Source organism: Polypterus senegalus, chromosome 17, assembly GCF_016835505.1.
Source record: "Polypterus senegalus isolate Bchr_013 chromosome 17, ASM1683550v1, whole genome shotgun sequence".
NCBI lineage: Eukaryota > Metazoa > Chordata > Cladistia > Polypteriformes > Polypteridae > Polypterus > Polypterus senegalus.
Genome location: NC_053170.1, coordinates 93,552,409 through 93,693,321, shown reverse-complemented (window position 1 = coordinate 93,693,321; position 140,913 = coordinate 93,552,409). Strand labels below are relative to the sequence as shown.

Here is a 140,913-nt window from a genome sequence, read left to right as displayed (position 1 = left end):
CTGCACAGTCACCTCTGATGATCACGGGGTCCATGGGGGCCTGGATCTCCTAAAATCCACCACCAGTTCCTTGGTTTTGCTGGTGTTCAGGTGTATGATAGATAGAGACAGACAGAACGGACAAACTGGAAAGTGTTGGGTGATTCCAAAGACAAATAGTGGGCAAAGATGCAGGGCATCAGTGCCCGAACTTAGCCAAGCTTTATTTATAGCCCAATAAGCAGCTGATAGCCAAAACAGGACAGCGGGCTGTCATCACAAGTGCTGCACTTCACCTCCCATGGCACGTGAGAACAGCTGATAGGCTTTAAAGACACAAGACAGACTTGCCGCCAGGACAAAACAGACCACCCAGAGTGGAGCACACAAGACAGGGGTGATGTTGTAAGTCGTCTACAGCAGCGGCCTTAAAATGAGCCCCCTCAGCACCTCAGACTACACACGTTGGGCGCCTAGTGGGCTCAACACAACTGGCGAAGAAGAGTCCAGCACACCCGCAGCCTCATAAAGGGCAAACGTTTGGTTAGGCTGCTGCCAGGTCCGTGCGACGGGTCCTCAGGGGTGCCCTGGGCCCACATAAGCTCGTCTGGAGACGTCTGCTTTCCAATTCTGCAGGCATATTCCAGTCATCCCTCTTCATTTTATATCACCTTGAATCTGAATATCTATTTGTGGAGTCGCTTATGACTGCACTGACCTCGCTATGAAAGGCGCTATAAATAAGCAGGACTGAGCCCGTACGCGTTATAGAAACGTTTGTTCTGCAGGAACGTCATAAAAAGGCACAGGAGGTACAAAGCCACCATTTACACTCCTTGTGAAGGCTCCACACAAGCCCACCTTCTTTACGAGTTGCACGGTCTGCTGTGATGGTCTTTGACCACCCAGTTAAAACTAAAGGCACGAAATACAATTAATCGCCACAGAGAAACTCACTGTGAACGGTGCGATAGAAAACCGAAAATAATTGGCAAGTTCAACTCTGCTGTCATCTTTTGTGAAGACGCGAGCTGTAGAAGGCACTAAATAGCAAGGCTGCCTAATCCTGCACGTTGTACTCTACTCGGGTATCTGCTCTCAGAGGACTTTGTAAAGGCACTATACACACAATTACTTCATCTCGGAGCCGCGAAGGACGCCACACACACCCACCTCTCTTTACAAATGACGTGCCGTCTACTGCAATCGTGTTTGCCATCAGAAGGCCCCCCTTTAAGTTAAGAAAGGCACTATATAGAATAAATCTCAAAGACATTCACTGTGAAGGGTGCTACAGAAAAACGGACTGAACTAGCGAGTTACGTCCTGGCGTAATCTTTATTTTGCAAAGCATCTTTTAAAAAGGTACAGGCGCTATACACCATTTTAGAACTTCTCTGTGAAAGGCACTTGCACTAATGAGCCGTACTCTCCATTTGCTGTATAAAGCACTTTGAAGGTTCATTCTGTAAACGTTTAGCTGTCCAGTGTTTTCTGATGGGGCTCCTTGTTAAAGGCACGATACAAATTACAAAAGAACCTCGTGGATTGTTTTTTTTCTTTGCTCCGTAAAGGATAGACAGACATTATTAATCTCAAGGGGAAATTCACCTACTCCAGCAGCAGCATACTGATAAAGAACAATATTAAAATTAAAGAGTGATAACAATGGAGGGTAAAACAGACAATAACTTTGTATCATGTTAACGTTTACCCCCCCGGGTGGAATTGAAGAGTCTCATAGTGTGGGTCTCCTCAGTCTGTCAGTCGAGCAGGACGGTGACAGCAGTCTGTCGCTGAAGCTGCTCCTCTGTCTGGAGATGATCCTGTTCAGTGGATTCTCCATGATTGACAGGAGTCTGCTCAGCGCCCGTCGCTCTGCCACGGATGTCAAACTGTCCAGCTCCATGCCTACAATACAGCCTATTAAAGGCTCTGTTGTAGGCACTACATAAAGGATGACAGACCCCGACACTTGTACTTGATCTCTGATAATTTTTTTCTTTGTAAAGCATTTTGAAGGTGTACTCTGCAACAAGGGACTAAAAATAAGTCATCCGACACTCAGTATAAAAAGGTGTACTCTAATGCAGTGTTTAAAGGCGCTATATAATTTAGTTAATCTGTAAGTTGCCTTTGCTAGGATGCTCATTATCAAAGGCACTATATAGATGGTGAAGTGTAAAGCACCTTATAAAAGGTACAAAGGCACTTGTTTTCTGAAAAGCACAGCTGAATATGAAGTGACGGGCCTGGATATTTGCACTCTACCGTAGTCTAGTAGGCTGTGAAATGTCATTGAAGTCACACAATGTGACAAGGCGCTATATACAGTGCTTACAAGGTGCACCTAAAGAGGCGTTATTCATAAACACATTGTGAAGATGCTCACAGTCACTATAAGGCAGGGGGTCGCCAAGTCCAGTCCTGGAGGACCACCGCAGCTGCAGGTTTTCATTCTAACCCTTTTTTTAACAAGTGCCCTGTTAATTAACTTCTTGTGAATTCATTTTAATTGATTTGCTTTTTAAGATTTGTTCCTCTGATTTGCTTCATTTCTTTCCTCAAATGGCACCCAAACAGAAATGAAATGTGAAGCGATGGAGCTGACAGAAGACCAACTAAGTCAGGGCCTCAAACTCCAACCAGCTGCTTAATGAGGCGCCGATTCTTGTCATTCATTAAACTCGTTCTTTAATTTTATGTCTTGCTGCTGCTCTCGTGGTGCATTACCAGATATCTGACATTGCTGATCTTCTCTTTTCTAAGAGCACTGGTCGAATGTTATGGGGACCTGAGAAGATCGACATTCCTGAGACCTTCTCATCTTTCTTTATTTTCAGATATTGTATGATGGACACCAGCGTTTTTGACTCATTTTATATCTCATTATTGCTTGGCTGCTAACTAAGGAAAAACACGATTAAGGGGTCTGCGTTTTCAGGAGCAAATCAATTAAAATTAGTTCAAAAGAAGTTAATCAGTAGCAAAAACAGGTCACTCATTAAGAAAAGGGTTAGAATAAAAACCTGCAGCCATGGTGGTCTTCCAGGACGGGAGTTGGTGACCCCGCTATAAGGCACCCACCCGACTGAACACTGGAATGCTTTTGATGAGAAGAGGCCATTCGGCCAAACGAGCTCATCCTCCCTGCAACATCAAGTCGAAAAATGAAGGTCGCCCTCCCGTCTCCCACACCGCTCACTTCATGTGACTTCTCTCTGTGCGTGAAGCGAAACTAGAAAGGCGCCGTATATTTGTGTTTCTAAAGTGCCTTGAATGTGCACCTTTTGGTGAAGAAGAAAAAAAACTTAATGGGAATGAATTTATGACGCGTTTTGCGATTGTGTAGCGCCTTTCACAGCGAGCACAACGTATAGCAGATTGTGACTTCTACTCTCTCTCACACTCCATTTAGCACCGTGATGGCACACACTTTATTTATTCTGTATATTTATAAAGTGCTTTGAAGATATTTGCCTTGTGATTGTGCTCACTGTACAAAGATCGACCGTTTTGAAGAGTTGTCTGCCATTTTAAATTCTTTCCTCTGTAAAGCAAAGCACACGCTATAAAAACACAACATGCTTCAATCTCCTCAAGGGCGCTCATTGTGAAAGGCACTATATAAGGCCTCAAACTGCCAGCCCTACACTCTTTTCTAGAATCCACAAGCACCAGCCACTCTCATTTGTGCTTAAAGCTGATAAAAGTCGCACGCCCCATGCAGACCATTTCATTGCGCCAATGGCCATCTACAGGAGCCTTTCAGTCCTGAGGTGACCAGATACAACTCATGGGGCAAGCGGTTTATTTGATGGCCGCCTCCATTCTCTGCAATTCTGAGCCTTAAATAAGAAAAATGATCAACGCCAAGCAGGAGGTCCCCAAGGGTCTCCTGCAGGCGGCTATCTGATTTGTCTAGGCATGGCATGGCATGGCGAGACCCCAAGGGAAACGCACACTAAATCAAATACTGGAGGATGAAACTCGCTTTCTGTTCAGTTTGCTAGGCCATTACTTAGATATGCTGGTCATCTGGGACCGCCATGTCTCATAGGCAGGCATTCGTAAATAATTTAAAGCGGTTAAATGAACCAATCTGAACATGCTTTTCATTAGCCAAGGGCTGCCTTAATTGAAATGATTGTCTTAATTGCCTTGGATTAATGAGCCATTCAACATATCCACAGTACAAATCCTGGCCCAGTTCAAAAGTGGGCTGGACAGGTTTGACCGTCAGTATGGCAGACTGCCCAGTGTGGTATCAGGGCATTAAACCATTACTGTAATACAAACACCACAAGAAATACTGACAAGTGGACAACGCCTTGAAACTGGAGAGCAAGTCGATTTTGATTGTTGGCATCACACAACAAACTGGCGAGAGTGAAGGGCAGAAAAGTGGGAATCGCCGCCCGCCTTTCATTAATTAACACGGTGGCTGAATGCCCAAGGGGCTGAGCTGTAAATCACAAGGTCACGAGTTCAACCCACCACCTCCGAGCCTGCCGTTACTTGTATTGAACAAACACGGAGACATCTCTGGCAAACGTGTAAAGCGTTACGTAGGACATCCGCCACATTAGCGCGCGTACCCGACACATGCAACCCCTGCGCACCAATTCAAGGTCACCAAACTAAAAGCAACGGGAACATTAAACCTGACGAGCACTGCCTGCCAACAGTTCAGCTGGGGGGTCCCCAAGCCACCCCCGGGACTTCTCGACTCGCCTCGCTCTTTACATCGCGCGTCTGTTCGCTCACCTGCCATAGAACTGCACGTTTAAATGCTTACTGGGCGCGCATGCGCAGGTCCGACTTGCTGCGCTACACTTCGTGTCCGACAGTCGCCCGCCACACTCGTCAGGGAGCCGAGTGGATCAAATGGTCTGTGGAGCTGGGACTGCAGCCATTAGCGGAGCACCGGCGCTTCATAGCGCAGAGAGGACCCGTACGCATTTAGGTTCGACCTTCATGATGGAGGCGCCGACATTGACAGAAATCAATGCAGTCGAACGGCTCCGATTTGGGGCTCCAGCTGAATGTACAGCTCTGATCGAGAAGCGTCCGTTTGGAAAATAATGAAAAGCGCCATATTAACAAATAAAATCTACATATAAGCAAACAACAAAAAATAAAAGTGCGTTCTGACTTCTGAATCATTCTATACTGCAGGTTCGATACTGTTAAATGTTTCCTGTATATTGTTGATTTATATTGTAAATCGTCCTCAATTTGTCACCTGCTACTCAGTTTATACTTTTTTTATTTATTTATTTCCATTAGTGTGTCCTAATGTGTAGGAAACCCCCCTGAAATCTTCAATGTATGATGCGCCACCCAGCAAGACAAACAGATTAAGAAAAACTGCATTTAACTCGAGTTACTGAACAGCAAACCGCGAGAGTCCTCTTATCATCAGGAACCATTCACATTTCACAACCCTTTTCCCGTCTATTCTCTGTTATTTAGATCTGCAACAGAATACATGAAGTAAAGTAAGTAAGAGTGCTTTCTGCACCCTTCATGAGGTGGTATCTCAAGAAACAAAAAGGATTCCCCTAAAGAGCCACTGTGGCACATTTATTTTACAAAGGTCCAAGGAGATGGGGTTCACGTCGTCACTGTGTGTGTGGAGCTTGCGTCTTCTCCTTGTGCTTGTCTGGGTTTCCTCCCACAGGCAAGACCTGCAGTTTAGATGGGCTGCCGATGTCAAACTGGCAAGTGTGTGTGGGGCGCGTGCCCGGTCTGGTGGTTGCTCCTGCCTTCCACTGTATGCTTGCTGGGTTTGGCTCCAGCTGCCTTGTAACCCTGCTCAAGATGGATGGACACAAAAAGGCAGAAAACAAAAGTTGGCTTAATAAAGGCCAGAGGGAGTTGAAAGCAGTTGGTTGGAATGAATACCTGCCATTGAGGTGGTCCACAGGATAGATTGTGTGCATTTGTCTAGGCAGTGTGACGAACTGGTTAAGGCTTTGGACCTCAAACTGAGGTTGTGGGTTCAACACACACAGAAAAGTGCAACAAATGTAAAGAATTATTATACATAAATTCTAAATTTGTTCTCAAACCTGCTAAATCCAAAGTAGGGTCATGTAGGGTCACAGCCTTACACCCACAGTGGTTGCAAGGCCACAAGGAGCCATGGCTGTGGTGCCAATCGCACACACTTGGCCAGTTAAACACGGACATTTTTGTGAATGAGAAATGTGAGCAGAACCCACAGAAACTCTGAGAACAAACAGAAAGCCACCAGGTACAGGATTTGAGCCCAGAACCCCAGATCTATACTCAAAAATAAGGGTATACAAAGTGCTTCTTCACCATTATTGGTTAGTCAGCAGCCACACTACATGCACTTCAGAACAGGTCATCTACTTAAGCCTAGCATCTTTGGGCCCGGCCAGTACTTCGATGGGACACCAAAAGCTTGAAAGAAGTGTTGGCAAGGCCAGCAGAGGGCGCTCACCCTGTGGTTTGTGTGTGGATCCAAATGGCCCAGTGAAGTAGCAGGACATCATGCTGTAAACATGGAGCTGTTCCTTTGGATGAGACCTAAAACGGAGCACCTGGTTCTATGTGGTCATAAAGGATCCCTGGACATCTTTCTGGAAGAGTAGGCTTTATATCGATGTCCTGGCTAAATTGCCATCACGGCCTCAACAATCCTGGACCCCCAATTATCCCCGTCTCCAATTTCTCTCTCTCTCTCACCACCAAATAGCTAATGTGTGGAGAGCGTCCAGGCTCAAAATGGCTGCCGTCACATCATCCAGGTGGATGCTGCACATTGCTGGGGGCTGAAGTGGCGCCCCACTCATGAGAAAAGTGCTATATAATGTAGTTAATATTAATTTGAACTGCAGTGCCATTAACAACTTTGAGTAGATAGTAACAGATTTGTAAAACATCAAAAGGATTCACGATTTTAAAGACAATGGACTGGCTGCCTTTAGGGTTTTCATCATCCGTCCATATCCTGCTAGGTAGTCTTGACTGCAGTTTCCGTTTTCTTCACATCTTAGCCCAGGAGGCTTTGCAAAGCCTAAAGAACCTTTTTTCCCCCCAGAGAAGGGTTCCTTGTCAAGCAATGGTTCAAGAGGAGCCACACAACCCTGTAAAAGTGCCCTCCTGTAAAAGTGCCCTACGAAGAACACGATTTAGAATAAAAATCAATGGAAGACACCTGCCATGAATACACGGCTCGGGGAGTCAATCCGAAAAGGAGCTAAACCTGTACGGGATGTGGCAACCGAGAATTGGATGTGCCGAGCACAATTTGTTACGCCATGTTGGAAATGTGCTGCTAAACTGTTTCTACTCGTCTATCACAAGAACCGGACGCCCGATTTCGGGGACGAGACTGTGTGTGAGAACATTAGCAGAATTTCCATTCAGCATAATCAATGGCCTCTTCGGCAGATTCAGGCCAATTAATCGCACACCCCAGGACACACAGTGTCTCTCCCTCTCTCTCATTATATAGATTTCTTTTGTTGCAGACACGGACAGATGGTGACCGAGCTGGATTCCACTCGGTGCCGTGACGTGGCAGATGACCAATTCGCTGACCTTTACAATGCTGCCCTTCGGCCAGAACTGATTAATGCTAAACAATTATTTCATATGCAGCTGCCTTTTTTTTTAAATAACTAATCACGTTTGTTTGCCTTTATCGCATTAAACTTCAGAAAACAAAATAAACAAACCAGGTTTTCTTCGGTTAGCCCCCCCGTTTGTAACACTGCAGCAACAGGTGCAAAGCAGAAAGCAGTCCATGCATAGAGCTGCCAGATACCCGGTATCCAGAAGGAGGACGTAAAGTCTACGCGACTATATACGCCCTTCACATTGTCAACATTTACCGAACGTGTTTAAAATCCTACTCGTACGCGACGCCAAGTTCAAAGCTGGGCGCACACTCGCCATTATACCGGCCGATTCCAACTAAATTCAGTTACACGATGACTTTTATCAGTACTTGGAATTCGGCGGCGTGAGTCATGAAGCGGTGACGCCGGGTTCTTCCTTTCCAGTCTCATTTCGATAAACTCACGCCGGCGGCGCCCCCCCCCCTTCTGTGCGTCCTTCCCTCTTTTAATTGGAGCGCCGTTGTCTCCAAGGTGCGCATCAGGTGAGCGCCGCATGAAGACGTGAGGGACGTGATGCCTTATCTGTCCAGCCTCTTGCTCAGAGTCAAGATTTGTAAAAATAAATGAAGAAAAATAAAAACGATTGACGCTGAATTTACCTCACCGGGTGTGTGAAAGGTGCCAATAATCTCACAGACGAAAGAACTTCAAGAGGAACTGGTGTCTGTGCTGCCGGACCGCTTCAGGTGCGCATTCATCGCGTCTGACTGCCAAAAAGGAAATGAGTGATTTTCGGGGGCACGTGCGCCTTTTAAAACCATCAAGCCAGGCCGCGACATCAGTCAGACATTGAATAGCGCCCCCTAAAGACACCACCGCGTTCCTGCGAAACGGAGGCTCACGTAACAAGTGAGTTAAGTTGCTGTCCTCAAAATCGTCACACGTCCTCTTTTTTTAACAATTTACTTTAAATCGACATCACATTACATCCTCTCGTTGTACTTCCTCTCCGCGGATGCGCAGTTTTCGTTTTTTTTCCATCCATCCACCAATTTTCTAAACTCGCTTTATCCTGAGTAGGGTAGCGGGAATGCTGGAGTCGTCGACTTTAATGTCTGCTCTTAACTTGGCTGGAGGGCACCAAACAGCTCGTACGACGTGTCTCTGAGCAACACACTTAAACGACGACCTGTTATGCACTTGTTCCCATTTCGACAGCTAAACGAAGACCCCTATAATAAACCATCTGATGTGAGAAACGCCCGTTTTGTGGATGTCCGACGATGCACCAATTGATGTCCCGTCCGGTTGTGCTTCTTCATTTGCACCTGCACTGCACCCGTGACATGAAGCGGGGCAGTCGCACATCAACAACTCTCCGACGGCGCCTTCTTAAGAATCCAGACACCTGTAAACTGAAAGTCCAGCGCCATCGGTTTTATGGCTTCAATTGGCGGGGATGAATAATTAAACAAATACATAAATACAACGAACAAAACGGATTGCACAAAGCTGCCAGGCGAGGATGGCAGAAAGTAGGTTATGCGGGACAGCAGATGGCGAGGCGACATGTCACTAATTCTGTGGCTGTGCCCACTCCAGCCGTTCACCGACTTTCTCCTGCTGTTATCCTGTGCCCAGTTGTTGTTTTTTTTCTGCTATCCATTTCACTTCGTGACAAGTCCGGCTCTGCTGGAGTAAGGGTCCAGAAATAAGCTCCTTGGAACTGTAAGCTGTGTTCTCCCTGACTGGACACAATGTGCAGAATCCTGAGATGAAGATGCGCTCCACTGTTTCTTGGACGGTTTAAGCCGTTTCGCAGCTTGTGAGATCACCTTCACCTTTTTTTCTCATCCTCTTTAAACTGGTTACCACCACTGAGGACCTGTTACGCGAGAGCAGGGCTAGAATTCAATAAAACTCAACACTTTGTAGACTTCCTCGCGACGTCGGCTACAAGATGTCCGCACGGTGCCTCCGGCAGTCACACGCCACTTGACCTGTTATCATGGAGCAAATCCTGTCGGGTACTGAGGAGGGAGCACTGGTCAAATTAAACTGGTCCCCCCTTCCCCTCCCCTCCCAGGGCAAAATTATATTAAGGATGAGAAATAAAACAGAACTATCCAGCGAACGGCCCCCGTGGCTCCTCCTTACCTGGGGATGCTCGTACGTGCGTCGCTCACTCGGCCCCCCGACGAGATGCTACAGTATATATCGCCACAACAAGCTTATATCGGCACGTCTGGACTGTGAGCGTCAGTGAGAAGCTCCTCTTGAAGCCCCCCCGACACACGCCCCATCAGGACGGCGACCGCATTTTAGCACCGCGCGGGGTCCTAGCGCCGCGCGTCATCAATTACGTCACTGTTGTGATCGCGTAGTTAAGCCGTCCACAATTTGTAAACTGGACAGTGGCGCACCAGTCCAGCTTTGGGTCCCGCTCTGCAAGTGCTGACAGGAGATTCACTAGCGGAGTAAGCGGATTACGAAGGTATTTAAACGTTAGAGGAAGGGCGTATAGAGAGTTAAACGCGTTAGAGGAGCGCTCATCTGAATATGGGCGCGACTAATGGTGTCTCACTGAGCCGGGAAGTGGGAGAGCAGCAGATGAGCGGGAGCCGGGATATTCGCTCGGTTTTCAATCGTCGGATTTTCTCATTGAAAGATGTACCAGTTATCCAAATCGAACTACAAACTGCAGTTGTTTGAAAATTAAGACGTCGCCTTTCATAAGGAACTCCGGTTGATGGCAGTTTACATGTTTAGCTCAGACTGGCCCAGGTGTGCGTTTCTATTTCACCGCTGATTTTCCTGCCTTGCGCTGGATGTTGACTCAGATAGGCCTCATTGGCTCCACCACCCCATTCAGGAAAAGGCGGATGTAGGAGATGGATGAATACACGTACATATACATACAGGCAGTAAACATGTAGAGTTGGAAGTTCTCCTGGTGTAAAGGAGGGTTTACCCAAACAGTCCAAAAAACAGGCAGGTTAGGTGGATTGGTGATGCTAAACTGGTTTTAGTGAGTTTGTCTGTCCACCATGTGATGGACTGCCCTGCCCTGCCCTGTCCAGGTGTTGTTCCTGCCTGTGCCCAATGCTTGCTGTGGTTGGCTCCAGCTGCTCTCCTCCTCTACCCTGGATAAAAAGGTTTAGAAATGGGATGGAACAAATCCATCCATCCATTTTCTAACCCGCTGAATCCGAATACAGGGTCACGGGGGTCTGCTGGAGCCAATCCCAGCCAACACAGGGCACAAGGCAGGAACCAATACTGGGCAGGGTGCCAACCCACCGCAGGACACACACAAACACACCCAGCACACATTAGGGCCAATTTAGAATCTCCAATCCACCTAACTTGCATGTCTTTGGATTGTGGGAGGAAACCGGAGGAAACCCACGCAGACACGGGGAGAACATGCAAACTCCACGCAGGGAGGACCCGGGAAGCGAACCCGGGTCTCCTAACTGCGAGGCAACAGCGCTACCACTGCGCCACCGTGCCGCCCATGGAACAAATCAAAAATACAAAATAAAGACTGTTAAAAGTAAATAGTGACCAAGGAACTTTAAATATGATGCAAAAGTAAGATATCCACCCTGATAAAAGACTTTATTTGATTTACTTTTGTGAATCTGACGTGCCAAGGAGACATTCTGATTTATTTGGATGTGTTTTATACACTACATTTGGAGTTTCTTTACTCTTGAAAACGGGGTCTAAATTTATCAAAATGAAGTGGGTGCAAAATGCTGTCTGAGCTTTTCTTTGCAAACTATATGCCTTATTTCTTTAATAATAATAATAATAATTCTTTGCATTTATATGGTGCTTTTCTCACTACTCAAAGCGCTCAGCAATTGCAGGTTAAGGGCCCAATAGAGCAGCGTCCCTATTGCCATTTATGGGACCGACTGCCAGCGCAGATCCCTAGCCTCAGAGCCACCACTCCACCTTACAGATTAGACAGGGTGCCAGCGCAACACAGGGTGAACACACAGACACGTCAGGGGCCAGTATGGCATCGTCAGTCCACCTAACCTGCATGTCTTTGAGCACACAGACTACAGAGGCTTCCACGTGTCCTGTTTTAAAAGTGATGAGAACTGCACCATATAACTTGACATAATGTCTGTAAGAAAACCAGAAGATAACGTGTTGGGGCACCACAGGGTGAACCCCATTTAACTGACAAGCTGTGCTGTCAAAAAAATTAACAAAACAACAAAAAAAAAAACAACAATAAGACCCGCTGACCTCTGACTTCCCATTGGGTCAGGTCTTATACACCCCCCTGTACCGAAAAAGGAGGGGGCTTCCTCCAGTTGTTTGTCTTCAGATCTGGAGGCAGAGGAGAGAAAGGTGTAAGTGACAGCGCTGACCTGCAGCCCACAGTCGAATTACAAGCAGTCCAGAAGTCTTCAAGATGCCCCCTTTGCTCACATGTGGGTGACACAGTGACTTCCTCAGGGTCATGCAGTGTCGAGTATCCAGCCTTGTAATGTTATTTGTGCCTCACATAGTGAAAGCTCTACTTACATGGCTGACACTTGCACCTCAGATATTCCCATATTTCTTGGGGGCAGCCCCAGGTAGAAGCAGGAGGAGTGCTGGAGCTTGACATTTTATATAGTGCCTTACACTCTGAGGCTAACCACATACTGCAGATATTCTCACATTTCATCATATGGTGTCGGTGTGTGTGGGGAGCTTTCTCAGGGCTATACAGTTACGAGTATTAAACCTTGTAATTTTATATAGTGCCTTACATAGCTACAGTACCAGGCATGTGCTACAAATATTTAATCGGGAGGCATGGGGTGTGTGTGTTTAGTGTATGATGGTTGACGTAGCTTTCTCAGGGTCATACATTGATTAGTATTCAGACCTGTAAATTTATATAGTGCCTTACATAGTGAACACTGGCCCCGCCTTTCTGGCTCGTCCCACATATTCAAAATTGTACTCAATTGTACTCAGTGTTGTGGTTTCAAGTTCCACTATGCAACAATGGCGGCTCCCATTGCTCTAATCTCACCACCGTATAAAGGAATGAGGAAGCCCACAGCCCACCTCCACTTCTTGCTCGTCCCATCAATTACAAATTGTACTCAATTCTTCTTTCATCCTTCCCATTGTATCTCGCATATTTGTGCTTTGAGACGGCCTCACCAATGGTGACTCGAGACTTTTATTGTTCACACATGAGACTCATGTGCATACACACAGAACATAATGTAATTTTATATAGTGCCTTACATAGCTACAGTACCAGGCATGTGCTACAAATATTTCATCAGGAGGCATAGGGTGTGTGTGTTTAGTGTATGATGGTTGACGTAGCTTTCTCAGGGTCATACATTGATTAGTATTCAGACCTGTAAATTTATATAGTGCCTTACATAGTGAACACTGGCCCAAGGTGTCTGCAGGTGTACACTTCACCGTCCAGTGTGATTCGCCTAAAAGGGACTCACACTCGACTTAAGGCTGGCCTACAACAAAGGTCACAAGTAAGGGACAGTTCACCTGAAGAGGGTCTTTAAATTTAGACGTACAACACCTTCAGAAGGAGTTTAAAAAAAAAAAAAAAAAAAAGAATTCCAGTTGGTAATGCAGCTGAACAGGCTCGTCTTGTCTTTTTGAGGACTGATCGGTGGGAATGTGAACACAGCAGCCCGGCGCTCACTTTCATTCTTGCAGTTTGCAGCTCAATAACTAGACGGATATTTACATTAAAGTTTAAGCACCAAGATAAGTGCTGGCTGGAGGTCCAGCATGGAGTCGACTTTCACGTCTGAGCCTCACCTATGTGGCAATGTGACCCCTGCTAACCAGGGGGCTGAGCTGTAAATCACAAGGGCACAGACCGACTGCTTAACAAGGACTGGCTGTGTGATGCTGGCAACGCTTGTTGCTATGAATTTGTGATTCACCAGCTGCTTTATGTAAAAGAGCACGTCGAATTATTTCATTCATTTATAAGAGCACTAGGTTCTTATTTTTAAACAAAGCCTCTTAGTTGTGCGGCTGCTGTACGGCAGTCCTAAAAATACTGCCCCCTAGTGGCCAAGGCTCTGGACTTGTAAACTTTGAGGCTGCAGGCTCAGTCCCCACCAAACTGGCCCCTGTCAGCACTCACGGTGCAGAATTGTGGAGACAATTCTGTATATGTGGCACACCTTGGGGCGCTATATAAAACCACCAAGTCAGCAGTTCAGCCTCACCACTGCCTCCATGTGTGAGTCTCCTCACTGGGAAGACCTCGCAATTCAGAATAAGGACAACAAACGTACAGTCAAAAGGTGCAGGTGCCACCAATTCAGTCTCTGTCACTAAGGCCTCACATAACAAGAGCTCACATAGCAAAATAAAGAAATAAAAATAAATAGATAAACGGGTGATGTTATACCCCTTGAGACGAGGTTCACTAGATAGATAGATAGACAGATAGATAGATAGATAGAAATGAAAGGCACTATATAATAGATAGATAGATAGATAGATAGATATGAAAGGCACTATATAATAGATAGATAGATATATAGATAGATAGATAGATAGATAGAAATGAAAGGCACTATATAATAGATAGATAGATAGATAGATAGATAGATAGATAGATAGATAGATATGAAAGGCACTATATAATAGATAGATAGATAGATAGAAATGAAAGGCACTATATAATAGATAGATAGATAGATAGATAGATAGATAGATAGATAGATAGATATATATAAAGGCACTATATAACAGATAGATAGATAGATAGATAGATACTTTATTAATCCCAAGGGGAAATTCACATAATCCAGCAGCAGTATACTGATACAAAGAAACAATATTAAATTAAATAGTAATAAAAATGAAAAAAAAAAAAATAAAATTAAAATTAGCATTTACTCCCCCGGGTGGAACTGAAGAGATGCATAGTGTGGGGTCTCCTCAGTCTGTCAATGAAGCTGCTCCTCTGCCTGGAGATGATCCTGTTCAGTGGATGCTGTCGATTCTTCATGACTTTAGGGACTAAAGTTCTTAACTATGTAAAAGCACTACTGTATATAAAAGTGTAGGTCATCATCATCGTGTGATTGGCAGATTTCACATTGTAAAATGAACAGAGTAGACTGTATTAATCTTCTTGGGAAAGGAAAGGCACTATATATAAAATTAGCTCCATCTCCAGGACTTAATTCTCGCACAACTCTAAGAAGGTCGGTTCACCTGGCAGAGGTTACTTTGTAAAATAAACAACGAACCGTATGGTGAATACAAAACACTATGGGCTGTTTACCAATGAAAGGCGCTATACAAAATCAGAAATGCCAAAATGCACAGACAGTTACACAAAGTGGGGTTCTATGCATCTTAGAGGTCCTTGTGGACTCGCTGTTCACACCAAGCCGGGGGATACAGGGGGGATTTACAAAGACTAATGGCTGGGTGCATCATATAGCGCCACCAACTGTCTGAAGTAGAAACCAACAGACGGACCGCCCAAGCCTTCCATGGCACTTGCGCCACCAGCCACCTCTCTAACATCGACTGCTGTTTGGAGCTCCACACTCCACAGGAATGACTGGACCGACGCCAGGGCTGTGGGGTCTCAGCAATGAGGAAAGACTCGAGCCGTTAAACCTTGGCAGTTTTCCCCTCCTGGTTATTCCATTTTTCCACCTTTTTTTTGTGCTGCACTGTCAATATTTATTTATCACATTCCAGCCCAGCACACGGGTGACTTAGCAACTCATGATGGAAACAAGTCCTTACTTTGTAGAAAGCTGACTTTTGTGGAAACCCATCAGGCGCTGTGTGCTGCTTCGGAAGTTAGAGATGTGCAGGGGAGCACGAACATAATGTGAGAGGCACCTGAAGCCTTGAATAAGCGCTCAGTGGTGCTTCCTCCTTCTCCTCCATCACAGATTTAAGCTATGGAAGCTTAATTTGAAATCAAGAGTGGGTGCTGAGTCAGTGTGGGGGTCTCGGCAGCAGAGATAACAACCACACATTATCTATCACCTGCTAATGATCTGCCTTGGACTGGCTGCTGCCTTAGTTAGTCCACTTTTATTTTTGTATAGCACCTTTCCGCAGTTCTTTCCAAGCACACACATTGTCTATCTACCGTATCTAGTGTGCTTTACCTCTCTGTCATATAGTGCCTTATCTATCTTTCCATCCATCCCCTGGCAATAACCTTCAATGGGTGCTGCTGTTCCTGACTTGCCCACTGGCGGAGAGCGGCTGCGTCTTTCCTTGTAGAGACACCGGGCAGCCAGTGCCATTCAGGTGTGGACAGCAGGACGATGGCGTGAGCAAACTTGAGGGTTAAAAATAAAAGGCAAGCAGGGCCGGACGAGGAACTGTGTGCTTTGATTAGGCACAGCATTTAGGACAGGACCCCTGCTTGGTTTGGCATGGCACTCTGCAAGTGGGCACAACATTTTGCGTGTGTTTATTTATCCCAACAACTTTGAAATGGGTTGCCGTTGACAAACACAAGCAGCTTTAGAGAAAACGAAGCAGCAGCTCTAAGTACACCACCCATGCCAGGTGCTCCTGTTTAAACACATGCAGACCAAGGCCATCAATCACACAACTGGGCCTTCTTTCGTGCACGTCAGGATGGCTTCACTGACATGGCATGAAATATGTAAACGTACCATCTAGTCTTCACTATGAATGGCCTCCTGTTAATTGCAGCTTCCCTCGAGCTGCTCGCTTACAGTATCGTATCTCAGGAGCCCTGCATGTCAGCCAATAGCAGCCATCTTTACCCAATGCAAGGCACGAGCTTTGAGCTACTCTAGCAATTCAAGTCAGTTTATTTTTGTGTAGAGCTCTTCGCTGAGTGCGGGCGCCGAGTTCTGTGACACCTCAGCATTGAACAAAGCGGCCTAAAAATGGCAATAAAGGCAAAGTAAAGGGAGTGTTCAAACACACGAGGACAGGATACAGAAGGGAGGGTGACGAGGGGAGTCTGATTTTACCGCACCCTGTTCTCTTTTAAATGGCCAGGTGCCCGTGATTGTTGTTGAGCTACCTGCCCACGAGCACCCAGGCCAGCGTGGCGGGTGGCCTTCTACTTCTAGGAGCTCCATGGAGGAGTTGGTGTAAACGGCACGCCAGCCAGTCGTACGGGCCTTTTATGAAACTTGGGTCTTACAATGTATTCCCACTTGATTTGGTGTTAGCTGGTTTATATTCTGGTAGTGAAACTGATTTATGTATTCACATTCGCTTAGGCATCTGATGTAGGACAGAGGTACTGCATGGATTTTTTTTAGTTAACTTCACAATTCTTGGTAAATGAATCCAAAGAATAGTAGCAGTTTAATACGCATATTTGGGAAATGAACGTAAATGTGATGTAGCATTTTGGCTTATCTGCGGTGGGCTGGCGCCCTGCCCGGGGTTTGTTTCCTGCCTTGCGCCCTGTGTTGGCTGGGATTGGCTCCATGCAGCCCCTGTGACCCTGTAGTTAGGATATAGCAGGTTGGATAATGGATGGATGGATGGATTTTAGCTTATTTTTACAAACTGTAAACACACTTGGGACAGTTTAGCAACGCCAATCCATTTAAAGCTGCATGTCTTTGAGATGAAACCCACACAGACATGGGGAGAACATGCCAACTCCAGAGAGAGCTTGACCAAAGCTGGGATCTGAACCTTGGACACAGGAGCTGTGATGGAGCAGCATTACAATTACTGAGAACACATTAACTTTACAAAGCAGTGATGTTCAATGTAAAAATGAATTATCATTATATTTATGTACTTGGCTTATGCCTTTATCTGAGGTGACTTACTAATGTGTACTTCCAGCACCGAATTATACAGAAAACCTGGTACCGTGCCATTTTAAAAATTGTGTTTTTCGGTACTTCTTCAGGGTGTGGACTTTACGGGTGTTGGTGATAACGAGCAAGCCGAACAAAGATGGAGTATTGTATAGTCAGACAAGCTGGGATAACAAGAAGGTCCGTCTTTGCTGGAGATGGTGCTCCTCCATCCAGATTGCAATATCAGTGAGACATGCAGAGGTTCTGGCTGGCATCGTGTGGTCCAGTGAGTCAAAGGCTGCAACTGCTCGGGCAGTCTTGTGGTTTCAAGTTCCACTATGCAACAATGGCAGCTCCCACTGCTCTAATCTTAAGCCCACAGCCCACCTCCACCTCTTGTTTGTCCCCCTGCTTTTCTGGCTCGTCCCCTATATTAAAAATTGTACTCAAGTCTCCTTTCATCCTTCCCATTGTATCCTACATATTTGTGCTTTGAGACGGCCTCACCAATGGTGACTCGAGACTTTTACTATTCACACGTGAGACTCACGTGCATACACACAGAACAGCAGGACCCTGCCAAAAACTGCAGATATTCGCACATTTCATCATATGGGGGTCTTATACACCCCCCTGTACCGAAAAAGGTGGAGCTTCCGCCAGTTGTCTGTCTTCAGATCTGGGGGCAAAGGAGAGAAAGGTGTGAGTGACTGCGCTAACCTGCAGCTCAGAGTCAAATTACAAGCAGCCTAGAAGTCTAGAAGATGCCCCCTGCTCACACGCGGGTGACACAGCGACTTCCTCAGGGTCATGGGGTGTCGAGTACTCAGCCTTGTAATGTTACACAGTATAGTGCCTCACATGGTGAAAGCTGTCCTGGCATGGCTGACACTTGCACCACAGATATTCCCATATTTCTTGGGGGCAGCCCCAGGTAGCAGGACTTACTCACAGTAGGAGGAGTGCTGGACCTTGACATTTTATATAGTGTCTTACACTCTGAGGCTAACCACATACTGCAGATATGGTGTCGGCGTGTGTGGGGAGCTTTCTCAGGGCCATACAGTTACGAGTATTAAACCTTGTAATTTTATATAGTGCCTTACATAGCTACAGTACCAGGCATGTGCTACAAATATTTAATCGGGAGGCATAGGGTGTGTGTGTTTAGTGTATGATGGTTGACGTAGCTTTCTCAGGGTCATACATTGATTAGTATTCAGACCTGTAATTTATATAGTGCCTTACATAGTGAACACTGGCCCCGCCTTTCTGGCTCGTCCCACATATTCAAAATTGTACTCAATTGTACTCAGTGTTGTGGTTTCAAGTTCCACTATGCAACAATGGCGGCTCCCATTGCTCTAATCTCACCACCGTATAAAGGAATGAGGAAGCCCACAGCCCACCTCCACTTCTTGCTCGTCCCATCAATTACAAATTGTACTCAATTCTTCATTCATCCTTCCCATTGTATCTCACATATTTGTGCTTTGAGACGGCCTCACCAATGGTGACTCGAGACTTTTATTGTTCACACATGAGACTCATGTGCATACACACAGAACAGAAGGACCCTGCCACAAAAATCCCACACATCTCTGTACACAACACAAGCAGAAGCAGAGGGCAGCCGGAGGCAAGCAGGTCTGTCCGGTTTGTAACTCAATCTGCTGTCTCAGTGTGATTAAACAAACAGGAGGCTTTCTCAATGGGCAGGGCATCGCGTCACTTCCATCTTACACAGCGTTGCATCACGCAGGCTGAGACAGGGGAATGTGGACACATGGCCGTCTTCTGGATTCTCTCTTTCGCTCTCTTCCTTCCCTGCAGTCCCCAGGACGCTCCGAATGGCCGGTCACCTCAGCTCTCTGCACTTTATTTAATTTGACATCCTAAAAAAAACACAAGGCTGCCCCCTCAGGTGTCTGGAGGGTCTGGAGTTCAGGAGCCATGTGGCACAACTGACACCTTTCAAAGTGAGAGGAGCACAGAGCCATGTATGTGTCTGGAGCCACTGAAGGGTGGTAGCCCCCCTTTCAGGTATTTGAGCACCTAAGGTAGGGAACTGTGGGGTACCCCCTTTAGTGTGCAAACTCAGTAAGAGCCCCCACCTGTATGGTCACATGCTCTTTTCTGGGTGAGCGTGGAGCCTCACCTGACATCCCATTAACCTCTCCGGGAATCGACGCACTTGGCTATTTTTTTAACCCTTTGTGTGGAGAAATGAGCTTGTGTGGGGGCTGGGTGGTCTTTTGCTCTTGAACCCCTGCAGATTTTTTTTTCTTTAGCATCTCACTTCTGGTTTTTTTTTTTTGGTTTTTCTGTCCTCCCTGGCTATGTGACCATAGCATTGGATTTATCATTAGATACTTAAATACAAAACAATGCTATACAGGCGGCACGGTGGCGCAGTGGTAGCGCTGCTGCCTCTCAGTTAGGAGACCCGGATTCGCTTCCCGGGTCCTGGAGTTTGCATGTTCTCCCTGTGTCTGTGTGGGTTTCCTCCCACAATCCAAAGACATGCAGGTTAGGTGGGTTGGTGATCCTAAATTGGCCCTGGTGTGTTTGTGTGTGCCCTGCGGTGGGTTGGCACCCTGCCCAGGATTGGTTCCTGCCTTGTGCCCTGTGTTGGCTGGGATTGGCTCCAGCAGACCCCCGTGACCCTGTATTTGGATTTAGCGGGTTAGAAAATGGATGGATGGATGCTATACAGTATATAAGGACTCTATTTTTCTGTTAATTAGGTATCTGTTTTCTGTAAGTACTTATTGATATATTTTTGCAGGTTATTTATTCATGTTATTATTTAAATCTAAATTTAATTAGCTTTTAACGATTTCTTTCACATCTCATAAAGCCCTTTGAGCTACATCTTGTATATGAAAGTGTACTATTGAAATCGATATTTTATTTTGCATTATTTTCAACCAATAATTGACTTTTACCCTCCTATCTTCTGTCAAAGGACCAACACCCTCAATTACAATAAAACCTTACAGAACAGACTCCGCTCCTTGTTAGCGCTGCATACAATACTGCGATGGACTGGCGCTCTCTCCAGGGTTTGTTCCTGCCTTCACCCTCTGCTTGCTGGCTGGAGCGAAGGACACTGGGAGGAAGTGCTGAGCTGCCTAATGGCAGCAGGCAGAACCCCAGAGATGCTTTTTATGGCACCATGGGGGACTGGGCCTGTGGCTAAAAGTTCTTCAAAAAAGCACCTCCTGGTGGGAATGGGCAGAATTGTTCATGATGGCATCCAATTGTGCTGCCTTCCTCTGTTCCATAACAGCCCTGTGATGGAGTTGGCTTTTCTGCTCAGGTATTTTGCGTCTTTTGAACTCAGATTGCTCCCTCAGGAGACCACAGCATGGAACGATACACTGGCTACAACGGACTGGTAGAGCATTTCCAGCCACCTGCTCCAGAAAGTACAGTCTGCTCTGGCCCTTCTTAAATAGCACCATTGAGTTGTCAGACCAGTCCAGTTTAACGTTCATATGGACCACCAGGTACTTGTAGCCCTGCACCACCTCCACCGCCTCGCCCTGAATGTTAACTGGTCTCAGGGGACCTTTGACATGCTGGAAGTCCACCACCATCTCTTTTGTCTTGCAGCTGATGAGCTGAGTTTGGCTCTCCTTGCACCACAAGACAAAGTCCTCCATCAGCCTCCAGTACTCCGAATCATCTCCATTATCAATACGATGGGAGAGTCGTCCGAGGACTTCTGAAAGATGTCAAGAGCTGGCATTCTACTAGAAGTCCATTGTGTACAGCATGAGCAAAAAGGGAAGACGGGTGCTGCAGTGTTACACGCCACCATCTCGAACACACAGCCCTTGAGCCTCACTGTCATCTGTTGCTCAGGTAGTCCAAAATCCAGGAGACCGGGGGGCATCAAGAGGAATAGCTCTTAGCTTGAATGATATTAAAGGAGCTGGAAATATCAAAGAACATGATCCTGACTGTGGTGGTGGTGGCGGCGACTTTGTCCAGATGGGAGTAGCCGCTGTGGAACATAAACCAGATCATCCTCCACACCAATATGGGACTGTAGAGGATCAAGATGGTCTGTAACCAGGGGTCAGAGCTGTTTTAGGACCAACTTCTTAAAGACCTTCATATGCTGTATGAAGTGAGAGCAATGGTCTAAAGCAGTGCTTCCCAAACTCGGTCCTGTGGACCCTCTGTGGCTGCAGGTTTTTGTTCCAACCAGCTTCTGTTTTTAATTGAATTAGTTAAAAGCAGGGCTGTGGAGTCGGAGTCGGAGTCAAGGAGTCGGAGTTGGAGACAATTTTGGGTACCTGGAGTCGGAGTCGGCAAAAAGTTAACCAACTCCACTCCGACTCCTACTAAATTTAAATGGGAATTAAAAAAGTAAGTTGAAATGTCCCAATTCACAAACAGTCATAACGAACTACTTCTCTGCTGTAAGAATAAAGCCCAATGCACGCGGTGCATAATGTTACCACAAAACAAACATGTCAAGTAACCATGAAGCATGCTTTTCATTGACTGTATGCGTCACTATATGGGTTGTAATGCACAGGTAAGGTGCGGCACCGCTTTCCATTGTGTCGTGTTCCACCTGGCCTAAAGCCCCCCATACATTTACAGATGCACTGCCGGTTTTTCGGCCGTTCAACGAGTCATCACGCGTCAAACGCCTGAAAAATCATCTGGTGTGTTCTCAGCTCCGTCGGCTCCTCTTCGCTATGCGCTAGTGAAGGAGCCGAGAACACAGATCTCCCTACCCGTCTCCAGCAGAGGCTTGTTCTGCTGATCAGCTGGCCGGTGAGTGACACAATGCACTAAACTTCCGGCTGGCTGACAGAGGAGACGGCCACTGCAGCAGACAGAAGCATCACGTTACTTCGGATGGGGGCGGTGGTCGAGATTTTCGGCAAGATGGATCTGCCCGTCCATGTGGACACCCGCAATCTGCGGCCGCCAATCAATTGTGTTTGTCTTTAATCTGGCATTATAGTAGAGTGTTGGCTTCCTAGCCAGTAGTTCTGTGGTGAAATGACATGTATGTTGCCTTCCTTTCCTTCAATGGATGTAGAAAATACATTAGCATAGTATATACATACAGAGGAGTCGGAGTCGGGGAGTTGGAAGATTTAGAAACTGAGGAGTCGGAGTCGGAGCATTTATCTACCGACTCCACAGCCCTGGTTAAAAAGGTGGCATGGTGGCGCAGTGGTAGCGCTGCTGCCTCGCAGTTAGGAGACCCGGGTTCGCTTCCCGGGTCCTCCCTGCGTGGAGTTTACATGTTCTCCCCGTGTCTGTGTGGGTTTCCTCCCACAATCCAAAGACATGCAGCTTAGGTGTATTGGTGATTCTAAATTGGCCCTGGTGTGTTTGTGTGTGTCCAGCGGTGGGTTGGCACCCTGCCCAGGATTGGTTCCTGCCCTGTGTTGGCTGGGTTTGGTTCCAGCAGACCCCCGTGACCCTGTATTTGGATTCAGCGGGTTAGAAAATGGATGGATGGAAGTTTAGTTAAAAAATATTAAAACGTACCAAGCAGTTATATGGAAATTTTTTAACAATATTTTCATCTTGATTTTTATTCTACTTTTCTAGGTGTTCTAATTGTTTAATTAATCCATTATTTGCTAATTAGTGGGTCTGACACTAAAGTAGGTGCAGCCTTACACGATTTAGTGTTGTTTTCCTGTGTGTCAGCTGTGCTCACTTTTAATTGTCATTAATGAGATAAAACAAAGGGGAAAAACTGTACAGAGAAAGGGCAAAATAGAATGAAATCAACAAAAGAGAGTTAAGCATTTAAATCAATAGCAAAAGCAGAAATAAATGTCTAAATGTCTTATAAATGTAAAAATCACGCTGCTGTGCTTTTCTGAATGTAGAATAAGACCAGCTAATTAAATGAGCTCAGCGCTATCAGGTGTTGTCACTGATTAGGATGCTGGTTGGAACAAAAACCTGCAGCCACAGGGGGTCCCCAGGACCGAGTTTGGGAGGCCTTGAGGGAGCTGGAGTGCCCTACATTGGTGGATTAAAGGCCAGAAGTCCACATGACCGTCATCATCAAGTTCTTCCATGTGAACCCCGAATACCATGAGGACTGATTGAGGTCATTGATCTTAGGTAGAATGACTAGAGGGGGCTGGGGGGTCTTGTGGCCTTGGAACCCCTGCAGATTTTATTTTTTTTTTGTCCAGACGTCAGGAGTTTGTTCTTTTTTTCTGTCCTCCCTGGCTATTGGACCTTACTTTTATTCTATGTTAATTAGTATTGCCTCATTTTATTTTTTAATATATTTTGTCTTTTTTCTCTTTCTTCGTCCTGTAAAGCACTTTGAGCTCCATGATTTGTATGAAAACACTGGTTTGCACTGGGACCACGCAAGATGTTTTCCACAACAGGGGAACTTTCTGAAAATTCAGGGAAAGGGAGAACAGGTATAGAAACACACAGACATGCAGAGCTGACTGGCACAACTTTCAGTACCCCAGGGCCGTTTCATCAGCCTGTCCTCACCTGCACTATTCTGTAGTCTTAAACACTTTTTACGCAGATGTTTTTGTGCATTTCCCTCGAGTCCTAAAACCTTTAGCTGAAGAAGCGGAAACACCTGGAGTGCGGCCACTTCACCCACTGGTCCTTGGTGCATGTGTAAAGTCAGACCTGCTCTTCTGGGTTTAGAGGTAACATCCTGTAATATTTTGCAATCCCCCCTAAGCTGGCAAATATTCATCCATTTTCTAAATTTTCCACAGCCCACCTGCCAGATTGTTTTGCCTGTCTAAGGTAAAGTCAACCCTGATGGAGGATCGCAGGAACCGTCAGGTAGTGGGGTCCTTTCATCGGATTGGCTGTCTCAGCTGTGGAATGACCAATTAGGGGAGGCAGCTTGATGGCTGAGGTCTCCAGGACTCTAAACAAATCCAAATCCTATTATGGGATATCATCTACTGTTAAATTCTACTCCGTACTTGTAATATTTTTATTTTTATACTGCATTGAGGAGTACTTCTGTTCTGTGTATTGTACTGTATTGACCCCCTTGTTTTTGACCCCCACTACACACCCAACCTACCTGGAAAGGGGTCTCTCTTTGAACTGTCTATCCTAAGGTTTCTTCCATTTTTTTTTCCCTACCAGTTTTTTTTTTTTTGGGAGTTTTTCCGTGTCTTCTTGGAGAGTCAAGGCTGGGTTTGTCAAGAGGCAGGGCCTGTTAAAGCCCATTGCGGCACTTCTTGTGTGATTTTGGGCTCTACACAAATAAATTGTATTGTATTGTATAAATTGCTTATCCAATTGGGGTCACAAGAAAAGCCAACAAATTAACAAGCTTGATTCATCTAGCGCCTTCACATAGTGAACACCATGACAAAGCTCTCTACAAGTGCGGAGAATGTTTTACAGCTGTGGTCATTCTGGGGTCAGCTTTAAGCCCACATCCTTATCCCCAAAAGCCTGAGATATGAGGGAGGGGAAGGAATGGATGGAACAGGGCTGAAGGAAGATGGGCCAGCTGGTGAGAAAGTCACTGTCTGGTGACATCAGCTGGAGGCAATAGAGTGACAAATATTTCACATGTCACCTTGCTCAGCTCTAAATTGCGAAAACAGAAAAAAGCCGCTGCCAGCTGGAACCTGACAAAGTGGCATAAAGCAGGGTGGCCTAAAACAAAACAAAACAAAAAAAAAATCTCCTACTGGCAGAATAGATAAGAGAATGCCACAAAACACGTCACCCTCACACTGCCTCCCCTTTGTATGTTGGCGACGCAAATCAACACCCAGAGCTGACGTGGCACCTTGACCTCCACACATCCATCTCGAGCAAGGGGTGACCTCAGGGTCAATGCCCATGGAAGGAGAAATGGGAGCAGGCTACCTGAGGTCACCCATCTGCTCCTTATAAGGAATGGAGGATGAAGCTGGTCTAAACTGGTGACAAAGGCACACCCTGCCAGCCAGAGCAAGCAGCATACAGAGACACCTATGCCTGGTGGGTCAACAGAAGGGTCATTTGCATGGGAGAGTCAGCCATGTTCATCATGGCCAAAACATCCACTTTACAGAATGTAAGAGTCAAGTGTGGTAAATCATCAATCAATTAATGTTTCCTAACCTGATGATCTGGTCACTGGGCCACTGAAGCCAATCCCAGTCTGCCTTTATCATCTTCTTTTTCTTCTATTTGTTAATTCCAGCTATTTGCCAGCAGCTGTTAAGGTGTCCGTGTCCCCCCAGGTACCTGAGGCTTAACCCAGCACTTCAGGAGGAGCATCAGTGGTTCTCAGCAGTTAACTCTTCTGCACTTCTTGGACTGTATGGTGTCCTGGAAGCTCCTGTAGATTCTTTTTCAATCCTTTGTTGCCAGTACCTAGTGATCCAACTACCACAGGCACATTTCTCGTCCTGGTGCCCCATGTCCTGCTAGCTTTAACAGACCATTTGTGGTCAAAGGTACAAGTGCATGGTTCAAGGGAGGCACAGAACGCTTACTCGTTGCAGCTCAGGACCGGGTGCTCAATACCAGGTACCATCTGTGGAACATCTTGAAGCAGCTGGTTCAGGTGCAGAGAGCTTGGGAGATGGTCAGACATGTATACTGGCTTCTTCTGAATACATAAATCAGCAGCACAAAGTTGACAGCTATCTGCAACGGTCGATCTGTGGTGCACTAGGTGGCCATATGCTTGAGAAATGGTAAGAGCACATGCCAGAGGCTGTTGTCATCTTCTAACATCATGTAAGACATGGCATTACAAAACGATCGTAAAGTTTCAGCTGATTTTAGCTGTTCGACCTAGCAGACCTAGACTACAACTGAAAGCTTTCTGCACTTGAACCAGCTGCTTCAATATGTTCCACTGGTGGTACCTGGGATTGACCACCCGGTCCTGAGCTGCAGTGAGTAGCCTTTCTGTGTCTCCCTTGAACCACGCACTTGCACCTTTGGCCACAAATGGTCTGTTAAAGCTACAGCAGTACGGGCTTTGTGATGGCTTTTTTGTTTTTTCAGCAGCTTGATCTTCTCAGTTTCAAAGACAGCATTGAATCTCAGCTTCATTACAGATTGTTAACTCACTACCCTGGCAAGTAACTGCTCTTTATTCCCTTTGCTGTTACCATGAGGTCGTATTTTGCTTGGCTGGCCTCATGGGTTTTCACCGGCTTTGGTGCACGTATCTCTGCCAAACTCGACATAATCATCCAACCTAACGACGGCCCTGCTGTATGCAGACATGAGTTTAAGGAGTCTGCGACCTCCACCCTGTCTCTTGATATACAGTCGCTCGACATCTGCTTTTGGATGGTGAAGACCACACATGGTCAGGAGCATCCCGGTCTTGGGGCCCACCCTCTTAATCTCAGATTTCTTCTAATAAATAATTGCATGGGGATTGGAATATTATTGTTGCTATTATTAAAGAATACCAAGTGCTATCTGCAGCTTTAGTTAATCTCTGCAATAAAAAGAACCGCATTGGAGAAGGGGGGCTAGTGTCAGGCTTGGTGTAGGCTCAGGGGGGTCCTGAGGACCACTAGACTTGACAGTATTCAAATATATAAACGGCCAGGCCACTCATCCATCTATCCTTCTGTCCATTTTGTAACATTTCGGTAAAATATCTACGTGCTATAATTATAGTAAGGACACTATATGAAATATTAAAGGCGAGTCCTCATCAATGACTTCCATTGTGACAGTGCGAGGGTCACTTAACCACCAGTTTTACATTACACAAACAAGGAAACAGCTGTACTGTACTGGTGTACCGAACTGACTCTCAGAGAGTATTCATGGTGGAAAGACATCATATAAAATAATAAAGCTCAGTCCTCATGAGTGGCTCCCTGTGTCACAATATGCCACATGACAACTCAGTGCTTACACTGTAGAAATATGGAAAAAAGCTATACTGTAAAATGGATGATCCCAATGGAAAGGCACTATATAGAATAACAGGATTTTGTCAGGGAATCCTAGTGTTACCCTGAGAGGGCTGCTTCACCTCTCATGTTCAACTACAAGTCATTTTGTCCATGGTCTAGCAGCACTGGACATGTCAGGCAGTTATAAGCAAGTAAGAGTTGAGGTGAGGCGTAATATTTTCTTACTATACAAATTTGAAAGGCACTATAAAAAGATAGAGGTGATTTCACATTAGCTGCATTCTGACTGCAAGTGTCCCTTCTTCCTGTTCCCGTTTCTCCCTAAAGCTAGCAGGTGCAGCCAACTTGATGATGGAGTTTAAAGAGCGGTTCCCAGGGAGTACACAGGTGTAGCATTTCATCCCAACAGTGTCCACATCTGCTGTTCAGACCAGAAGCAGACCCACTTAGATGTCGACTCCAATGTCGTGTGTGTGTGTGTGTGTGTGTTTCTGGTGAGCAGTCCAGGGAGGAGGCCCACAACCACACTGGGGTTCTTCCGCCTTGGTGAGCTGTTTGCTCGTTTTGTTTGCCTTGCCTCAGATTTCCTCTCTAAATGATTCATGAAGGTACTGAGCTCCCGGGGCTTTGGCGGACTATAATTAGGCTCGGCCTGCCGCATGACGTAGAGGCCAACGTAGTCGTGAGTCTGCACTTTGAAAGATTCCCTCAAGACACCCGAGCGTTACAACTCCGGATGTCGTTCTGAGCTCATCCAGTTCTATACTGTCACACTGTCATTTGAAAATGGCGGAGCACATTAACATTAAGTGCATTATCCTTGATCTAGAGAGAGAGAGAGAGAGAGAGAGAGAGGGGGGTTTAGGGGGCATACACAGATTACAGCTCGTCACCGCACGGCAAACCACCCAGAATGAGAGTTGGCATATCACCCAAAAGATAGATGGGGCAAAATACTGACAGGTGTGCTGAACGAAACAAGCCTGTTATTGGGTTTAACTGTGTGCCCATATATACAGGGGTTGGCAAAAGTAGGTTTACAGTATGGAAAAAGACATGATAATGCATATCATTATTACAATAGCTTTATTAACTCAAAAGAATGTCACAATGGCACGGTGCACTTGGGTACAATCTTTGAAGTGCTCAGATTGCTGACCTTCATTACTTACTACACACATTCTTGTATTGTATTTGGTACATTTGGCACGGAGATCTTTGGAGACAAAGAACACAATAATTAATGAATACTAATATAATAAACTCTGTGTTTCATGTACTCACAACTGTAAACCTACCTTTGCCCTCCCCTGTGCATATTTCATTCATTCATCACAGACTGCCTCTCAGCTCCCACAGAGGCTCACTTGCCACTCCGTGACCAAACAATGGATGGGCCTGCTCTCCTGTCTGGTGTGCTTTAGCAGTGTGACAGACATAATGGAGGGACTGCATGGAGAGAGGCACCTTACCCGGCTGTGAGGCCATTACAGAAGTATGGCACAGATGGTTCCTATTTCTGTTCCCAGTTGGGAGGAGGATATAATGGATGGACAAGAAGAAGACTCCCTGCCAAGAACATTTCATCCCCCAGGTGCAAGTGCTCCTTTGGACACAAACAGGTCTGCATTGCAAGTGTATTTCTAAAGGTCGGCCCCGTTGGGTTCTCTGACCGCCGCCAGGAATGACTGGAGGTATTCCCGGGTCTGGCATAAAATCAACTTGCTCAGCTCACTTTGGGAGTCGAAGTCGGGAGGAGGTGACAAAGCTCACCTGCTAGGAGTGGAGGGAGAAAGAAAGAAAGAAAGAAAGAAAGAAAGAAAGAAAGAAAGAAAGAAAGAATTGTGCACAGGAAGAAATACATTTCACCATCCATCATAAGCACCAACCTAAACCTTTTTAGTTGCATGGCCAGCAGTTGGGGGCAACAGCAAGCAGCTTGTTGAGGTGAGCTGAAGGTGGCATCTGAACCTGCCGCCTCGCTGTGTTACTACAGCACCAACGATGAACTTTAAGTCCCTCTGGAGGGCTTGAACTGCCCTTCTAAATCTGCCACTTGAGCCACCATTTGGGGCCTAGTTATTTCTGGAAGCCCTGTGATTGTCACACTAATTTTACTCTGCTGACCTTTCGATGTACTGCTGCACTTTGTCCTTTATCATGTTCCAAGAAACACTTGATGCATTTTTTTCTTTTGTTCCCCAAACGTGGCCACTAATCTCTTTTTCTAAAGCGTTTCAAGCCACACTTCACTAGAGAACTGCAGATGGCACACAAGTGCCTCCTGTGGTCAGGTCAGCAGTCGTTATCTTAGGTGATAGCTTCTTGGGAATTGGGCACTGCCAAGGCTTGTGAGGGATTGAAAACAGAGCTCAGAGGGAACATGAGGAAATAACAAAGAATACCTCTGACACCCATACTGGGGGGCATCACTTTTTTTAATGTCCCCTCTACTTTCCAAACAGTTGCTGTTATTCAAAGTGACATCAGAATTACAATGGTACAGTTATTTCCATGTCGATGGCTGGCAGGTGAAGTGCTACACTTGTGGTCACAGAGAGTCAGAGGTGGGCATTGAACCAGTGACACTATATCTGCTACATAATAAAATGCCAAGGTCTTTTTGTGTGTCTGGTGTATCACACCAGATCTATCTGATGGATGAGTTTGGCTTTGGTGTGATTGGCCAGTTTGCCGCTGGTCGTGTAATTGAAAGAGAAAGTGAAAGTGTGAGACACATGAGGAAGAGTAAAGGAGCTACGCTGAGGGTCACCTTTAAAGAAGAAGTGAGCAAGGCACCTGAAAATGACAAGAGTTTGGGAATGTGCTGAGCAAGAGAGGTTCAGACACACAAGGATACCAAGTAAAGAAGCTGAAATTATAATTTTTTATTTATTCTACTAGCCATCTTTGACAGGTAAAAAGGCCAGTTTATATAACAAAACGCGAATGTCTACATGTGTGTGTGTGTGTGTGTGAAAGAGAGAGGCCCCTTTGAACAATGCGATTGGTCAGTTTAGATTTAGTCTATCTGGTTATTTTTTCAGGTGGTTGCTCAATCAAATGTGATCAAGACAGGAAGTGGCAGGCAGGGAAAGACGAAGAACGAATGCCAAGACTCGCCTTTAGACACTTGAAGTACTTGCAAGAATACAAATGATGATCACGGCAGGTAATGGAGGCCTGTCTATCACTGCTGGTAGTGAAAAAGCGGACAGGACTTTAGGGGGATATGATTGAGAGAGGAAGCACCAGTCAACACAGGTTGAGATACACGACGATACTGAAGAACGGCGAAGGAGGGCCACTGTGGTTACATGTAAACCATGGGATATTAAAGAGCAAACATTTTTAAATGTATTCAATTACTGGTAGTGCGTCTAGTATATGTACAGATGTAGAAGACCAACCTGACCCAGACAGACACACAGACTCACAAGTCCAAAACACACACTTTTATTAATTCTTTTCCTTCTGCACAGCACACAGTACACAAATTACCTACAAGGCTCAGTCCCTTTTCTTTCCTTTTCTTATTCTTCTGCCACCTCCACTCCTCTCCTTGCAAGCTCTGTCCTCTTCCACCCGACTCCGGCCCGTCTACTGGAGTGAGGCGGCCTCCTTTATACTGCACCCAGAAGTGCTCCAGGTGCCTCTTGATTAACTGTGTGACAAAAGTGCTGCAGATCTTACTTCCAGAGCTGTCCAGGCGGCCCCTGGTGGTGACCACGGACCCCAACAAATTATTAAGCTTCAAAACCCCAAGCCCGTGGCCCTGATGCAACCCCGGGGAGCTGCCCTCTCATGTCCCGGGGAATTAAGTGCCCTTCTTTCGGTCCCCTGATCTTCCAGGCCTCCTGGCAGGGCATGATCCCCAGCCTTCCATCACACAGTATGTATCACTTGTTGCGGCGAACACTGGCCTGCAGTACTTTGCTAGTACAAGATGACTGTTTCCACGGCTTGTGTAGCTCCTTTCAAAGCTAATACTGTATTTAGGTGCTTTACAAATGTCATGCTCATTTATAAAAATTACTTTCTCTGTATGGAGGTTACATCAGAAGCATTTTGCCTGTATATATTCCCTTTCATTGTAAATAGTTGGTGTCACGCACGTGTAATTAGGAGGCAGTCAAAAAGCCTAAATCTGAGTGAAATATCATGAGATAGAAGGTCATCACGTGGCACTTACCTAAATCTCTTTATTAACAGAAAATCAGAGGAAAAGTAATTACCTCCACTTCCGTGTTCTAAATGGTTGTGATGATGTCACGTCCTGTCAGACACGATGATGACACTTCCGGCTCCACAAGATCACCTCACTTCTGTCGACCACTGATGACATTGGTTCTGGTTTGTGTTTCAACGTCACATCCTGCCAACCATTTCCTGTCCCATAATCCCTCTGTCTATAAAACAGCAGTAAAATGTTCATTGTTCCCAAAAAGACTTTGAATCAGTTTCTTTATTTATTGTCTGTACAACAATATATGGTGACGGTCCCCAAACCTTTATCTGTTTTTGTGCAGTATTTTTTCTACTTTATTGGACTTTCCACATTGGTTAAGACACTCAACAGACACAATGTGACTGCTTCCATTTTATAGGCTGAGACCTGGCATGGTAAATAGCTGTCAGGGTCACATAGTGAACCACAACTGTTACCTTATATTTTTAAATAGCACCTTTCACAGTAAGGACCACACAGATGGTGTCATTGGTGGCTGTTATAATGTCATTATGATATTAATGCAACTGTACTGGTGTACTGGTGTTGATATTTAAGAATAAGGGTGATGTGCAGGACTGTAGTATCTACTGGGGGATGAAATTGATGAGCCACAGCATGAAGTTATTGGAAAGAGTAGTGGAAGCTCAGTTAAGATGGGAGGTGATGATTAGTGAGCAGCAGTATGATTTCATGCCAAGAAAGAGCACCACAGATGCAATGTTTGCTCTGAGGGTGTTGATGGAGAAGTAGAGAGAAGGCCAGAAGGAGTTGCATTGTGTCTTTGTAGACCTGGAGAAAGCAAATGACAGGGTGACTGAGAGGAGTTGTGGAATTGTATGAGGAAGTCGGGAGTGGCAGAGAAGTATGTAAGAGTTGTACAGGATATGTACGAGGGAAGTGTGACAGTGGTGAGGTCTGCGGAGGAGTGATGGATGCATTCAAGTTGGAGGTGGGATTACATCAGGGATCAGCTCTGAGCCCTTTCTTATTTGCAATGGTGATGGACAGGTTGACAGATGAGATCAGACAGAAGTCCACATGGACTATAATGTTTGCTGATGACATTGTGATCTGTAGTGATAGTAGGGAGCAGGTTGAGGAGACCCTGGAGAGGTGGAGATCTGCTCTAGAGAGGAGAAGAATGAAGGTCAGTAGGAACAAGACAGAATACATGTATGTAAATGAGAGTGAGGTCAGTGAAGTAGTGAGGATGCAGAGAGTAGAGTTGGCGAATGTGGATAACTTTAAATACTTGGGATCAACAGTACCGAGTAATGGGGATTGTGGAAGAGAGGTGAAAAAGAGAGTGTAGGCAGGGTGGAATGGGTGGAGAAGAGTGTCAGGAGTGATTTGTGACAGACAGATATCAGCAAGAGTGAAAGGGAAGGGCTACAGGGCGGTAGTGAGACCAGCTGTGTTATATGGGCTGGAGACGGTGGCATGGACCAGAAAGCAGGAGACAGAGCTGGAGGTAGCAGAGTTAAAGATGCTAAGATTTGCACTGGGTGTGACGAAGATGGACAGGATTAGAAATGAGGACATTAGAGGGTCGGCTCAAGTTGGACAAAGTCAGAGAGGCGAAATTGCGTTGGTTTGGACATGTGCAGAGGAGAGATGCTGGGTATACTGGGAGAAGGATGCTAAGGATAGAGCTGCCAAGGAACAGAAAAAGAGGAAGGCCTAAGAGAAGGTTTATGGATGTGGTGAGAGAGGACATGCAGGTGATGGGTGTAACAGAACAAGATGCAGAGGACAGAAAGATATGGAAAAAGGTGATCCGCTGTGGCGACCCCTAACGGGAGCAGCTGAAAGAAGAAGAATGATATTAATGCAACTCAAAAATGCCAAAAAGAGGTTACGAGGCCTCTAAAAGACCCATACACCAGGCCAAAATATTCAGAATCTGACCTGCCTGCAGATGGGCCTCACCCCAGGCAGCACGACTCCAACTCTACAGGCAGACATTTGGTCTATACAGGCCCCAAACGAGATCTGGCTCTAAAAGTTCAAAATGCCTCTTTAAATTTCCCAAATCTCCCACATTACACAAAAATACACACAAATGTTCCACAAGGGAGAACAATCATCAAGGTCAAAGTAAGCTTTATTGTCATCTTAACCTTATATAAGTATACAGATGTTATGAACTAGAGAGTGAACTAAGCTGGAACTAATTCCAAAAGCAATGACTCAAAATGCCCATTATGGGAGTTACAAAAAGGACAATAAAGAAGACATACAGTGGAGAAAATAAGTTTTGAACGTGACAACTTTTTCTCAGTAAATATATTTCTAATGGGGCTTGTAAGAGAAGGCTGGCAGTTCAACTCGGTTGGGACGCCCCTGAGATGAAAGGACGGGGGAAGGCAGTTTTTCTAGGACACTAACTCCTCCAAGATACTAGACGGCAGCGCCCCTGGAGTATAGCAGGCATCCTGGGACTTGGGGAGCCTTGCTTCCGTTATAGCCCGTAAGTACTAGGAAGTCACGTGGATGGGAGCTCCAAAGTACTTCTGGCCTGATTAAAGAACTTTAATTCTCTGTTTGACCCGGACTATTTAAAGGACTGCTGAAGACCCAGCAGGCGAGCCAGAGTTGGGTGGAGGTGGACAAAGCTTGCTGGGAGGCATGGAGGAGAGGAGAATTGTATTTATTATTGAGAACTGTGAATTACTTGCTTGTTTAGTGTGGCTGTGGTGCTTGGAGGCACCGTTTATAGAATAAATGAGAATTAAAGGTCTTCTTAGTGCTTTTTCCCTGTGTCCTGAGCATCTGTCTGTTGGGTTTAAAGGGGCAATAGTGCTACCTAGTGTTCACAGGCTATTGGCATGAAATTTTCTCCAGATTTCGGTAACAACCCAAGTAATCCACACAAACAAAGAAATCAAAACAAATAAGTCCATAGATTAAGTTATGTGTAATTAAGTAGAATGAAACCAGGAATACTTATTGAACATTTGAAGTAAAGGGGGTGCAAAAAAGACACTTAGCCAAGAAAGCAGCTGAAATTTATCAGTGTTTAGAAAGCAATCCTGATAGCCCCCTATCAGTGCCAATGCATATCAGCTGGTTAAGTCCTAATTGATGGCCTAGAAAAAGGTTTCTCATTACTGAGGTGTCACACAAGAAGCATCTCATGATGGGTGAAAGCAAAGAGCCTTCCTCTCTCAAGACCTTCGCAACCTTATTGTTGCAAAACATACTGATGGCATTGGTGACAGACGTATTTCTAAACGCCTGAATGTTCCAGTGAGCACAGTTAATCCGGAAGTGGAAAGAACATCATTTTACCACAAACCAGCCACGACCAGGTGCTCCTTGCAAGATTTCTGACAGAGGAGTCAAAAGAAAAATCAGAAGAACTGCCCAAGAGCCAAGGACCACTGGCAGAGAGCTTCAGAAAGACTTGGAATTAGCAGGTCCAGTTGTTTCAAAGAAAACAAGAAATAATGCACTCTACCGCCATGGCCTCTACACTCTACACTCACCACGCAAGACTCCACTGCTGAAGAAGAAGCACATTGAAGGTTGTTTAAAGTTTGCTGCACAACATTTGGACAAACATTTGGAAGAATAGAGTCTGGTCATTGCACACACCATCTTTGGAGGAGAAATGGCACTGCACATCACCCCAAAAACAACAGTGAAGTTTGGAGATGGGAACATCATGGTGTGGGGCTGTTTTTCAGCAGATGGAATTGGCAGACTTCATATAATTGATGGAAGGGTGAATGGAGAAATGCACCGGGAGATTCTGAAGATGAAACGAGGGAGGACATATCAGCAAGACAAGGATCCCAAACTCACAGCCAAGGAAACTCTTGATTGGTGTCAGACAAAAAGGAAATCAAGCTGCTAGAATGGCACAGTCAATCACCCGACTTGAATCCAATTGAAAATCTATAGATAGACCTGAAGATCAGAGTTCATAGAAGAGGCACCCAAAACCTTCATGATTTGAAGACAGTTTGTGTGGAAGAATAGGGCCAAAATCATACCGGAGCAATGCATGTGACCAGAGGAGGCATCTTGAAGCTGTCATTACCAATAAAGTCTTTTCTACTAAGTATTCAATAAATTTCAGAAAGCATGTTCAATACTTTTTCCCTGTGTCAGTCCACTTTATTACACATAATTTATGCACTTATTTGTTTTGGTTTATTTGTATGTGTGGATTACTTGGGTTGTTACCGACATCAGGTGAAAATTTCATGTCAATAGCCCCACTAGAAATATGAGAAAAACACTGATGCATTCAATACTTATTTTCCCCGCTATATATATATACATACATACATAATGTTTTGTAATAAAATAAGCTCCAAGGAGCAACCACAGTCCCCAAGAGAAATCCAAAAGGCAAAGTCAAAAAACAGAGCAAAAGGTCAAAAAAGGCCAGATCATCAGTAGTTACCAAAATCACAAAAACAATGGAAAGCTCACTACCAAACTGGCACATTCGATGAACCGCAAGGGACTGTGGGTTTTTTTTTTTTTGCTCAGCTTTACAGGAATGAGGGCAGTGCCCTGTGATGATATGTAGGCAACCCCACCTCTTGGGGGACCACCCACAAAACACAATGAACATAGTGGTTGATATTTTGACATATGGAAACTAATTAATAAACACAGCTAACATTACAAAAAAGGGACATTTGAACCGCAGCTGCAGGGAAACCGTGGCTCATCCACAACAGCAGCGAGATGAAATGACAAATGAGCCCATGTAGATGTAGGAAGATCATGCAGATTTCATGCAGTCTGAAACTGAACCCAGGACTATGCACTGTGATATAATACTGTGGTACCTCCTGTAACATTTCTCTGCCCACATACAGTAAATAACTAAATAATCATGCAGCTTCGTTTTCTAATTTAGTTTCTATTTCCTTTTTAGATTGTCATAATGTTAAAGTTATTATGATTTATAAGATGCCTTTCCCTGATAGCAGCAACCGGCACCAATAAACAGCCATGTGCTCCAGTCACTGTCATCTGATGTCTCCTAAATCTAAATGAAGGCCACCAGACTAATATCCTGATAAATACCTGCTGAGTGGGCCTTAGCCCACCTCAGCCCGTTAGGCTTTGAAACTCTTGAAGTTTTTAAATGAACATTTTACTTTGTGTCACATTTGTTTCTGCTTCAGATTTATATTTAGGTCACACAGGCCAACAGCTCTGAAGGCTCCACAGACAAGCCCCCCTCATGCTGTCAGTGCACGGCCACTAATAGCGGCCTTGTTATTTTTAAGGAGATTGGGACTGTGGTTTGCGGAGGTCCTTGACAAATTTAATACATTAACCTTGAATGTGTTGTTTGAGATCTTTCAATTTATTGCTTTATTGCCAGCGTCTTCTTGATTCATCATGACAGCCTATGACTCACTTTACCAATTTAGTACATTGCAAGTTAGGACTGGAGATGGGCAGAGTTTCATTTTTGTGTCTTTGATTATGAATGAAAAGAAATGTGATGTTTATGTTTAGGAATGTAAGAGAGGAAAAAAAAAGAAAGAACGACATAAAAGGGCTTAAAACGGCAGGATACCACCATGAGCCCCCCAAAACAGCTCGTAATGCATCCATGGGATCAACTTCACAAATTTCTCAGACTGAATTGGGTGGCTGTGACCAACTGTTATTATGAGAAGTTCCATTTTACCGTCATCATTTTCTTCATTTACGTGATGCCGTTGGAATTGGTCACATGACAGTGATCATCATAAAAGAGGCATCACATGATGCCATAGTATATATATAACTGCAATTACATAATGGCTTTTATCCTTTGTGGATACAAAAACTCCAGTTCTTCTTAAGCCCAATTTAGATGGGTTAGTTTTACCCCAGAAGGTGATGTAAAGTCAGTGGCTGAAGTCGGCTGGTATACACTGGTGCTCCGTACCGGCGTTTCCACATTCTTGCCTTCTTAGTATGGGTGGTTAATGCATGTATACTAGTGTGTACCAGCAATTCATACCAAATTACCAACCCTTATATATAACAAGAATATGTCTGCTTGTGCTTCAAAGAAAGACCCAAATTTTAGCTATAAATTTTGCATATCAACACGTCTTTCAGATCTATGAGGGGATAGCCCCATCTCCCCATTATTTAACATGTACAATGAGGAATACCGGCAGTTCTGGGTAAAGTAACTATTACCCAGAGGACCTATCTAGACAGATAGACAGACAGATATAACTTTATTGGTCCTCAAGGTGAAATTAAAACTTTACAGAAGCTCAAAAAAACCTATAAATATTACAACAAACCACAACCCCTCAAATACACACAAGAACGTCTGGCTTGGATAATAAGAAAGCCACTGCTGTCAAAAACAGGATTGTATGTGGGAGTAAAATGAGATTGGATCTGCCCAGCTGTGCAACGGGTTTACATTTAAAGACATTGTTGTGATGTAGGATTTTGCATATGACTTGATAAATATTTTGTATGTCTTTATTTTGTAATTTAGGCAAAGCAATGTAATTTAGTGTTTAACCCCCCCTTACGACTGAGTCTCTTTGAATTTTATGACAGAGATGGGGGAAGGAAGTGCTTGACACAAATGTTTCTCTGCTAGAGTCTTTCAACCCCTGCAAGTGGTCTTGGGGGGGTGGCAGGTGTTAAGATGTTCTATTTCCCCCATTGGTCTGAGGTATGGCTGTTTGGAATTGGCTAGTCTCAGAGGCCTTTAAGTACCATGATGTCCTATTGGCTGTAGGGGTTGGACAGAAAACCCATAAATTTGCTTGCTTTATCTCACTCTCTCTCTCTTGCTAACCTGTGATGATGAAGAACTATCTTTCTCTTACTAACATCTGAAAGAAGCATCTCTTACTGATCTGATGAAGAAGACCATCACACCATGAACTGAAGACAACACAATGAAGAGCACAGCTCGGCTTCAGCCATATTGAACAGACATGTGGCTGAAAGCTGAGCACCAATGATGCCTTAACTAGAGACATTAAGTAACTAACAAGTCTGTGTGCCACCTGAAACTACACATCACCATTTAATCAGGTTGCATGGTTGCCAATATTCAAATGTACTTTGCATTTTGTTATTATTTATGAATATTATCAATAATACATTATTTTATGTGTAACTTAACTCCTGCTTGTCTTTTTACTACATCTAATTGCCTGAGGTTCTAGATATAGAAGGGAAGGTGGGGATAAGTTATATACAATAATACCTTATAAACAGTGGTAAATCTGTGGGATTAGGCATTCTGACAAAGGCTACATATTAATAATACAATAGGGGAAGTAGAGCGAGATATATATATATAATACTCTGCCAAGATAAAACAGACATTAACACTGGGATAGAGCAGGTCCAGCTTGTTGGGTCCACAAATGCAACATGCTGATAAATGTTTATCCCTTCCAAAGTTCCCCTGTTTAAAGTCACCAGGATTCTGAGGTCAGAATGATTCATGTTGGTAACACAGTGAATAATTCCAGTTGCTGAGTTACTAAAAATTATTAACAAGGATTATGTGACTAATTTCACTCGGATGTAACATGGACAAATTGGGTCAGTATCTCAATGCCTGGATTATACACTTTAGTTTTAAATATAATGTGCCTAATTATATCAGATGAAACCCATCCAGCATTAAAAATCATCTTAAATGAGAAGTTTAAGGCAGCTCTCCACAGTACCCGAACGTCCTGTGGCTTACCATTAGATGCAACAGTTTGTTCAATTTATTTAACTCTTTCTTATTTATTTATAGTTTGCTCATCTTTAACAGGCCGAATGGTGGCTCTGAAGCTAGGGATTTGAAGGTTGCCAGTGCCAAAAGTGATTCTACTCCATTGGGCCCTTAACCCAAGGGTTAATCTGCATCCAGCCCTGCTTGTAGGCCCTCCAACCTGCAGGGAAAAAACGGGGTTTGGTGACAGAATTGGCACTCCAGCCACCAGAAGAAACCTCACACTCGATCTGAACTAGTGTGGTGCTGAGGTGTCACCCGCTGCATGGCTGCACTCGGGTCCTAATCTGGGATCCTGAGTTGGTTTGCCATGTGGTGTGTGTGGCAATGAGCTATATCAATTACAGTCATGGCCAAAAGTTTTGAGAATGACACAAATATTAATTGTCACAAAGTTTGCTGCCTCAGTTTTTATGATGACAATTTGCATCTACTATAGAATGTTATGAAGAGGGATCAGATGAATTGCAATTAATTGCAAAGTCCCTCTTTGCCATGAAAGAACCTCAAGGAGAGAGCTTCAGTTGTTGTGAAGAAGGCTTCAGAGCACCCAAGAAAGTCCAGCAAGCGCCAGGACCGTCTCCTTAAGTTGATTCAGCTGTGGGCACCATCAGGGCAGAGCTTGCTCAGACTTTTGGAAGATGGCCTGGTGGGTGTCAAGAAGGGCTGAGCGCTACCATCAGTTCTGTGTCATGCCAACAGTAAAGCATCCTGGACACCATTCATGTGTGGGGTTTCTTCTCTGCCAAGGCAGTGCAGGGCTCACTCACAATTTGACCTAAGAACACAGCCCTGATTAAAGAATGGGACCAAAACATCCTCCGGGAGCAACTTCTGCCAATCATCCAAAAACAGTTTGGTGACCAGCAATGCCTTTTCCAGCATGATGGAGCACCAGGCCATAAGGCAAACAGGATAATTAAGTGGCTCGGGGAACAAAAAATTGAAATTTGGGGTCCATGGCCAGGAAACTCCCCAGACCTTAATCCCATTGAGAACTTGTGGTTAATCCCGAAGAGGCAGGTGGACAAACAAAAATCCACCAGTTCTGACAAACACCAAGCATTGATTCTGCAAGAATGGGCGGCCATCAGTCAGGATCGGGCCCAGAAGTTGATGGACAACACGCCAGGGTGAATTCTTGAAAAAGAAAGAAGGGCCAACACTGCAAATTTTGACTCTTTGCATAAACTTAATGTCATTATCAATAAAAGCCTTTGAAATTTATGAAATGCTTGTAATTCTACTTCAGTATACCATAGAAACATCTGACAAAAAGATCTAAAAACACTGAAGCAGCAAATTTTGTGAAAACCAACAGTTGTGTCAGTCTCAAAACGTTTGACCACGACTGTACAAGGCTGACTGAGGTACATCAATATGGGGCACACAAATCTTGCAAACCCATTTCAAAGCAGCCTGCTACACCCCTGATGTCCATTATGCCTTAATGTCACTACTCAATTTCAATTCGAGAGCCGCTCCATCCTGTGTGGTTGATGTGTCTGCCACTCAAACACAGTAAACGTTTGTATTCAACAACAACAACAACATTTATTTCTAGAGCACATTTTCATACGAATGGTATAGCTCATAGTGACTTACAAGATGAAGAAAGAAAAAAAGAAAATATATAAAAAGTAGGCAATACTAATTAACAAAGAATAAAGTAAGGTCTGATGGCCAGGGAGGACAGAAAAAACAAAAAAAAAACTCGAGGGAGGGAAAATAAAACCAAAATCTGCAGGGGTTCAGAGGCCACAAGACCACCCAGCTCCCTCTAGGCGTTCTACCCAACATCATTGATCTCAATCAGTCCTCATGGTTTTCAGGCTTCACATGGAAGAATTAGACGATGATGATGGTCATGTGGACCTCTGGCCTTCAATCTATCATTGTATTCAGTTACAGAATGGAAGGCTTACAGAATGCAGAGGACGGATGTGTAGCACAGCCTATGGTGTTTCTAGCATTTCATGTGAATGAGCCATTTTATTTTGTCATTGTGAACTAAGCTACATTTCCAGTTTTCCTACACAGCTTTGCTTCTGGGCAAACCATCCAAGCAGAAGAAAAAACGCTAAAGTTAGGCAATGTGGTAATTTGCTTCATTTTTAGAGGATGACATAATTGATCAGTCATGCAATGTGTTCTACTTCTTCTTCTTTCGGCTGCTCCCATTAGGGGTTGCCACAGTGGATCATCTTCCATATCCTTCTGTCCTCTCCATCTTGTTCTGTTACATCCATCACCTGCATGTCCTCTCTCACCACATCCATGAACCCTCTCTTAGGCCTTCCTCTTTTTCTCTTCCCTGGCAGATCTATACTTAGCACCCTTCTCCCAATATACCCAGCATCTCTCCTCTGCATATGTCCAAATCAACACCATCTTGCCTCTCTGACTTTGTCTCCAAACCGTCCAACCTGAGGTGACCTTCTAATGTCCTCATTTCTAATCCTGTCCATCCTCATCACACCCAAAGAAAATCTTAGCAACTTTAACTCTGCCACCTCCAGCTCTGTCTCCTGCTTTCTGGTCAGTGCTCTCTAACCCAGCAGTGTGTTACTGAAGCTGAACTATGGTATAGTGCATTTCATATCTATCTATTATATAGTGCCATTCACTAAAAGTCAGTCTCTCTTTTATGTGGTGCCACTTACCCCATCTTTCTATATACAGTAGCATTCTATAGTTCTGTCTATCTATATATTTAATGCCTTCCTCTGTCTGTCTATATTACACAGTAACATTCACATCTATCTGTGTCCACCATGATCTCACCAATATTGCAGTATATCACAGGGGAAACTGTGAGACCAAATGTCCTATAGCTGAGCTTGATACTGCATTAGGATGATGATCTTTATGATGCAAGCAATCCATAACTAAATAAGAAAATAAATCAAACTTTGGACTGACCAAATCAAAACACCATGGAGAAGTCGGGAATAAAGAAATGGCGTCCTCCATCAGCCAACTGACCCAATGTTGTGAGGCAGACGTGTTATAGCTTTGTAGGGCCAATATTACCATATTGAGTATGGTGAAACTCTGACTCGTATATGCTAATCAACATGTTACATGTCACCACTGTCTAGTGCCATAAGTAGGTGGTATCATCACCTTTCCTCAACAAATTTCACATTTGTCATCTTTCTATCCATACATAAATTTAAAAAAATTGCTAGGTTGGAACTTATCCCAGAAGGCATTAGGCACAAGGCAGGAACAATCCCTGGGCCAGGCCCCAGTGCATTGCAAGGTGAACACACATGCACAACATGCACAACCAAGCAAGCATTTACAATTTATTATATATTCAAATGCAAAATTACCATACTACTTTACTAAAAAAGCATTCTACAAACACTACATTAGTGGTGCTTGTTGGGTTTTTGAAGTCAAAAAAGTTGTTGTGTGTGTTGTTTTATCTCATTTTTGGATTTTTTTGAGGGCCAGGTGATTCTTAGTTCTAGAAATGATGAAGGGGTGCCCTTACTTTTTCACACGGCTGTGTACTTTGCTCTTGTTCCTGCCCGCTTGGTTTAAGTAGCACAGTCTGAACTACAGAGCGATGCTACCATATATTGGGTTGTCACTCTCCGTGGGAAGGTCAGGTGGATCTCAGAAAGAGGAAACTCAGCATACTTCATAACACTCAGTGGTGTAACTGACAGGAAGTGCCGAAACAGCAAAGGACAAACAGGGGGAAACTTGTTTAAAGCACACATGCTTCGAAGGGTTAAGTGCAGAGCATTTTTTCCAATGTGTATTTCTTTCTGACACAAGTGGCAGGCAGCAGATCATCCCTGCTTGTTTAGAACAAAGCTGATGAGCAAGCCTTGGCACACAATAGAAGAAAATGTGCCAGCCTGCACGTAGCCCGTTAACCATGCAAAGCCTCATGCGTCGAGTTTCCAATTACAGATGAAGCAAGAGGACAATGGAAGCGCCCTGCATGACCTCACAGTCAGCCACCTTTACTTCAAGATCGCCTCTTTGTCTTAACCAAATGGCACTTTAAAACTTGAAGTGCCTCAAGGCGGGATCCTAAAATAGACTGCATTCTTCCAATATCCATTCTAAATCTGTTATAACTACAGTTTGTATTTCATTTTTTCTGTCGTTCTCTTCATCCTTTCACGAGCATTTTTGTGCTTGTTTTTTGGCCCCTGATTCTGACATCAGTTTTATGATCAGAGTCTTATTTATTTTCTCCACATTTGCCACCATTTTTGTTATTTACATTGCAGCCATTTTTGCCATCCCATCGTCAGGACAGCGCTGTCAGAGGGTGTGTCCTCAGAGTTTGTGAGCCACCAGTAACGGCACAATGGGTTCAAAGGTCACCGTTTCAGACACTGAGTTTGCAGAGTCAGAAACACATTTTTATCAATCATTTCTGTACTTTTATAATCTATTTTCTAAGGGCTATTACTGATTTCAAATCATTCTTGACACTTTGACATTTGATTTGGCCTTGGTAACACTGGTTTTCGACTTTTTCTCCTATTACTTTTAATAATATTCCTCCTAGGGCTTCCAACATAATAAAATTAGCCATTCACATTTCTAAAATGAATTACGTGAGAGTGCTTTGGGGTAGTCTAGCTGTATATAATACACTACTGTGGCTGTCCGTTTGTCTGTCCAGGATTTTAAATCACATGTAGCTCGCAAACCGTTTGACTGATTGACCTGAAATTTGGTACACATATACAACGTGACGTCTACTATCCGCTTTCGGGGTGATGATTGACCTCCAAGGTTATTCCTTTTTTTATTTTATTTTATTGTAGAATCAGCTGTTGGCAGCAGCCAGCAGGGCGGCCATGCGATGCATGTATATGGGCGCCGTTCTCATCCCTACCACCTTCGCCGTCACTTCCCCTACCTTTTCATATCTTAAATCATCCTTGAGGTAGATTGAAGACTTAAGTGCCAGCTTAAGTGAAAAATTAAAGAAAACCTACTAATTAATTGCAACACAAACTCTGACTTAATCAGTTTTAATGTGAAAAGATGCCAACGAAAGAAGAGAAGAAGCGGGCCGCTAGGGTGGAGAAAAGAAGAGCTGCTCAGGAAGGAGCAAGCGGATCCACCTCTGAGCAAACGAATGATAAACATACAAAGCAAGAGGATGAAAACTAGGAATGCTCATGTCAAGTGTATTCGCCGTTACTGGTACAATATAATCTGCCAACAAGCAAACGTGTTTGTTGGACAATCGGCAGAAGAGTGCAGAGAACTTCACAAAAGGCTGCTGAGATGGGGGAAGAGAAAATCAGCAGCCATTTGTGAAGTTCTCCGCTCTCTTCTGCCGATTGTCCAAACAAAAAGCAGTCACTTCTTGTTGGCAGATTATTTTATATCCTGAGAGGTGAAAGGGGTGGTGTTTTCTCCATATTTGTCCTTTTTTTTTACTAACGTTCACCTTTATTACAGTTTGTTTTGTGTGTGTGCGTGCGTTTGTTTTATTTTCTACTAGTCCATTACCCTCAGTTGTACTCTTGCTTTTTTGACATGCCAGTCATCCTTCACAAAGTCTGTAAATGTTGACAGCAGATCCCACCTGAGAATCTGTGGCAATCCTTCAGAAGGGCTGCTGCCTACCAAGGTGTCCTTCAGAAAGCATTTCAGAGTTTAAACTTCAACAAACGGACATAAAAAAAAAAAATCAGAACTTAGTGACAGCCATTCAGAACTCACCACAGTGTGTACTATTTCTGTATTATCTGATCTGATCACTTTTGATCTGGTTTTCCAGGTGAGGATCAAAGAATCAAGCTGGCACACACCTAGTTCACCCTATGTTCAGCCACATTTTCCAGCTTTTGCCGGAGAATACTCAGATGCTCCTGGAACAGTCTAAAGATATAATTCCTCCAATACTCTCACATGCAATGGATGAGATGAAGAGGACATGCCCACCATAACCAGCTTCTCTCTATCTGGAGAAGTAGTGGTTCAGCTCCAAGGTCCTCCCATATTGCTCAAGATTTCGGTCTTTAAGGTAACACCCAGAGATCATGACCATAGGTGAGGCTCGGTATCTAGTCCAACCAGTAAGCTGAGTGCTTCCTCGAAGGACTAAGGCTACAACGTCCAGAAAACTGCAATCATTGCTCCCATTTGTTTCTCAACCTTAAGATCGCCTCTGCCTTGATGTACAGCATTAAGAAGACTGAGAAGTAATTGAATTCATCCACATCCATCGGCAATGGCTCATCCTTAATCTGCAGAGAACAAGCCACTCTTTTCTAAGAGAGGACCGTGTCCTCAAATGTGGAGGTGTTCATTCTTGTTGTAGTTTATTCCCCTAACAGAGCACTAAATTGTTGCTAACCAATTACTGGCTGGAGTGTGTAGTGCAGGATATCAACAACATGACTGCCAAAATGTTGACACCATCCATTTCTAGGTTATCTGAGATTGCAGACTGAAACTTCAGAATTTTCCTGCAAGTCATTTCTGATTTTAATTTCCCAATAAAGACTTTTTTCCTACGATATTCTGGCTAAAATTTTTGTTTTAAATTTTTGGGCTTTAAAAATGATAGAATTGACCTTCTGGTTACAAACTTGGCTAGGCTCTGATGCATCGTTTCATCTTGTGGTCCCTTTTTATTTACAAGCCACCTCTTTGTGCACCTTGGCAATACGGTTATTAGTGTCATGTGCACAGAGTACATTCCTACTGGGGCTTCCTTAGGTTTACAGGTTCAGGATCCACCTGAGTGTGCCCCCTTCAGCACTCTGACTTTCAGTCTACAGCCTGTTTCAAGATAGTTTATAATGCCATTCTGGTCACTTCCTGATAAATGCATTTTTGAGATATCTACTCTACTGCAGATATATTAAAATGTAAAGGATTTTTTTCATCTATCTAGAACTGGACATGGGAGAACTGAACTGGCTGGTTTGGACACGTACAGAGGAGAGATAGTGGGTATATTGGGAGAAGGGTGCTAAGGATAGAGCTGCCAAGCCAGAGGAAAAGAGGAAGGCCTAAGAGAAGGTTTATGAATGTGGTGAGAGAGGACATGCAGGTGATGGGTGTGACAGAACAAGATGGAGAGGACAGGAAGATATGGAAGAAGATGATCCGCTGTGGCGACCCCTAACAGGAGCAGCCAAAAGATGAAGAAGATCTAGAACTGGACATGGCACAGATAGATAGATAGATAGATAGATAGATAGATAGATAGATAGATAGATAGATAGATAGATAGATAGATAGATAGATAGATAGATACTTTATTAATCCCAAGGGGAAATTCACATAATCCAGCAGCAGTATACTGATACAAAGAAACAATATTAAATTAAATAGTAATAAAAATCAAAAGAATTAAAATAAAATTAATGTTCGCATTTAGTGGCATATTGGTAGAACCGCTGGCTCAAAAGAAGGAGTCTGGGGTTTGTGTCCTGGGTGACATCTCTGCATGGAGTTTTGCATGTTCTCCCCATGTCCATGTGAGTTTCCTCCAAGTGCTCAGGCTTCTCCTGACAGCCCAAAGATCGGCAACATTAAATCAGCCCCTGATATGTATGCCTGTATGTTTACCTTGAGATGGACTGTTGTCCTGTCCCAGGATCGTTCCTACCTTGCATCCTATACTTGCTGGGATAGGCTCCAGCTTCCCTGTGACACTTCTCAGGACAAAGTGGGTTTGAAGATGGATGGATGGATATCTAGAATTAAATTACAGATAGCTAAAAAGGGTGAACTACAGGAAGGTTTCTTGACATCAGTACCCAACCACCAGTTATTAATAAAATGTTCACACATCCTCAGAAACACTTTTATTACTGTACTAAAAGGATTTTTTGTATTATACAAAGTAAGAAAATACTAATGACTCACAGTAGGCTACTTGTTTAACACTCCATAGACTCAATAGCATGGTTGTTTAAATAAGCAAAAACCAAACGATTGATTTTTCACTTTTCGCAAACCAATTAAATTTCCTTTTACACTGGAATTGGCATATACTGTTATTTAAATAAAGTTCACATCATTAATCGATATAATAAGATTTTTAAAAAATGGGTACTCACCCACTGAAAAATTGTACTGCCTTTTGGGTGGCCAGAGGAGCGCATGACGGGTGAGTCGCTAAAATGTTCTTTGTTCACATTGTTCATTAAGTAATAAGGCAAAACAATAAATAAGAAACAGAAATGAAAAGCACAACACTTTAAAACAGCAAGAGCACCAAACGGAGCCCGTTTACACACGACAGCCTGCGGAGAGCTATTCAGTTTAACCGGCGGGCAATTTAAACGTTTGGTTGGCGCGTGCGCGCGCTTGTTCCTTTTAATTTATTATTATTATTATTATTATTGTGTTCAGATTCAGAATTAGACGTTTTTGATGTGGATACTGAACTGCAGAGTAAAAACGAGATTGATTTCAAAAAGCGAAGGATTGATGTATAGGCGCCGTAAAAGTCCGCAATACAAATTGAAAAGGCAGTATATTGAATAGCTTTGCTATGGTAATTTCAGTTCAAGTCCATTAACGCAAAGGCGGTAATTCCGAAATCTATATAAATACTGTACATATATAACGTGCGCCTTCTCCTTGCCGCCCCTATGCGGACGCCCATAATAACTACGGTAAATAAGGTAAAATTAATTGATATTACACATACAGACAAATAACAAATACATTGAACAATATTATGCAAAATGAAAACGATGGACAATAATGAAAAGAACACAAAGAAGACAACCTGCACTTTAAACTTTATTATTTCTTTTATTAGAGAGGCACCAGCCACTCTGCTCCTTGCTTCTATCAACCCACTGGCCAAACGAAACTTTTATTTAACGTGTTGCACGTCACGCGTCTTCAAGTCCTTATAAAGCTGCGGCGATTATTAGTTATTAGTATAGTATGCCTCATTGACTCACATCTCGAAGAAGGCTATTCGCGTTTTCCGACGGACACATTTCACTGTAACCCTTCGCCGTGCTTGTTGGTTGCCATGGGTACCATGATGACGCGGCTGATTTAAACCGAGACGGCGGAGGCGGTGGAACCGGAAGTGATTCGTGCTTTGTATCGATGAGTGGTTAACAAACGTTGTGTGGTTGCTGGTGAGTAGGATTTTATTACGAAGGAGAGTTGTGTGTCATTTCATTTGTAAGAGGGCACTTAACGGGAGAATTACTGCAGTACGAAACACAGGAAAGAGGCGGAGGCGCGCGAAGGACCCCCTACTACCCCTGACTCACTTTGAATCATACTTGCCTTATTTAAGTTGAAAAAAGTGGAATATAATAATTGATGTCGCTGATCTTTCAGTTAAAAATGCATGCTGCTTTCAATTCGCAAAAAGAAGTTATATATCGTGCTGTATAGATGTTTGGCGATCAGAATACCTCAGCGTGCAAAAAATGAAAGACCTTTAGAGTTCAGTTAGGGGTGTCATTTATGTGTCGACATACTCTTCACCATCATTTTCCATGTTAATTTAACTTGATTGTGGACTCATTTGTCCTCATCATTTATCTAGCCCACTTATAACTGTTTTTAGCATCACAGGTATGCTGGAAGAAACTGTACCTGGGCAGCATTTAGCACAAGGAGGGCGCTAACCCCACACAGCGCTTCAATCCATCACTTGGCCCACTTAGACACACAGACAAAATTGGGTCAATTTACAGTCGCTGATAAATCAAACCTTTATTGTAAAATGTAGAAAGCATATGGGAACACAAGGAGAACATGCAAACTTCACAGGCTGCATAGGGGGCAAGGTGGCCAGGTCCTTGAAAAATGAATAGCCCAAGGACAGCTTAAATATAGTATAGTTGCCCAAAAAAATAGTCTAATGCCAGATGTAGCTAAAGTGACACAATATAAATCATATCAATCTATATATAAATGCAAAGTTGACTGACTCATTCATTCATCAGCAAAACCACTATTTCCATTTAGTTATACAGCTGAAATTTGATAGGGTGGTACATCTAGGCAAGTAGGTACTTACTGTATTCTCTAAGAAAGGACATTTTGGTATATCAGTATTTAGGGGTGGAATCTTTGGTCAGTTTCAGTAGGTTTCACTCCTTCTTCCCAAAGAAATCTCACTACGGTGCATTGTGGAGCATCCATGTTCCTTTGACTTTGACTTCAGCTTGACTAATGGCAGAGCGCTGTGCATATTCAGACTACCCATAAGCTTTTGCAAAAGTGTGGTATTGCGTCAACTTCTGTCTGTTGCAGTTACCGTGTAGTTTTCAGATGGCCATTACTTTTTTGATTTATCCTCGTGTTAGCCTCTGGGGTGGGGGGGAAAAAAACAACTCCAATACAAATACTGTATATAGAAAAGTACTGGGTTAGTTACATACTGTAGTACTTCCAATACAGCCAACTAACCCTTGGCACTATAAACGAAGGCCCATTCTCTTAGGAAATTTCCCAGGCACAGCCAACACAGCTAGTAAAGCAGATACATAAGCATTGACCCCTGTGTGTTTGTGTGTCTTCATGGGTATAATATTTTAGTACATGTTTAATATTTTAAGTACTAGGGGATTCTTCCCCCTGCTCACTTTGTTCGGCAACCCCCGTGTGGGTGCTACTGCCGCTCATGTATGGGGAAGCAGATGTACAATTTAAACAGATTGTTATTTTCATGGGTGTTGTTACGTATGCATAATTGACCTAACTATTTTACATTACAGCGAGTAATTAGCCATAGTAAAATGTAATAAATTGAAAGAAAATCGTTCCATGTTGCGTTAGAGGTATTCGTTGCGTTATACGTTTTCATTCTGTTTGGCTTTGAAATTAACACGCAGATACCTTTTAAACTTACACTTTTACTGTACAACTTCAGTAGAAACAATATTTGGAATTAACTTTCCTTCAATATCACTTTGAATTTTGATACAGTGTTTGGAGTTCCATCGTGAGAACACAACGTATAACTGCCTGTGAGTGAATTTCGTTTCTTTCTCTCTAATAAATAAACCGACTTTTTCGAATGTCTGTCCCTGTGATTTGTTAATTGTCATAGCAGAAGCTATTCTAATGGGAAACGTTTTAATACAAATGGCATATCAAGATCTCCTTTGGTGTCTAATGTTAGATGTACTACATTACCTTTCTGGGCGCCTGTTAAAATTTTACATGTCAGAATTGTTCAACCAGTTTTGAATACCACTAATCTTGTCCTATTGCATAGCCCATCACTCAGACATAAATTACGCAAAAACATTACAATCCTTCTTTCAACAGTAATTTGGCTGGTGGAAGACTGGAAAACGTAAAAATTAATAAGAGCTGAGAGCGCAGGAACTGTGTCTGACAAAAGCACTCACATGAATGAGAGGCGAGAGGACCGCGGGAGTGGGCCATTAACCAAAAATGGGAGAGAGGAGGGCAGGACTTGAAAAAAATCTCTTGGCAATAGTCTCGTCTCACCTCAAGGTTTTTTTTTTATAACAGAGAGATATTTTATCCAAGGTGACTTAAAACATTTGAGATCCAATTGTTTCCATTTCTTTTGCTTTTCCAATTGGAGCCCAGGCAGGTGAAGTGACTTGCTCAGGGCCACACAGTGTCAGTAGTGGGATCTGAACACCCCACCTCTGCGGTTGCAGTCCCACTATTCCCACACAGCCTGCTCTACACACATATTTAACTGGATATGCATGCTGATACAGAAACCGCATTTCATTTTGCATTTTTGGAGCACACTTTTTTGATTGATAGATTTACTTTGTCTTCAAGGGAAAATCCATCCATCCATCCATTATCCAACCCGCTATATCTTAACTACAGGGTCACGGGAGGTCTGCTGGAGCCAGTCTCGGCCAACACAGGGCGCAAGGCAGGAAACAAACCCCGGGCAGGGCGCCAGCCCACTGCAGTCAAGGAGAAATTGAAAAGTTTATAGAACCTCAGGGAAAAAGAAAAAAAAATATAACTAAAAAAAAATTATAAAATAAACGTAACCAAAAAACTATGCATAAAACAAACAATAAGTCCTCCAGACACACAAGAGCTTCTTGCTTCACCAAGAGAGCTGCTGCTGTCAGTCACAGTCTTGTAGGTGGGAGTAAGACATGGTCAGATCTGCTTATGATAATTTGATTGGAAGTTCAGACACGAGCTTGCTTTTTTTTATTTATTTATTTATTTTTTTTTTTACACTTCCCTTACAGACTATCTATTGATCATAATTTCTCAAAAAGACAGACATGTAAAGCCTTCTGTTCATTCATAGCTCTAGTGGTGCTGACGTCGGCTGGTTTGGGAGAAGCCTGGAAGCTTTCATCTTCCGCAGACTGGATTAACTGTAAAAACACCGACTGGAGACGAGCCGTTACGTTATGGGAGGGGACAGCATTTTAGCAGAGACTTGCAGAGCCCTCAAAGAAATGCGCTTAATGTCGCCACCGGGTCTTCTGCCCTGTGGAATTTCTCTGGAAAGCATAAAGTGTAACACAGCATTACTAACGTAGCTTGATCAACCGCTGTGCAACTTAAGGTTATTTTGTGTTACTTTGTAACTTTTTAGAGCTAATTATGTACGTCACAAGCACCATATAAAATAACAATTGATTTTTTTTTCTACCCAGGCAGTGCAATCAGTTGGATTTCATTTGACACCACTAAGCCTGATCCTGAGTGAGTCGCTTTTTATTTTATTATTGCACTCTTCTTACTGCAGCACGACCCACAGCACTGCCTGCCTTTATTCTTTTTTGCCGTCAGCATATCATAATACGGGACTACAAATTATTATTATTATTTTTTTTTTTTTTAAAGTTTTGCTTTCTGAAAAGTTGTTGGTGATTTGTGACATTTATGACAACGATAAGTGATGAACCTGGCACCCGAGTTTTTAAACATTTTGGTAAGGTGCGGCGCTGATGTTGCTCTGAGTCTATGCATTAATGATGCTGTTTATTTGTGGATGCTTTTCCGTTTTTTCCTCTGTTCCAGTCTGAGTTACTTTAGAGGTACACATAATAGTGTTTGATTCCACTGCTTTCTGTGGTTCTGGTTTGTTCTGAATATGTGTGTACTCTGATTGTGTTGACGGAGTAGTCTAAGTGGTGATTATGATAGACTGCTTCATGCTAAACACAAATCTAAGCTTGGATTGTATCGTGTTGGAATTTAGAGAAATAAGAAATTAACTTTTGCTAAGATGCAATGTTAAACTAATGCGGCTCTGACACCATGGCATTAGTTCAACTGAGCCAATTTCTGCTGCCGATTATTGTTTATACCCGGCATGGCCATGGCTGTGGAGAACACAAAGCCTCCACCTCCGATTCCTCAATTTTGAAATTAGACAGAAATTATTCACTATGTTACTTGAAGGCACACTACATACAAGACACAAGGCACTTCATCACTGACGCAATGAATCATCAGGAAACTTTTTAGCACTGCCGCCTGTTAAAGCTGTAGCGACGTCATTGTGGCTTCCAAACACTGAGTAACATTAATCAGCTGTACTTCTGCATTCAGTAAAACCTAGAAGTGCAGGATTTGCATTTACAGGAAATTTACAGATATTTGTGTTGTTGCCATAGTTTCAAATGCTTCCCTCTCTTTTGTCATTTTCCTATTAATTGACCTCTTTTATGGAGTTAACTTCCTTAATTGTATCCTGATAATGGTAATTAAAAGTGAGTGGAATAGACACGGGGGCTGAAGACACTGAATATCGAAAAGCTGCAGCTACTGGAGTGTCAGCCCACTACGTGCTCATCAATAGACGATGGCTTAAATAACCAGAAAGAGAGGAATGAAAATCATAATGATGGTGAAGAAGGTTTAAAAAAAAAAAAAAACTGAAACGAACCCCCCATGTAACACACAGAAATACTTGCTATCCTGTAACAATATTCACCAAACCCAGTTTTCCAATTTCTTGGCGGGCACCAAAGCACAGAATCTGGGATACAACAGCTTGCTTATTTAAAGCAGAAGTCCAGTTAAATGCCAGCAGCCATACCAGCTGAATGTCTGGTAAGGTAGGCCACCTGAAGCTCAGCATGTTTAGCCCGGCCGGTACTTGGATGGGGGCCCATCTAGGAAAAGCTTGGCTTGATGTTGGTGAGGCCAGCAAAGGGGGAGTTTACTATGTGGTCTCTGAGTGGATCCCAGTAGGGGGGAAAAAATCCTGACTCCCTGTAGTCATAGAAGATCCCTGGGAATTTATCAAAAAGAGTAGAGTGTACACTGATCATCTTCTTTTTCTTTCGGTTGCTCCCATTAGGGTTTGCCACAGTGGATCATCTTTCTGTCTTCTGCATCTTGTTCTGTTACACCCATCACCTGCATGTCCTCTCTCACCACATCCATAAACCTTCTCTTAGGCCTTCCTCTAGCTAAATTGCCCACTACAGCCTGATCGTTATGGGCCCCCTAATCGTCCCCTGTGTCTAATTGGCTATCTCTCTTACCCCTTCACTGCCTAATAGCTGATGTTTGGTGAACATGCTGGCACAAGAATGGCTGTGCCATTGCATCATCCAGGTGGGTGCTACACATTGGTGGTGGTTCAAGTGGCACCCCACTATCCATGTAAAGTGCTTGGAGTAGGTTATAAAAGTGCTATATAAATATAATGAATATTAAATGCAGGCTAAACCTGGAGCTAGCATGACTGACCCTGAGGACCACATGTGAGTCCATGGAGCTGAAATCTGCTGTAAGACCAAAGCGCCTTAACATTTTCACAGTGTGTGTACTTTGGTGTTAACGAGGATGGCCCAGTGACACCAGTTGTGTTTCTCCTTTCTATTTAGGAGTAGATGCTAATATGGCCTTTCACTCACCGACTGCCTTCAGCTGCTTTCTTCCCCTCAGATATCCGCTGCTCCTAAATCCTAGGTTAGGGGTCCTCAGGTTCAGTCCTGGGGTACCCCTCTGTCTACCGGTTTTTATTCACAGGTGTGTCTAGATGATTTAATCGTTTCATTTGATAACCCCTTCTCTTTTTTTTGCGTTCAGAAAAGAACTTTCAGAAGACATTAAGAAATTTGTAGGTTTTCTATAGTCTTACAACCCTTTCTTTTATCATTTTCTTTTTACTTGATGTTTTTCTGTAACGTCTGCTCCCTCAGTTGTATCCAAATACTGACATTTCGTGACAAGCAGTGCAGACAAAGCCATTTCAGTGTCGCATTCATGCATGCGTCCATTCTTTTTGTAACTCTGCAGGGTTGCGGGTAAGCTGGGGGATTTCCCAGCAAGCATTGGGTGCAAGACATCTGAACAAGGGTGCCTGCCCCTCACAGGGTGAACACACAGAAGTGGGCCAATTTAGCACTGTCAGTTCACCTAACCTGCATGTCTTTGGTGTGTGGGAGGAGACCCATGTGGACACTGCAGTTGTTCCTTTCTACCCGTTTCTTCTTTTAACTGTATTTGTTTATAAAGCTGTTAGATTTTTGCCCTTTTGTGTTCATCTCTCCATTTTTCCAAACTTCCTTATCCAGAGCAGGATCACAGGGAAGCAGGGGGCAACCACAGCAAGGATTGGGCACAAGGGTGCCAGTCCATTGCAGGGTGTGCATGCTGACACACTCACTAGGGGCAATTTAGCAACGCCAATTCAGCTAACCTATATGTCTTTGGACTGTGGGAGGAAACCCAAACATACATTTATGTTCATTTGTGGACTGATTAACAGGGTGGATCTCAAGGGTGGTCCCACCGCAACTGCCGGTGTTCATTCCAACCAGCTTCTGCTCTTAACTGCCTCCTGACTTCATTATGCAAGCTGTTATTTCTCAGCGTTCTGCCTATTTAGTGTCAGTCCAGAAATTGCAAAATGGATTTGCTAATTTTTATTGGAGTGTCGTTAAGCATTTCTGTATGCAACACAGAGGTGAATTTTATTTATTTATTTTTTTTTTATGTTGCTCCTTTTTCATTTTCTGGTTCTTTAAACCTACAAATTAGCACACAAGTGAACATTACGCTGATAGAGTCGTGATAGGAGTTCATACTTAATTTTTGGTCATTGTTTTGCTTCTTTTTCTCCCATTTTGAACACCACAGACTTCATTTCTGCATTTAAATTTCACATGAGATTAATATTTGGCAGTGCTGATTTTTAGTTTGTGTCTTTTTCCAACAACGTTTCATTTTTCAAGGGAGCCTCCATTTTCTAGCATCTTTCTGTACTGTTGCTAGGGTAACTGTTGCCATAGCATGTCATCGGGTCAATAGTTTACAGTGGATATAAAAAGTATACAACCACCAGACCCCCCCTCCCCCCGGCAACAAAATGGCAACTTTTGTGTGCTGAAATAATTAATCCTGTCAGAACGTATCCCTCTTTTATTGCAAAGTTGCAGTCTGTACAAAGATTAGTGAAAAAAGGGGGGAAAAAAATTCTACACAAATGGTTGCATTAGTGTGAAGACCCTTTTGATTTTATTTAGTCTTTTTGGGGTCTATCAGTTTGGCACATCTGGACTGGCCGATTTTTGCCCACTCCTCCAGACATGTCAAATTCCGAGGGAATCTCCTGTGCAAAGCTCTCTTCAGGCCAACCCACAGGTCTGGGTGGGCTCTGGCTGGGTCATTCCAGGACATTGATCCTCCTTTGATGAAGCCGTTGCTTTGTTGATTTTGATGGATGCCTTGGTTTGTTGTCATGGTGGAAAGGTGAAGTTCCCCCATCTTAAGCTTCCTAGCAGATGCTTAATGGTTTTGTGCCAGAATAGACTGATTGTTGGAGCTCTTCATGACTCCATCCACCTTGACTAATGTCCCAGGTTCAGCTGAAGTAAAGCAGCCCCAAAGCGTGATGTTGCCCCCACCATGCTTCATTGTGGCTTTGGTGTTCTTTTGATAATGTGCTGTGTTATTTTTGCGCCAACTGTACCTTTTGGAATTATGGCCAAGTACTGTAAGTTCCACCTTGGTCTCATCAGACCATAATACATTTTTCCACATGGTTGTGGGAGACAGGGGAGAGAGACATTTTTGCAAAGTTTAGCCATGCTTGGATGTTTTTCTTTGTGAGTAAATGTTTTTGTCTTGTTGCACTGCCCCACAACCCACACATACGAAGAACAGACTGATTGTTGTCACATGTAGAAGTGTCCAGCTGCAGTCAGGACAGTTTTAGGCCTCGGACAGACGGATTCAGCGACCCGAGACATTCTGAGGCCCATGTCACCGGCGGTTGGAGTGGTGGCTCTGAGGCTAGGGATCTGCACTGGCAACCAGAAGGTTGCCGGTTTGAATCCTGTAAAATGCCAAAAGGGACTCTGCTCTGTTGGGCCCTTGAGCAAGGCCCTTAACCTGCAATTGCTCTGTCCAGGGTATGACGTTAATCTGCATCCATCCCTGCATGTAGGCCCTCCAACCTGCAGGGAAAAACTTGGGGGTTGGTTGCAGAATTGGCCAGCCACCATAAAAAAAATTTTCTCACTGTTCCACTCCATCTGAACTAGTGTGGTGCTGAGGTATCACCCATTGCATGCCTGCACTTGGGTCCTAATCTGGATCCTGACTTGGTTTGTCATGTGGTTGGTTATCCGTGCTAACCTCCTCCTGTCACCGGCATCTCTTTTGACTCCACCCACTTTCCACGTCCCAACCCCACCCCTTTGTTAGCGGTACACTTTTGTGCTAAATGTACTATTATAGTAATGGTGGCAAACTGAACGTGTCTGCAAAAAATATTTATTATAAATAAAGATTCACCAGGATAAACTGTCATGCTAAGATAATAAACGCCTCTTCGTACTTGCTGCGTGGTTGCGAGCCATCCCCAGTGGGTATGCAAAGCCGTTCGTCTTAGCTGGGCTACTCAAACTACTACTTTATACCTCTTTGTGAAATTGTCATGAGGGGCGTGTAATAAAGGCGTCCGTTCACCAGTGAAACGGGGGAGTGGCTCCAGAAGGGGGCATCAATTTATGGTCTGAAGTGCTCTGATCTGTCCGAGGCCTAAAACTGTCCTGACTGCAGCTGGACTCTATTGGAAAATCCCACAGCTCCTTTAATGTTGCTGTAGGCCTCTTGGCCTCCTTGTCTTGGAGGGACGTATGATCTTGGTTCAGCCATATTTTCTCCACTTGTTGATGAATGTCTTCAGTGTGCTCCATGGGATGTTTAATGCTTTGGATACCTTTTTTGTACCCCTGTCCTGATTGATACCTTTCAATGATGAGATCCCGTTCATGTTTTAAAAGCTCTTTGCAGACCATTGCTTTTGGAGTGTGTTGCAATCAAGTGGATATCGGAATAATCCTACAGGAACTTTATTTGAGCTCATTCAGAGCCACTAACTATTATTTGAGATGAGACTTCTTATGATTGTTTGATTCTGAACGCAGCCACATCCAAAGGGTCTGCACATTAACACAACCAGCTTTTTGTAGGATTAAACTAAAGAGTTTCTGATTTGTTCTCACCTTTTTTGTGTAGATTGTAATTTTGCAATAAATCTGGAATAAGCTCTGACAGGATTTATCTTGGTTTCATTTTTTTATTACACAAAATGTCCAATTTTGCCCCAGGGGTCTAAACTTTTATATCCACTGTAAAGTTCAGCCCTACTTTCTTCCCGGTATTTGTGTTTAGATAAAAACAAAAAGATATCGGTGTGGGCTTTTGTGTTTGAATTTCTGATACTGCTTTGTTTTCCCCCAACTTTAAATTTTGATACGGATTCTTGGCTTTGTTAAAAGACAGAACACAGTTTTGGTTATTAAATTTAAGCTTGGCTCACGTTTCTCCTCTGTGTCTGTTTCACCTTTAGACTTTAGTGACCTTTGCAACATTTATTTCTAGAACACATTTTTATACAAAGAATGTAGCTCAAGATGTCAAAGTTACAGTAAAATCCTGAACAAATCCAAAATAGATGACAACAACAGTGAAAAAATAAAATACCAAAGATAGTGGACAAGAATTAATCAATCAGATCAGATGATGGCACTTGTATATAGATATACAAGTAATAGAAAAAGTAGAGTCCATATATATAGATTTGTTTGATGGTGTGGTCCGATAGCTGGGGAGGACAAAAAAAAACCTCCAGGGATAAGATTAATAAAACTTATATACATGCAAAAAGAAACTGGTGACGTGAAATCCACAAATATAGCATCTCCAATCATGAAACTCAAATGGTATTGTGAAAAGATGGTAACAAGATAAATAAATCGATTTCAACAAATGGAAGCTCACAGTAAAATTCAGAGTGCAAAATTGGTCTCCTTGGGTATTAAACCACCCAGAATAACACTCAAGAATAATTTACTACCCTCAGTAAAATTCAAGAAAATTTAGAGCCAACTCAAATTATAGCACATTTTTGGTACTCCAGGGTGCAGAATTTCGATCGGGACTAGTGGCGTAGCTATTCGCGGGCGGAGGCGGTGGCATTATTGGCCAAAAGGCTCAGTACAATTTGTGTGTAAGCAGCAGGGTTTGGGAAAAATATCACTCATGAATGGAAAAAGTACTCTGATTTTTATCCAGAAATGCTTCAAAGATAATTTTCAGACTGTCCTTCTGTGACAGTATCAGACACAGCAGTTGAAATTTATGAGACAATAACAAAAATAAACATAAACATTATATTGATAATAATTTCTAGGAAGATAAACAACTAATTTACAGTTTATACGTTTGTTTCGTTATCAGTCCGAATGCGTTCTTGCTCTGCGCAGAAAACATCCCCACCTATCACTTGTACACTACACTGGTTCTGGTTTTCGCAGCATAATTATATTAAACTAATAATTAGAACACGGCTTATCAGTGTGTTTATACTATATTCTTGTCTAGTTGCTGCTTATGAATATGTTAAATATTATTGCTGTTTCTGTATATATGAATTAATCTAGTTTTTCTCTATACGTCATTTTAATTTTCTATTTAAATAGGTTAACATATTCAGATGTGTTGGGGGGCGGCAAATTGAAGCGCCACACTGAGTGGCACAAACTCTAGCTATGCCACTGATCGGGGCACACAGGTCCTCCCTCTGCATCCCATACGATGGTACCGATCACATTTGCAGATGATGGCACTGTCTTTTTCTTTTATTTTCTTGGTGAATTTAGGTGATATCATTTCTTGCTGTGATGTTTTTGTGTCGCCCACCTTCTTAGGGTACTGTCAGCCATGCACACTGAAGTCTAGGGTTGATATCAGTCGCATGAATTTCCTCGTTAAGTAGAAGTTCAATCACGACGTGCTGATAGAACGATACTTCACATGATTTAAGCTAATGCTTCCATTAGCAAGTGAAGGGTGCGACAAGAGATGGTACTATCTGTCAAACAGCATTCATTCTTCTGTTTGCTGAATGCATATGTGTAATGGGGCTTTGCTCATTAATTTCGGTCCATCTCTTGTACTTTAGAATTTTTAAGTTAAATATTACTAATGTGTTGCTTTATTTGCTTGCTTGCAGTAACTTCTTAAAACAATGCATCCTGCGGACACTGACCTCGACGCTCTCCTAGCCTCCAAAGAACAGGAGTGGAAGGAACTGCAGGCCCAGCGGACGCGCTTAATGGAGAAGGCCCTGCAGGATGCCACTGGTCAGCTGAAGGAGGAGAGGGAGAAGTTTCGCCAGCTGAGCGAGGACTTCATGCACAATCTGCGAGTGCTGGAGGAGCGTGATCGGGATCTGGAATGTTACGATGCCACGTTTGCTCGCCTGAAGTCCGTGGAGAGCATGAAGCAGGCCGAGTCAAGTGAGCTGCGCATCCAAGTTGATAAGCTGCAGGAGGCAGTGGTGACTGAGTCCCGGAAACGAGAAGAGCTGCAGCGTCAATACCAGCAAAGGGTGAAAGAACATGCTCTGGAACTGGAAAAAATTCACGGGTATGTGCACATTGAGTGAATAGTTTTTCTTTGTGACCCAGTCTTGCCCTTCTTAGTGTCTTCTAGTTCATGACAACCATCAGATAGCTGGGGGTGGGGGGTGTCCCCTCCTTTGAGAATCGTTGCAGATAGTCATCTGTGGCAACCTATAGTGAGACACTTGGCAAACCATACACAACCCTTTCACGTTAAGTAAAACTGTGAGTCACAACCCTGCACGACCTAAAAGGCGGCAGCCAGCCCATAGTTTAAGAAACTACAGGATTGTGCAATAAGAAACAGAAGCAAAGATCAAGGGTTGGGCCACCAATTCATGATCCCCGTATTTTGTTGTACACAAAAAAACAAAGTAGGTCACAAAAATACATCTTTAAAGACGGGAGTCTCCAACCAAACTGGGGAAAGATGGCAGTGGTGCTAGTTATGAAGTTGATGATGCAGAAGGTGACCCAAGCCTAGTAGTGACATCATGCACCATTGGCCCATGATTCTCCATATCTGCAGATGGAAGGAGAGAAGAGCTGTTAGGAGGCAGTGCCACCCACAACTCGGGGTGGAATTGCAACTTGACAAGCTCAAGGCATGTTAATAGGGAGACTGAATGTGTTTGTATTAATGGGAACAGCTGTGTGGGTATGGGTGTGTGTGTTTCACTTTATATGTGGGTGACGAAGCACATGCATGTTGTTATTTCTGATCCCGAATTCCTCTTCTGGCTGAGGTTCAAGTCTTTGTTTCATGTCTTTTTAATTCATATTTAATTCTTTTATTTATGTTAATACTATCCATCCCCCACGACTCTGCCCGTGTATTAGTGAAACAGGACAAACTAAAAATCAAAAAACAAACAGGTATCATTAGCTAAGCGGAGGCAAGGTACACTCCAAAACGCAGAAGTAGAGCAACTCGAGCGGAGGCTGGCGCGTGAGTGAGGATGGCCCTGCCTGGCTCCCTTCGCCTGACGTCACTCTTCCCCGTCCCCTCAGCCTGCAGCCTCTGTCTAGGGATAACGTGAATAAATTACTCCTGCAAGTGAACTATGATTCTTGGCGCAATGAGAGAAGTTGCAAAATCAACTAGAATGTTCAAGCAAATTATAGAAAAAAATACCCGATCTAAATCTGTTAAGTAGTTCTCTCGTTTGCTAGGTAAGCGGATGTAAGATAGGCCCTGAGGCTGATGGGTGAGTGAGTAGGGCCCTGCCCCTATCCCCTCGGTCTGCTGCGTCTCTCTTGGATTCGCGCAAATAAATCGGTACCGCAAGTGAACTATGAAGTGTACAGCAATGAGAGAAGTCGCAAAATCTAAAAAAAAAAAAACACAATCTAAATCCGTTAAGTATTTCTCTCATAAAAAGCGGATAAACAGACAGACAGATGTTGTATTATATATATTTATATATAATATATAGAGAGAGATTGTCAATTATATTAGAAATTTGATTTTTTTTTGGCCATTGTTTGGCTTCTTTCTATATGCCACTTTTGTTATGTGCCTTGTGTTTTGTAGGTGGTCCCCCAATCACTGCCAGGAACTGCCCTCCACCCTACTAATCCAGAGGGTCTCCCACAGTTTATGGCAGTTCATTGTAAGTGTATTCTGGAGTCAGTGGGTTTACTTGTGCCTTTTGCATATTTTGGAATTTTGACCCTGAAGTTCTTTTTTTGACCACTCTATTTGGATTCTCTATTGGGACTTTGTTCACTTTGAATTGCCTTTGCCGGCATCTCCTTTATGCCTTTTGTGCTTTTCTTAGCTTTACGGTATAGCAAAAAAAAACTTTTATTTTATAAGCATCCTGGCTGAAGTATAACGGTGTACCCCCTCTAGTAGGCATTTGTGGAAGTTGGGGCTTCTCTTAGTTCACGACAGATATGAGCAGGGCTACAAGTACTGATCTGTTTTTCAGTATTAACTGGTGCCAAAAACCTTTGGCAATGAATGTTATTTTTTTTATTACATATTACATACAGCACTTTATTGATCAACAATAATATTACCGTATATACTTGCATATAAGTCGGGTCTTGAAACCTGAAAAATCAATCACAAAATCAGATCCCGACTCAAAAATGACGCCCGTTCAAAAATGCGACACTTAATTGCTTCCTCCAATCTCGCATCAGTTTCTCAGACGCATTGAATTTTGTTGCAGCAGTACAGTTACCAATTTCTTTCGCTACTTCAGTGATGTTTAACTTAAAATCAGCTTCATATTTTCTTTTAATCGAACACTCCATCTTAGGATAAAGGTGTATGAGGGTGTGAGATGCAAAAAAAAAAACAAATTGGTGCAAACGTTGCTTCGGAATAATTCGGGTATTGCTGTGTGGTCACGTAGGCACAATACATAGAGAGAAAAAAGGCCAATCTCTTAGTGTGAGTTTTCTGCATTCGACTTATAAAATACCGGAAATCCATCCATCCATCCAGTATCAAACCTGCTATATCCTAACTACAGGGTCACGGGGGGGTCTGCTGGAGCCAATCCCAGCCAACACAGGGTGCAAGGCAGGAAACAAACCCCCCGGCAGGGCGCGCACACGCACACACACTAGGGACAATTTAGGATCGCCAATCCACCTAACCTGCATGTCTTTGAACTGTGGGAGGAAACCAGAGCACCCGGAGGAAACCCACGTAGACACGGGGAGAACATGCAAACTCCACGCAGGGAGGACCCGGGAAGCGAACCCAGGTCTCCTTACTGTGAGGCACACTGCTACCACTGTGCCACCGTGCCGCCCCAATACTGGAAATTACAGAGTAAAATCAAGTCCTGACTTATCCGCGGGAGAACTTCTCTGCAAGTATATACGGTATTCACATTTTGAAATGTTTATTATAGGATATAAATATGGTGGGGGGTTGAAGACCAAAGAACTTAGTGTGCCACATTTTACAGCTTCACGTCTAATAAGAATTCTGTGTCTTACAAAATCTGTTAAATGAGCTCACAGGGTACAGGAGCACAAACGTCACGTGGCACAGCAGCACTCTCAGTGTCAAGTCCTTGTGTATGTTTTGTCAGCTCAAAAATGATTTTTGACAGTATGCAAAACTAAAGAGAGTTCTCTTGATGATGCTGGTATTTGACGCTGTATTGTAAAGAAAAAAGGAAGCTTGATGTGTGTGGTCTTTGCTGCCATCTAGAGAATACAATTGGGCAATACACTCTAGGCAACTTTTGTTGACACTTAACAGTGGTTTTAGTGTCCTGCCCATTTGTGTTGACAACAGCCTTGAAAGGCTGGACCTTACAGTTAATGACAAGGCTTGTTTTATACTGTTTTTTGGTAAATGTCATTTTAGAGCATATTTGTATTATTGCTATGAATATGAGTTCTGGGTAACAAATAATTTTTTCAGTGGAAAAAAGGGAATGTGGAACCACCAAAACCACTGGCTCAAATAAGTAAAACCTTTACATTTCATTTATTGAAATCAATTTAAAAGAACTCAGTAAAGCAAAAGGCTTCCAAAGATGTTTACATTTAAAATGAACGTATTAATGTATTCCAAAGAAAAGAACAAAAGAGAAAAGGCAATCCAAATAAAGACAAAACTACATTTGTAATCAAAAATTCAAATTTAGAAAACAGGGGGCAGTTTCATAATAAACAAAAGGTTCAAATGAAAAGGATCAGGAAGGAAGCCCAAAAGAGCTAGCTCATGGCGCAATACAGAAGCGTGGCAATCAGATGGTTTATATTGGGTTGCTCAGGTCATCCAAAAGTCCTAATTGGATAAAGGTCTGAATGCAAATCTCTGGAGCTCGGCGATGCAGAAGCTTTGCTGAACATCCAGTCAGATCACATGTTTACACAGTGGACGATCTGACACACCCCATTCAAGACAGGCCCACTTGACAGTTGTTGTTATTCTTGAATCAAAACCCCAATCTTAACTGTAGTGTAAGGATGTCTTATGAGAACAATGCACAAGGCACGCCTTCAAGATGGGTGTTTTGAGAAAGACGCAAATGACCGGGCATATTGCCTAACATCACTTATGTGTAATGCAGTGGATGCTTAATGTCATAGGATGTGCGTAATTTGCTTGTCTCCCAAGTGGAGGGGATCTCTGGGGATCTGCAGCTAGACTCTATTGGCCTAATTAACTGACATTGGCAAAGGGACCAGAGGACAAATAAACACCGAAAACCTGTAAACACAGGACAAAGCAGGGTGTGCGGGTGAAAAAAATACACAATTTACAAACGTGAACAACACTACAAAACATGGACAGAAACTTAACATTTTTGGAATAATCAATTAATCTGACCTGCAGAGCTTTGGGGATGTGTGAGGAAAACTGGAGTACCCAGAGGAAACCTCACACAGACACAGAGAACGTTCAGACTGCACAAGATAAGACAGGATTTGAACCCAGATTCATGAGGCAGCGGCACTAACCATTGTGCCAACTTGCTGCCCCATGTTCAGACTACCTAATTCTTGTATTGCCAGCGTGAAGAACGGTGCGATTCAACAGCATCGTGAGGAGTACGAGAAACTGAAACGTGAGCTGGAGAGGAAGATTCATGAGGTGGAAGGGGAACTGGCACTTCAAAAGCAGGTATGAGCCGGCGCTTGCTTTCAGAGGGTATTTAGGATAAATTAGCCATGTGCAATTGATTAAATAGTATTTGACTTATTTTACCATACGTGCAGCTTCAGCATTCCTCATATGCCTTTGCCCAGTTTTATCTTTTCAAACTTTGTGATATAATATTTGAAATGTTGTGTGGTCTCTGAATATTAGACACAAACCCGTGGATGATGCTTACCAACAAACACCTCGTGGACCAGGCTTTACTAGAAATGTGTGGAAGTGCCCCTGTAGGGTCAGAAAATTGACCAGGGACCCTTGCTAGTTCACACTAATTTACTGAGATTTTATTTTATGACTTGTCTATTGTTAGTTTGTTAGGGAACCCCAGCATACCACTTGACTACAACGCCCTGCATCAGTCAAGCAAGTACTTCAACCTATGACAGTATACAAAAAGTATTCAGACCTCTTCACTTTCTGCACACTTTATTGTGTTGTAGATTTTGATTTAAATGGATCAATTTGCCATTTTGCCCATCAATTGACACTCATTAACCCATAATGACAAAGTGAAAACATGTTTACAGAAAGGCTTGCAAATTTATTAAAAATCAAAAACTGATCTCTGCCATTCAAAGACATATTCAGACCCTTAATTCAGTACTTTGTAGAAGCCAGATTCCTAGCAATTTCAGCGTTGTGTATTCTTAAATATGTCTCTACAAGCTTTGCACAGCTGGGTTTGGGCAGTTTATCCCATTCTTCCTGGTAGATCATTTCAGCCTCTGTTAGATTAGATGGGAAGCATCTGTACAAAGCCATTTTCAGGTCTCTCCACTGTGGCGGACGGCTGGAGCTCATGCCCAGTCAGGACGCCTGGAGGATGGAAGGACCGGGAGAGGAACAGTACCTCCCCTGAAACATGAGAAGGCAGCCACCCTGGTGGGTGTTGGGGCCATGGGAATAGAGCTTGGAAGCTCATTCTTGTTGGGTACCTGGATGGTTCAGAAGCCATGGTATGCAGTACGTCTGTCACACCAGGAAGTGTGGCTGGACCAGGAAGCAGGTACACCCAGAGTGCTTCTGGGTGCCCATGCAGCACTTCCGCCACACCAGGAAGTGCTGCAGGAAGGTAATCAGGGAGCACCTGGAGCACATTCGGGTGCATTATAAAAGGGTCTGTCTTCCTCCATTCAGGGAGTCGGTTGGAAGAGGATGGAGCTTGCTAGGAGAGGTGTAGAGGTGGCAGAAGATTTAAGAGAAGTAAAAAGGACTGAGCCTAGTGAGTTGTTTATGGTGCTGTGTGCAGTGAAGAAACAAAAGCCAGAAGTCTACGTGACCATCATCATCAGGTCCTTCCATGAAAATATGATGATTTATGTTAGGTAGAATGCCCAGAGGGGACTGGGCGGTCTCTTGGTCTGGAACCCCTACAGATTTTATTTTTTCTCCAGCTTTTGGAGTTTTTTTTGTTTTTTCTGTCCACCCTGGCCATCGGACCTTACTCTTATTCTATGTTAATTAATGTTGACTTATGTTTATCTTTTATTGTGTCTTCTATTACTCTATTCATTTTGTAAAGCACTTTGAGCTACATTTTTTTTGTATGAATATGTGCTATATAAATAAATGTTGATTGATTGATTGAAAATAAACATGTGTTTGGACATCGAGTGTCGCGGTGCCTGTCTGTAGCCGGGCTGGTCTTCTACACTGCACATGTTCTATGGGTTTTAAGTCTGGGCTTTGGCAGAGCCACTCAGTAACAGTCTGAGACTTTTCCTGAAGCCGCTCCAGCATTGTCTTGGCTGTATGCTTTGGGTTATTGTCATGAAAGTGAACTATTGCTCCAGTCTGAGGTGGTGTGCACTCTGAAGCAGGTTTTGTTTAAGGACTTTGGTGTATTTGGCTGCATTCACCCTTCCCTCAATTCTGACCGATCTCCCTGTCCGTGTACCACCATAGTGCGATGCTGCCACCACAGTGGTTCCCCTTAGGGGTGGTATTAGGCAGATGAGGAGCAGTGCCTTGTCTTCGCAAGACCTAGTGCTTAGAGTTCTCCTCGTGGAGTACAATTTATGTCTCCTCAGACCAAAGAATCTTTCTCTTCTGCTCAAAGAGTTCAAGCAGTCTATCATAACCCTTTTACTCAAGAGTGGCTTTGGTCTAACCATTCTACCATAAATGCCTGATTGATTGGAGTGCTGAGTACTAAGATGGTTGTCCTTCTGATTGGCTTTTGCATTTCAGCAGAGGACATCTGAAGCTCTTTTAGAGTGACCATTGAGTCCACGGTCACCTCCCTGACTAAGGTCGTTCTTGCCTGGTTACTAGGCTTGGCCGAACAGGTAACTCTAAGAAGATTCCTGTTGATTTTAAACTTCTTCCATTTCCAAATTATTGAGGCCACTGAGCTTCTGGAAACACTTTAAGCTTAACAAGTGGTTTGATCCCCTATGCCCTGATCTGTGCCTCGCCACAATTTGATAGTGGAGGACTACAGTGATTTCCTTGGACTTTGTGGCTTAGTTTTTGTCCTGCAGTGTAAATTGTGGGCCTTCTGTACAGGTGTGCCTTTTCGAAATGATGACCAATCAATTCAGTTTGCCACAGGTGAACTCCAAAGAAGAAATGAAGCAAACAGGAGCCACCTGAGCACAATTTGGAGTACCACAGCAAAGGGTCAGAGTACTTTGAGAAATGACAGATTTTAATTTTTGATTTGTAATTAATTTGCAAACTTCTCTAAAAACGTGTAATCACTATGTCATGATGTAGATCGATAGACAAAAATGGCAGATTTCTACATTTGAAATTAAATCTACAACGCATTGAAGTGGGCAGAAAGTGAAGGGGTCTGAAGACTTTCTGAACCCACTGTATGCAAAACTCTCAATATCAACATAGACCCAATTGGGTGACCTGCTCTCTATGACCAACAGCATGTTGAGTAAAAGACGTCAAGGGAAGAGCAGAGTCTGTCAGGCCGAAAGCAAGGAATGGAGCAGGCAGAAATATTTGGACAGAACACACTATTACATGGGATCTGTTTCTCCAAAAAAGTAATAACTTTGCCTTGATATATAAACTTGCCATGGGAAATTCTAAAAGAGCTGAGCCATTACAGTTTAAGCAAAAGAAGATTAAGAGGTGACATGATTGAAGTGTTTAAAATTATGAAGGGAATTAGTTCTGTGGCTCGAGACTGTTATTTTAAAATGAGTTCATCAAGAACACGGGGACACAGTTGGAAACTTGTGAAGGGGAAATTTTGCACAAACATTAGGAAGTTTTCTTTACACAAAGAACGATAGACACTTGGAATAAGCGACCAAGTAGTGTGGTAGACAGTAAGACATTAGGGACTTTCAAAACTCGACTTGATGTTTTTTTGGAAGAAATAAGTGGATAGGACTAGCGAGCTTTGTTGGGCTGAATGGCCTGTGCTTGTCTAGAGTGTTCTAGTGTTCTAAATTCCTGTCTTTATAGTGAGGCATTTATTTCAATTGAAGCCAAGATTTCAGAATGGGTCCCACAAAAAACTCAAATGACAATCTCTAATGTGCGCTGTCTAGTGGCTATTTTTATTAGTGCACTTTTGAAAAGCAATAGCCTTGTGACGCTCCATTGCAAATGACTTCTGGTTCAGATATTTGATTTCGGGAATCCCATAGGTGAGACCCGAGACCATCTGGGGCATTCAAGATCTGGGACTGACCCAGCTGGAATCTCACTGCCTCAGCCAGATTTAGAAACAAATGGTATTATGACTACATGGGAAAGGACACCATTAAAGGTTAGGTGAGTTGGGACTGTATCTCCTTAACCTCTCTCTAGGGTCCTGGTTAATCCTTTGCCTGCCCTGCTGAGAATGTTTCACTTGCACTCAAGGCTGGTGGAGAGATGATTTGGTTTGCATTAAGATATGGTGAATACAGGGACAGTCTGTAAGTGAAGCTGGTGATTCACATGAGTTTCAAAAGTCTAAAGTCTGGAAATTTTAAAGTCTCACCTCGCTGCTGAGGGTGAGAGCTGCCCTTATCTTTTGTGATCTTGTACCTACTTTAGGGGGGAATTTCAGGCCTCCATATGTTTCCAGCAAGCCAGAAAGAGGAGAACGTGTTAAAATCTCAAACCACACACAAAGTGATGGCGTGCTAAATTTAATAGCAACAGGACCTTTGAAAAGGTCACAGTTTATTTATGACAGGAACAAGTCTAAATATTATTGTAACAGCATTTTCAGCGTGTAGGTAATTTACACACTTTTTTTTATGTGGGATTGAAGGTCCTCCAACTGTTCCTCAGTTTGAAGCCTTGATGTGTCGCATGCTCGACTAACCGGCAGGTGAGGAGACCCAAGCCCTGACCACATATACTGTACATACCCATTGTCCAGCCCCTGGTGGTCTGATCCTTGCTTTATTTGGCCTTCCTCCTCTTCACCTCTATATTATGCCCAGCCTACTATTCATCCATGTACTGAACTAATTCAGTTTTGGTGTCACAGGGAGGTGGAGGCTATCTTGGCAACACTGGGGGATGCTAAGAAAGCACCAATCCAGTGCAGCGTACTGCTAGCATTTCATTCAGAAAACGTGCTCCACTTCTGAAACGTATGCTTGCATTCACACAAGCATGGGAAAGGCGCTCTATAAATAAAATGTATTATTATTATTATTATTATTTATTATTATCCAAAAGAGAAACTAAAGGATTAATTGGCTGGGAAATTATGGGCTCATAGTCTACAGAGGTGGCCTTCACATCTTTATGGCCACATGGTAAGATGGGCATAGCCATATTGTGGCAATCTGACATCACGGGTGTGTGATCATGTGGTGTTCACAGCCATTTTAGAGAGACCATATAAGGTGATCTGGAGGTGCAGTTTGTATGTACTTTTTAAGAATGCAGACTCCAATAATTTGGCATTAGACGTTTTACTTTTCTCTTAAGCATTTTTGTCTATCTCTGCTTGTGCTTTTACACACAATTTTCCTTTGATTTTTTTTTTTTGTAATTATCTTTTTCTTGTTTAGTGTTCTCACTTTTCTTTGTTTCAGTGTGTGACCTTTTCATTTTTCAGCTCAGTCCTCTGTTATGCCAATGCTTGTTTAGGAGCCAGTGACCACCTTAAGCTGATGTCACATTACATTTACATTTATTGGCTTAGCAGACGTTTTAACCCAAAACAACTTACAAAAGAGATCAACGTAATCGAGTAACATCAGTGTGATGTTACAGGACAAGGGTACAAAATTGATTTCTATAAGTGAGGAGCTCAAAACAACACATAAGCGAGTTCCACTTCCCAGATTTACAGGACCTAACAGCTAATACTGTATCAGTTAGGCAGAAATTCACCAAACGAGAGCCTTCAAACTCTTCTTGAGCTTACTGAGGGAGTCAGAGTTTTAACTCATTCCACCAGCCATGAACTACCAATAAAAAGAGCCTGGACTGAGATTTGAATTTTGTAACTTGTAGTCGTTGGGCTGGCACCCCATCCAGGGTTTGTTCCTTACCTTATGCCCTATAACTCGCTGAGATAGGTTCCAGCAGCCCTGATCCAGGACTAAGCGGGTTTAGAGAATGAGTGAGTGACTGACTGACCAATCATTGGGTGTGTCAAACTCTGAAACTGAAGTTGTTGACCTTGTTACTACGTCAATTTAAATTACTGAAAATTCGCTGGCCATGTCACATTTGGTGACTCTGTGCGTACTTTCCAGCACAGTTGTGCTCACCTCTCTTTTTCCGACATGCGATAACGTGCTGCCTGACAGAACTGGATCTATACAAAGGGTTAGCAGGTATGAAAAGTTCATCCACAATCTTGGCACTTTTATTCTTTTTATTTTTCCCATTCTTTCTTGGTACATAAAGCACGAGACATCAGACAGACGAGTGGCCCTTCTGTTTGTGATGTCCAAAACCCCCTGTTTGTCATTCTTCATTACTGCATTATATGTATTGTACTTCCAGATGAGCATTCATTGGTTGTCATCTGTCAAGCACACAGAGTCCACCCCTACATCTGTTTTGAATTTTGCCCAGAGTGAGTGGTTGGATTGAGTCACTGGGCATGTCGTACTAGGTGACTGGCCTTCATGGGAACGTGCCACCAACTGCCTCCGTCTCACTTTGATTATGTAATAGGAATTCTATGACTGAAAATTGCTGTAAAAGTCTTCAAATGTGACATGGCCTTTAAGTGTTTGTGAGTAAAGTCAGCACTTGCACGTTCTTTTGTTAGCTTCTCATTTCCAAGCTAGTTTTTAAGAGCCTATTTGAGTTTGCACCATGTGTTGTTCTTCCTTTTCCTGACTAAAATATGAGCTGGATGTTTATAAATATTATTTTTTCATCAGTTGGACTTGGCAGAGACTAGTGGGATTTCAAGAAATTCAATATTTGTTGAAGAAAGATTGAAAATCTGTATTTTTGTCACAAATTCATAGCATTATTGAAAGTCTTTAAATTCCGACTGGCTTGGTCTGCACAGACTTGCCAATCAAGTGCTTATGCCTGTTGTTTGTGATGAAGCTGCCTCATTGTACACGACTACGCGTTAAAGGGGAACAGGATGGTTCTGAACGTCAAGAATGTGATGGTATCGTTGGAAACATTGTGAACTGTCCTCCATAAAGTTTATGATTGCATTTTACTTGTGAGCTCGTTACAGCGCTTTCAGCCTGCACTTGGTGAAGAGTACTGTACAAAAATAAACCAAATTGAATTTGTGCCACTAACACCGTCAACTAGAGCCAGCCAGACTGTACAGTTCCAGATATTCTTATATTACAAGCGACAACATTTTTTTTTATAGCAGATGTTTGAGATTTTATAAAGTGCTTTCCAAATGACAATAGATAAAGTACAGTAGACTACTCTGAAAATACACAGTAAGTACACCCCTTGGAAACATATCTGAACAGAAACAAATTAGATCTTCATGCAAACAGTGCCAGCAGATAAAAGCGATAAACTTGAACAAATAACACATCACATTGACATGGTGTATTCATTCTCACAATCTAAATTAACGAAAATGCAGATTTGTCACATGGAAAAAGTAAGTTCACCACTACCTTTATCGCCACTTTAAATTCATCCAATTAGAATTGGGTGTTCCAGATGAGGTGCTAATGATTAGAATCTCCTTAGGGAGCATGCAGGTGGACCTGACTGTCTTACTTAAACTGCAGATATTGAGGGTCTGGTGTTTTTGCTGTTGACGTGTGTCGTGTCATCATGCCAAGATCTAAGGTGCTGTCTAAGGCTCTCAGAATGGAGGTTGTGGATGCCCAAAATAACGTTTTACAATATGCTGCTCTTCAGTTCTACCTGCCAGTATTTCTACATCCAATCAAATACAAAAATGGTCCAGGAACTACCTCACGTCATGTTTTAGTCCTTTAGAAATAACTCTTGTGCAGGCTAAGGTCAGAATAGTGCAGTAAATTCATACAATCTCTTGCTTTTCTTCTCCAGCGATAATCCATGACAAAAAGCTTTTTTACACACAGTTATGTAAAAGGAGCGCAAATCTAAGTTCAATTCTTTCTTGGCAGTTTTGCAATCAATGGTTTAAGCTTCATGGAACCCAACAGCGACACACTTTCAAGTAACACATCAGTCATGTTGTTCACACTTTCCTTGGTTACTGAGAACTCGGTTGCAGGCTTTCTGCTTGTAAGCTGCCAGTCCCTCGTAATGAGCTGATCAGCATGTTGACACAACTCTGGAGTGGCAGTTGTTATTGGTCGCACATAGTGTGGCACGTTGATGAGCACTACTTGGTATTACTCAGAACTGACAGTTTGTGAAGGCCACGAGTAACGTGCTTTGATCAACAGCACTGCCTCTGTACACATTTTTGTCACCAACTGTGATTCAACGACAGACAATTATTTAAAACGCACGTTGCCACATGATGGCAAGTTAGCGGCCAGCTACTTGTACTCTAGGAATTGTTCTGTGGAGCCGCAGTAGCAAGCATGTCATTTCGTATTCACCAGAGAACACGTTGCAGACTTTTTCTGTTTATTTTGACTCTAAAAAAATTAAAATGACAACAGAGAAATAAAAGAAAGCATAATTCTAGTTCTTCATTCTAACTCTCCTAGGTCATCATGCTGTCCAGCCGAAATGCAAGAAAATATCAAAGAGTTCAAGAGTAAAGAAAGTTTTGCTTTTGTGACAATTTTGTGACTGGTAAAAAAAATTATCGAATTCAAAGTGACACTCCCGTTTCAAAATGTGAGTGATACCAAGTTTGACTACAGAACACATGCAAGACACCCAACAGCCAAGATCCTCCTCCAACTTAGAGGGAAAACCTGGGGGTTGGTGGCAGGATTGGCAATGCCAAAAAAAAAAAAAAACTTGCACTGTTCCCATGTGGTACTGAGGTGTCACCCATTGCACTCTGGTCCCAATCCAGGTGGTTCGTTGTCTGGTGGGTGTGGCAACTTGTTATCCGTTCATGCTCCCAACTTCTCTCTCTCTCTCTGCTCACAATCCATTTGATCTCACAACAAGGGATGAGACAGCCTACAGGGACAAAGTCTGCAAACTGGCAGTATGGAGCTCTGAAAACGGCAAAAGCACTTGTCATCGATTTTCGGAGAAACTGGGATGACTCATCTCCTCTGAAAATCAATGGATATAATGTGGATAGGGTATCCAGATTTCCTTCTCTCTCTCTGTCTGTCTGTCTCTCTATCTCTCTCTCTCACATGGTGCCTTTTAGATCTACCTATCTGTTTGTCTTTCTGTCTGTCTGACTCTGAAAACATGTTTTCTGTTTTTGTCTTGAGTGAACTTTCCCTTAATAGCCACCAGGCATTTTCAAGTACTTTTGTTTCGCTGTTTAACTGAAATAATTCTGCCGAGTGTGCTCTGTTGATGCCTTGGGCATTTTGGAAGAATATTTATTAAAATAGAAATAAATAAAAGCTTGCTTATGTAAGTTAACGTAAAAGAAATGTAGATACTAATCTGACTCCAGAACACTAAAACCTATGACATCTTTTTTGAATTTTACAGGAAAGTAAAATCTGCAGTATTGTTTATTTCTGATATTTTTAAACAGGGCTAAGTTGTGATCAAATAGCAACAACAGACAGACATCTAAGTAAGAAATGAGATGGAACAAGTGTCTGCAGCCACTTGGACCATCCAGCTCAGTGTTAGTCACTCATGGCACATGGTAGTTCAGTGTTAGTCACTCATGGCACACAGGAGCGATAACAGTGGCATTTAAAGGTGTTTTCACACTCATGGTCTGTTTGCTTTGTGCTGAATCTGGAGACAATTGGACACTTTGTTTCAATTTCCAGTTAGTGTGATTACAGTTCACAAAGCAAACTTTCAAAAAAACCACATGCAAAATACAAAAATAGTGCAATACCAAGGTAGCTAGGATCACGAAGGACTCCTCTCGCCCTTTCTACAGCCAGTTTAAATAGTTAGGATCAAGAAATCAAGAACAGAAGGAGCTTCAAAAATAACAAATGGATATCTTGTCAGGCATTCACCAAAATTGTAAAATGGTCATCTGTTACCTATATGTTTAAATTATTATTTATTATTTAACAATTATTATAACTCTATTTGGACCTTTTAAAGTTTTATGCTTATTTTTAATGTATACATTTTCATTTAACTGCATAGTACAGGCTGCTGACTGCTCCACAACGAATGCCCCATGGGTTTTTTGTGGACTTCATCATGGAGAGTGGACAAGAGCTGCCCTTGTGTGCCACTGCATTTGCATTTGTTTACCAAGTACAGCTCTGTGAGCAGAATGGTGACTATCTGATAACTAGAAGAGAACATGAAAATGATGCGTTACTTTGCATGCTAACGAATGGAGACATTTCACCGCGGCAGCTGTACTAAAGAGGGCACGCTCCGGTGAGGGCATACAGTGATGCGCTTCAGTGTCACTTAGACAGTAGACATGTCAGGTGCATGTGATTTCCCTGAATGATGTTGCATATTTGCTCACCAGACCTTCTGTGTTAGGTTACATTATATATAGTATACATAAATATAGTATACATAAAAATTTTTAATCGCAGACAATCACAATAATCACATTATGTGCAAAATTCAATAATGAACTCAACAGTAGTGTATTTGGTTTATAAACACTTTAAACAAATAAGGTGCTTTTTAACAGCAGTATTCCTTTTACATAGAAGCAGTTAAAATAGTTCTTGTAAATCTCAACTTAAACATTAATGTAATCAAATCAAATATAAAGCCAAAGCTATTTGCCACTGCCAGGGCATTAACATTTTATTTAGCTTGTTATAGAAAAACAAGTTACCCTCTGAGTCTAGCGCCACGATCACAATGTTATACTGTAACTGGCACCTTCTGAGCAACAGCAAGTTCACATTTCTAAATCGGTTTTCTTTTTTATCTGAACAGATACCATCAGAAACATTTTCTTTTATCAGGGAGCAGCATAAACAGTCTATGTTCAGTAGAAACTCTTTGAGGGCTAATATGTTTTCCAAAAAAGTCAGTTTTCTGAAAAGCACACAAAGCAATGGCTTCACACATAAATCAACATAAAAAGTCTGTTGCTGCCAGTTTTGCCTGCTGTCGGCACATGTTTGCAGCAGCAGCGGCTCAATGGCCAGCAGGAATGCACGGTTGGGCTGGCTGCCTTTGTGAGGTGAGTGCACGGGAGTGGCAGTTGAAGTGAGACCCAATATGGTTTTTAACTCCTGTCATAGCATGTGTCTGTCCTGCCAGGCGAATGTTACCATCGGTGCATCAGCTACACAAATGGGTTCAGCATCACGATCAGCAGATGCCAGTACCTCACTTTCGTTTTCGACCTCCAGATCACTGCAGTAGGCTGGCGCCCTGCCTGGGGTTTGTTTCCTGCCTCGCGCCCTTGTTGGCTGGGATTGGCTCCAGCAAACCCCTGTGACCCTGTAGTTAGGATATAGCGGGTTGGATAATGAATGGATGGATCTCCAGATCACTTGCACCAGAATTGGAGCCTGATAAATCAGTGCCCGAGTCAGCGATAATACAAAAAAAGTCATCCACAAATTATTTTGCTTTGAGCATTCACTTTGGTATCTCTCCACATGCCATTTTAGAAGCTGTTTGCTCTTCGCTACTCATGCACGCGCAGGGAATCGCGGTCAAATCAACAAAGCTAACTTTCCTTCTAGCAAAAGCGTATTGAAAAACACTGTAACAAGATCACTGATCTCTATCAATCGCTAGGGAGACTGAGGCTTTCAAAATAATAATAATAATAACAAAAACTGTGTTCATGCGCGATAAAATAATTCTCAGCGTTAATTAATTAATGCGTTATGCCCAGCCCTAATATATACACATACATAACCTGTATACTCTACTCTATTAACGTGTATAACAAAGATGTGCAGGTGAGGTTGACCAGGTGCCCTGTATTCACCCGGTATCACAGTTGTGTAAGTGCCCTGTGATGAGTGGTCCTTGGCGCAGGTCACTTTTTAAATAAAAGATCAGGCCCCGGGTGGCGTGTAGGCTTGGAATTGGGTGTGGGTGCATGTGAAGACGTTTCACTCACTGGTTAATTAGGGTGCTTGGCCAATTGTGCCACACGTATGGAGGCAGGCAGATCGCTTGGGTGCCTCAGTTGTACTTTGGGTGGAGCGACTTGTCACACCTCCACCCAATTAGAGTGTACAGCAGACAGAAAAAGATGGAGATGAAAGAAAGCACGGAGGTTAATGGATGAAGAAGAAGGGCAGGAGTGAGAGAGGGCCGATGCTAGACAGAAGGAAGCAGGCAAATGGGAATGGAGCCCCAGCAGATGAAAAGGTTGTCTGCACCTGTTAGATGACATCACTCTGTGGTGCAAGACCCAAGCAGGCTGAGCCAGAGAGACGTCAGTTTTAAAGGGAAGCACCGGGGAACTGCGATTTTTAGAGAAGAATCCTGCCAAGTTTTAACCTTGATTTGTTTATTGGATTTTAACCTCCACATTCACTTTGACTTTTTATGAATTATTTATTTATAGAACTTTTTCACTGCACTATTTGGATTCTTAATTTGTTCTTGGATTTTAGATAAAAGCACGTAGTCACTTTTGCACCTACCCCTTCTCTGGATGCATGTGTCCTCTTCTGCCCAGCTCATCTCGGTGACGGTACTGACAGTGGCAGGTTCAAGAGGCTCCTGGAAGGGACTGGTAGGATGGAGCCAACCCACACGGTCATAAGCCCCAGCACTATTTCTGGAAGTTGGTTATTGTTTGGTCCCAGGATTGCCCCCTGCAAATGCATAATGGGAATAAACAGACTGTGAAAGTTAGAAATAATTACAACAAACACTTGCAGCTGCTATGACTGTACAAGTTTGGATTGGCCACTCTAGGCATGTCATAAGGTTTAATGTCATGAAAAATAGGGAGAGAATAAAGACTTGCATATTTAAAGGGACAGCAGTTGAGGAAGTATACAAATGGTGACCTTGTAGACTGGAAAAAATAGAAATGTCATGATGATTTTTGTCCGAGCACAAATGTCACAGGCTCACTGTTGCGTGCCAAATCCATTTCAGTAGTTAAGTGCAGACGCAGAGAAGTGTGTGACTTCACTGCACTCCGGTCCTTAGACCCATTTCAGATCTCTGTATGCGCTTTATCCTTCATTTTTAAAGATTAACTGTACTGGCCAAAGTTTGAGCACAGCAAATCACATAGAAACGACCACCAGTCAATTAGCTTATATCAAAAACAAGAAATAAGTTAGCTTTCGCCACATACAAAATGTATAATTCCTTCCCTATACGCATTATTGAACCTGCGTATTCCAGTTCTTATTCCAGAGCCATTGCAGGCAGAAACAAACCCTACATGGGTCGCGAGTAAAGCATTCAACAGTCCTTTCGTCTGTCTGTCCATCAGTCCAGTCTCTGAAGCAGCTTATTCAATTTTACGGATACGGTGAGCCAGAGTCTATCCTGGTAGAAATGAGCTAAGGCAAGTGGCCACCTTGGTTGGGATGCCAGTCCATCACATGATATACACACACCCAGACAGCTGGGTTTTAAACTTTGGGCTCGGGGTGACAAATAGCTGGTACTAACCTCTATGCCACCCACTTAAGCACCATCAGGAACAGGCCTGTCTCCTTTTCTCTTCACATTCTGTACACTTCCGAGTAAATATGACACCAGGGCATAATTCTCAGACAACTCTTCAGTTATGGGGATGAGACAGAGGATACAAAGTCATATGGAGAACTTTGTTTCTTGAGGCAGAAAGAACAGCTTCCCTTATAACCTCAAATAAAGAACTTCTCTGGAACAAATGTTTGTAGCTTCTCTGACCCTGCTGGACCTGTGTTAGTGACCTATGACATGAATGAATGGTAACTGTCACGTTTTAACGTTCTAAAAAAATCAATGCATGAGCGTGGGTGTCCTCCCACAATGCAAAGTTAACGGGCCACACTGAACTGGCCTGTTGTAAGTAAGTGCAGGCATGTGATAGGCACTTGTCCCCTAGTGAATTTGTTCTTGCCTTGCCTGTAGTGCCAGGTCCAGTATGATTCATATGCTGCTTCTTCTTTCGGCTGTTCCCGTTAGGGGCTGCCACAGTGGATCATCTTCTTCCATATCATCCTGTCTTCTACATCGTGCTCTGTGACACCCATCACCTGCATGTCCTCTCTCACCACATCCATAAACCTTTTCTTAGGCCTTCATTTTTTCCTCTTGCCTGGCAGCTCTATCCTTATCATCCTTCTCCCAATATACTCGGCATCTCTTCTCTGCCAAAACAAAACAACACCTCTCTGGTTTGGTCTCCAAACTGCCCAACCTGAGGTGACCCTCTAATGTCCTTGTTCCTAATTCTGTCCATCCTTGTCACACCCATTGCAAATCTTAACATCTTTATCTCTGCTACCTCCAACTCTGTCTCCTGTTTTCAGGTCAGTGCCACCATCCCCAGCCCATATAATTGGAATATGTTCTTCCCCTGTGGCAATTAGAAACGCAGTGTTTAATTTCATGAAAAATAGGAAGCAATAAAGAAAATGATCTGTCATGCAGATAGTGACCTTGCAAACTGGACAGTAATAAAAAGAAAAAAGCCACAATGTTTTTTGTGTAAGCACAAATGTCACAGGTGCTCACTCTTGCGTGCCAAATCCATTTCAATGGTTGATGAGCACAGACATGGAAGATTGCACAGCTTCATTGCACACAAATCTGCAGGCCCATTTCAGATCTCTTTTTTTTTTTTGGACACTTAAAGAGGCCAACCTGGCCTTCTTAATCCCTGAGCCTCCTTACTCAAATGAAGATAATCTCTCACTGCCAATGTATCAGTTAATATTTAGTACTTCAGATAAAGTATATCTAATCTAGTGATGTTTTAAAAAGTGGAGTAAGGCGCAAGGCCCAGGGTAGTTACCACCAAGTGCATACAATGCACAACATAGGGACTGTGTCTCCACTGAGGGACCTGCTACCAGCCCTATAAAGGCTTATGGGAACTGAACAGGTGGCCTTGTCTCTTGAGCAACCTGAAAAATACAAAGGACACGGCAGAACATTCATCCACACACAGGAACCAAACTGATAAAAAAAAAAAATAGATAATTATAAAAATAATAGCCATAAACACCAACATTAAGTCTGTTGTGGTGAAAAAGGAGCCAAGCTGTAAGGCAAAGCTCTCAATTTACCAGTCGATCTACGTTCCTACCCTCACCTATGGTCATGAGCTATGGGTAGTGACTGAAAGAACGAGATCGCGAATACAAGCGACTGAAATGAGTTTCCTCCGCAGGGTGTCTGGGCCTTCTTTTAAAGAGGTGGTGAGAAGCTCGGTCATCCGGGAGGAGCTCAGAGTAGAGCCGCTGCTCCTCCACCTTGAGAGGAGTCAGATGAGGTGGCGCGGGCATCTGATCAGGATGCCACCTGGACGCCTCCCTGATAAGGTGTTCCGGGCGCGTGTAACTGGGAGGAGGCCCTGGGGAAAACCCAGGACACCCTGGATGGACTATGTCTACTGGCTGGCCTGGGAACGCCTCAGGATTCTCCCGGAAGAGCTAGAAGAAGTGGCCGGGGAAAGGTATGTATGGGCGTCTCTGATCAAGCTGCTGCTCCTGCAACCCGATCTCGGATAAGCGGAAGAGGATGGATGGATGGACCAACATTAACATAAATCATGATAATCAAAGGACCAAAAATGAACAAAAAGTACATAAAAAGGAATTTAAATAAAAGCTAGGGTTCTACCCCAAACTTAAACATAACACACTCACCAGCCTCAACGTGACATTTTTGTGTTTGCTATGCACATTCTGTTACACTGGTTGCTTTACATATTTGAAGTGGTACTGCCATCTGCTGAAAATGGCACTATATAAAATAACGAGTTATTGTTTGTTTGGTTGATTGATTGACATCTGCCTTATTTATAGAGAAGCCAATTACTGATATGTAGACACCTGCGATCGAAACAAAGTGCCTTGCACCTATTCAAGATCTGCATGGCTGGCCACATCTGATTGGTTCTGCAGCCACGGAAGCCCCAGAGGCTGATCTCCAACCCCCACACCATTAAAAAGCATTCATTAGAATGTCAGCCATTTTTAAATGGAAAAGATGACAACCTTTGTTGCCTGCTGTGGTTCTCATGGCAAAAATGAGGAGTAGCGTTAAGGTGAGAAATGTAATTTAAAAAGTGCAAATCATTTGGAAGAAAACGCAGTAGCTGCAGCCATTTCTCCGGGGACGGAGGTCAGCTCCCCCAAGGCTTTGATTTTGGTGACATTTTTTAATTTCAGGCTGATGTTGAGTATTTGAGAGCAGCCTTTAAAATGATTTCTAGACCGTGCAGCCTGTTTGTTTGCCCCACTGGCACCTCAGCCCATTTGTCCAAGCCATGTCCAGCCACATTAACTGTCTGTGTCTTAACTCGCATGAAAACAGGGAAAGATGGGGAGGTTTCTCCAGCTATTCCTTCACATCTGAAAATTTGTCAATTAAGTTACCTGGTCGTCTGTGAATCGTTCAGAACTTCCCTGAGATGGACTTGAGTCCTGTCATGGGCTGCTGCTCTCTTTGAATCAGGACAGTCTCCCATGCCGTGCAACTTTGTAACAGAAAAAAATTCAGATGTGAGCATCAGTAGGTTTTGCACCCTAGGAACCAACTTACCCGAACTATTCTCTAAACACTTCAGTAATTATTTCTCACTCTGATACTAATCTTTCCGATCATAAAATCGATCATTACGATAGCAATTGATGAGAAGAATTCATCATTAATTGCAGAATTACAGTATTTCAGGGTTCCTGTAGAGTTCCTCTTTCTCTTGCAAGATTTGGCTCAAAAACTAATCAGGACATCATCATCTCAGAACAGGCTTAAGTTTCGAGTTTGGTATTTTTCCTTCCAGCCATTTTAGCTGTAGACCGACAGACACAGACAGACAGGCAGACACATACCCATCATTGAGTTATCGATGTTTTTGATGAAAACTAGAGATTGAAATTTTTGGTGAATCTAATGAGTTCACTCCTCCTCCATTAGTGATAGGTTACGGTGGAGGAAGGCACAACAAACACAGATTTATAAAATGGCTGGGCAAACCATAATTTTATGAATGGGTGCATACATTCAAAGCAGTCTCTTTCTTTCCCTTGAATTTTTATATGGTAGTTAAAACTGAAAACAATTTCTATCAGCATGCTGAAACACAAGGCTATATATGTGTTCACCTTAAGCCCAGAAGATGAATGTAATCTGATTAAGTTCTAATTAACTCTCTGGATTTAGAAGGACACCTCAGCATTTCTAGATTCACTACACCTGTAAAACCTCCTTGGCAGAATTTGTATCACGATCAGCACCTGGTGGCAGTTGTGCTGAACCGCTAACAAGAATCCATGGGTTCAGTAGCCAGCACACTTTCTTTCTTTGTGACCTTGACTGAGTGACGTCACCTGCCAGTGCCTATACTGTTGAGTCAACTGTATGTTAGCTTGTGCTGGGAGCCGCAAGGCGTGGCATTATATAAAACCACATCCCTGTCACTCTGGCCACTTTGGTGCTAAAAGACTACAACTGTGGAGCCAAGTGTGGCGTGTCTGTAAAGTCCCTTGGGATGATGATGTTCACCACAGGAAGCATTTATAAAGCAAAGTTTTTGTGTCGATGAATGGTAGCATAAGCATTCTTAACCCAGTTTAGTACAATTCAGGGTCAAAGGGAGCCTTATCATGGGAACGTGAGGCACAAGGCAGGAACCAACTCTGCATGGGGGTACCAGTTCTTCACAGGCCGTTTCAATTATATCCCGACTCATAGGGGGCCAATTTAGACACATACGATTAACCTAATATACATATTTTTGTCATGAAAACCAGAAATAAGGTAGTAACACTGGATCGGTGTTTGCAGCAGTGCCAAGCTGCCATGTTCAGCTGTGGATCTTGTCCCAGGGGTTTTATTTTTGCTTTCTTTGTAATTTTTTATTTAAATATATTTTTGGTTAATTGGTTTTGTTGAGCATTTCTCTGTGTCTGCCAATCATGTTGATATGTTTTGGGGTCAGACACCAGTTTAAGTAATTGCCCTCAAGTGCCCTAACTCATCCAAGCCACAACACCTGAAGGCTATAAAGACCTTTGTCAGCCGGTCACTCTTTGCTTAGTTTCCTTTTGACCCTGCTCCTAATTATGAATTGTGTTTACTCGTGTCATTTTTTAAATATGTATCTCAATATTTTGTGTGGCTTTTCTGTTTTACTGTTTGAATTTATTTCCTCTTTTTCTGTAGTACTAGGGTGTTGTACGGTGTTAGCCATTATGAATATAGTGAGAAGTCACGCAAAATGACAACTTTTATCGGCTAACTAAAAAGATTACAATATGTGAGCTTTTGAGGCAACTAGGGGCCTCGGTTACTTTGAAAGCCTGCACATTGTAATCTTTTTAGTTAGCCAATAAAAGGTGTCATTTTGCTTGACTTTTCTCTTTTTTGAACTTTCTAAATTTTGTTCTACTTCCTGTTTGATTCTTTATTTTTGCTTTGAATTAATGTTTAATTATAACTAAACCTTTATTTAAAAGTTCCTGGGTGTTTTAGTCGGCTCCTCTCTCTATATGGCAGTAGTCATGACACAGATGCTGCATCACTGTGCTGCCCAACAATTCACCTTTGATCCCTGTATTCTGTTTCACGCAGTGTGGGCCACAGCAGTATAGGTAAACTCTGCTGCCCCCTAGTGTCTTTTTAATGGCGCCTCATCAGTTTCTGGTCTTATTCTTCTTTTTGAGCCACTTTTTGTATTATTAGCATAGAAACCTACCCATCAGACATTAACCTAAGGTGTGTTTATAAAAAAAAAAAAACAAACAAAACCTCCATTTATATAAGTTCCGATTTCTTTATTAGTTTAAATACTGCATTTATTTTGAATGACAGCATCTTTGCCTTTTATACTGGCTGCACTTGTGTATGTCCCGTGGAACATGACTACATCCATTTTTGAAATGTCAGCTCCAGACTTGATTTTGGTTCCTGTTTCTTCACCAGGAGCTGATGGTAGAATTTGACAGTGAGATGAGACGCAGAGAGCATGAGTTCACTTTGAAAATGGACGAAATGAGCAATGTGGTCCTTGCGCATGAACTCAAGGTAAGGATGATTCATCTTTAGTCTGGGTTTTCAGAAGGTCATGGCTTGGAAGTGAGACAAAGCAGAGCTAACATTTGAGTACCATTGGTGTTTTTATCTGAAGAACTGGAATCTCAAAGTATTAACAAACATACAGAACTGAATTTCATATCCTGCTATGATGCTAATGATAGTTTTTTTTTTCTGTTCTTTTTTTCATTTCTGAAATGCAAAGGTCAAATTACTTTCCAAGGAAGTGGAGGTTCACAGAAGTGCACAGGCAGAAGCTTTTGAGGCGTTACAGGCTGCAGAGAAGAACACCCATCAGATGGAAAAAACCATCAAACGTAAAGAATGGGAGGTCAAAGATGTCTCAGTGGTAAAGGATGCACGGTAAGATTCCACAGGAATTTCCTAGCCTTGCATCCAGTCTACTATTATGACGGTCAGTCCATCCATTTCTTGACACACTTTTTTCAGACGGCTGCAGCCCGTCTCATTCATCAGTCATTTCCTTTGTTTGCCGTTAGCCAGGCCCTTTATTTTATAGTGTCCTTCAAAGAAAATTAAAACAGGGCTAAAATGCACAATGCAAACACTCATCAGATCAGCTGTCCATTTGCTAATCCATAATCTAATATGAGGATTCAGGCCCCTGTTATGCCAGGGGAGCCGCTGCAATTCTTTGAGTTGTAAGATATAATTTTAATGGCTGCAGATGGAAATGAATGACCAGGGAATAAGATGCAGAACTAAACTAATTATATAAACATTTAGAAGAAAACACGTCAACATGCTGGTTGAGGCGGTATGTGCCAACTTAGCATGCAAATAGTTGGCACACTTGTTGCTGGTGTCAAGCAGTTAAAAAAAGTAGCATTGCTTAACTTGAGAAAACCCTTATAATAGCGATTTCATTTTATTACTTTGTTCGATTATTGCTTTTTTGTGAATTACATTAAAGGGAATATGACACAAATCAATGAAGAGCTGGTGCAGCATCAGTTAGGTTTCTGATTCAAATCAAACGGAGACCAAGTTAGCTTGCTGTTCGTATGCCATCTTAACTGCCGTCTTCTACCCAACTCGGATAGTTGTGTGATCCGGGAGTCCAATGTGTATGTAGTAGTCCTTCATGTGCACTGAGACATCAGACTTGGCAGTTAACTGCGAAATGAAACTTATTAAAATAACAAACAGGAAATGCATTTATGGCAGTTATTTCCATTTGTGTTTAGTAACAAATTAATCAGGCTGATGTTTAATTGTTGTGGTAGATGTTTTAAAATTCTAGCACTTAGTAACTCATCATGTAGCGCTGCCAAAGGATAAACTAAAGAGCCACTCAAAAATAATCACAAAGTGATGAGGAACATAACAAGTGTGGGTGTTATCCTTCCATACCAAGCCCATCAAGAACTAGGGTTGTCAAAATTATCGAAGTACTGTATATTCCTAATTTTTCATGGTATCAATTCTACCGGGCTACATTACGAGTCCATTTCTAGTTCCCCATGGCTTGAGTTCCATCCACTCGGCAGTGTTAATAAGATGGCAGTTTCAGCAGCATTGGAGCCTTCACCAGCATGCTTAACTGGCAATGAGGGCAGCTGGAAAGGCCTCTGGAAACGCTTTGGTTTTCTGGCAGATGACAACAGAAAACTACATACACGCAAATGTGTGCACAAGATTTGCAAGCGACTCAATACAAAAAATTTCAAGTGCTGGTATACGTCTAAATTATGAAAACATTAATAAGTATAAACCTTTAAACAGTTGTGATTGAAGTAGGGATGTGACATTTATTTATTTGTACCAGTTAAAACATTTTTGTAGCCGGTTGATCACATCAAAAAGCAAAACTCTATAGCAAAACGTATGAGGTTCTGTGCTTGTTCGTTTTTTTTTTTAAACTTACACCACAAAGCCTGCTGCCATAGTGAATTACTTTCTTTTACTTAATTTCGTGTAATTTTAAAATTACATTTCATCACATTTGCTCAATAATGTAAGGCGCTGTAACCTTTCAGCTCTCAACTGCATAAACCGCGATGCTACTCCTCTGTGTGCTCGTATGCTTCTAGCTTTGTTTCAGAGCGTGTATTTAGTATGTTACGGCTCATTTGCAGCCCAACAACAGCAACAGAGGCCCTGTGGAAGACCACGTCAACATGCTAGCCTTTCTTGCAAAAAAAATACAGAAGTTGCAAAGACATTGTAGTTTACTTACAAAAAAATGCCATGTGCACTATTTGCATTATACAAAGCCTTCAAGTATGTTGGTGGTCTGTCTGTGTGTTACTTTTCTGAAGAATTGTTTACAAAAACCATATCAACGTTCATTTTACTTGAATGCTTATTTAATATTTTTATGTATTCGTATGTACGAGGGAAGTGTGACAGTGGTGAGGTCGACAGTAGGAGTGACGAAGGTGCGATTACATCAGGGATCGATTCTGAGCCATTTCTTATTTGCAGTGGTGATGGACAGGTTGACAGATGAGATTAGACAGGAGTCCCCGTGGACTATGGTGTTTGACATTGTGATCTGTAGCAAGAGTAGGGAGAAGGTTGAGGAGACCCTGGAGAGATGGAGATATGCTCTGGAGAGGAGAGGAATGAAGGTCAGTAGGACCACCAAGACAGAATACATGTGTGTGAATGAGAGGGAGGTCAGAGGAATGGTGAGGACGCAGGGAGTAGAGTTGGATGAGTTTAAATACTTGGGATCAACAGTACAGAGTAATGGGGATTGTTGAAGAGAAATGAAAAAGAGAGTGCAGGCAGGGTGGAGTAGGTGGAGAAGAGCGTAAGGAGTAATTTGTGACAGACAGATATCAACAAGAGTGAAAGGGAAGGTCTACAGGACGGTAGTGAAACCAGCTATGTTATATGGGCTGGAGACAGTGGCAGAGTTAAAGATGCTAAGATTTGCATTGAGTGTGACGAGGATGGACAGGATTAGAAATGAGGACATTAGAGGGTCAGCTTAGGTTGGACTGTTGGGAGACAAAGTCAGAGAGGCAAGATTGCGTTGGTTTGGACATTTGCAGAGGAGAGATGCTGAGTATATGGGAAGAAAGATGTTAAGGATTGAGCTGCCAGGTAAGAGGAGAAGAGGAAGGCCTAAGAGAAGGTTTATGGATGTGGTGAGAGAGGGCATGCAGGTGATGGGAGTGACAGAACAAGATGCAGAGGACAGAAAGATATGGAAGAAGATGATCCGCTGTGGCAACCCTTAATGGGAGCAGCCGCAAGAAGAAGGCGATTCAGTTAAAATTTAATGACATTTGTAACATTTTGTTGTACTACCTCAGTATCAGAGTTTATGTTCTTCAATGTGAAAACACTGCTGACTAGATTTAAACGTCTTTAGTTTTTAGCGTTTACAGAACTTTACTCTTAATTTTTATAAAAGGTTGCACTACTTGGAAGTATTTGCACTACATTACTGAATTTCTGGCATTAAATAACATCAATGTTAAGATTTAATTCATACAGATTTGCAAGTTACTTAAATTTATTGTTTTATCGAGTTATATACTGTATTGGTTATCGAAAATGGTATCAAATTTCAATACCTGGGACTGTCACGATACCAAAATATAAAATTTCGATACAATACTATCAAGTCTGGGTGGACTAATTGTGGTTACCGAGTGGCAGAGATGCTAGGATTGTAAATGTGTGGTGCTCTTTCTACACTGAAAGTCTCTCCCCATATCTGGGGTCAGTTTGTGCCATTAGTCACTTTGTTAAGTCTTAAAATGAAGACCTGGCTCATCTCCTGTGCTGACAATGGGGGTGCTTTTCAGAGCAGTGTAGACACACAGGGCGATTTATCCTCAGTGCTTTAAAAGCGGTCAGTTGAAAGACAAACAGGATACAAGTGCAACTCTTCATTTGAGGCTTCCTATGATTATGCCAATTCCTGAGGTCTGGCTCAAGCAAAATTAGGATGTTATCTTCAGAAGGAGAACACCAATTGATTGATGTGAATAATTCAAAGGAAATATACAGATATTAATAATCCGTGTATGTCAGACTTATATTAGTTTTACTTTTGTGCTCTAACAGGATAAAGGAGTTGGAAGATAAACTCAGGTTAATGGAACTGAGCTGTAAGAAAGAAGAGGAACTGTTCAACAAAAAGTAAGAGTCTCCCTTAATGTGTAATTCATGGCTGATTATTTATCAAAATAATGCCTTAATACCAACGATTCGGAGCTTTGTTTTAATGCATCGCTAAATCTTCTTCAAAGTCTGAATATTTCCACATCAAGGAATGTGTATCATGAATCTGACCCTATCCAAAAGTTGTTTTTGCTTAAATTCTTACCAAAGCTTTCATTTTTTCTCATATGGATTATTTCTGTCTTCCAAAAAGATCTTTACAAACGCTGCAGATGGTGAAGAGCTCAGCTGCTTGTCTTTTGACAAGCACAAGTCTTTGCTCTACAATTAGCCCAATTTTATGGCATCTGCAGCAGCTCGTTGTTGAACAACGCATTCATTTTTAAAATGTTATCCTTAACCTTCAAAGCTTTACATGACAAATCCCCTTAATATTTATCAGTTTTGGCAATTCGTTATATACCAAGCAGAGCCCTCTGTCTAGTTGATAGCTACCTCTTGTGGTCTTAATTTTATAGATTTAAAAAAATTTGGGTCTGGAGCCGTTCTGTACTGCACTTCCAAACTTTAGCACTCACTTCTAATTGTATTAGACAAAGTTAGTCAAACAGAAGACTTCAAGGCCTTTTCATTTGATCAGGCCTTAAATTTATTTGTTTTTCAGTTGTGTCAATTAATTTAATGTCATAATGCTGTTTATTTTCTTATGTCTTTTTTTAAGCTTTGGCTCAACGTCTTTTAAACACCTTTGTATTTTATATACTGGTGCATAATAAATTACACATACTTTTACACACCAAGTGCCTCAGATGCTTTTGTGTCGATGGACACTGACGTAAAATCCTTAAATCTTTTAATGATCACTCTCAATTAATACTGAATTCTCACTTGATTTTTTGCCCTAATGTGGAAGATGATTGAAATATATATAATGATTGTTTTAATTGTTACTGTTGTTCAAGGTGTATTCGGCCAGAATAGACTTTTTATTTTCTATGCAGCTATGTCAGATCTTCTGCTGGGTTTAATAGACTTTCTGAATGCTAGGCCAAGGACTGAAAGGAATATAATGCTTTAATAATTCTTTGTTTTCTGCTTATATTTTTGATTTAATTGTTGATTAATCTGTTCGAATGGATTTACCAAATATAAACTTGTTTTCTTTGTCTGTAAATTCCAAGCTGGTGTGACTTTTCACCCAGACTTGTGCCCATATTTATCAAGCATCTCAGAGTAGGAAAAACAGTCCTAAATGTGTGAAAAATCTCAATTGATGCAAATTTGGCCCTACTCTTATGAGTAGGAGGAATATTTTTGTATCGATTTTCCTAATTTAGGAAGAGTCTCCTAACATCACTCGGATTCAGGCGAGCTTGGAAGCCATCCCAAATCGCTGGAACATGACGTTCAGGCAGAGATCAGCACACCCATTCTAGGAAAGGCAGGATGTTTGGAAACTCTGGACAACAGTGAATTTGTAAAAAGATATCAATTTGACAGAGATGGAATAATATTTGTTACAAATCTTGTGATCGCTTCACCTTTGTGGGGAAGCCAGGCACTGTCAGCCATATTTAAAGTGTTGGTAACATTACTCTACGTGTCAAATGCTGCTTTTGCAATAAGCAATGATTTGGGGGTGTCTTTTGCCAGTGGACAGATGAATTCTTATGTTTTGTTTTCTTTTTTGTTTTGTCTGTGCAGGCATCAGGATTTGGACCGTTTTGCACGTGAAAAAGAGTCACAGTTGGAGACCATAAAGGAGACCCATGCTGAACAGATCCGGGAAATGGAAAACAAGCATAGGGAATTGCAGATGAACCTGGAAACCCTAGAAATGGAAAAGCGAAGAATGGAGTGGAACACTAGTGACACCCTAAAGGAGAAGCAGGAGCAGATTGAGAAGTAAGTGTTCTGTTTAGCTTCTGTGTAGGTCTTTTTTCTGTTTATTACTCTTTAGAAATGCATGCTTTTGCTTTTAGAGGTGACACACACAACTCATTTGTGTCTGAATCTCAAAAAAAAAAAAGAAAATCATCTGACCACGCAAACACCCCTGCCCCCCGACATAGCCCCCACATCTAGGGCTTATTTTCTGTTTCCATTGACCCAGTGGTAATTTTTTTTCAAGCAGACAGTATACCACCATTGCTTAATTCTTTTTATTCCTTCTGTCAGGGAGTGTACTGCAGATTGGATTGTCTACAGCAAATCATGCTTACAGTAGTTTGGTTTACAGCAGGATGTGAAATGCAAGTGACTGAGCCGTTGATACAGGTGGACGTCATATGTTTGTACAGCCAGAACTGTTGCTTCCTAATATCTGTGCTAATCTAATCATTAAATCTACAGGAGTACAGGAGCCAGTCAAACCTTTCTATGAGTTTTTGTTGACAGCTTATCAAGTTCAGGCTGTAAAAACCAACAAACTAGAACATGGCCTTCACTTTTCTTTCATTTGAAATAATTTAGAGAATATTTAACCGGTATCATTTTATATAATTGCTATAGTAAGTAGGTGTTGGCTGTACTTGGCTTTTTGGTTCATCTAATAATGAAGTAAAGAGTAAACTATCCACCCATCCATCAATTCATCAATTTTCAAGTTTGATTTATACATTTCTGGGTTTCAGGGGCAGGTACCAGTCCATCCCAGGGCACACTCACATATACACCCACACTGGGCCAACCCAGGGCACTCAGTAAACTGAACACAGCAGGACAGTGAAATTAAAACCTGGATGGAGCAGAACTCTTTCAAATTAAATTGAAACAAAACTGAACTCCTGCAAATTGACACTGAAGCGCTAATTAAGAAAATGAGCTCCTTTTCAGTGCCTCTTGACGGTGATCTCATCAGACCTTCTTCTGATGCAAGGAATCTTGGTGTCATTTTTGATTCCTCCTTTCTTATTCCGCCCACTTAAACCACATTAAGAAACTTTCTTACTTTCACCTCCGTAACATATCCCGTGTTCGCTTATTCCTCTCCTTTTCTAAAGCTGAGAAACTTGTCCCTGCTTTTATCACATCCCGCATTGATTATTGTAACTTGCTGCTGGCAGGTGCCCCTTCTAATCTTATATCACAGCTCCAGTTGATTCAAAACTCTGCTGTAAGAGTCCTTACTCGAACCAGCAACAGTGAGCACATCACACCCATCCTCCTTTGCCTTCATTTGCTCCCTGCATCTTACAGGATTGAATATAAAATTCTATTAATAACCTACAAAGCTTTACATGGCCTTGCACCGGACTACATCAGTGACCTTCTAAATCACTAGGCTCCTGTTCGACTACTGAGGTCCTCTGATTCTGGTAATCTTGTTGTGCCTCATACTAACCTGCACTCTCATGGGTGACAGGGCCTTCAGATGTATAGCGCCCAGACTTTGGAATGGCATCCCAAAATTAATTAGATCAGCTGACTCCATTCATTCTTTTAAAAAACAACTTAAAACTCCTCTATTTAGGAAAGCTTTTAACTTCACTTAACATTCTGCCCTTCCTTTCAGTTTACCTCTCTGTCCAGGTGCTCAGGATAATTTGTGTGTCTGTTATATCACAAATTAGGTTATTTTTTAGGTTTTTCTTTTAGTATTGAATTTAGTATTTTTACTGTGGTTTATTGTTCTTCACTTTATTTAATGCTTTGTTATCTGTTTCATTGTTCTTTTCAGGAAAACATTTGTATCCAAAGTTACATATACCCTGCTGTTTTTTCTAAGACTCTGTGAAGCTCCTTGAGCATGGGAAAGGCGCTATATAAATAAAATGTATTATTATTATTATTACTTGATCTAGCAGTGCCTCACTGAACTTGAGAGTGAAATGCCCAGGAGCAGAGAGCCAACTATGCCACTTTCACTGTTACTAGTTTTTCTAAAATAGAGACAATCCCAACAGAAGGAAACCCACCTGGAAAGAGCACATTTCTATCACAGAGTACACTCTTGTATAGACCTACACGAGAGCCAGTAGCAAACCTGAAACAGGAGCACGGTCAGCAGTTGACCTGGCCATGTATATGGAGTACTTGGAGAAAACCCAGCGTAGTCACAGGGAGAACATGGCAGCTTCACTAAGACAGGCGCTGGAGTTTAACCCAGGGCTCTGGGGTGGCAGCACAGCTTCCAGTTCTAAACTACCACATTGAAATACAATATATGAAGTAGCCGCATCTTAAAAATAATTAAAAAAACACAAGTATCTACTCTAAAACTAGTAATTACCCCTTAGGGGCAGAATGGCCACATAATTTTCTGCACTAAATCTACTGGATCATCCGTATTTATGCTCTGTTTGTGTATACACTTTTCCAAGTTGCATTTAACATTTTATTAAGCCCAAACTGCACTCTAGTGTGTGCTAAAACAACCGGACTTTTGAAACTGCGGTCTCAGAGTGGTACCAAGAAGACCCTAGAGAGGTACGAATAAGATCCAATACAGGACCGATCTAACTACACACTGAGCATTGTGAGAAACATTTGTGCCAGTAAAAAGACAATAGTTAAGTACACACAAGTTCACATAGAAACACCTAACACAAGTACCATTCAGTCAGATCACGCCAAGCCCCCGATTTAGCCTCGGAGCCTCTTTATATCTCTCTCTCTCATGATCAGTTAGCAGTTAACCACAGTTTTAAAAAAAATAAAATAAAATAATCTGTTTTTGTGTTTGTGTCCTATGTGGATAATCAAGACCCTCTTTATCATGATAAGACATGTTTATCATTGGTTGCATCATCAGTCAACCCTGCCAGCTACTGTTGCCTGGTGTTGGAAAACAACAGCAACATTTATTTATATAACACATTTTCATACAAACAGTGTAACTCAAAGTGCTTTACAAGTTGAAATAAAAGGAAGTTAATATAAAACATAAACCGTCTAGATTGGGCCATAATATTATACAGTATGTAGCAAAGGAGGACAGAAAAAAACAAAACAATATGAGGCTATTCCAAGGCCAAAAGGCCACCCAGTCCCCACTGGGCATTACAACCTAACAAAATAGATATGAAAACATTTACAGTCTATTTAACTCTCTGGTGATTACAGTCTACATTCCCATGGTCTTGTAACTTCACCTTTTGACAAATAAGCAAGTAGTTCACAAGATAACCCCATTAAAAAAGTGATTGTTTGTAAATAAGCCAGGCTGAAAACAATTGGTCACATCATAACCCATCATTGAAGCTGGCATCTTTCACATTCTGATTCTGATGTACTGATAATGAACCAAGTGAGATGCCACTTTTTATAGGTCATTTTAGGAGAAACTAAGATAAAAGGGTAATGGAAAGAAAATAACCAGGGTGGTTCGGGTTTTTAGTTAAAAGTCACTGCTACATTTCACAATTGGGAGACAAAAAATAAGTAAATTTTTGATGATAATTTTCATCTTAATTTAATTTTGTAATTTTTTTTTTTCTTTTTTCAGGCTTCGAAACGAGCTGGACTTGGTGAAATCAGGCTGGGATTCTCAAATTGCAGAGGAATCCAAGAGAACAGTTGCAAAGGACATGCAAATCCAGTCTCTCACTGACCAGGAAACAAAGCTGAAGGCTGAGCTGGTCAGATACAAAAAGGATGTGGACAGGTGAGAATTCTGTTCAGGCTATAAGGAGGGCATCCCTCGGTATGTGTGGGCTGTTTTCAATAGGAGCTGCTTTGTGGACAGAGAGATGGAACGTTAAGGACTAAAACAAAGCATTTGTTTAACATATATATATATATATATATATATATATATATATATATATATATATATATATATATATATATATATATATATATATATATATATATATATATATATATATATATATATATATATATATATATATATATATGGACACACACACAGTGGTGGTAAAAGAAGGTTAACAGTTGTGAGTACACAGGGTCGCCAATTTGAACACTTAGGAGATAAGTGCAGTGTGCCATTATGACGTTCGTTTGAGTTATTAGTTAATAAAGCTACTGCGATAATAAAGACCTTGTAATAATCATAACCTGCACGTCTTTTTTCCCTGTGAACAACTGTAAACTACTTTTGCCCACCCTCTGCGTGTGTGTATTCACGCACTGACACATTGATTCAATTAATTAATATTATTGGTTTCAGTCATTTTTAATCATTTAATTGTGCTACTGCTTTTTTGCTGTTAAAGTGTGGATTTATTTATAGTCCCCCCATGTACCAGATAGATATCCCTCATTCTTGAGGTGTAAATTTAAATATGGATTACCATTTTAATTATTGGGGTGGCACAGTGGTAGCACTATCGCCTTGCAGTAAGGAGATTAGGGTTCACGTCCCGGGCCCTCCCAGCTTTGAGGGCCTTTTTGCTCTCCCCATGTCTGCATGGGTTTCCTCCCACTGTCTAAAGACATGTTCCTTTAATCTTTCTTCACAACTCTTCTTCTGCAGTCCTGGAATCAGCCTAGTCACTAATCTCTGGACTTTCTCTAGCGCTGCAATGTCCTTCTTGTAGCCCGGACAATACATTTGCACACAGAACTCCAGGTGTGGCCTCACTAGTGCATTATAAAGCTTAAGCATAACCTCTTTTGACTTGTAAAGTTACTGTACCTGATGTAGCTCTGGTCTGTCCATCTTGGTGATTGTTTTCTTACCAAACTCTTCCTTCCAACAACATATTTAATGGCTCTATACCCATAAGGGGCACTTAATCCGTTTCTGTGGGAAGCCAACACATTAATTTTGTGGTCCAGAATGGCCTAGAGAGCTGCTAGGGCTTTTGTGTTAGAACTTCCACTACTGGCCCCAGATGTTCCTGTAACCTTGTGCCCAATACATTTTGTAAAGTCTGTACCTGTTCATTACAAAGGAGAGCAGGGAGCATTGCATTAGTTAACAGAATTGTTCCATGTGAGTTTATAATTATGTCCAAGGAGAAATTAACTCCCAGTCACCCTCCATTTATTTTAAATCATAGATCTCCTATATGCATCACCTAGTTTCACTGATCACATTGCACACACAACACTATAGCATTTTACAAAGTTCTACCATACTGCCCTTTAGAAGATACTGCACATCTCGTTTTAGATTTGTGGAGCTTGACTTAAGGCCACTCAGGGAGACAATAATACATGGAGCTGAAGCGTGCTCTCCATTAAAATAACAGTGCATGAAAATATTGCCACTATTAAAGGAGCCTGAAATGGTTAAAACACAAGAAAGCATGAACTGCTCTGTGTTGTTTGCATTTGTTAACACATACCAAGAATGTTGTGCCATTTATATTGCTTCCCTCTCTTTGATTTTAGGTATAAACGACAGGTGTCTCTCGCCCTGGAGAGGGAAAAGGGTCTGGAGCAGGCCAAGGTGCAGGCAGACTTAGACTGGCAAAAGCGTTATGAGGATGCAGAAAGAAACCTGTACCTAAAAAACGAGGAGCTGATTCAGGGCCTAACTGCAGCAAAGGATGAGGTGGGTGACTACTCTGTTTGCCAGAAACAAGTCCTCTGAATAAACTGGCTGCACACTGCAGGGCCATGCTGCTTTTTGTTTTACCCACATGTATCATATTTGTGACTTTGCGGCCAGTTCTGCCAGGGTAGAGTCTGGCACGTCACCAACACCGTCACTTGAATTAGATTAAGGTGGTCCAGGACTGGCATGGTATGCTATTGATATGTGAAATAATTAAAAGAGAAATACAAATAGAGGTTTGCTTCCCACTTTGCATGTTTTTCACCCTCTGCAATTTTTACACTTTTTAAACTCAGTCAATATGGCCTTTTATGACTACAGTCCTACTTTTTCCATACAGTGTTTATTATGTTACAATATTTACACTTCTGATTAACTGCTCAGCAGTCTTGTGGGTAGAAAATGGCTAAAGACATTCCACTGTGCACCTATAAATGTTTGTGACAACAGATGGAGAAGTGCAAGCTGTACTCAGACTTTGAGGAAGCAGAGGTGCTAATCAGCCTTTCTGGCAGGAGCTGATATGTGCTCTGGCCACTTTAGCTCATCAGTACTGCTCACCCTCTGATGTAAATGGCAGTGTGGTCTGCCTTCTTCCCCCTGAAGTCCTTAACCAGCTCCTTAGTGTTTTGCTTACCTTAAGAATCCGACTGCTGTTCTAGCACCATTGAGTCACCAAGAAAACCTCCTCTATGTAAGCTGTATCATCCTTATTGATGATCAGGCCTATGATGGTGGTGTCATTGGGGAATATCAGGACGGGAGTTGGAGCTGTGTCTGGACACACAATTACAGGTAAAGAAGGAGTAAAGTATGGGGCTTAGCACACTTCCCTGTGGGAGTGCCTGTATATAGGGTCAGTGACGAGGATATGATGATGTAAGTCCTTACAAGCTGAGGTCTGTTTAGAAATTTTGCGAGATTTTGGAAAAGCTTATGATTCCAGTTGTTTTATGCTTTCCAGATTGCTGCTAAACTTCAAGCAACAGAGCAGGAGTTGAAGAATGCAGACCTTGTGGTCAAGGGTGTGACACTAGAGAGAGATCATTTGTTATCCGTTATACGCCGGCAGTCAGCCAAGACACCAGGAGGCTCACAGGTAAGGTGAAAAGTGCACAAGACAGCATGCGGATGTGCATTTAAATACTCTTGGTATTGAATATCTGCAGTGTGGCACCCTATACCTCCAGAGTCCTGAGTTCATATCCCAGCCCGGGGACTTAGTCTTTGGAGTTTTACACTTCTGCCTTTGTCTGTGTGGGTTTCTTCCAGGTGCTCCAGTTTCCTCCCACTGTCCAAAGACAAACAGGTCAGGTGAACTGGCATAGCTAAAACGTCTCAAGTATGTGTTTGTATGTGTGTGTTTGTAATGCAGGAACCTGATCTGGAGGGGGGAGTCAGTCCATCAAAAGACACAGATAGACTCCCAGTCACTGGTATACTGGGCAATCTTGTAGGCAGCAGTCAACCTGGCCAAATCATGGGAAGACACAGCTGGTGTATGTGACAGTAGCCTTTCACTGTTATTCCTGATTTTATTACCACCACAATAGAGAGCATTGTCCGTTACTTAATTTTAAAAACTGATTGAGCAGACCTTTTAGTTACACTTCCTTGAATGTTGGTTTATAACAACATATCTCTCTCTATATAAAATCCAGCGTCTGTCAGTCTGTATGTCTGTCCGTTTTTCACAAGAGAACTACTTAAAGGATTTAGATAGATAGATAGATACTTTATTAATAGATTGAGTTTTTTTTCTGTAATATGCTTGAACATTGTGGTTAATTTTGCGACTTCTCTCATCATGCTAAGTATCATAGTTTGCTTCCGGTACCGATTTATTTGCGCGAATCCGAGAGACGCAGCAGGCCGAGGGGAGGGAGGCGGGGCCCTCCTCACTCATGCGCCAGTTTCGGGGCATATCTTACATCCGCTTAGCTAGAGAACTACTTAACAAATTTAGATCAGGTTTTTTTCTAGAATTTGCTTAAACATTCTGGTTGATTTGGCGACTTCTCTCATCACGCTAAGAATCATAGTTCACTTGCAGGAGCGATATATTTGCGCTAATCCGAGACAGAGGCTATGGGCCGAGGGGAGAGGGAAGCATGATGTCAGGAGTAGGGAGTCTGGCGGGGTCCTCCTCGCTGTCCTGTTTTACTTCTACGTGGGTAAAGCCACGAAGGACGACTAGTTGTACATAAGTAACGTAAAACAACTATAACCCTGTGTGGGTATAGGGAAAATATGTAAATTCAATGGTGACAGTGCACCCAGTGGGATCTGTACTCGAGTCAGGGGCAGGACAATTAACCATTGGACTGCTGTTCCACCCCATTAATCTGCCAACTATTCACATGTCCATTATCAAAAGTTTAGGTTCTCAGGAAAAATGGAAAATAAATTATTCACATGTCCGTTATGAAAAGTTTAGGTTCCCAGAAAGGATGGAAAATAAATTAAAAGCATCAGGAAAGGCAGGGGCCTGACAGGACACACAGTCATGCACCCACACCAAAGGGACAGCCAAGAGAAAATTTCACAATGACATCAGGAGACGGTACAAACTTCTCCTAGACTAATCCATGTGGTTCCCATTAATCATTTGCTTAGTCCATTCTGGGGTCACACAGAAGCCTGAACTTATTATAGCAGCACTGGGTACAATAAACCCCTTGAGCAAGGGAAAGACGCTATATAAATAAAATGTATTATTATTAAGGTAAGAACCAGCCCTGAATGGGTTGACTTTTGTTCTCTTCCATAAAGCAGATGCCAAGAAGAGGGGGAATATCATCAAAAACCCTGGCCACAGCAAAAGCTAATTGAAATAATTATAGAAATGTATTGCAAAAGTGAAGAAATCCATAAGGAGAACAATTAAGAAAATGTATGCAGGTGCATTCAGAGACTTAGTTAATTGTTTTGAAAGTTGGAACATTTTAAAATATTTTAGCCAGTACATCAAAGTGTTAGTTATTACACTTTGCTTATTAAATATTTTTTGTAACAGTAAGTCATATTCAAAAATAAAAGTGAAATAAATGGACTGTAATTCCATGAATTGGTATTAAAACAAAATTTTATATACTTTACTATTTTATATCACGTAGTTAAAAAACGGAGCCCTAATAAACTTTTGACAGCAGGACATTGTGGTGATTTGCCGGTAAATTATGGTGTCGACAGAAGTGTCCGCCACCACAGTTGGAACGTACAATTCAGACCATAGCGGCACGGCTCGTCGTAACTGATCAGAGGTCCTTTGAAATGGAGTAACCTGAACTTTAATGGCATCAGTCACTGAAGAGTCTGCAGACATGCCATTTATCTTTAGAATTAGTGAGCCTTCCAGACTTACTGGGTACTGACAGTTTTAAAGCCAGCTTGACAGTTGAGTGCCAAGCTTTTTGAAAGAGCTGTTGTGAGTGTCAAGTGGCAAAGCTGGCAGCTGAAAACAGTAGATTTGCCATTTGTAACATGAACTCCTATTCCACCAATTTTTTCGTTGCAAGAATGGCGCTTTTTAAAAACCGTATAATTTTCTTGATGTATATTTCATGAAAGGGCACAGCAAAACTGATGGCATTCATCCATTTCCAGCTTATGAAGGAAAGGCACAGACTGGCATTGGAATTAATCATGAATGTGATGGAAGTCTGTCATAGGACATCAATGACATTAAAAATGCATTGTTTGTATATAAAACTATACAGAGACTAGAAAAAGTGACAGCTGACACGTCCTGTAAGCAATGCAGAAGAAGTCCTGCTTTCTTTGAACAATTCTTTGAAAGAAGCGTTATGGGTAGGCTTGGGATAGAAAGTTCCGGAAAGAGGAACAGCGGTCAGCACAGAGCTGAATAAGTGTTCACTAACAGATTTGACTTATAATAATGTTAATACTATTTAGCACAGTATCAACAGTGATTAGTGCTTCTGTGTCACAGACCCATTTTTCATAGGTTCAGATCCCAACTACAGTCTTCGCTTTTTTGAATTTTACATGTTCTGCCCGTGTGTTTACAACAGGGGGTTCATGCATCATGGGAATCTGCATTTACTCCTATAAACAAAGCAACAGGCCTGCAGGACAATATGATGTTTCATTGGCAGTTGTAATGTCCATCTTGAGAGTAATCAGAAGCCTTTCCTATCCCCTTCTGTCTGTGCCTTCGATATAGGTAACAGCTTGCAGACCATTTCGGGGATGATCTCTGAACTATCATGATTAAAGACGATTTCTTTACAACAAGGGCTCTTTCACTTTTTGAGACCAATAGCCACCCCTGGTCTGTTCCTTAATTTATAGTCACAAGGATACAAAGAGTCCATCTAAGAATATCACCTGTACATTTTGTTCCCAGTTTAATCCCACTTTGCGGTCACACGGACCAGAGTTAATCCCAGAAGACTGGACGAAAAGCAGGAACCAACTTAAGATGGGGTGCCAGTCCGTCACAGGGCACAGTCATACATACATTCACACACACTAATATGTGGCTAATTTAACGTCACTAAATAATTGAGTCATCATGTATTTAGAGTGTGGGGGGAACATTGGTGCCTTCAGGGACCGTGCAGACGTTACACAGGCAGCTCCCTCTGAGAGCTGTAATGCAGCAGCAGTAATTCCTGCACAAAAAAAAACAATTAAGGTCATTTTTCAAACATGTTTCTCACATTCCTCCAGCACTGAATGGTCTTCTTATATGGTTACCTCAGCACCATTCCAGCCTTCCAGACTTCCACCCCAGGCACACAGCTGATGAATGCTCAGTAGCTGAAACATTGTGAAGATCCAGAATTGTTAGTTGTTCTGCAGGGTATGTTCATATTGTACTGCTCAGTGTCCATTTTGTAAGCTGCACTTTTCTAGGAAGACCATTTGCCTACAGAACATTCTGGTTTTTTTGGGTTCAATAAAGTGCTAGAAACATTCTTTAGGGATTTTGGTTGATGTTGGCTCAGTAGCAGATTTTTTTGACCTCACATTTCTGCTATGCACCTTGTGTTCCATCTTATGCCAAAGGTGGAAGGCCACTGGAATAACCAGAAGTGATGTCATTTTTGATACTCGAGCCTGAAGTGTGTTTAGAAAAGGGCTGGAAATATTCAGCAACAATGCTTAGGTATGTGGTGTCATTCCAGTGATGATCAGTTTGTTTTAAGTGGTTTAATATGTGCCAAAAATCTATCCCAGTACTTAACACTACCACCACTTGCTTGGACTGTCAACACAAGGCAGGATAAATCCTGGGATTAACTTCATTTTCAGCGGTAATCGAAACTCTTTAGACACAGTGACATTTTTCCAGTCTTCATTTGACCGGTTTTTTAGCCCACTGTAACTTTATTTTGCTGTTTATAGCTGAACCTGATGTGGTCTTCTGTTGGTGTAAAACACTCTTAAGTTATGACGCCTTTTGCACACTCCTCTTCCAAAGTGCTATTATTTGATTATTTTTGGTCTTTCTGTTAGTTTCAGCAATACTGCCCATTCACCTCTGACTTCTCATTTTTGGTTTTTCACCTCATTCTCTATAAACTGTAGAGACTGCAATGTGATTTAAAAAAAAAACATCCTTGGAGGGTGACTGTTTCAGAGAATGTACAACTGACACCCATAACCAAGTCACTCAGTTCACTTCTTGCCCATTCTCATGTTTAGTTGAATAACAAGGAAACCTTTTGACCAAGTGTGTGTGCTAAATAGATTGACTTGCAGGTACATGAGTGACTGCGTGAAAGAGCGGACTGTTATTGTGAACTTGTACAGCATCTCATAACTGGGAAGCATGCGCTGATAGTTGCATCACCCACCACACTCTACACTGGTTGCTGTATTCATTACAGTCTTGGGTTTTGACAGGAGAAGACCCTTGCATAGTCACACTTGGAGTCGACAAATGAATAAACAAATGAATGTTTGACATTTGGCTTTTTACAGAATCTCAATAAATAAATATTAATATATTATAACAAACATCAAACTATCTCTCAAATACACACCACAATGACTAAAAACCAAGAAAACAACAAAAAAAAAAGTTTCTCACTTGCCTAAAGATAAGACCAGCCGTCAGTCACAGTGAGGCATTATAGAGGCGTATTTTTTGATGGTATAAGTCATATATTGGTAATGTTAGACTGTTATATTATAGTGGACCTGAGAAAAAATAGAAGACCTTCCAGTGCTCTGTAACTCCAAAATCAATCATGTCTGAGGCAAAAGTGGAGTAGAATTGTGGCTACATACTGAGGTCATTCTTTAAAGCAGCAGTGCTCAAGTGACGGGCTGCTTTAGAGGCTTCCAGCCTGTTGAATTCATTTTCCTCGTAAAGGCAGTGGGCCTATCCTCTTTTAAAGCGTGCACTTACCACCACCTTGTGGCAGAAGAAAATTATATCTTGGCAGCGATTTTGTAGCTGGGTGTCACTGAAAAAAAATTGTTGTTGAAAACGAGTTGATGGATGAAGACCGTATTTCATATTGTGAATAAGTTAATGCTTTAATTAAATATATAATATATATATATAAATCCTAAGCCTAAAAGTGCAACTATATTATGTGACATTTTTATGTCACTTTTTTGTCACGCTTTAAATCAGGCTTATTTTAAAATCTACATATATATGTTTGGTATCATTCCTTTCAGAATTAATCAAACTAATGTGATGTTGTTAGATTTTCTGATTCTTATTCCGTTTTTAATTTATAAACTAAAAAATATCAAGAACCCGCGTCTTGCTAGATGAGACTTAACCAAGAGTACCAAGAGATTTAACCATGCCCAGAGCTGGAAATAAAAGACAAAAGAGTAGGACAGCTGCTGTACAGGCTTTTAAATGTTCGATGTACGTGAGGTGCAGATCATGCAGCATGGCAGCAGCAGTAGCAGCAAGCCAGCAGCTGATTGAGCAAAGAAGAGGTAAAAAAAAAAAAATTTGTTTTCCATTGTATCACCGTTTTAAGAGGGGATTTCGGAAGAGCGACTGCAACTCCTTGGGATGTGTTCAGCCCTCCTCTTCACAACGCAAGCGGCAGACTGGCTGCAACTGTGGGTTGGGTGCCGAAGCTTGTGGCATCATATTCAAAAAGACTTGAGGCTGTAATTGCTGCCAAAGGTGCATCGACAAAGTATTAAGCAAAGGCTGTGAATACTTATGTACATGTGATTTCTCAGTGTTTTTATTTTTAATAAATTTGCAAAAACATCAAGTAAACTTTTTCCACGTTCTCATTATGGGGTGTTGTGTGTAGAATTATGAGGAAAAAAATGAATTTAATCCATTTTGGAATAAGGCTGTAACATAACAAAATGTGGAAAAAGTGATGCACTGTGAATACTTTCTGGATGCACTGTTTATAAACATACATATATACATATACATATCTACACACACACACACACACACACATATATATATATATATATATATATATATCTATATATGCATATATATATATATCAGTATAGTATACAAATCTGCATATATATACACACATATATATGTATATATAACGCTTGCGGTTGGTAAGCAAGTCGGCTAACATCCGCTACGGTGGCCTCTTTCAGTTGCGAGAAGCAGATCATAGAATGGTTGAAATAGTTTACTGTCAAATAATGCAAAGAGTACGCAACACGTGTTTTGCCCTAATTCTGGGCTCATCAGGCGTACACACCATACAATCAGATTGTGATTCAGACTACGAATGCATTGAATGTAATTACCCCGATCTACATACTGTCAAATAAACGAACCACACGCCGTGGCGCAACATAAGAGGCTTTGCCTCGGACGCTGACGTTCTGAGGTTCGATTCCCGAGAGGGGATGCAGTGAGTGTGTACGCCTGATGAGCCCAGAATTAGGGTGAAACACGTGTCGCGTACTCTTTGCATTATTTGACAGTAAAACTACATATATATGTGTGTGTGTGTGTGTGTGTGTATATATATATATATATATATATATATATATATATATATATATATATATATATATATTCATTTGGATCTTGATCTTGATCTTTGTTTGTCCGCGAATGAATTAGAAGAAGCACTAGATGGCAGTAGAGAGACAGCTAAAACATAGGCATTGCGTTAAGAATCTTATACTACTTAAGACTGTAGTACTCCTGTCACACCTCAAAACACAGACATTCAAACTAAACAAATTGTTGTGCTTTAAATTAACTAAAGAGATCTTCATTTAGATCTTGATCTTTGTTTGTCCACAAATTCCACACATGCGTAGACCACCTTCCAGTTTAGTATGTTGTTGTCACTCACGGATGTCAACAATGTGCCAGAATAACGAAATGGGTGGTTGACAGTGTTACGCTGGTTAACTCCTGAGGCCTGGTTAGAGAATGAGATTGGCGAAGATAAAAGGTACGTGCCTACGTAACATATGAATGAAAGAAAGACAGTGGGTAAAATGAATGACAACATAACAGCATGTTCCGGAAATTATTATTGTTACGTTGTAGCCGGCGAGTGCTGCGTGTTTCACTGTTGTACCATGGCTTGCTCACATGTCAGTGAAGTGATCCCTTTTTATGCTTTAAAGAGCCTCGATACCTATGTGTCCCCCTTTTATAACCATTGCTCCGTGTATATTGCCTTACTCTTTGGATTGCCACAAAGCAACCTGCGAGATTGGAGAAAGGTTGAGAAGACATCGTGAGAGGAACCGATAGCGTCGTGAAAACGAGACGGACTGTGAACGGACAGAAGCAGAAATGCTCCTACACTACCACATAATTACTATTCGGACAGTGATTCCAAGTAGGCTGTTCCTATCGAATCAATATCCAAGGGTTTTCTTTTGTAATTTTGTTTCACTTCTAAAAAATCATAATGCTGTGTGACAAATATATATATAATGTGTATATATGTATGTATATGTATGTGTGTGTGTGTATATATACTTGTATGTGTACTGCGTTCACAGTCAGCTTACGTGAGCACTACCCAAATCGGTACTCTTATCTGAGACATCACACACTGCATGCATGGGTTTTTTTTTACACTGTCTTCCTTTAGCTGGACATTGACTTTTTCCAACGTGTGCTTAGTTTCCGCAGTAGCTGCACTTATAAATATGCTTGTATGCGTACTGCGTTCACAGTCAGTTCACGTGAGCCATTCAGAGTACATGCATCGAAGGTCATTTGCATAAGCACAGTCCTTCACCCACGAATATTGACCTTATATGGGCAGGCACTTAATTACGTGGGAGGCGTGATGACGCGGGACGCAACTCCGCCTCACACGGTGACCGACCTGCAGGCTATGGCCGTATAGTGTATATGGACGTAAGTAGGTTCCAGTTATGACCGTTACGTGTAGAATTTCGAAATGAAACCTGCTTAACTTTTTTAAATAAGCTGTAAGGAATGAGCCTGCCAAAGTTCAGCCTTCCACCTACACGGGAAGTTGGAGAATTAGTGATGAGTAAGTGAGTGAGTCAGTCAGTGAGGGCTTTGCCTTTTATTAGTATAGATACACACACACACACACACACACAATATGTGATGTCAAATGGCTTGACTCCTAGAGAGAAAACTCTATGGCAAAATGAGTGACTTGCTGCAAAGTTCAACACTCTACCCTCATTCCCCAAAGCTGAGTTCCAGTATCCTTAAGCCAGCATCTTAAAATCTATTATTTTAAGTCCATTGGGGTGGTAGTGATAGTAAGAGGGTTTATACTTAGGGGATTAAAAAGGGCTTTGTCTTTATGGGTATGGCATTTTGTTTTTGTCTAAAACTGCTTCGTCCATCTTTAGTGTTCATGAGGCCTTATTCCACACTGAGTCATGGTGTGGGTAGTTTTACTGTTTTGAAGGCACAAACCCCATTATAGATTTACATGATATATTAAATTTTAGTGGTACAAGCTGCATGGGTGTTTTATGGTTGTTGCGCCTGGTTTATTTCTGGTTATTTTTAGTTTTGCCGATTTGTATTAAATTGTGGTAACACAGAATGCGCAGTATTGCCAGCCACTGTAATGTGGTTTTTAGCGTATAAAGAAAATGGATGGTTGGTTAGATGTGCTCTTTCCAAAAGATTTTACACATGTTTTTTGAAGAAACCAAAATCATGCCATCTTGAATTCTTAAAGGTTTGTCTTTCAAAGGGGCCAGATTTGACTGAAGCCAAAGTTTTCCTCTCAGATGAGATCCAAAAACTGCAGCAGGAAAATGGCAGCTTACATAACATCATCACAATGATGAAAAAAGAGATGGAGGAGTTACGAGAACAGTTCCTGGCAAACCCACCATCTGGCCAGTCACAAAAGGACAATAAGGTTCCCCCAAAGGTGCATGGCAGCGGAGACATTTTAATACCAGGTACAGTGTGTAAACATCAAAGTCAGGAAGCCATATTGTTACTGTGGCGCTTTTTGCCTTTTTACAATGATTTATGCTATTGGCTAACATTCAAACTGGCAGTTTATCATATGGCTGATGTACTTCTTGTGTTTTAATCTCCAATACTTATTTTGTGAGTGTTCAGAAATATGAGAATTAGCCTATGTACCCTGATCCTTGTGGTTCTCTTATCTATGGGCTGGTGACCAACCTCTTGTATGTACTGTAGAAATGGTTGAAGTAGTAAGTTCCTACATAATCTAAAACAGTCCATGTTAGAAAACAATCAGATTTACTCAGTCTGATTCTTTCTTAATTTCTACTCAGTGACTGTTCAATTCATTTTTGGACTATTTAGACCCTTGGCAAGTATTACTAATTGCAGTTAATTAGTGTTACTCTTTGAGAATCCCTTTTGTAGGCAGTGTTGCCCACTAGTGGCTAACAGGTTAAACTAGAAAACGCACTGCATTGGGGAACCGAATCTCTGGCACTATTTGTGTCTCGGAGCAAGTCACTTATTCTGCTAGTCCTCATGCTTTACCAATATAGGAATAATGCCACCAGACTTGTAAAGTAGTGTGACCCTCCAGAATTTACTAAGCTTAAATTCCATGCTGTTTTGCTCCTTCAGACCTTTGACCCATCTATCCTCAAACTCATAGAACATTTAATCCATGTTTGCCAGGAGTAACTTAGTTTAGTATAATATAGTATTATAAAGTCTTTTACATGTTGACCTTATTCACTGCTGTGACTGAGCTGCCCCCATTGAGTGTTTGTCCCACCACTGCAGAACTTCTATGCCATCATAGAAGAGTTGTGGTGTCATCATGGATGTCTCAAGGATAAGGTAAAGTGTATTGGAATTATACTCTTCTGTCCTGTGGATTTTGCATGCTCTACATTGTGAATCCCTGGGTGAATTTATTTAGTGCAACAATTCATTGTCTATGTGGCTACTTCACACAATCTGCCTTAAATTTTTCTTTTCTGGTTTAAATCTTATTTTAGTGGCAGATCTTTATTAGTCTCCATCAACACCTTTTTCCTCCTCTTCTTCTACTGCCTCTCATGGAGTTCCCTAAGGGTCCATTTTAGGCCCAAACACTTTTTGCCTTATGCATACTTTCTCTAGGATCAGTTATTCAACATCGTAATATTGCATTGAAATATGCATTTCATTGCTATGCTGATGACATAGAGTTGTATCTACCCCTGATGCCAACTGATATGGGTTCAGTAATGACTGTCTTAAGAATGTTAAACACTTGATGGTTAATAACTTCCTTCAGTTAAATAAGAATAAGGCAGAGGTGCTGCTTTTGGCCTTCTTGTTTCCATGAGTAGTCTTGCCAATAACCTTGGTCCTCTGTCCCCCCACCCCATATTACCTGGGGGTAATTTTTGTTTTTTCCTTCTGTATTGACAAAGAGATAAATGGACAGTGTGCCATCTCAGAAACAAGCCCTTCTTATCTGCTAAAAACCAGAAGACTGACATCCATGCCTTTGTCTCCAATAAGTTGGATTATTGCAGTTCTTTATATCTTGGAGTCAGTCAGGCTTCCATATCTCATCTTATGCTTGTTCAAAATTGCAGCAGCCAGGTTGTTAAAGATTCCCGCAAGAAGGAATACATTACTCCTACCTTGGTGTCTCTTCATTGGCTGCCAATCAGGATCAGGATAATGTTTAAAGTGCTATTTTTTTGTTTTTTAAGCACTATATATTTCAGTTCTCCCTATTCCAATATTCTTCCTCCAGGGAATTTAGATCATCACCCCAATTTATGTTTTCAGTGTCACATTCTCACCTCGTAAGGAAAGGGGGTCGAGCTTTTTCAGTGATTGCTCCAAAACCCTGGAATGAATTACATTTAACTGCTCCTACCGTTCTGACATTTAAATCTTTATTTTTCTCGGACATTTGGAGATACTGAATAATGTTTTTGCTTTCCTATGGCTTGGAAGTCATTATGTTCTTTTAAGCTTTGGAGTTTGGAGACCAAATTGTATCATCTTTGTTTGTAGTTTTATTCAGTGATTTTATGTCACTTTTTCATTTTGTACAGCACCTTGGTGTAGAGATTAAATGTGGTTTATAAATAAGTTTCATTTGCTCTGATTTATAGCTGAACTACAACAACAACAACTTTTTGTTTTCTTTCTTTGTCTTTGTAAAGAATATGTCACGTCGCTGGAGGAGGAAGTACAGCAACTGAAACGAAAATGCCGAGAGCAGGAAGAACAATTGGAGGAAGCGGTGAAGGCAGCCACCAAAGTGCCAGCACCTCTGCCTGGCCTTCCAGTCGCTCCAGAAAATGCGTTTCTTCAGAATCACATCTGCACACTCAATGAAACCATAGGTGAGAGCCACTGAGGTACAAACCGGACCCAGAAGATGGGAACTAATGAGATTGCCATCTTTGAACGAAAGCTTTTTCCCCCCTTTATTATGGTTGTTCTTTATTGTTTTTAACACTGTAAGAATTTCTGACCATATTGTGTTTAGAATCCCATCCTATTATTCTTTTTGTGACCCACGTGTTTCAGTGGGGACAGGCATAAGGGAGGAACCAACTGAATGGGATGTCAGTATGTCTTGGAACACACACACACACACACGACAAATTCTGTGCTTGCATCAGTGTTCTCATTGTTTTACAGTGAACGCCATTATATTTTTAAAATTCTCAAGCTTGGTAAATCCAATTCAGATTTGCAGGAGGCCAAAGGTTATTCCATGAACATCAAGTATAAGATGAGAACCAACCCTGGATGGTGTGAGACTTTGTCACAAGACACAATCACTGATCTAGAGCAGTTAACTTTTGGGGGGGCTATATGTGGAAAGTCAATATACCAGTGTTGTCTGTTTTGTCATTTTGTAATGAATACCGTACTGAAACGAATTACTTTTTAATAAAACCACATCAGCATTGTGTCAAACCTACTTAATTCGGTTAAGAATCACTAGGGGTGCAAAGCCTATCTCAGCAGTATTGTACATAAGGCAGGAAGAAATCCTGGATGGACAGTCAGTCCATTGCAGGACCCGCTTGCACACCAACGTCACACTTGCACAGAACTAATTTTAAAATCAGCAGTTAACCTAACCTTTGTGTTTTTAGGTGGGAGGGTAGAAAACTGGAATTTCCAGGAGAAAACTCACACCCACCCCAGAGAAAATACATACCCCGCAATTGGGGCCATGAGTTGAACCCAGGAAGCCAGATTTGTGAGGCTACACTACTAACAGTCACTGCACACCCGTGCTGATCACATCCAAAAGATACATGCAGGTTCAGTTGACCCCATGAGCAGCCATGTGTAACTGAGTTTGCATTGGAATGGACTTTGTTCCTGCCCTGAGCCCAATGCTGCTGAATAGTTAATGCCCAAACCCAGCAACAACCCACTCACCCTCTCCTTCCCTGGCACGCAAGGTTGAGGTCCTCTAGAGCGCTGAACAGGGGTTCCCTTGTCATTCTGAAGTTTCACTGGCCCAGGATGTCTCTCACCTGCAATTATGACATACCGGAAGTTGTTCTGGGTCCAGGATGACAAGGAATTGATCTGCCTCAGCCAGGTGAGTTGTAGTGGGCAGCGTAGGAGGACATCACTTGCCTGGAGAGGATGAGAAAACAGAAGACCATTATTTGTGTTGTGTTTATGGTGATGCTGGTATCCTCTAGTTTGCTTTTAAACCTGATAAAAGGTGTTGTGTTCAATAAAAGAGCATCTATGGACTGGAACTTGTGTGTGAGACAGTTGTGTTCTGGATTTGAGTTGTGGGACACAGAAGGTACACATTTGGGTTTTTTTGAGGTCGGAGGACAGGGTGCGAGTTTACTTTGCCGTTCATGAGTTTTCACTAACTTGTGACCTTTTCCATCAGGTGGACTCCGAGCAGAGAAGGTCTCCACTTCAGCAGTGCTGAGGAAGCATGAAGCCCGAGTTGTTCACCTTGAATCGATGCTCTCTCAGGTCACTCAACAGGTAGGGCTGAGCCAAATCATTGTTTGAAAAAATAAATAAATACAAAGCAGCCAAATCATGCTTTTACTTTCTTTTCATTAATCACAGATTAGAGGATTAGTTTTACAGTTCTGGGAGCTAGAAAGCTGGGTTAAATGGATCAGTCTGTACCTGTGTGCTGGAACTGATATTGGTGTTAGTGGATAACTAGGTGGCCAGACACCAGTGAAAAATATCTCAAAGTTATTGCTTTAGTTTGTCAATAGGGGGTGCTGTTTTATGTACAAGTGCTCAGAATAAGCACAGTATTTACACAGGATTCTTCAATACATTTTATAGTTTGGCAAATACATACAAGGAGAGACATTAATGCCAAACTCCTTAATAATAAAACAAAAAGAAGATGACAAAAGACATGTGTGATGAATATTTGTTGTGCTTTTTATTATTGGGAATTTTTAAAGAAATCAATAGGACTCCATTTCATGCTATAGTGTGTGAACTGGGACCCGGACACAGGCAGACGGACAACATAGTTCCACCACACACTCGTTTATTTACAATATTTACAAATTCGTGCTCAGACCCCAGTGCCTCTTGCACCGATTCCCCAAAGTCCAGGCCACACTCTCAGTCACTGTGCCTCTCCAGCTCCAGCCCCGACCGAGTCCCACACTGGATATTCCGGCATCGGGGCGCCGCCTGGCGGTGGCCACGGGTACCTACTGGGCTGGGCTTCCAAGCCCTGTACCCGAGGCCCCCAACACAACCAGGAAGGATGCCCCCTCGCGGTCTCGAGGAGGCACAAGCCCTCCTCTGGTCCTCTTGGGCGTCCCGGCCGGTGACCACAAGTGCCAGACTAAAAACAAAATGTAAAACTACTGGAAATGAAAATCGGTTTGTGAACACTGAGCTCTGCAAGTATCGAGTGTCACAAATACCTGACCAGTGTTCACCTGATACATCAAAAGACATGTCTTTTCCATCTTTTGTAATATACTAATAGGCAGAAAGTACAGTAGGATTCAGGTGCATCTTGTGGTTTTATTGCCCACATTTCTCTCTAGCAGTGAAGCTCTGAAGTTGTCGGACTGTGGTATAGCGGGTCCCCGGCTCTAAATGCATGGCCAGTTTCTAAATAAATAATCAATGCACTTGCAGCTTAAGAAAGGGGCATGGTAGTGTGGCCAAAGCTGTTCCCTGGTGTGATACGGGTGTGGGTGTTTCCACACAGGTGTGTGACCACCTGTGTCCATAATTGATGCTGGGAGCTGCTAATTGCTGCACCTGTGCCACGTCCCCATTATAGATAGGAGAAACGCGAGTGCGGAGGGAAAGAAAAAGATCAGAGAACAACGGTTAATGGAAAGAAGAAGAAGGCAGGAGGTGCAGAGAGCCGTTGTTGGAGTTAGTGAGCGAACAAGAGCAGGCTCACTGGTGGATGCAGGCAGTTGGGAGAAGAGCCCCTCAGCAGGAGTATTTGGCCAACACTCGGTGGAGGCATTCGGAAGTGGCAGCTCCTACTGAGCAATCTCCTGGAGCTGGAGTGACCAAGAAGGTGGTGGGCTCGCCATGGAAGATGGTGGGACATAATGACTTCCAAGCCATAGCAAAGCAAAAACATTATTCAGTATCTCCAAATCTCCGAGAAAAATAAAGATTTAAATGTCAGAACGGTAGTCAGTGAGCTTGGAAGGTTGAGCCCCAGCATGAGCACCCTGGTCGCTGGGGAACCCGAGTCTTGGTCTGGTGGGAGATGTATGTAGCCAGGGGAAAGAAGGCTATCAGACCAGTAGAAGGCAGCTGCACCTGCTGATAAGGATCACTTCCCTTTTGCATGGCTAGTATGGGAGAAGCATGGGAGTCACCAGTTGATCTGAGAAGGCACCAAGTTTTTGTAAAGGACAGTTTCTTGCCATGGTTTTAATCTCGTTTTAACGGCTGATTTTTTTTTTTTGTAACCTCCACTTTTATTCACATTGTTTTTATGGATTATTTATTTATTGACCATTTTGAAGCACTGCACTTTGGACACTGTTTTGTTTATTTTATTGTTTTTAATTAAATCACTTGGTCACTTTTTGCACCATTCCCTTGCTCAGTTTGATTTGTCTTCCTCTGCCAGTTCATCTGGTTACATTACTAGAGGGCTCCCAAATCTGTGGAGCAGGGCCAGCATCGGACCACTTCTGAAAAATCTATTGACTTACACATTACTCCTCACCACCCCACCGCGTTTAAAGGCACCCTTTAGTGTGCAGTATGCCATGAGGTTACGGCTGCCCCCTGGTGCCCACAGCCAGCCCTATATATCCTGTCTCCTTTGATTTTTTTATTTGGACACCTTAATTTTTGATCTGGCCCAGAATGGAGCATCTGTCCGGCATACGTGTGCTCTAACAGTAGAAATACTGAAACATTTTGTCAAGTGTCAAGGCAATGGACGCCAAAATAAAAATTTTAAATTGCTGTTTTGGTTACTACCATTGAGTCACTGCTTCTTATTTCACTTGTTCGTGTTCATATTGTTAAAATTTTTTAAACTTTTCAGTCCACCTTCATCTGTAAAGGATCTATGGATAATGTTCATTGTGAAAGATATTGTATAAGATGAAAATGTTGCTGTTCTAGCTACTACCACTGATTCAGTTGCCAGAGGTGGTAATACAGAAATTCTAAAATAATTGTAGCATCTAAGGATGACATTCACAGTGAAAGGTGTAATATATAAAATTATAACACTTTTGTTTTATGTCCTCCCACTCACTGTAATGATAAGTCTGTCCTTTCCCTGCCAAATTTGAATGGCTTTAAGGTTTCATTGGAAAGCATACATTACAGATCAATAGCACATATAGTGCTACATCTCTGCACCTTAATTAGACTGGATATCTCTTCTGGTACCCATCTGGGGTGCAGCAAAGGAGTTAAGTAATTATTCCAAAAAGAATAAAATGTCTGCAAGGTTTGTAGTTGCTCCACATGCTCGGTTCACCAAGAACAACATTAATATGGGTAGTTTGCTGCCTCATGGATCCAGCGTTCTGAGTTCAAATCCCATACCTAGTCGTTGTCCGTGTGCAGCCTGCATGGCTTTTTCCCGTAGTATTCTCGTTTTCTGTTCCCATTGCCAAAGATGTGCCCGGATAGGTTAACTGGCATTTCCAAACTGGCCCTGTGTGGGTGTGTGCATGAGTGAGTCATAGGGTGGCCTTGCTCCCTGTGACCCTGAGTTGGTTTAAGGATGATGTGTTTGCGCTTTTATATTATGGTACACTCAATTTGTAATTCCCTTTGTGACTCTAACTTGGTTTGCCTGCCAGGAATGACACTGTGATTATATGGGAACATGCATACCTTATACATACAATTTGTAAGTTGCTGGGGTTAACAGTATTGTGATATAAATAAATAGAAGCACAGAATGACAGTTCTGATTCTTTTAGTTGTTTTTTAACCACTCTTGTGGATATTTTGATAGTGCTTAAAAAGTGAATCTCTTATTCTTCTCTTCCAAAGATGGAGGGGAGAGCTTTTTCAAAGGCTGTTGTGCCTAATGCCTTTCTCCTGTGAATTTCAGGCCCGCCAGAAGCAGGTGGAGTATGATCAGCTCCAGTTTGAGATGAGAAATCAAGCAAAGCACAAGAATTCCGAGATTGCTGGCCTCAGGGAGCGAGTCGCTAATTTGGAACTGGAGCTCACTGAGACTCGCAAGGAAGCAGAGGAGTATTTCAAGGGCAACCTACAGCGCAACCTGGAGGCTGTGGCGCTTGGGAACGAGGTGGGTGCACAATAAATAAATCCTGTAGCCAGCTGGTGAGGACAAAAGCAACTTGAACTAACTGATAGTGCAAAAGTGATGGGATCTGGTGTAACATTAAAAAAAGAAAAGTCAAATGAATGAAAAAGTCCTGTTTAACTCTCATGAAATGTTAGTGTCTTTAGGCAAGCTCCACAATATATAGAGAACATCTCTCCAGAAATGAGTACAAGTTAGGTTACTCGATAACTCGAAGCATGCTCAGTGTCATTAAAAGTAGGAGTGCGGCCTGTGATGGACTGGCACCCCATCCAGGGCTGGCTTCTGTGCATTGTTATCGTAATAGGCACTAACTCCTCTCAACCCCACCTGGGTAAGGAGATGAAAGGACATGCACATTTTTCCTTAAAAATACAATTGTAAATGAATAATACTCCCTATTAATAGTTCTTTACATTTATATAGTGCTTTTCTCTCTGCTCAAAGCACTTTTACGTACTGAGTGGAAAGCCATTTCAACCACCACTAATGTTTGGATGATGCTACAGCAACCATTTTTTGCCCCAGTACGCTCACCAAACATTAGCTGTTAAATGGTGGAGGGTTGCACAGTACTTATCCAAATGAAACTGGGACGATTAGGGTGCCAGAATGGCTAGGCCATTGTGGGTAGTTTAGCCTGGACATACTTTACGAAGGATGCCCAGTGATCTTTTATGACCACAGAGTGTGAGGACATCTCATCTGAAGGATAGTGCCATTTTTATAGCACAGTGTGCTACTGTCACTGCCCTTGGCTATTGGGATCCACATTCAGACTAGTAGGTGTGTCTTCCGAACCTTCCAGCAGCAACTGAAGCTTTTTCATGCTTAGGTTCAGGTGGATTGCATGAAGTGCATGTGGTTTGGCTGCTGGCTCCTTGAGACATTTAGGTGCTGAGTTGCTGTCAGGTTGCCTAATTTACGTCTTTTTATTTCTTTTTTTTTGCTATATTTCAGGTGTCTGCTTTGAAGTTGGACATTGCAAGTCGCACAGCTCCAGTGTTAGTGGACCAGGTAAGCAGTCTGATGTTTGATTATATGAGAGATTGGCTAACAAAGAAAAAAATGGATGAAAGGTTACCTTTTTTTTCCCTACAGCAAATTGTATTAAAATTCAGCAAAACAAGAAAGCACTATTAGACGAAAGATTAATGAGATATATATATATATATATATATATATATATATATATATATATATATATATATATATATATATATATATATATACTGCTCAAAAGAATTAAAGGAACACTTTTAATCAGAGTATAGCATAAAGTCAATGAAACTTATGGGATATTAATCTGGTCAGTTAAGTAGCAGAGGGGTTGTTAATCAGTTTCAGCTGCTGTGGTGTTAATGAAATTAACAACAGATGCACTAGAGGGGCAACAATGAGATGACCCCAAAACAGGAATGGTTTAACAGGTGGAGGCCACTGACATTTTTCCCTCCTCATCTTTTCTGACTGTTTCTTCACTAGTTTTGCATTTGGCTACAGTCAGTGTCACTACTGGTAGCATGAGGCGATACCTGGACCCTACAGAGGTTGCACAGGTAGTCCAACTTCTCCAGGATGGCACATCAATACGTGTCATTGCCAGAAGGTTTGCTGTGTCTCCTGCACAGTCTCAAGGGCATGGAGGAGATTCTAGGAGACAAGCAGTTACTCTAGGAGAGCTGGAGAGGGCCATAGAAGGTCCATAACCCATCAGCAGGACCAGTATCTGCTCCTTTGGGCAAGGAGGAACAGGATGAGCACTGCCAGAGCCCTACAAAATGACCTCCAGCAGGCCACTGGTGTGAATGTCTCTGACCAAACAACCAGAAAGACTTCATGAGGGTGACCCAAGGGCCCCATGTCCTCTAATGGGCCCTGAGCTCACTGCCCAGCAGCATGCAGCTCGATTGGCATTCGCCATAGAATACAAGAATTGGCAGATGCACCACTGGTGCCTGTGCTTTACAGATGAGAGCAGGTTCACCCTGAGCACGTGACAGAAGTGAAAGGGTCTGGAGAAGCCATGGAGAACATTATGCTGCCTGTAACATCATTCAGCATGAGCAGTTTGGTGGTGGGTTAATGATTGTCTGGGGAGGCATATCCATGGAGGGTCACACAGACCGCTACAGGCTTGACAAAGGCACCTTGGCTGCCATTAGGTATCAGGATGAAATCCTTGGACCCATTGTCAGACCCTATGCTGGTACAGTGGCTCCTGGTGCACGACAATTCCTGGCCTCATGTGGTGAGAGTATGCAGGCAGTTCCTGGAGGATGAAGGAATTGATACCATTGACTGGCCACCACACTTTCCTGACCTAAATCCAATAGAACACCTCTGGGACATTATGTTTTGGTCCATCCAATGCCACCAGGTTGCACCTCAGACTGTCCAGGAGCTCAGTGATGCCCTGGTCCAGATCTGGGAGGAGATCCCCCACAACACCATCTGTCATCTCATTAGAAGCATGCACCGATGTTGTCAGGCATGTATACAAGAACACAGAGGCCATACAAAGTGCTGCGTACAATTTTGAGTTGCTGCAATTAAATTTTGGCAAAATGGACTAGCCTGCCACATAATTTTTTCACTCTGATTTTTGGGGCGTCTTTGAATTCAGGGCTCTGTAGGTTGATCATTTTCATTTCCATCAAACGATGTGGCATCCTTTCGTTCCTAACACATTACCCAGTCTATATCAGTATAGATATCCAGGAGGATTTCTTTTTCCCATTGAGATCTGATGTGTTTTCAAAGTGTTCCTTTAATTTTTTTGAGCAGTTTATATATATATATATATATAGTGACTTGTTGCCTCTTTCCATTTCAAGAATGAGCTGGTGAAGCAGCTGCAGGAGGAAAACTTTCGTCTGAGGCAGAGATTGACTGGCACTGACCCCAAGACTGAAACGTCCTTGTTTGAAACGCACAGTGTACAAATGCTGAAAGCGAAGCTGAAACAGTCCGCACGCTGCATCTCCCAGCTGACGCGTGACAAACAGCAGCTCATTGCCATTGGCAACAAACTTAGGGCTGAGTTGGCTGAGGCAGGCCTGTATGGTAAGAGCAAAAACTGTAATTCTCATTCTTCTTTCTTAACTTTGACTCTTTGGAGAATCATTATTTTAGTATGAAGCTATCAGTTGTCACATTGCTATTGAAAGAATTAATGTTGTCTAAACAGAGGAGGGCTTCCAGGGCAGCACTGACACAGAAGCGCTAAGCACTATTCTGCCTTGCTTAAGCTTAATGACAGTGTCAAGGTTTTTCGGGGCCTGTGTGCATACTGGTACTGTTTTACCACACTTTTCTGGTTGGAATTTGTTTGACTGGGATTTTTTAAGTTATTTACTGTATTTTGTTTTTATTTTTGGTCTAGTGATGTCTGATTATCAATACTATGTGCACTATGACATTACACCTCCCCATCAGCTGCCTCCTTTGTCTTTCTGTAAACTCATTTCTCCTATTTTTGTGCCATCTTGTTGAATTGTTTTATAGCAATTGCTTTGTTAAATGTTATTTTTTTTTATCCAGTTCTAAATGAGGCGCATATACAGTCATGTGAAAAAGTAAGCACATGCCATGTAAACAGTGCCTACAGTTAAAGGTGATATACTTGTATTTGAACAAATGACGCATGAAATTAAAATGGTGTTTTCATTCTCCTAATCTAAATTCACAAGAATTCAGATTTGGCATGTAGAAAAAGTAAATCCATCCTGACATTTATCATCGCATCAAATACATAAAATTTGAATCAAGATTAATTACCAACGATTAGAACCGCCTTAGGGAGTATGCAGGTGATACCACAGATGTCTGGTGTTGTCTTTGCTGTTGACAAGTGTGGTGCCATTATGCCAAGATCAAAGGGGATCTTAAAGAGATCTAACCAGATTATTGAAGTCAATCATTCCACTGTAGGGAAAATCATCTACAAGTAGCACAGTTTTCTAAAGACTGCTAAATTGTCCGGAATTGGTCAGCCCAGCAAATTCTGACCAAGAGCTCACCATTTGATAATAAATGAAGTCTCTAAGAACCCCAAAATTTCATCACAGGATCTGCAGGTGACTCTTGCAACTGATGGTGTCAAAGTGCATGCATCCACAATCGGAAAGAGGCTGTAGAAATTTGACCTGCATACCAGGTGTGGTAGGAAAAAGCCTTTCCTCTACAAAAAGAGCATTAGAGCAAGATGACAATTGCCATTGGTCATCTAGGCAAAGACCAGGTGTTCTGGATCATTAGACTATGGACAGATAAATCAAAACTAGAGCTGTCTGATCACAGTAAAAGTAGACATGTTTGGTGCAAACCAAACAGACCATTTCAGGGGAAGAATTCTGTACCAGCTGTGAAGCATGGCAGTGGAAGTATCATGGTTTGGTGTTGCTTTGCTGCTTCAGGGCCTTGGCAGCTTGCAGTCATTGAGTCAACTGTGAATTCTGTATTATATCAAAATGTGTTTGAGGAGAGTGTGAGGCCTGCATCTGTCCAGAACTTGAAGTTGAACCAGAAATGGACCCTTCAGCATGATAATGATCCAAAGGGCAATAGCAAATCCACCCAGGAGTGGCTTAAAAAGAAGCAATGGAGGATTATGGACTGGCCTAGTCAAAGCCCTGATTTGAATCATATTGTAATTTGAAACAGGCAGTACATGCATGAAAACTAAAGGAATTTTGCGTGGAGGAGTGGGCAAAAATGTCACAAACCCATATCAGGGACTGGTGGGCAGTTATGCAAAACACCTACTAGAAGTCTTTTCTGCTAAAGGGATCAACACCAGCTTCTGAGGCCAAAGGTGTGTTTACTTTTTCCCCAGTAGACCATCAGACCTGATAATATTTTTTGTTGAATAAATGATTGGAAAGGCTAATTTTTCTTGTGTTTTTATTCAAGTATATCCCCTTTATCTGTAGGCAGTGTTTGCCTATTCCTGTATGTTAAAAAGTCAACAATTTCCTTGGGGGGTCTACTTACTTTTTCACATGACTTTGAGATAATAATTTGAGATTATGGTTTATTATTGTGACATCTGTTTCAACCGTTAGTTACTAGTGACGGCGAGTTCTGGTGTATTATTTAATGGGTTGTGGATCCTGTATTTCCTTGACATCAATGTGACATAACAGTACTTCTCTACTGTCACATGAAAAATAAAAGAAATTTAAATAATTATTTTTGTATTTTAAGGGAGGAGCCATGAGCAAAGCCAGACCAAGCTAAGTGACTTATTGACTCACTAATGTCTCTAAACAAACACATAATTAATTGCAAGAAACAATGAAAAGCTATTCAAGGAATGTTACTAAGGTAGTTCAATACTATTTTACAAAACAAGACAGAACTGAAAAAAACTGGAAAAAAAGGTAACAGTGATAAAGCCCCAACACAGATTTCAATGTACAAAAAGATGGTTGACCAGGAATCCTAAACTTTGTTACTGCAGATTGTCAAACTTCTTAAGGACGTGGACTGTTCTGTAACAGATGCTCAACTATAAATGGAGCAAAATTAATAAAATCTCTGTTGTCCACAAATTCAGAGTTGATTGACTTAAGCAAAGCAGTACTCAGCCATAAATAACTTAACAAGTTGTGAAGGAAAAGTAACATAAAGTGCAGGATTCATTAGCAGAGCCCAGGCCAGACCATGACACTGACATCTTGTTGTGACTGTGTATCAGCTAAGCACGTGTGTCTCATGCTGTCACATACAACTACCCTACCTCAGTGTAATTATTTAATCTTTTTTTTTATTATTATTATTAATTTTATATCCTAACATTATAAAACCTGCTTAATTCAACTAGCGTTTGCTGGAAGTGGTGGCAGCATTGATTACAGGGCAAAACCAACTGTAAACAGGATCCTAGTCCATTCATTTTTATGCCTCATTAAATTACTGATTATTTGCTAGTCATCAGTTTCAATAGCCCATCAATAACAGCAGGTAATATGACTGAGTATTATGTTTTGCATCCGTTTTTTTTTTTTTTTTAAAGATTCTTCTGTTTCTGCGGTGGGTTGACACCCTGCCCAGGATTGGTTCCTGCCTTGTGCCCTGTGTTGGCTGGGATTGGCTCCAGCAGACCCCTGTGACCCTGTATTCGGATTCAGCGGGTTGGAAAATGGATGGATGGATGGATTCTTCTGTTTTTTAGAATTTAGTATTTTCTATTCTGTTTGGAACAACTTTTGGAACTTCAGTGTATATCACCTTTACATCACAATATACTGTATTTAAGATTCTAGTGGGTCAGAATGTATGATGTTATGACCTTCATAGATTGTATTCTGAAATGAACATCCTTACACTGCAGTGATTCATTGCCATAACTTCAAGAATTTGGACTCCATTGCAGGTTACGAGTCGACCTCCACTACTGCTCCAGCTCTCCCTCAGGCTTCGAAACAGTTGGAGCAAGACACACAGAATCGCCTGAAGGCCCTCGAGGATCTCCAGTACCAGCTGACTCACCAGGTAATGCAGATATTCAAGTAGTTCGCCATTTGTGTGTTTACAGACAGCATGTGTGTGTGTTGAAACATAAGTTTCTACTCAAATGTGAAATCATCTCCTCTCCCCACCACTCCTACACCAACAGTGTTTTTACTGAGGACAGTGAAGAGCGCATGCCCATCCACCGATGGAGGACAGGTCACAAAGGTGTTCAGAAAAGAGAGAACAGATCTTAACCTAATCTACTCCAAACCTGCTCTTTACTCATCACAGCAAGAGGAGGAGGAATAGGCTGGGAGCATCCACTGATACAGCGCGTTGCCGCACCCACCACATGACGAAACACCTCAGGATCCCAAATTAGATCACATTTTTATATCGCCAGGAGTCCTCATGGTCTCCTGAGTCTGCTGTGATATTTATTCTGGCTTGTTGGTCATAGAACTAGTGGCTAGAGTACATGAGATATAATTCAGTCTAGCAATCAAAAAAAATTTGATATTAAAGATTTCATTACAATTAATGGCCATGTAAAAATCTAAAATCACTGGTTCCCACCACCTACCAGGATAAGTACTGGCCTTCTGCAACCCTAGATAAGCAAGTTAGAACACTGATGTAAATTTGTCTTGCAGCTGTTTTAAGTTTCTCAAACAAAATCAACTTTTGATCAGTCCAGATGGAGTTTTAGAAGTTGTCACTTGGCATGGAGCCACGGTTTTAACATGCAAATTCAACATGGACAACAACCAGACACACAGACTTGGAACACTAGAAGACAGGTTCATGCAGCAGTAGAGCTAAACGCTGTGTAAGCGTGCTGTCCCTTGGGACACTTGGTTTAGACAATTCTACTAATTATTCACACCTATGCCAGTGAATCCCATATATAAAATATTTTTAACATTTTCAAATCTGCTTAATCCAGTTCAGAATCACAGGGACCCAGAGTTTGGTGCAAGGTAGGAAACAACTTTGTAGAGTGCAGCCAGAACCCATCACAGACTACACTCGCACACAAATGGGCCAGTTTGGAGTCTGAACTTAATCTGACTGTAAGGGAACCTCATGCACAATTGGGGAGAATGTGCAAACTCCACATTGGTAACAATTAGGAATGGGATTCAACAAACACAGGACACTGGATCTGTGAGGAGGCAGCAGCTGAATCAACCACACCATAGTGCTGTCCTACATCATTGAAATATAGAAGCTATTCCACTGTACTTGTGGTTTGAATAAAATATTCTAAAAATATAACTGTAAAAAGTCTTTACTGATTTTGCTTTCTCATTGTTCATGCCAAAACGTTAAAGCCTGCATTTATCTCATGGCAACTACAAAGTTGTTTTTAAAGAATGAACATTGTAGACTCAATCCTTTTTTGTTTAAAGTAGGTGAAGCACTGTTTTTGTGGCTCCTACTTATTTTATTTGCACAGACCAACTTTTTCCTTTAGGGGGTGACAAAAGACCAAAAATAAATGATTCACTGAATGATGCACTGCTGTTGGAGACTCGCCTTATGAAGGTCTGTGATGTTATCCTTGTCTTCTCTGACAGGAGCTACAGTATGCACAGAGGGAGAACTATAAAAGGCCTATACGTCCACACCCGGCCTCTTTGGAAAAACATGACAGGAGCAGCCAGAGCTTTCAGACATTTACTCGTAAGGTGTGTTTCTACTTAAACCAATGTAGTTATTGCACTTGGGTGTTCTTGATGAAGGTAAATGTACTCATAAGTGTAACTTTACATTCACCCCTTCTAGACAGAGAGACAGACTTTAAAGGTATTATTAATCATGAAGAGATTGATGGATGGATGGATGAAAGGAAAGTTAAAAGTAAAATGGCATATTGATAGATAAATTGATCCATCCATTCATTATCCAAGCCGCTATATCCTAACTACAGGGTCATGGGGGTCTGCTGGAGCCAATCTCAGCCAACACCGGGTGCAAGGCAGGAAACAAACCCCAGCCAGGGCGCGCGCGCACACACACACACACACTAGGGACAATTTAGAATCGCCAATGCACCTAACCTGCACGTCTTTGGGCTGTGTGAGGAAACCGGAGTACCCGGAGGAAACCCACGCAGACACGGAGAGAACATGCAAACTCCACGCGGGGAAGCAAACCCGGGTCTCCTAACTGTGAGGCAGCAGCACTACCCACTGCGCCACAGTGCCGCCCAGATAAATTGATAGAAAGCTGAAAAGCACCGTATTAAACAGAAGGTAATACGGTATATATTTAATGTATAATACTATCAATAAGAAAGGTACTATGCATTATATATTGTATATTAAAGGTTATATTCAGTTGATTTTAAGGGCACAATGTGATAGTTGGATATGAAATGCAAAATATAATAGATGGGTAGATTGATATGAAAATCACCATGTTATACATAGAAAGACAGATTCTAAATTCATGATACAACAGACAGTACTTTACAATGTTAAATTCACTAACATTTTAACTGGGCTTCAGATTTCCATGACCTTGCACTGAATCAAACCCTTTTGAAAATGAATGAAGATCTAATAAACTAATGCAACATGTAACTACGTTAGTCATTGTCTCTTATTTACCTAATTAATAGGTCTGAGAAAATCAAGTTCTGCAGCCCTGGAGTGCTATAGTGACTGCATATGTTCAATGATTACAAACTCTTTTTAATTTGTACCAAAGGAGAGCCTTGTCTAATTAGCTTCCCTGTTCGCCTCATTTCATGTTTAGAGGAGTCGTTCTCTTATGTTGTTTTCTAGCATCTCCAATCACAATGCAGTGTACCATCTATTCTACTTGAGGCTGGTCCCTTCTGCCTAAAAATAAATTTAAGAGGTCAGAGACACAGGTGTAAGTGGCAGATTGTCCTTGTTAGCAGCAGTCGCCACTTTGTCATTCTCATCAGCCTCTTAATATTATAAACAATTCCTTTTCTGACAGTGGAAACAATTGTAAAGTATCAGTGGTTCTGTTTGCTTTCCAAGTCAACTTTTTCCAGTTTAGGGTCACAAGAACCCAGGGCATCTTCCAGCAGCAAGGCAAGATCCAGTGCTGAACAGGGCACCAGTCTATTTACTTATTGTTTCCTGAAAGATAATTTACCCAGTAGCCCTTGGAGATGTTCCTCCATTTAACAATATGGCTCCTCTTTTAAATATGGAAACTGTTGCGTCACTGCCTTGTTACTTCTACCCCTGCCTGCCCGCCCTTACATCCTAGAAGTAAGTAAATTACAAATGTGTAGAATGTGCTGAGGTCAGGAGTAAACCACTAGTGTAAAAGTGGTGGACTCAACGATGATACTGAGCCATCTTCATTTCAACTTCCTAACTGTATATTACTTGTAATATTTCTATCATACAACTCTTATCTAGTCCTCTAGTAATGTTAGCCCTCCTGCCCGTTTTTCTTATGGTGCCCCAACATTTGCACTCTTACGTTATAAGCAGTCAGTCTTTATATAATAAGTCTTTATGAACATCATTCCTTAAGCTGTTGAACAGGTATCTCTATTATTTCTTTTGTTCTTTCAAGAGGCCCTGTGTAGGTCTATGAGTGTGTCACACACTTAACTGTAAGGATTGTAAGGGAAGAGCTTGTAACTTAGGGGGGTTTAGGGAAGTACTTACATGATAACGGCCACTTGTGGTGTTTTTTAATCCAGGTAATTGGCCATCAGGTCAGGTCAGAAGGTAGCATTAGATTGTTATGCAGCAGTCAAAACTTTACTGGTTTTTGATAGTTTACAAAGTTTAGATTCTGAATTGGATCCATCACTACTGCAGAACATGAACACATCTTTAGTGAGTGTGTTAATTAAGTGGTGTAGAAGTTGAACATAAAATTACAGAGTAGAAGTGTAATCACTATGGGAACAGAAAAAATACTGATGAAACCACCGGGGTCTCATATGTTAGAGAAAGATGAGAATAAAGATGGAGTACCAGAAGTTTTACATGTACAATGTTTAATCCACTGTTTCTGGCACATCTCTGGAGATTTTATTTTTTTTAATAAACATTTTTTCTTGTTTACTTATTAAGGATCATCGTCCTGAAAATGACACTGAGAACATGCCTCCCGAGTTGAACCAATCACAGCGCAGCAGACTGTTATCCAGCCAAGAATTTGCAGGGTCGAGTGGTCTGGAAGATATTTGGCTGATGCTGAACAGCAGCTCTAATCTCTCTGCCTGCACACCCAGAGATGGTAAGGAGTGAGTTTGCAGACAAACACCTTAAAATATCATAAGTTTAAACAATTTCAAATTCTTAAGCTTATATATAAAACATGTTAAATGTAATTCTGATATTATATTCTGACCCTTTGGGAGTCAAGGACTAAACTTTTATTTTTATTGGTGTATTTTTTTCTTCTTTTAGATGTTTCTTGATTTTTAAGCTTATTACAATATGTGCCAAGGGCTGAACATATTTGCATATATAGTGTAGTGAGAATACATGATGCACTGGCATTGTCATTAGTGCTATGACCTCACAACTGCAGGATCCAGGGCTTGAACATCATCCCAGGCATTCCTTGTGTGGTGTTTACGTGTTTCCCACCTGTCTGCGTGGGCTTTTCTGCAGGTACTGAAAAAGATACACGTTTGAGGATACAAGGCATCTCTAAACTGGTCCTGTGTGACAGAATGCTGTCCTTTTCAGTGTAGGCTTCCTGCTTTTGGCTCTGACTCCTTTTGAGCCTGAAGTTAATAAGCCTATTGAAAATTGATGAATGAGAATGGTTACATTATTGTAACTAAAATAAATTAATTACATTTTTCATTTGACTTTGACTTTCAATTTACTTATCCTTGCAAGTAGAGTGAAAATGAAGTGAAAAATGGAATTTGCTTTTTAAAATTTGTCTCATGCATGTAAATGTATGTATGTATATAGTGAATAATGGAAATGTATAAATCATACAGTATTAAGGCACAATCAGCTGGCAATAAAGAAGAGAGCCTTATCCATCTGATCATTCAACCTTTCTGCAGAACTTCAAAAAGCCACCATGATGCAAGAAAAGGTCAATGACTCTGCAAACTGATGACAGAGTTTTGTTGAGACATTCGCTCTAAGGTCTTCTCTGAATGCCAGGAGGTAACATGTGATCAAAATGGCAGTGATACAACGTGGCACTGCAGGGCACTGAGAAGAGAAAGATCCAATCCAAACACAGTTACTAAAGTGCAATGCAGACAGTCTTAGCAGCAGCTCTAACAAGACTATGTGCTGTGCTAAAAAATGAAACTACTGTCTTTATTTAAATGGATAGGGGAATTTCTAAAATTCCAGAGTTTGTGAGCCCTATAGTTATTCACCCATTTTGTTTTTGACTTCAACAGAATAAGAACGAAATAAACAATTGTGACCAACGTTTAATGAATAATAGGTAAAACTGAGAACCAGCTGCTCAGCCTCTTCAACTCTACAAGTAAAATGATATGCAAAACGTTGGTTACTCAATTTAAGTTTAATTGTAAAAATTCACTTTAGTTGTGTTTACTGTACAACATGAAGAAACCTCTGGAAGTGATTCAAGAGTTTATGTTGAAGCAATATTCTCGTTATCTAGGTTATGTAAAAAAGCAGCCATTCATTTTCCATTGCCTATCCGAGACTGGGTCACAGGGGCTACAGTTTTAGCAGTGAAGCCCATACGTTCCTTTCCCCAGCCACACGTGCCAACTCAATACTCTGGGGCTCTACTCTGAAGTGCTCCTGGATGTCTGTGTTTCTCTTCCTATCTCTATGGGAAAGCACATTCACCCTTCAGGCAAGCTTTAATTTGTCCATTTGTACCTGCAAGCTCATTCTTTCTTTCATGACCATAGGTGAGGGTAGCGACGTAGATCCACTGGTAAATCGAGAGCTTTGCCTTCTGGCTCAGCCCATTCTTCACTGCTATGGTTTAGTAAAATGACTGCATAACTGGACTCTCTGTCCCTATCTGTCTGTCACTCTCGCCATCCCTTTTTCCCCCTCACTCGTGAACAAGACCCTGAGGTCCATAAATTTCTTTGTTTGAGGCAGTAACTCACCTCCCACTCAGAGAGGACAGTCCACCTTTTTCCTAGTAAGGACCATGGCTTCAGATTTAGAAGTGCTGATCCTCAACCATGCTGCTTCCCACTCATTCGCAGACTGTCTCAGTACATGATGTAGTTCACAGCCTGGTGAAGCCAACAGGATCATGTCATCTCCAAATAAAATGTTAGGTTATGCTGCAAAAACTGTTGAAAATCGTGAATCAAGCAAAATTATGCTCTGACTGTAGAAGGTTGTCATCAGCAAGTCTGTTGTATTGGCTTCAGTTCTTGTCACCCTGCTGCAAAAGAGACACTCCAGCACTGGTAACTGTGTAGAGAAAAGCAGCCAGTTGTATTTCGGGACTAAAAGGCCTGTTTTTACAGTGACTGGCTAAGGAAATTACATACATTTATTTTTGAGAAGAAAAGGCTGTGTGAGGCCCTAATTCTGGTTTTCACAATTCTCAGGGGCGGCATGGTGGCGCAGTGGGTGGCGCTGCTGCCTCGCAGTTAGGAGACCTGGGTTTGCTTCCTGGGTCCTTCCTGCGTGGAGTTTGCATGTTCTCCCCGTGTTTGCGTGGTTTTCCTCTGGGTACTCCGGTTTCCTCCCACAGTCCAAAGATGTGCAGGTTAGGTGCATTGGTGATTCTAAATTGTCCCTAGTGTGTGCTTGGTGTGTCGGTGTGTGTGTGGGTGCCCTGCCCAGGGTTTGTTTCCTGCCTTGCGCCATGTGTTGGCTGGGATTGGCTCCAGCAGATCCCCGTGACCCTGTATTTGGGATATAGCGGGTTGGATAATGGATGGATGGAAAATTCTCAGAAGCATCGATGAAACTAACCATCAAAATTTTTCATATTAAATACTGCATCAGATTGGCATGAGTGAATGTCTTAGGAAAGAAAGTATTAAAATGAAGAGCAGGCCTTTTATTCAGTAACCTATAGTGTTACTATGCTGCTAACACCTGATAGAAGTGGCTAATTCTGTGAATTATGCCAGTGTTACGCTACATGAAGTTTATCGCGATTTTCATAACCTTTGGAGGTTGTAGACAGTGATGCAAAGTGCCACTTCCAATCATGTACTATGAAATCCCCAGTGAGTCCATCATACCTGTTCACGACGAGCCACAACAAAATCAATCTGTTGTGGTGGCTTGTCATAAGGAAAGGCTTCCGTGTGTACAAGAGTTAACATCTAATGAGTTGTGACAACCAGTGGAGCGGTCAGACAACATATCAATTGGCTATGAAAATAAGGCAAAGTTACATATTTTGAAACGTTGAAGCCATGCTGAGAAGACATGAGGGAGTCATGTGATCTGTCATCGCTTGCGATTCTGACAACAAGATCCAGCAGCAGCAGCCCTTTAGGCTGGGTTTATACTTCACATGATGTGGACATTACTGCTACACAAGCGTGTGCTTTATGTAAATTTGGACGATCCCATCAGATGTCATCATGGTGAGAAAACAATGTTCAGCTTTGCTGTGTTGTAAATTGCCGGAAACATCCATTAAATTCCCAGGACACCTTGCCACAATATCTCTGAAAATGTTGGATGTTTAATGATTACATCCATCAATCCAGGGATGTGACCATTCCAGCTAGCATCGCGAGCGAGGCAGAAACGATCCCTGGACGGGGCATCGGCTCATTGCAAGATGAATACAAGCACACACATACACTAGCGTCATTTTAACATCACCAAATCCCCAAACCTGTATGTCCTTGGAATGAAACTGGAGCACACTGTCAAAACCCACCAGAAAAACATGCAACTCCAGGCAAGAAACACCAGGGACGTGACTCCCTGCGAGGCAGCAGTACTACCACTCCGCCACCGTGCCAACCCCCACATGGGTCATTATTAACAGTATTAATTATTTAAATGAAGTTAACGATTAATTTGTAAAATGTAACATACATGCTTTAATAGATTTCATCATGAAAGTGATATCAAGTATAAATCTAAGGATTCTAAATGTGAAAAGAGCAATCACTGCCTGCCGTTGCTGTCAGCGCAGGAGGAAGCCCCAGATGGACTTAGTGATTAACAACTGGGTCAATTTTATGATGACGTTTACAACGTTCTACTTTAATGACAAAATAAATTATGAGATTAAAGTTGAATTTTTGACTTTAATCACAAATTAGACCTTTTTTCCTTCACTGTGTAAAAAATAAATAAAATGACGTAGAAGATGGTATGTAAAACCTTTAAAATGTATTGTATCATTACGATAGGGGAATATGAACAAAACTACTACAACTACATTTATATGTCAGCATTTAAATTTGATGATTTGCTTCAACGCAATGAACCATTCATCAAACATCGAAGCACACACACACTGATCCTACAGGATCTGCAAAGTGGCTTGCTGTCCTATTTTGATAGTAAACAGAGACTCTGATATCATATTCCAACTTGAACACACTGAGCCCCCTGATTTTTCTTTGCTGGTACTGCAACTCGCGCACAAGTTGCATGAATTTCTGAGGACGTGCTCAGAGGACACGTCAAACGAACACTAGGAACGCATGGCAGCCATGATGCGTGCACGTATGCATTCTGAGCAGGAAGTATAAACCGGCCCTTAGTATGATGAATTGTCCAACTGGAAGTCGTGACGTTTGATGCTGGCTTCACGTCATTTTCTAACTGACCCCTCACAAGACACTGAACAAAGAAGTACAAGATATCTTTTGAGTAGAGCTTTGCTTTTTAAATGCATTGGCATATGAAATGATTTCTTACACACATCTGTGTGTGGTTGGTGTTTTTTTTTTTTGTGTGTAATTTCTATTTTACAAACTCCAAATTGCAAAAGAGGCACTGAGACCATAATGCCCCAATGTGACATTACTACAATTCTGCAGTATGTGTTAATGCTGTCTGGTAAATTGAGTTATTTGGCAGTGCAAATGCTGACTTGGCATTAATACCTTTTTGCCTAGGAAGATCAGCAGGCACAGTTCTAAAGACCTTTGGCAATTACAGGTGTTCAGTGCAGTCTGTGGAATTACTCAATGTTGAGTTAGTACTGGCATGTCTGATGACATTCAGTACAGAGATCTATTAATTTAATAACTCTCAATATTTCAAACTTTTGCAATATTTAAAACACTTCAATGTTTTAGTAATAATAAGTTATTTTAATTAAATGTTCAACGTATTCCTGTATAATGCACTTCCATTTTTAACCTTAAAGCACTATGTGTATTTTTGAATATGCTAAAGTTAAAATAATAACGCGCAGTAAATCACAAAAACCATAATCTTTATTCTTCAGATATAGGATATTATCCTTAAGCTTGAATAATTCAGTTCAGCAACCAACCCTAAGTAGACTGACAGTCCTTTCACACATCTTCAATGGTCATACTGGACCAGTTTAAAGTCTCCATTTGCCCTAACGTTAGGCATGCACTGAATTTCTGGCCACTGAAAACTGGTACACTTGGTATTCAGCTGAATGAGTAAAAATGTCAATCAGCACATGACAGTCTGCTAAAGAAACTAATGTTTCACATTGTAAAACAGCGCTTCCTGCCCTATTAAGGAATGACTGTTATGTCAAACCGCATTGCATTGTGCACCACGGACACCATCTGTAGGAGATTATACTGGTTTGCTTATAATGAGGAATGAGAAATGATGATGACATACTGTTAGACAAAATGAACAAAGTAGAGGAGATGTGGAAGAGATCATGCCAGGACAAACTAAATTAGGATGCATAAAATAGATGTGGATCTATACAACTTGCCAACAATGGAATCGACAAAGCACAATGACAAGCTATTTTGATTTATTCATTTATTTATCTACCTCTCCATTTTCAGCTCATTTCTTTAACTATATTCAGTTTGAAAAGACTGATTTCAATTAATAAAAAAAACCGTAGCTTACAGTTTTATAATTCATTCTCATTGCCAGGCACAAATCAAAAGTGAAATTGATTTTGATTTAGTTCTTCTGCAATGGCATAAATACACATGTGCGAAGAATAACTGCATTTAGTACTTGGCTGACTGGTTTTCTGAAACTAGGCTTATGCTTTGAATTTAAAGGTTTAGTGCATCACTACCTGAAATGCAAGTGTTTAGAATGAAGAGAAAAAACCCTCATAGATCAAAGGAGAATGTGCAGACTCCCATAAATAGAGAAACTAAGAGTGGCATTCAGACCCAGGACACTAAATCCATCTGAGAGCAGAGCAAACCACAGGACCTCCATATTACTCCATCATGAAAAGTACACATAGATATTAGCACTAAAATGTCTGTCTGTCTCTCTGTCTGTGGCAGGTGAACTCGTCTTTCTCTTATAACCACTCTGACTAGACAAAGACATTCTTTAGCTTATATAGGCACATAGTAAATCATCCTGTAGACTTTGTTAAGTTGCTAGTAAAGTAAGAAGCTTGAAACTAAACCACTTATCACATAATTTAAGCTCTGCCATCTTTTTGGTGAGATTAAAAGAAATGCTTTTTGTCTTTATTTTTACTTGTCCACTGTATGAACATTCTGCATTTTACTACTGTGCGGGTGAATGTCAATGAATATGGTCTGATATCAGGTCTGTCATCGGTGATGACAAATTCTGTACTAGATTACTAGGAAAATCTTGTGAAGATCTCAGCAATGCTCAGTGTCACCATCAGGCAGCAAGAAGGGAAAGAAAATGGGAGACAGCCAATCAAAAATTTGGGTACCATTTTAAAAATCGATATGAATGGCTTCACCGGTAAATGCAAGGATGTGAAAAGATAAAATAAAAATCTTAATTTTTGCTTTAAAAATATTAAGGCAAATAGGGCTGCACTAATATCATCGGATCACTCTAAAGTTTTGTAAGTCGCCTAAGGCTCTGCTCTAGTAGTCGTATACTGTATATCTTGGTAATTTTAAATAGGCTGACATCTTTTGATCACAGAATATACTTTGGAATATAGGCATTAATAATCTTCCTATTTCTTATTTGTTTGTCCTGTTTGTTATATTTTGCTCAAATAAAACACCAATGTTGTTAATATTTTCTTCTGTTAATCTGGAGTAGCATTTGTCTTGAACACAATTTTGTTATACTGTTTAATGCTTTCAGTCATTACATCTTAGAGTCCTAATGAAAAACAATTCATTTTGTCCATTCCACTTTAAAGTATGGTTATTCACTTTAATTACCTTTATTATGAGAGATCTGCTTTATCTAAAGCCTCTTTAGTGTTAAAATTTAAGCAATCTGTACATCAATGTGTATTAGCACTAGTCTGAGTTTATAATCTGTGAGGGTATCAGAATTCCAGTAAATCTGAATGTAAAGCTATGCTTATTCAAACACCTTCATAATTCTGGTTCTTAACGGAGCTTTTAGTGATGAGGGCAGGAGTTGATCAATTAAGTTATGATCCAAAATGTTTCCATTCACAGGAGAGTTAATTACTTTAAAAATGTTAAATATAAAGTAACATTCTTAAACCTGCTACTTCAGGGTCGCTGGGGGCCAGAAAATATCCCAATATCTGCAGGTGCAAGCTACAAACCAAGCCTGGACAGGAAATCAGTTGTTCTCAGCATCTTTTCATGTACACACATCAGCACATGAACATAAAGTGAGTTGCCAGTAACCTAAAGTGCACGGGCACATTGGAATGAATGTTAAACAATTATACAGTACATTTTCTTAATGCGTAGTGTTTTTGGTGTATGTAGATTTACAAATTGTCCCTAGACTTCAAACATTTGGTTTCAGCTATCATTTCAGACTTTCAAGTGATATGTATTACTTCAAACAGGGGGCCAATTGCTTAGTGGTCGGAGGTTATCAAAGATGATCCAACAAGGTTTACTTTGGTTTATATTAACTTGCTGTTCAACTTCAGGCGCCTCCTGTAGACATTTGCCAGTTTCAAATATCCAGTGTTAAACATTAACATCATTAAATCGTTTAGCATTGGGTTTTGCATTATGCTGCCTCTTTCATTGCCCAATCTGTGCTGCAGAGTACCTTTATTACCAAGTTAGGCAAATGTATCATGAATAGTCCAATTGGTGCTTCAATACACAGTCGATCCTTGTTTTGCAAAGCAGCATGAACAACATGGGCCCTCTGAAAGAACTCTGCATAACAGTAAAGATTACCAAATAGTATCAAGAGGGTGACATTGTGAATAGAATAAATAAAATAAAAAACACAAAACTTAACTACCAAAATGAAGACGTCGTTACAGAGTTACAGAAAACTGACAGAAATGGAGCTGAGATTATAAAGTTAAACTTTTCAGGCTATCACTCCAACCTACCTGTCTGAAAGCAGCCACTTAGCAATATGGGATGTTGTAAGATTTTGACATGAAATGTGACATGTACAGCTTCACCATGTTAAGCTTCCATACACACCATTCCATTTGCCGTTAATCATACTGTTTTGATTTCAGTCAGACAAAGAAATTAATCAGATGGTGACAGTAGTTGATGACTGTTTATTTCAAATGTGGATGTTCATTTATTTATGAAGTGCATCACTGTGTAATAGAGGATAACAGACAGTGCAATGAAGAAAAAGAAAATATGAAATTTTGAAAACTACAGAAGACCATTTAGTCTGTGAAACTCATTTAGCTGGTCAGAAGCTAACTTGCCCCACCATCTCATCCAGATATTTTTAAGGCTCTTTTTCAACTGCTTACCTGACTATAGTTTGTACCAGTGTCCCACAGCCTTTTGTGTGAGAAAGTGAGTACAGATTTGTTTTCGAATGCCCTTTACCTTAATCTTCACAAGGTTGACTCAAGTACACAGTTCACTATTTAATTATAAAAGTTTTGTTGGATGAACTTTGTTGACAGCTTTGAGAATTTTAAAGATGTGGTTGATAAATCCCCACACAGCCTCCGTTCGAGACTAAACAATTTCAGTTCAGTTAGCTTTTTGGAGGAGGACAGGCATTTTAGTTCTTTGCTGCTTTTCTCTGCATTACTTCCAGACATTCTGTTTTTGTAGCATGGTGACCAGAACTTGCCTGCTGTACTTGAATTTCTCTTTCCCTAGCACATAACATCTCATAACTCATACTGTGCTTTTTTGTTATACAGTATAACCCAACATTTCATTTCCCTTTTTAATTGATTTTACACTTTGCTTTAGTATTGGAATGCTATGTCCAGCTTTAGTTTCTTGTAGGTCAGAAACACTCATTCTCAATTCATAATTAATGGTCTCTTTTGCCTTTTCATATCAAATGACACTTGTTGTGCATTGAATTGCATTTTACAAGTTATACCCAGTTTTGAAAAATGGTAATTTATTTTAGAGCTTGTACATCCTCTCCCTTGCAGCCTCATTGTTTGTTGCCACACCAATGTTGCTATCATTAGAAGACTTCACCAGTTTATTCAATTGATCTGAATCTTTTATTGTTAATTTATACTAGAACAAATATTTTGTAGCCTCCTAGCAGAGATCTATGAGGGACTGCACTAAATTAGATAGCACTTCCTTACCTGTAACCAGCTTTGAATCACCACTGATGCCTTTTACTTCTATATTCAGAATTAAGTGTCTTTGTAGAAATATAGTGCCAGCATTGCGGTGCTGTGATTAGGGACGCTGCCTCAGCACAACAGAGACTTGGGCTCAAATCCCTGGAATCAATTTAGAATCCCCAACCAACCTTGCCACATGGACAATGGCAAGGACTGGGTGCTGGATTCACAAAGCGCCAGCAACGTTTTATCACTTTCATTTTCTATGGCTGTTAGTGCGGATCTTTCCCCCTGGGTTTCCCAGTTTTCCTCAACCATCTCCAAAGACATACATGTTAATTGGTGATTCCAAATTGGCCCAATATATCTAAATGTGTGCACAACATGTGTTGACTGGGAAATAAACTTGGATTATTTTTTAATGAACCTGCAATCACTCTATAATGCTATTTTTGAACAACCTTATAAATCTCTGTATACTAACATTCAATATTTTGTTTTTTGCACAGAAATCAGTAAGAGGAATAAGATAGAGGAAACCTGTCTGTTGAAAAATGAGGAATCTGGCGGTCACGTTTTGGTGCAAGGAAGAAAAGCTGAACTGCTGGGGAAGGAAAAGGCTGGAAAGTCAAAAGCAGAATCTTCTTTCAAGCAAAAACAACCCAAAAAGACCGCAAAAATACGCAACTATAACATAAAAGAATGATACCATGCTCTTATTTTTTATTGGCCTTATCTAATTTAAGATGCTTATATTTTAATATAAATACAGTCAGCATTACTGTAAATGAAGAAATAAGAGAATAATGTAAATTATTTTAATAAAATAATGTTGGACCATAAAGAGTAACATGTGAAGTTTCCCTTAAATTGTAACAAAACGTTCTGAAATAGTATTACAGTATTATATTTTTGCTTTTGATACATACACTATTACAGCACACTGTCAGAATGTGTTTCATGTTGCTTAAACTTCTTTGTCTTAGAAGCCTTCTCCTGAACAAAAGATTATGTTCAAATACACATCTGTTTTTTGTTTAAAAAAAAAAAAAAGGTGGCATGGTGGTGCTGCAGGAGGCCTTGCTGTCTCACAGATTCAGCATCCTGGGTTCAAATCTCTTGCCCATTGGTTGTTTGTATAAAGTTTGCACATTCACACTGTTCCTGTATGGACAATACATTGTGGATGCTTCTTCTCAAGCAATATCTCCAGTGATGTCCATGTTAAGTTAACTGGCAATTCAAAACTGGAATTGGTATGACAGGGCACAGCGATGAACTGGCGGCTTATCTAGAGCTGTTTCCTGCTGGGAATGGCTTTGCTATCTGTATTAACTGTGATTTGGATTAAGCAGCCCTGAGAGTGTTAGGCCGGATTTATACTTCACACAACGCGAGCTCCAGCGGACGCTCCTGCTACGCAAGCGTTGTACTGTTTGTAGTTGCACGCGTACTTTATGTAAATTTGGAGGAATTTACCAGGTGGCAGTGCGAGATATCATCACGTGAGAACAGGTTTGGCTTCGCTGTGTTGTGAATTGCCTGGAACACCCATTAAATTCCGATGACACCTTACCGCAATACCTCTGAAAAGGATGTTTAATGATTAAATCCATCAATCCAGGGATGTGTCCATTCCAGCTAGCATTGGGCACGAGGCAGAAACAATCCCTGGACAAGGCATCGGCTCATCGCAAGGTAAATACAAGCACTCCTATACACTAGCGTCATTTTAGTGTCACCAAATCTGCATATCTTTGGAAGGAAACCGGAGCACACTAAGGAAACCCAGCAGGAAAACATGCAAACTCCAGGCAGGTAATATCTGCGACGTGACTCCCTGTGAGACAGCAGCGCTACCGCTCCGTCACCGTGTTACCCCAATGAGTGTAATTATTAACAGTGTTCATTATTTAAATTAACGATTTATCTGTAAAATTTAACATACATACTTTAATGCATTTCATCATGAAAGTGATATCAAGTATAAATCTTAGGATTCTAAATGTGCAGAGAGTTTGAATACTTAATTTAACATTTAATGTGTTCACTGTGGCAATCTATTGCCGTTTGTCGCTGCTGTCAGGTGAGGAGGAAGCCCCAGAAAAAAAGACGGCACAAAAGATGTTATGTGAGACTTTTAAAATGCATCGTGTCATTACGATCGGGAATATGCGACGCTTAAATATAAAAGCGCCACGAATGCATCTGTATGTCGGCATTTTGGTTCACCACATCGAGCCATTCATCAAACATTGAACTTACTAGGATCCGCATAGTGGCTTTCTCTCACATGTAGACAGTAAACACAGACTCTCTGACGTCATGTTCCAACTTTATCACACTGCGCCCCCTGACTTTTTGCTGGTACTGTAACTCTCGTACACGTCACGTTAATTTCTGAGGACCTGCTCAGCTGGGAACGCATGGCAGCCATGATACGTGCGCATATGCGTTCTGAGCGTGAAGTATAAATGAGCCCTTACCGATATATTCTTTATGGTGGTGAACACTGTGACCCAAAATTTGTCTGGTATGTCTTGTAATGGACTGACACCCTATCTAAGTTGTGCTTCTGGGATATATCTGTCTCCCCAAAACCTTGAAATTGAATCAAGGGGGAATCAATAAACAGATTTCTGAATGTTTTCTTTGGGTTAACCGATTAAAACCTGAAAACAAGGTTAGCAGGTGGTGCAACAATTAGCTCAGCCAGGTAATAATGCTTGGAACCTGGAGCCATTCCTGGCTGGGGGCCTTGTGTTTGAAGTTCTCCCTTTGTTTACAGAGGTTTCCTCCCATGCTCCAAACACATGCAGTTCACATGAACGGCAACGGCCCTAAATTACCTTACAGAGTGATGGTGAATGAGCGAGGCCGTATAATGGACTGATGCACCCTACAGAGTTGCTACTTCCAGGACAGACTCCAACACCTCAGAATGTTGTATGGGAAAAAGTAGGTTTAGAGAACAGCTCAATGGAATGAATTTAAAACAATCGTGCAGTGTTACCAGCCAACAGGCACTTACTTATTTCCACATTGATTCCCATGAACTCTTGCTACTGTAGAAATGTGCCACATACTTGGGTAACCCTGACCTTTTGTTACTTTCAGAATAAAACTTTTCTCTCTGTCTGTCTGTCTCTCTCTCTCTCTCTCCCTCCCTCCCCCTGTGCTTTTTATGTCATTGTTTGATAAACTGATACATCACAGTAAAACTCCGCTTTCCAAGTTCTGATGAATTTAACCTTTAGTAACTGCTGACTGAAATCGGCAGCAATGTAAGCCTTGTTGGGTAATCTTTAGACATGCACTCTGTTTTTAAAGCCCATCATTGGCCTTTCATAAGTGGTCTGACCGCCCTTAATTTTCTTTTTTACTTTTCTATTAATCTGACCATATTTATTTTTCCCTTTATGCAGCCTAAGCACAAAATGATGTACTGATTTTGCTTTTTGTTGTTTAGACAACTGCATATTCCACTGTGTGAGTATGTGTGTGGTTTTTTATGTTTTACTAGGGGGCTGTGCCCCCTGCTCAATTCATTCGCCAACCCCCGCGCTGGCACTACGCAGATATACAAGTTAAAAAGATTGTTCTTTTCATGGGAATTGTTACATATGCATAATAGACCTAACTATTTTATATTGTGAGTAATTAGCCATAGTAAAATTAAATAAATTGAAACATAATTTTCTTTCATGTTGTGTTATATGTTTTCGTTCTGTTTGGCTTTGAAATTAGCAAGTTTAATACTTTTTAAACTTGCACTTTTACTGTAAAACTTCAGTAAAAGCAATATTTGGAATTCGCTTTTCATCAATATCGCATTGAATTTTGATTCTGTGTTTGGACTTACATCGTGACAACACAACGTATAACTGCCCGTGAGTAAATTTAATTTCTTTCCCTCTAATAAATAAACCGACTTTTTCGAATGTTTGTCCCTGTGATTTGTTAATTGTCATAGCAAAACAGTATTCTAATGTGAAACTGTAAATGTTTTAATACGAATGGCATATCAAGATCTCCTTTGGTGTCTAATGTTATCCACGGAAAATGTACTACATTACCTTTCTTGTCACCTGTTAAAATTTTACATGTCAGAATTGTTTGAACTAATTTTGTCCTATTGCATAGCCCATCACTCATACATAAATTATGCAATAACATTACGATACATCCTTCTTTCTACAGTAATGCAGATGGAGTTAACGGTTTAGATATTCTTCGTGATATTGTAAGTTGATGTTTTTATCTTGCGCACCATCACCACCAACTGTTTCAGCATAGTCTATTGATATGTATTTAACCAATTAGTTAAATCAGTGTTACTGATCAGCAATTTTCGCATTAATTCATTTGACTTCTTCGTTTCTCTGTGCTAGGATTGCCCGTGAACTCATTTCTTCTGTTGTTAACCCTTCGTGATGAAATTCTTCAATAAGATTTGGACATAATAAGTCTTCTTTTTTTGGGAATGTAAAATGAGGAAAACGTAGACATTCATAAGAGCTGAGAGCGCAGGAAATGTGTCTGACAAAAGCATTCACACAAATGAGAGGTAAGAGGGCCGCGGGCGTAGGCCGTTAACCGTAAATGGTTGAAAATCTAACAATTTCTAAAGTGTAATTGAAAGATTATAATCTTCAACAAAGTCAAACTACAAGTATTAAATGCTTAAGTGTGTAAGAAATAATGTGTTTATAAAGGGTTTGTTCTTGTTACTGTGTACAAATAATTTGGTTCTCAAACAGGCTATGTGTTAATATGTCAGCTTTTAGAGTTACGGAGTTAATTATTATTCATTTGTTAGTTTACAGTCACTTGACTGTTTGGGTTTTACTATACAAACTCAAGTTTTTCCATCACTTAAGTTGTTAATTTGATTCTCTTATGTATGATTTATACCACACCTCTGGTTGTCTGTCACTGTCTAAAGGCACACTATCTTGAAACTTGAATGGTGTAGCTGTAACTTTTAGTGTGTATCTGAATCTTTTGATAACAGCCTTGTGTTAATTTATTTCTCACTCTCTCTGACCATTCTCTGGGTTCACCTGGGTTGGCTGGTTCCCCCCTCTTTGGAAGTATTGGAGCAAACATTTTTATAGCTGAATTCCACACCTGGTGCTAGCTTTCTCTACTTGCCTTTTATGACTGCAAGAGGAACTGTGACATATTTTGAACCTCAGGTCACAATGGCTATTCATTTACTTAGAGGTTACAATTAATAACCGTTGGGTGTTGTGCATAATAACTCTCTGGCCTGTTTGTATGAGTAGGCGCTGGCATGCAGGTCCAGTCCTGGTCATAGGATGAGCTAACATAGCGTCAATGTGAATTTTGTGTTTTTGATCTGGTATATTTTAATTGGTCGAATTTTGTAACCAACACTTCTGTTCCTACTCTAATGCTAAATCTGCGTTGCTTGGTATAGATTGTTCTCCTTAAAATTCCAAATGTAAACGAGAGTAGTGTAAAAAGCTACAGGGCATCAAAAACCTATCATTCATAGTATGTAAACAAGATGGAGGACATCACTTCAAGAGAGGCCCACCGAATCAGAAAAACTAATTAAAAGGGCAGCCTTAATTATGGGAGGCACTCTGGACCCCCTGAAGATTGTAGCAAAGGAGGGGATTAAATCAAAATTGAGTGCCATTATGAGCAATGCTACACATCCTTTCTGTGACACAGCAACAGTGAGGATTTTCAGATAACAAATTATTCAGCCGAAGTGTGTCAATAGCTCCTGTAAAAAGCCAAATTTCCATCTTGGGACAAATAAAGATCTATCTATCTATCTATCTATCTATCTATCTAATTTCCCCTTGGGATTAATAAAGTATCTATCTATCTATCTATTTCCCTTGGGATCTATCTATCTATCTATCTATCTATCTATCTATCAATAATTTTAGTAAGGCATATGATTATTAGAGCTGTGGTTGACATTGTTTCATAATTATATTGTTTTTTATTTGTAGTAATTATTTGACTTTCCATTTCTAATTTCTTCCATTTTTTTTTCTGTTTTCAGTGTTCCTGTATGCACTTAGTCTACCTAAAACAGTGAACGAGTCATCATATATGATGTCATTTGTCCACTTGTTACAATGTACAGTAGCATACCTTGGACATTTCGACTTGGTAAACTGAATTTACAAAAATTCTCTATACATATTTTATTTATTGCATGATGTTTTTCAGTTTATATTTCAAAATTATGTTTGCTTCTTGTTGCATTTCATCTTTTATTTTTTTATATATAATTACAGTATAGCAAACTGGATTCTTAAGTAAAGGTGAGCTTAATATGAATATATTTTAATATAAAACACGTTTTATTAATTAAAAGTAGATCTAAAACAACATATGTTTAAATACGTATTTGATAATATAGGGATATACATCTGTAATTTAAAAATCACAGCACAATCTGGATTGTTTTCATTAAAGCTTTTAATATGAAAAATAAAAAATGGTGCCATTCCTCAGAACACTATTGTTTTAAAGGATAGTGGTTGAAGTATAATATAAACCTCTTTATGCTATTGTCAGTGTGCTTCCTCAGTGTGCCTGCAGGGTTTGAAACTGACGCTTTCCCTTCGTTTGTTAACTTGGACTTGAACTTGAATAACCCCAACGCATTGGTCGGCCTCTTTTGAGTTTCATCACTGCCGTTTCCTGAAGAGTAAACTCCACCCACTAAGATCACCCTATCTCCTAGCAACGCCCCTGCCTTCATTTTCATTGGGCAAGCCCACACACCCCCAGTTTCTGATTAGTCAATTATTGCTTTCGTCAGCCGCGCAGCAACAGCTACTGTGGCAACGCCAATTTGCACGTGTATTGTCCCGGATCTCATCTGAGCTATGGATTTTGGAAGGCAGTTCTTCCTGGTTCTTTGATATTACAGTAGAGGGAGTTTCTTCTTTATTTACAATATTCCCTTGGTGCTTCGATTTTCTTTTTAATTATTATACCTACAGGGATTTTCTTTTTTATTGACAATATTCCCTTAGTGCTTATGTTTTCTTTTTAATTATTACACCTCAGGTTCACCGAAGTCACAATTCCTCTTACTTTGCAGTGGAAAATAAAATCATACTTAATCGTGCTTTAACAGTATTGTTAAAGCTTACAAGAATACGTTATTGGTTGCACATAAGACAGGGTAAATAAATTACAGAACGTATTTAAAATAGTTTTATTTTATACAGCATCATTAACAGCTTCTACTACAACAAGACTCATCGCAAAGATAAGCATACTAAAACGCAAACGTCCATAATTAGAAACAGAAAAAAGTTTTAAAATAGTGAAAAGGATCACCATCCATTTTACGAACTCGCATTATCCCTAACAAAATCATTCCCATACACAAAGCACACATCAACCTAAATCGATCATCAAAGAGCGATGATAAATAATTAAGAGACCGTTACATTTTAAAGCGACTTAACGCAGTTGCTTTGCGACGTTCTGTGTTGTGAGTGGCACTATATAGAAATAATACTTTGGATTAACTGTGAATAGAAATTAAGTAACACGCAGTTTGGGGGGATATGTCAGTGTCCTAGCCCGAATATGATAGACATCAAAAATTGTATTCCTTTCGGGTATTTGTTTAAAATTATATCAATTTTTCTATTGTTTAAATTTCCTGAGAAGTGTGTGTCTTATTTTATTTATCACATAATGAAAGTGTCATCTACTTTGCTAAAGCCAAGTATCGGATTGCTGCCGTCGCCCTTATGTAATGTCGCCACAAACCCCTGCAGAAACGAAGACGATCCTATAGATGAACGATCGAATGTGTTAGAAAACCTGG

At 41.6% G+C, this 140,913-nt stretch overlaps 1 protein-coding gene across 4 annotated transcripts; it reads left to right on the top strand.

Annotated features, from left to right (window-relative positions):
* Positions 1-48,252: 48,252 nt before the first annotated feature.
* ccdc57 (coiled-coil domain containing 57) lies at positions 48,253-133,905 on the top strand. 4 transcript variants are annotated; one of them, XM_039740347.1, is made up of 21 exons: positions 48,254-48,325; positions 51,824-51,872; positions 59,653-60,068; positions 64,538-64,646; positions 83,208-83,309; positions 83,524-83,681; positions 87,366-87,440; positions 89,127-89,327; positions 92,869-93,027; positions 94,725-94,887; positions 95,855-95,989; positions 105,042-105,255; positions 107,461-107,643; positions 109,176-109,276; positions 112,836-113,036; positions 114,015-114,071; positions 115,892-116,120; positions 119,434-119,552; positions 121,094-121,204; positions 123,590-123,755; positions 133,583-133,905. In XM_039740347.1, exons 3-21 carry the CDS (start codon positions 59,668-59,670, stop codon positions 133,777-133,779), a joined length of 3,081 nt encoding a protein of 1,026 aa, XP_039596281.1. In that variant the 5' UTR covers positions 48,254-48,325; positions 51,824-51,872; positions 59,653-59,667; the 3' UTR covers positions 133,780-133,905. The 4 variants fall into 4 exon arrangements, with proteins under 4 accessions (XP_039596280.1, XP_039596281.1, XP_039596278.1 ...); XM_039740344.1 differs by having other exon boundaries at positions 105,027-105,255; XM_039740345.1 differs by lacking the exon at positions 48,254-48,325 and adding an exon at positions 51,455-51,732 and having other exon boundaries at positions 105,027-105,255.
* Positions 133,906-140,913: the final 7,008 nt, after the last annotated feature.

Bases quoted from the DNA above. Each gene is read 5' to 3' on its own strand.
- ccdc57 (XM_039740346.1), top strand. From the start codon at position 59,668: ATGCATCCTGCGGACACTGACCTCGACGCTCTCCTAGCCTCCAAAGAA. The intron at 107,644-109,175 runs GTGAGAGCCACT...CTTTTCCATCAG, and splicing joins CACACTCAATGAAACCATAG to GTGGACTCCGAGCAGAGAAG. The intron at 116,121-119,433 runs GTAAGAGCAAAA...ACTCCATTGCAG, and splicing joins GGCTGAGGCAGGCCTGTATG to GTTACGAGTCGACCTCCACT.